The sequence below is a fragment of the Macrotis lagotis genome, chromosome 3, assembly GCF_037893015.1.
Source record: "Macrotis lagotis isolate mMagLag1 chromosome 3, bilby.v1.9.chrom.fasta, whole genome shotgun sequence".
Classification (NCBI taxonomy): Eukaryota; Metazoa; Chordata; class Mammalia; order Peramelemorphia; family Peramelidae; genus Macrotis; species Macrotis lagotis.
Window position 1 is genome coordinate 271,993,737 of NC_133660.1, and position 140,256 is coordinate 272,133,992.

General features: G+C 48.8%; 4 protein-coding genes across 29 annotated transcripts; 2 read left to right on the forward strand and 2 right to left on the reverse strand.

Annotated features, from left to right (window-relative positions):
• The first annotated feature begins 2,978 nt into the window (after positions 1-2,978).
• On the forward strand, positions 2,979-14,582 carry NR1H3 (nuclear receptor subfamily 1 group H member 3). Of its 5 annotated transcripts, none has more exons than XM_074230594.1 (10): positions 2,979-3,067; positions 3,861-3,941; positions 4,934-5,125; positions 7,538-7,804; positions 8,138-8,349; positions 8,455-8,634; positions 9,080-9,179; positions 12,499-12,612; positions 12,713-12,807; positions 13,453-14,582. In XM_074230594.1, exons 2-10 carry the CDS (start codon positions 3,899-3,901, stop codon positions 13,597-13,599), a joined length of 1,350 nt encoding a protein of 449 aa, XP_074086695.1. In that variant the 5' UTR covers positions 2,979-3,067; positions 3,861-3,898; the 3' UTR covers positions 13,600-14,582. The 5 variants fall into 5 exon arrangements, with proteins under 5 accessions (XP_074086695.1, XP_074086698.1, XP_074086696.1 ...); XM_074230595.1 differs by lacking the exon at positions 2,979-3,067 and adding an exon at positions 3,280-3,530; XM_074230596.1 differs by lacking the exon at positions 2,979-3,067 and adding an exon at positions 3,280-3,530 and having other exon boundaries at positions 3,806-3,941; positions 12,717-12,807; positions 13,453-13,544.
• Positions 14,583-15,373: 791 nt separating this feature from the next.
• MADD (MAP kinase activating death domain) lies at positions 15,374-60,403 on the forward strand. 21 transcript variants are annotated; one of them, XM_074230598.1, is made up of 37 exons: positions 15,374-15,449; positions 18,087-18,237; positions 19,490-20,086; positions 20,611-20,914; positions 21,300-21,431; positions 21,626-21,739; positions 23,015-23,095; positions 24,249-24,427; positions 30,207-30,442; positions 30,611-30,767; positions 31,015-31,118; positions 31,212-31,405; positions 31,596-31,616; positions 31,830-32,098; positions 32,324-32,463; positions 34,688-34,789; positions 36,097-36,156; positions 36,524-36,626; positions 36,930-37,116; positions 37,220-37,370; positions 37,895-38,101; positions 39,594-39,647; positions 40,603-40,703; positions 40,844-40,927; positions 41,241-41,399; positions 44,335-44,443; positions 44,776-44,838; positions 45,022-45,142; positions 45,236-45,341; positions 45,792-45,902; positions 46,446-46,553; positions 48,151-48,315; positions 48,419-48,491; positions 48,593-48,699; positions 50,353-50,422; positions 52,054-52,100; positions 52,349-60,403. In XM_074230598.1, the coding sequence occupies exons 2-37, from the start codon at positions 18,176-18,178 to the stop codon at positions 52,454-52,456; spliced, it is 4,986 nt and encodes a 1,661-aa protein (XP_074086699.1). In that variant the 5' UTR covers positions 15,374-15,449; positions 18,087-18,175; the 3' UTR covers positions 52,457-60,403. The 21 variants fall into 21 exon arrangements, with proteins under 21 accessions (XP_074086699.1, XP_074086702.1, XP_074086703.1 ...); XM_074230601.1 differs by lacking the exons at positions 15,374-15,449; positions 39,594-39,647 and having other exon boundaries at positions 15,953-18,237; XM_074230602.1 differs by lacking the exons at positions 15,374-15,449; positions 39,594-39,647 and having other exon boundaries at positions 15,953-18,237; positions 40,844-40,915.
• On the reverse strand, positions 54,989-81,599 carry MYBPC3 (myosin binding protein C3). Its single transcript, XM_074230621.1, has 34 exons — positions 81,450-81,599; positions 79,302-79,568; positions 76,572-76,700; positions 76,422-76,496; positions 73,927-74,075; positions 72,805-72,922; positions 71,721-71,769; positions 71,385-71,414; positions 71,033-71,089; positions 70,405-70,407; positions 69,954-69,974; positions 69,345-69,508; positions 68,228-68,360; positions 68,021-68,023; positions 67,577-67,701; positions 66,716-66,821; positions 66,266-66,432; positions 65,143-65,308; positions 64,866-64,972; positions 64,640-64,669; positions 64,018-64,154; positions 63,370-63,447; positions 61,899-62,058; positions 61,528-61,632; positions 60,485-60,673; positions 59,609-59,743; positions 59,206-59,373; positions 57,998-58,086; positions 57,489-57,684; positions 57,057-57,196; positions 56,245-56,404; positions 56,007-56,143; positions 55,462-55,648; positions 54,989-55,229 (listed from the first exon to the last, which is right to left on the reverse strand). The coding sequence occupies exons 1-34, from the start codon at positions 81,472-81,474 to the stop codon at positions 55,198-55,200; spliced, it is 3,837 nt and encodes a 1,278-aa protein (XP_074086722.1). The 5' UTR covers positions 81,475-81,599; the 3' UTR covers positions 54,989-55,197.
• A 1,213-nt stretch (positions 81,600-82,812) lies between these two features.
• SPI1 (Spi-1 proto-oncogene) lies at positions 82,813-102,198 on the reverse strand. 2 transcript variants are annotated; one of them, XM_074230620.1, is made up of 5 exons: positions 101,953-102,198; positions 98,949-99,042; positions 86,323-86,510; positions 85,148-85,304; positions 82,813-84,594 (listed from the first exon to the last, which is right to left on the reverse strand). In XM_074230620.1, exons 1-5 carry the CDS (start codon positions 102,061-102,063, stop codon positions 84,275-84,277), a joined length of 870 nt encoding a protein of 289 aa, XP_074086721.1. In that variant the 5' UTR covers positions 102,064-102,198; the 3' UTR covers positions 82,813-84,274. The 2 variants fall into 2 exon arrangements, with proteins under 2 accessions (XP_074086721.1, XP_074086720.1); XM_074230619.1 differs by having other exon boundaries at positions 85,148-85,337.
• Between the last annotated feature and the right edge of the window lie 38,058 nt (positions 102,199-140,256).

Here is a 140,256-nt window from a genome sequence, read left to right on the forward strand (position 1 = left end):
TGGGTATGTTCATAATCAGAGGTGCATATCACCAAACAAACACATCGAGTGTATAAACACATGTCTACATGCATGCGTGCACCTATGCTTGTGTGTATACATACCAACTACACAGCACACACGTGTACATGTACACACATCTGACTGTGTTCTGACCTTTGACTCTGCCATGTATTATCAATGAGTCACCAAGCCTTCATTTCATATGTAAAAGAGCTCGATGTGACTTAATACCTTGTGATCATTATCTATACACACAGATACACACACACACACACACACACACACACACACACACACACATATATATATATAGGTCCATGTACACATTGTAAGTGTGGGGTGTGTATATTTACAAACCCCGCCCAAGATGGGAGATAGCAGGCTGAGTTAAAAGAACGGCAAATAAATCATTTGGTTTATATTTATACTTGTCTCTCTTATAGAATGTATTCTCTTTGAGGACAGGCACTGTTTGACTTTATCTTTGCATTTCCAGTGTTGAGCACGATGCTTGGGGAATAGTAGGCCCTCAATAAATGTGTTTTGATTGGGTTGTGAAGGTGGGAAGCCCTGATGTGTGTAACTTTCAGAGAGTTAAAGGGAAAAAATCATTTTCATGTGGTGGGAAGAACTGAGTTTGGTCTACCCTCTCTTCTCCATGGCCTGGGGTAAACCTGAAACTCTTCAGTGGGACTCCAGGAGGAAGGAGGCAGTCGAAGCAGTGCCCCCAAAACAATGAAATCCTAAAATCTGGAGCAAAACCAAATTTAAAGCCATTGTCACTATTCCTCATTCTATCTGGAGCTCCAGAGTGACTCCAGCCCAGGGAGGCTTGAATGGAGCCTTACAGAGCTGCCTAGCTGGGGGCCAAACCTTTGGCCTTGAAGGAGTTGAGAATTTTAAGAAGAAGGGCGTGGAGAAAACTGAGACTCAAATATTGGGTGATTATCACCTACTCTTGCCAGACTCTGGACTAAGTCCTGGGGAATCCAAAGACAACAGAGAAACATGCCTGTCCTCAAGGAGATTACATTCTATCATAAAGATGACAGGATGAAACCCTCTTATTTTACGAATGAGGAAACCAAGGCCAAAGGAGGGGAAGTGGCTTGTTCAGCTCCTTGGTAGAGCCAGAATTTTTAATTTTTGATCCAATGCTGGCTTAATCCATATTCATTCATTCATTCATTCATTCGTTCCATAAATATTTCATTTATACAAACCCTCTGCCTTAGGTGTATCTCCATGTACCGTTTAAAACTACATGTTTGCTCTCCAGTGGCAGAGGGTCTTTATCTAGGAGTCCCATAAGTAGAAGTGCTTTTAGGTTGGCCACCTTTTGGTCCAAATCCATGGGCAGCTGGAGAGCAAACAGTCCTTTCATTCTCATACTGCCCAAATAGACAATTCAATTCAATAAAGTTGTGGGAACTTCTGAGCATGAGCGATTCCTTCCACCAGGCAGATCCATCAAGTAGGGCATTTCCAAAGAGACGGAAAAGTTAGGTGGCTTGTCCAGGGCCACGCTAGTGGTGTCTGAGTTGACATGGATGTGTATCCATAACCCTTAGACCACCCTACAGGCTTTGGAGATCTAACCCTTAGAATGTAAGCAACAGAATTTGCTTACTTTCTAATATGGGCAGGAGAAACCAAGCCAGTAAGTAAATACGCATAACAATTAGGGGAACTGGGAAAGGCTTCGTAGGGGAAGTATCCCTTGAGTCTTGGAGGAAGCTAAGGATTCCGGGAGGGGGAAGTGAGAGGGGCCTTTCGGGTTAGGAGGCCTCTGGGCAAAGACCAGGAGGTGGGAAATGGGAGGTCAATTTAGGAGAATAGTTCATTTTAGCTGTAAGCTAGAGGGCGTAAAGGGGAGGAATGGTAAATGCTTGAAAAGGTAGATGGGAGAGAAGCATCATGGGATAGATGGAGAGATGGCTAGAGAGCTGGTGTTGGGGGCTCTGCCCTCTGGGCTATGTGGCCCTGGACAGATCACTAATGTTTCCGTGCAATATGACTTCCCTGCTAGACCGTCAGCTCCTGGAGGGCAGGATTCCCTTCTTTCTTTGGTATCCACAACCCTTAGCCCCGGGAGAGGTTGCTTCAAGACTTGTAAATCGAAAATCACCCCCCTCCCCAGGGGTATTATCCCATTTTACGCAGGAGGAAGTTGGAGTGTGGGGAGGATGCAGGGAGCTGTCATTTGTAAGCTTCTTGGCCTGGGGCTAGGGAGGCGGCGATCACCACTGCCGCTGCTCCCCAGGCGAATTCGAACTCGCATCTCCAGGACTCCGCTCTGCCCTTGCACAGCCTGCCCTGCAGGAGCCACGATTAGCCCCGAGGGTGCCCTTCCCTCTAGGCCCGAGGCTCACTGCCAGCCTCCGAGGTAGCTGCCCTCCTGGATGGGGCACTGAGGCTGGGCGCCCGCGGGCTCGGGCCGGGCGGCTCTGGTCTAGAACCCGGGGCCTCCAGGCTCCACTCCTGCACAGCAGTTCTAGGCAGGACGGCCCCCTTCACCGCTGCCCCCCGGGGGTCCCTGCCTTGGCGGCGTGTGACCTGGGGCCAGCGGCGCCCCCGGCCCCCGTGGCCCCTCGGACCGGGGCGCGGGGGCCCGGGGCTCCCCACCTGCGCGCGGGCCGGCCCGGCCCGGGGCGGCGGCGCGTGTGGGCGCTCGCCAGCCGGGGTGTCGCAATCGCGGGCAGCCCGGGGACCTTTGCTCGGCCGGCTGGGTCCGGAGCGCGGTCTCGGGGGCGGGGGGCGCCGGGCTAGGGGGTGAGGACGGGGGGCAGGGGAGGAGCCGGGGGGGCTGCCCCCGGGAGGCCGGAGCCCGGCCGGCGGGCAGAGCCCGAGCCTGGCAGCGGCCGCGGGCGCCCCTCCCCGCCCGCAGCCTTTCCCCCACATTCACTCCCCGGGGGGCGCCGGCTCCCTTCCCACTGCCCAGCTCCAGCTCCGGCCGCCGGGCTACCTCGCCGCCTCTCTGCTCCGGGGGACTGCACCGACCTGCCTTCCCTGCAAGGGGGCTCCAGGGACATTGTGCTGCCAGGGCCCCGGGCCTGAGGATCTGGTGGGTCACAGGGCCGGGGGGCTGGGGAGGCTTCCCCTTACAAGTGGACTGGGACCCGAGCCGGGGAATGGGAGCCCCGGGAGAGCCCGGTGCCAGGAGGTATCTGAGTTGTGTGGGGGGGGGGTGGGGGCTGTGCTGCTGGGCACTCGGCGAAGAGGGGGCTCTCCTTGAGGGGGGGAGCCCTGTCCTGGCCCGCTCTGATGAGATCCCGGGAAGATTCCTCCTAACAGAGAAAACAGTAAACTGGGGCAGAAATGAGTGGGGGGGGGCGAATTCTCCTAAAAAAAGAAGTCCGGGGTTCTATTGTGCATGCCAGGAGGTGGCAGCAACAGGCATGCTCATTGGAAGTTGAATCCGGAGGGGTTAAGAGAGTGACCTGCCCCCTTGGCAGCACGTGGCATCCCCTGTCCTAATTCAGCTGGGGCAGCTCACAGAGCTCAGGGCTCCACTACCTGGACCCCAGGTGGGACGCTGGAGAAGAGACTAGCCAGGAGGATGTGGGGAGGGGGTGGGGGGATGGGATGGTGTCCTGCCTGGAAATCCCCAAGTGACCCTGAAGCTCAGTGGCAGCTCTCAGAGCTCCCAGCTCCATTCCCTGGACTTAAGGTTCAACCCTCGCCTCCAGGTGGAACACTGGAGAAAAGACTAGCTTAGGTGGTTGTATGGGGGGGTGCCTCAATCTCAGAGTTCCCGAGCTGGATGGACCATTCCTCCAGGTCTGATCTCTTTCACTTTCAGCAAAGGAACTGGGGTTGAGCTTCCAGGGCACCCTAATCCTGGGTCCCTCCCACAGGACAGCTCTTTGGGGGATGTCCAGGACCTCAAGAGGAGATGTCCTCATGGCTGGGGCCCCCTGTGCCTAATATCACCCCAGGTAAGTTCGGTTCATTTCCCTATAGAGGATTCCTGCCTAGACCTATGCCCTTTCTCAGAAATAAGTTTCATTTTCCTCCTGACCCTGCCTTCTCTCAGAAAATCGGTCAACAAAGACTTATTAAGCAGCTGTTCAATGAAAGGTACTGTGCTAAGGGCTAGGGCTACAAAGAAAGACAAAAAACCCCTTTGCTCTCAAGGACTTTCACAGGCTGGGAAAGAGAAGCATTCCTCCTTGGATTTCTAATCCCTGGATGCCTAGACCAGCCCTATCCTGGTCAATGGTGTTTCTTGTCACTGTTTCTCATCTCTTGATAACAAAGTTCATTGGAGCCAAAGTGCAGAGCAGAAGGCACCCTGGAGGTTACCTCGTCTAACTCCCTCATTTGAAAAATTTAAACAATATAGCTTGCATTGGACCATCCCATTGAACAAAGAATAAAGAAGGATGTGGGGCGGGGAGATGGGGAAAAGCAGCTCAGCAAAACTAGCCAACACTTTGATTGAATCTGTACATGTGATGATCCACACCCATGGTCCCCCACCTCTGCTGGTGCATTTTCTCATCTCTTCCCCAGACCTTTAACCTTCCTTCTCATTTCACTACTGGATATTAGGAGACTCGGGAAAGTGAGGTGATTGGACAAGAGTCCTAGGGAGGGGATCCTTTCTCTGGCACTCTAAAACCAACTGGAGTCTATTTCCAACAGATTGTGCTGCCGCTTCTAGAAAGAACTGGCAAGCTCTTCATGCTTATCCAGTTTCTGGCTAAATTAGTGCCAAGTTCTTCTAGGGCAAAGGGAAATGGGCCCATTTAACAGATTAGGAAATCGAGGTACCTGAACCAGAAGGGAGGGACTTGTCTCAGGTCATACATAAACCCTGTTGACCTTACTCTCAAATGGAGTATCTACTGCTCTCTAAGGGTGGAAACAAGATGCCCATGTCCCAGGGCATCAGGGTTGAGCTGGGGCTGGCTCTTTATATCTTCAGATTCGGTTGTGGAACTGTGGAAGACTGAGACTGAAGATGTGGTGGACAGCCTGGGAAAGGTTGGCAGCAACTTCATCCTTGGGGAGGAAGTCAGTACTTCTCTTCCCAGTGGGGAAGACTCAGAGATGGGGCAGAATGCAGGACCCACATCCGTCTTGTTCCCCTGCTCAGAGGTTCATCCAGAGTCCACAGGTGAGGGGTCTTTGGATTGGGGGGGCGCATGGCAGAAGATCTTAACCAAGCCCCCTTATTGGTGCCTACCAAAGAGCACCAGGGGCAGATATATAGATCAGTACAGATATCTAGGAGGGCAGGACTGATGAGGGGATCATTAGCACTGAAGAACTGTGAGCCTCATTTAGAGTCAGATCTTAGACCTGCTTGCTAAGTGACCTTGGATTCATCACTTCCTCTCTGGTAAAATAAGGGTATCCTCCAGCTTTAAATTCTGTGCTCAGATGCTTTATATCAAAATGTATCATTTGTTTATATTAATAATTTTATTATTTATAAGGATAGCGATAATGTTTTAAACCAATGTCATTCACCTCCTTTGTGTCTGGTCATTTGCCAAGAACACAAAATGAAATGAACTCTGCCCTCAAAGTCTGCTCTACAGCAGATTCACAGATAAACACATCCAGGATATGTGTGAAACATGGACCCAGTGATGGTGGGGGGAAGAACTCACACCCAAATTACTCAAGATGTCTTTAGAAGGAGGTAGCTTGGAACCCACCCTTGAAAAGAGCCACAAGTCGATTGGCAAGCATCGGTGAGGTGTCTGCCACCTGTCCATCGGGAGGCAGAAATGAGCAGAGTGTATTCTAGGCTGGGGAGCTGTCTGTTCAAAGGCACAGGGTGTGAGTGAGAGTTGGGAGAGGGAATGTTGATTTGGGGGCAGGCCAAGGAGGCCCATTTGGCTAGAAGGGAGAGCGAGTGGGTGAAGTAGCTGCAGCTGTAAAGGTTTTCAAAGTCACACTGAGGCATTTGTGTTTCATCTCCCCCACTATTAAATGAGCATTTATTAAAATTGTGGCAGTCACTTTATTTTTCTCCGGGAATGTGAAGATAAAACCAAAAACTGTTTCTGTCCTCAAAGTACATGTGTTCTATTAGATGATCTTTCAGTTTTATTCCAGAAGCATTTTTCTTGAGTAGGAGAGGGACTTGGGTAAGGCCTGCAAATGAGGAATGTCACTTGGCTAGCTGGGTGCTGAATAGATCGAAGAGAGGAAAGATGAGGGGTCCAGAGATCAATCAGGCCACTCCAGTAGTCCAGCTAGAGGAGATTGAGAGTCTGACCTTGCATAGTCATGGTAGGAGTAAAGAAGAGATGGATATGAGAAGATGCCGAGGAGACAGAGAGGCAAGACTTGGCAATGGGCAAGGGGGAGTGAAGGAAAAGCTGGAGAATGACTCAAATAGAAGAGGACAGTAAGGAGAGAACTGGGTTGGAGGGAAAAATATGAGTTGTAATTTTGAACATGTTGAATTTGAGGTCTTTCATTAGTTAGGAAGGTGATCATGACCAGGATCACATAAACCCAGGGAGAAGAGAGTGCTCAGAAGGTGGGGGTAGTCACCGGTGTTGAATGCTGCAGAAAGGTCAAGGAGGATGAGGACTGAGAAAAGGTCGTTGGACTCAGCAACTGAGAGATTACTTGTGCCTTGGAGAGGGCAGTTTCAGTTCAGTGGTGACAACAGAAGCCAGAATGGAAGCTGGAGAGACTCATATACTTTCTTCAGGTGGGAGGCTATGGGTGCGGAACCTGAGGCTGCGGGTGCGGAACGTTGCATACATTCTCCAATTAGGATACTTTCTTGATTGGTTTTTCCTCAACTTTTTCTTTATCCATTTTTAGATCTTAGGAAACAAATGACATTAAGAAAAGAGGGAGAGATAGTTTGGCCTGGGAGTCAGGAAGTCCTGGGTTTCAGTCCCGGATAGATGCATGATCATGGACAAACCTTCCCAGCTAGAACGGAGGCTCTGTGAGTGCAGGGACTTTCCTTTTTGTCTTCATACCCTCAGTGAGCCGAGGCAGTACATCTACAGCTGATGTGATGCTGAGGGAGTCCTTAAGTCTTGGTGCCCCTAGGAAACTTTCTTTTTTTAGGTTTTTTTTTTCCTTAGGTTTTTGCAAGGCAAATGGGGTTAAGTGGCTTGCCCAAGGCCACACGGCTAGGTAATTATTAAGTGTCTGAGGTCACATTTGAACTCAGGTACTCCTGACTCCAGGGCCAGTACTCTATCCACTGCTGCCCCCCAGGAAACTTTCTAAAACTATTGAATTACAGAAAATGGGCCCATTACCCATTTATGGAGAAAATGTCTCTGGTCAGCTCTCAGTGAGATCACAGGCCTGGTCCTAGCCTTTTCCCCCAGCCCATGCCAGCACTCAGTAGGCATCTAATAATTGCCAATAATTGATTCAGCCTCTTTGTGCCCAGGTTTCATTCTAAGACTATCTTCCATCTAATAAGCTATTCTGGGTTGGAGTGATAACACCTGAGAGGTCCCTACAAAGAGGAAATCCCAGCTCTGCCCCCCCCCCCCAACAAAGTGCATCCAAATTGTAACCGACCTCTTGGTTCCTACAGAGCGGCGGCCCCTGAAGAGGAAAAAGGGACCAGCCCCCAAGATGCTGGGGAACGAGGTCTGCAGTGTTTGTGGGGACAAGGCCTCTGGCTTCCACTACAACGTCTTGAGCTGTGAGGGGTGCAAGGGCTTCTTCCGCCGCAGTGTGATCAAGGGTGCCCGCTACACCTGCCACAGTGGCGGACACTGCCCCATGGACACCTACATGCGCAGGAAGTGCCAGGAATGCCGCCTGCGGAAGTGTCGCCAGGCGGGCATGCGGGAGCAGTGTAAGGGCTCCCTGGCAGGGTCAGGGCTGGTGGGTCTGGGCCTTGTGGGATCCATCTAAGAGCAGCCTTTCCTGACCCCCCAGTTATCCATCTTTTCTCCTCCTGGAAACTTCTTTGGAGACTTTTGCATTTTTCTCCCCCTCTAGTGGCAAATTCCTGGAGGCAGGAAGCGGTTTTCATTTTCACTGTTTTATCCTCCGGGCTTCCCAAACGCCCTGTTTCTCTTGACCACATGGCCTGTTCCCTTCCCCATCCTCACTCAGCACCTGCCTCCAGGGCCTTGCCTTCCTCTCCACCACCAGCATCAGCCTCACCCGTCACCCGTGCTCATAGGTGTCCTCTCGGAGGAGCAGATCCGCCTGAAGAAACTAAAGCGTCAGGAGGAAGAGCAAGGCCAGGCCTCACAGGCCCTGACCCCGCAGGCCCCCTCCCCACCTCTGGCCCTGCCCCAGCTCAGCCCCGAGCAGCGGGGCATGATCGAGAAGCTGGTGGCCGCCCAGCAGCAGTGTAACCAACGGTCCTTCTCTGACCGCCTCCGGGTCACGGTACTTTTGGGATAAGGTGGGGAGGGGCATTCTGGTGGGGAATGGATGACCACTGGGCCCCAGTCTCAAAGCGCCTTCCACTTTTCCCTGGCCGTCTCTCCACAGCCCTGGCCTCTGGCGCCAGACCCACAGAGCCGTGAGGCTCGGCAACAGCGTTTTGCCCACTTCACGGAGCTGGCCATCGTCTCAGTACAGGAGATTGTGGACTTTGCCAAACAGCTGCCCGGCTTCCTGCAGCTTAGCAGGGAAGACCAGATTGCCCTGCTCAAGACATCTACCATTGAGGTAGCTCCAGTTGTCTGGGAATGGGGCGGGGGGCGGTCTGTGGAGAGGCTGGTTCACTGAGGGCGGAGATGGTCAGCAAGCACCTCCTGAGCCCTCTGCTTTGTGCTAAGGATTTGGAGAAAGGCCAAAATACTCTCGCTGCCCTCCCAAAGCTCACGGGAACTTCTAATGGGGGAGATGATATAAATAGGATGAATACTGGGAAAGGAGGAAGTCATCTCAGAGCGAGGGCATTAGTGGATAGGGAGAGGAAGGCGACTTGTACCAGGTGGGATTGTTGTTGAGTCTGGAAGGTGGCTGGCAGGCAGAGGTGGGCAGGGAGGGCAATCTAAGAATGGGGGATCCACGGGGAATGGTGGGAGATGGAAGTTACAGCAAGGAGGCCAGGAATCAGGTGCCCTGGCAGGGTTTCCCAGAGCAGGAATGACCTGTCTGAGCTCCTCAGGTGATGCTTCTGGAGACATCCCGGAGATACAACCCTGGCAGTGAGAGCATCACCTTCCTCAAGGATTTCAGCTATAACCGAGATGATTTTGCCAAGGCAGGTGAGGATCACTGGCCTAGGGCAGGTTGTGTTTGGGCGAAGCCAAGAGACCTGGAGGGGTTCAGAATGATGGCGGAGCCAGAGGGATGAGGGAGGCCTTGAAGGACAATGGAAAGAGCGTTAAGCAGAGTCTTGGACTGGAGTTCAAATTCTGGGCTCTGCTTCCTCTTCTGCAAAATGATCTCCTAAGGTCACCCCCAGGATCACTGATCCTGTAATGGGTGGGACAGAGAAGGGAAAGCTGAGGAGGCGAGAGCATTCTCCCTGCCAGAAGATAGCGAGGCTGATCTGGAGCTGGTTCAGGCCTTTGAGGTCTCTTTCCAGCTCCAAGCAAATTCTTCTCCTTCATCTCTACTAGGCCCTTCATACTCTCCAACCCAATGCAGCTTAACAAATGTTATGAACAATCAACGGGCAGCTAAGTGGTGCTTAGATAGAGCCACCGACTCTGGAGTCAGGAGGACCTGAGTTCACATCCAGCCTCGGACACTTATTAGCTGTGTGACCCTGGGCAAGTCACTTCACCCCCCGTTAAGTCTCTACTAGGGGAAAGAAGAGAGACCTAGTGACTAAGGGGTCAGCATTGTCATCAGGAAGACATGAGTTCATCCCATTATAATGTCTTAGCAACCTTGGCCAAGTCACTTAGACGTGATAAGACTGAAAGTTGTAGAAAAGGTCCTAATCCTTACTGAAAGTTTTCCTTTGCCCAAGAAATCTCAGATCTATTTTCTATCCTTCTGTACCAAGTAATATAGAATAATTACTGTGAATGGGAATCCCATCTTCCAGAGTTGCTTCCTACATCCCAACCTCTTCTCCCAATTTTTCCCTAGATATTTTTAAATTGTATTGATGTCAGGGTAGCTAGGTGGCATAATGAATAGAGCAATTGATCCTGGAGTCAGGAGGACCTGAATTCAAATCCATCCTCAGACACGTATTAGCTGTGTGAGCCTAGGTGAGTCATTGAACTACTCTTTATCTGCTAGCCCCCAAATTGTATTGATATTTTTGGTTTTATATCATTATTTCCCAGTGTAGCTTTTCCTTCTGCTCTACCCTTCTAGCCATCCCTCATAACAAAGGGTTACAAAACAATGTGCAAAACAAAAAAACTCAGCAAAATCTACCAACATAGCAACCATTTCTGACAATGTACGCAAGGCTCCACACCCCATGGCCCCTGCCTCTGTGAAGGGGGAGGGAGTCTACCCTGACCTTTAAAAACATTTTTTTTTAAATTTTCTAATTGTTTTTTGAATTTTACTATTTCCCCCCAATCTCGCTTTCCTCCTCCCACCCCCCACAGAAGGCAGTCTGATAGTCTTTACATTAAAAACAATTTTTTTAAAGTCTCCTTCTCTGACTGATTTTTCTCATATTATTTTCAATAACTCCCCAACTCAGGGTCAGACAACTAACTAGCTTAGACAATAAAGGCTATTTTAGGGTGGGGGAGTAAGAAAATTTTTTTCCAAGAATTAAGGATAAAACAGATGTGACCCAGAGCTCTGTGGGAAAGACATTCTTCTAATATTCCATTATTACCTTCATCTTCATAATTATTGTATTTTGTTTTTTGGCGATTTCACCAGCATTGTCTTTAATCTGTAGCTTTGAGAGTTTTTCAGAGCCCTGAGAAGTTCAGTGACTTGTCCAGGGTCACACAGCTCAAATGTAATGCCAAAGCGAAGCACACTTTCCATTACATTAGATAACATTATTATGAAACACATAATACCTGACACATTCAATGTTTACAAATTGTTTTTCTTACAACCCTAGGAGGCAGGGAGAATAGGTATTATTACCCCCATTTTTCTAGGTGAATAAAACGAGATTCAATGCATCGAAATGATTTGCCCAGAATAACCCAGCCAGTGAGTGGCAAAATTTGAATTCAGGTCTTTCAGGACTTGGGCCCAACCTGCTCTCCACCTAGATGGTGAGTGAAAGAAGTGGGATTTGAACCCACTTCCCTCCAGAAGCCAGATCCAGTGCTCAGGGGGCTTCACTCTTCTGAGACCGTAGCCCAAGGAGGTCATAATGTTGTAGATCCTAGAGGGACATCTCATCTGACTTTCATCTGCCTCAGTTTCTTTGTCTGGAAAATGGGCTGGAGGCTTTTATCCTCTTCCCAGGGCTAGTGCCATTAGACAGCAGTTGGAGGCTTCCCCTAGAGGTAAAGGCAATTCTGCCTTTGGTCCCTTGGCCATGCCTGTTACTTAATGGATTTCTCCAGAGCCTCATAGATGCTTGATAAAAATCAGGGTGAAAGTACAGGAAATGACTAATCCGCAAGCCTGGAATGGCAAAAAGAAAAGCAAATGGTTTCTAAAACAAGTCTGGTCAAGTGGGGCCGACTAGCAGAACAGAAGCAGGGAAATTCTGAGGTTTCGACAAGGATTGGCTCTCCTAGACGTCTCTCCTAGAGGTGGCAGGGAAGCTCAAAGCCGGGCAGGCCCCCCTGCAATCTGCAATAAATGCCAACCTCCCTGAGGGCGCTGGCTCTGGAGTCGGACCACCTGGGTTTGGGTCCTTCCTTTGGCAATTACCACCTGTGTGGCTTTGGGCAAACTGCTCGACCCCCTGCCTCTGTTTCCTCATCTGTAAAATGGAAGCGTCTCCGAGTCGACCTCTGAGGTCCTTGCCGATTCTAGCCACGTGTTGCTGTGACCCTGGGGGTCCGCTTAGAGTCAGTCCGCACCGTTTGTCTCAGTCCCTCATTTTCAGACACGTCTTACTCTTCCTGACCCCATTTGAGGTTTTCTTGGCAGACACTGGAATGAGTGGTTTGTCATCTCCTTCACCAGCTCATTTTACAGGCTAACAGGGTAAAGTGACTTGCCTAGGGTCACACAGTCAGTATCTGAGGTAGGATTGGAACTCAGGAAGATGGGCCTTCCTGACTGCAGGCCCCGTGGTTTTATCCATGGCAGTGCCACCTAGCTGCCCCGACCTGTACACTTAGTTGGACTGGATGGCTTGGTAGAGTCCTTTGCCTCCTTGGGCCTCAGCTTTCTGATCTGTAGATTAGACAGGATGATCTGGAATCCAGGTCTTGATCCAGCACCCCAGCCCAGGAGTCCTGGGACGTCTGCAGTGTCTGCTTTTTCTTCCTTTCTCTCTAGTTATTGTTTTTTTGCTAGGCATGGGGTTAAGTGACTTGTCCAAGGCCACACAGCTAGGCAATGAGGTGTCTGAGGCCGGATTTGAACTCGGGTCCTCCTGACTCCAGGGCTGGTGCTCCATCCGCTGTGCCACCTAGCTGGCCTGCAGTGTCCGCTCTTCACCCTGTCCTGTGCTCCCATCCCCAGGGCTGCAGGTGGAGTTCATCAACCCCATCTTTGAGTTCTCCCGAGCCATGAACGAGCTTCAGCTGAACGATGCCGAGTTTGCCCTGCTCATCGCCATCAGCATCTTCTCTGCAGGTGGGTGCCAAGGGCAGGAGGTGGGTCTGGGGAGGAGGACGGTCCGGGCCCGAGTCTGTCATCAGCCCCCCTCCTCCTCGTCTCTGCGGCTGCCCCACAGACAGGCCCAACGTCCAGGACCAGATTCAGGTGGAGAGGCTGCAGCACACCTACGTGGAGGCCCTGCACGCCTACGTCTCCATCCACCACCCGAACGTGAGTGTTTCTCCTGGAAAACCACCTCCCTCCTGTCCACCCCCGAGGTCGTGGGGTAGAAACGTGTAATGGAAAGAGTTGGGTTCAAGTCTCGCCTCTGGTATACAGCAGCTGTTTGACTGCCGGCAAGTCCGTATCCCTCTAAGACTGAGTAAAATGCAGATACTAATAGCAAATCCCTCACGAGGCTGGTATGGGATTCAAATGAAATGATGAAGCATTTGCCATAGGAGGACCAAGTGCCAGGAGGCCCAACAGTCCCTGCTCTCAAGTAGCTTACAGTCTCTTGGGGGTAGAAAATGCAGAGAGAGAGCTGGAAACAGGGGCGAGGAGGAGGAGGTGGGGTTGCCGGGCAGCAATGAGGCCTCTGCTGAGAGAGAGCTGGGGTCCCCGGAGGGCATCGCCAGTGGTTCGGGAGAAGGGCCTGGAGGAGAGGTTGCTCCAGGGTGAGAAGGGAGGGATGTCTGCAAACACGGCAACCCCAACCAAGGCCTCGGGAGATCCTAAGTTATCATTGATGAGGATGGCCGGGCACCTCTGCCCTTCCCGGCCTCCTGCAGGGCCGCTCTCCCTGGTCACCCCGGCTTCCCCTGGCTGACAGTTTTGTCGGCATGGGGAACTGAGGCCCGGGCTCTCCCCCACCAGGACCCCTTGATGTTCCCCCGGATGCTCATGAAGCTGGTGAGCCTCCGCACGCTGAGCAGCGTCCACTCGGAGCAGGTGTTCGCCCTGCGCTTGCAGGACAAAAAGCTGCCACCTCTGCTCTCCGAGATCTGGGATGTGCAGGAGTGACCGCCCCTCGCTGGCTGGAGTGACTGCCGCCGGCTGGACCCTGTCCCGGGCCGGGGGCTGCGGGTGGTGGCGGGGCCGGGGCTGGAGACGGGCATTAAAAGAGCCTTGAAGGGTTGGGAGTTCTCTGGCTGTTAGGGGACCCGGGGCACTGCCTCCCTCACATCCACCGGTCCCAAAAGGCCGTCGGTATCATCCTCTGAGCCGGGCGCAGTGGGCACCATCTCACAGCGTGGGCTCCCCCTGACTGGCAGCTAGCGTCCCAGCATCCAAAGAGGGGAGGGGGCACTTGGACAAAACCTTTGTTGCCTGCGCCCCCTGGTTTGTCATCGGAGCCCCCCCATCCTCTCACTGTCTGGATCTTGTGCAGGATCCCAGGCCTGGCTATCTGGGCCTTGGGAGGATCCAGGGTCCTGCCTCGATGAGGGGGCTGGGGGGGGCCGTGCCCTCCCCATGAGGGCCTGCCTCAGTGGGGGGTCTGCACCCCATCAGGATCTGCCTCAGTGGGGGGTCTGCACCCATCAGGATCTGCCTCGGTGGGGGGTCTGCACCCCATCAGGATCTGCCTCGGTGGGGGGTCTGCACCCCATCAGGATCTGCCTCGGTGGGGGGTCTGCGCCCCATCAGGATCTGCCTCAGTGGGGGGGTCTGCGCCCCATCAGGATCTGCCTCGGTGGGGGGTCTGCGCCCCATCAGGATCTGCCTCGGTGGGGGGTCTGCACCCCCATCAGGATCTGCCTCAGTGGGGGGGTCTGCACCCCCATCAGGATCTGCCTCAGTGGGGGGATTTGCACCCATCAGGATCTGCCTCGGTGGGGGGTCTGAACCCCATCAGGATCTGCCTCAGTGGGGGGATTTGCACCCCATCAGGATCTGCCTCGGTGGGGGGTCTGCACCCCAATCAGGATCTGCCTCAGTGGGGGGGTCTGCGCCCCCCCCATCAGGCCGCCGTCCCAAGAAGCCTCAGGATAGACTCCGGGGGCTAAGCTGGGAGCCAGGGGAGGCTTTTGGGGGCCATGCAGGCCGGCGTCCCCGGACCCTCGGGGAAGCCGAGGCTGGGGGTGGGGGGCTCGAGGTCCCAAGTCAGCGGCGCTGGGATTCGAACCCGTGACCGCGCGGCCCCGCCACGCCCACTCCGCGGGGGTCCCCCCGCGGCTCAGCCGGGACTCCACGTCCCGTCATGCCTCGGGGCGCTCCCCGCCCCTCCCACCGAGGCCTGCGCCCCGGGAGGGGCCCCGCCTCCCTCTGCTGCCTCCCGAGTAGTACGGCCCGCCCCGCCCCCACCGTCCGCAGCACCTGGGCCGGTCCCACACCGTGACGGGCGCGGGGGGAGGCGGACCAGGCCGCGCGGGGCCCCGGCCGGCGCAGCGCCCGTGTGCGCTCGGGAGCGGCTCCCAGGGCTCCCCGCGCCTCGTTCCTGAGGCCGCGCCGGCCTCGAGAATTAACAGCGCCCGGCCCGGGAAAGCGGCACGCCGACCGGTCCCCCCTCCCCGCCGGCGCCGGTGGCGCGTGCCGCGCGGAGGCGAGCCAATAGGCGCTCCCCACCTTCGCCTCGGTGTGGTACGGCCCGGCCCGCCCGGCCCCTCCCGCCCTCCCTCAATGGTACGGCCCCCCCCCCTCCCCGGCCCAGATGCGGAACTGGCGCCAGGGGCCGAGCGCGGCGAGTCTGCGCCTCGCCCCCGCCGCGCCCCCGGCCCCGCGCGCCCCCGGCCCGGCCTCGCCCCCGCGCGCCCCCGGCCCCGCGCGCCCCCGGCCCCGCCTCGCCCCCGCGCGCCCCCGGCCCCGCCCCGCGGCCCCGCCCCCGCCCCAGGTGAGCAGCAGCGCGGCGGCGGCGCGGCCCCGGCCCGGAGGAGGTGCGGGGGGCTGCGGGGGGCTGCGGGGGGCCGGGGGGGCGGGGGGCTCTGAGGCTGCGAGGTCTGAGGCGGGGGGCAGGGGCGCCCGGGGAGGCGGGGGGAGGGGCTCTCGGGGGCGCAGCGCTCTGGGGGGCCCCGGAGGGCGGGGGCAGGCGGCATTAGAGGAGGGGTTCGGGGGTCGCGGGGCAGGATCTGAAGGGGAGGGGGAGGGGCGGGAAGGGGGGCTGTCAGGATGGGGGTTGGGGGCCCCCAGGGCGCAGAGGCCCAGACGGGGGGCGCTGATGGAGGATCTCTGGGTGGCGGGCAGCTCGGGGTGGCAGGAGCCGGACTTGGGGCGCCGTCTGGCCCTCCCCTTGCCCCCGCATGCCCACCAGGCCCATCTGGGCAGATGCCATGGCAAGGTCACCGGGGCGGGGAGCCTCCCCTCGCCCACGTCAGCGGAGATGCCACATCGCCCCGCTGCCCCCGCGGGTAGCCGGGCACAAGCGGCGGCGTGTCCCCGAGGCCGAGGCCCCCAGACCCATTCAGAGGCTTCTTGACCCCCAGTGGGCCTCCGGGTGCCCGGCTTGCCCATGATTCAGGACTTCTGGTGCCACCCACCCTTCTGAAGGGGCCGGAGTGGATGGGGTGGAGCAGGGGAAGACTCAGGGCGAAGCGTGTAACCCAGAAGCTGTGGGTTCGGGCATCACTCACGGGTGGGCCTCTGGCAGACCTGACTCCCCCCTTTGAGGTGGAGCCGGTGAGTGCTGGTGGGCTTGGCACGGTGAGGCTGGCAACGGCCCGGGCTCCCATCCTGCTTGGCTCTCGGTGCAGGCCCACCAGCCCCTTCCAGAGTGCTTGTTGCCGCTCTCCCTGACCACCCCAGAGATGAAGGGGGGCCGTGATGAAGCTCTGACTAGCGTGAAGGACTCCCCACGAGAAAGGGGTGGATTGGGAGAAGGAGCTACGCCCCATCACTGAGATCTCCCCAAGGGGCGCCTTGGGGAGCGAGACTCCCCATAAACACTTTGTGGCTCAGCTTTGAGCTCCGGTCCTGCAGATTCTCTTGTGCTCCGCACCGATCCTTTCATCCTTCTCTTTCTCCCAAGACATTTTTCAGCTTTTATAATTTTTTCAAAGAAAAGATTTTTTTTTAAACCACCTCTCCCAGCCTCCCCTTTCCTTCCTCCTCAGGTGGGTTTGCTGATCTGAGTTCAGTTCTGTAATAGGACCGGCCCCTGCAGTGTAGGGTGCCTGTGTGGAGGAGGGACAAAGGGGCCGGCTGATGGCCCCAGGAGGCCGCCCAGCAGTCAGGCCCGGAGAGGCACCGATGACAAGATCAGCCCGGGGGGATGGGGTGCTGCTGCTGCAGGCGGGCCTGAGGACCATGAGAAGAGAGTGCCCGGACCACTCCGCTGGGTGACCAAGGAGGGAGGGGCTTTGACCGCACTATAAATAGTCTCGGGAGCTAGAGTTGCTATGGAGACAGAACTGAATCCTCTTACCTGGAGGTCCTGCTATCCTGTCTGGGGTTAGAGGGATACCAAAGACGGCCAAGTCACCTCTGTAATTTTGTACCCATAAGACCCTAAGCATATTGTGTAAGCGCTTGCAGTGGTCAGGTGCATATGTGTGTGTGTCTGCGTGTGTCCGTGTGTATGTGTGTGCATGTAAAATAAATGGGGCTCTCACCCATGTGTGTAGTAAATAGGATCCTGTGTATTTAGTGCAGGCCGTAGCAGAACTCTGACACGGTTTCAACCAGCTCTGGGAGAGATAAAGGAGTAGGTTGGCATTACTCTCACTTAAGACTTCTTAAGCCTTTCCTAACTTTGAACACATAGCTTAGTCATTCTCCCTTCCCCTCCCTGCTCCCCACTTCCAGAGGCTAGCTCTTAAGTGTTCTTTTTTTTTTAAACAATTTTTACAACACCCAGTAGTGGGGAAAGATCCCATGATCTCCTTTACTCTTTGCTGTTCTTGACTTCAGTACTGGGTTTGCAGGAGAAAATTCAGCACCAAGGGCAGAACTCTTGGCTGTGACTCTTTGGCCCTGGCAGGCTTTCTTCCTTGGGGTGAGGGAGGCAAAGCGAGGATAGGGATTTTGATTTTTAAGTTTTTATGTTGTAACAGCTACTGCTGCTAGGGCACCTAAATTAGTCGTACAGTTTTTTAAAATAATAGTCTGAATCAAGATGAATTCAAAATAGCAGTTTGGTTTTGATCTGATCCAAGGTGGGAGTCAGAGATTATTCAGGCTTAAAGGTCTAGTTGGATTTGGAACCCCATTGAAATGGACCTAAAATCCCAGGACTGCCCTGAAAATGACCTGATTTCTCTTAACCAGGAAGACAGTATCAGACTGGACCTGCTGTGAAACATCACTCCTCCCCCAGGTGGTGCCAAAAATAAGCTACGTTGTGGGGGGTGGGGGGGTAATTTGTCCTTCTGCTTTATATTTGACTCATTCGCAGCTCCTAAGTCAAAATAAAGTCCCAGGCTGATAGAGTGTTCTTGTCTTCATCCCTGATTCTGCTGAGTTAGAGGACACGCTGATTTATTCTCTCATGTCCCTATCTAAGGATGATAGAGTCATTGGAAGGATAATCGCCTAAATACAACAGTAGAGCTTTTCAGTATCTTTCTTCCTTCCTTTAGATTACCACCATCTGCTATTTCTGGCATTCTCTTTGATGCCCAGTCAGATGTCCTGAAGTTGCCCTGAGATGAGCAGTTGATTTGGAACCATGGTACAGAAGAAGAAGGTTTGCCCTCGGTTGCTCGACTACCTAGTGATCATCGGGGCCAGGTAATGCAGAAGTTGGTTTTCTAGTGGGACTCTGACCTGCCTCTCCCTCCTTAAAAACAGTCTACTGAAGTGTTGTGGTTTTACTTTGTTGTCCCTTCCCCACAGCTCTCCCCCCAGTCTTCCTTCACATCCCCACCCAGACAAGAAAGCTTCCTTAGAACAAAGAAGGACAATTAAAGCCAATGCCATCAATACCATACCTATGCCCATTCTCTCTGGGCTAGCTTGAAGGTCTACTTTTTTTTTTCCTATTCCCTACTCACATTAAGTTACAACTCAGTTTTACTGTTATTTTTCGTCCTATTGGGGAAACCGAGGCTAATAAAGTACTAATAGAGGCTAGGAATAAGGGTATTGGTAGATAGAAACAGAGGGATTTTTCACCTGAGGTTAAAAACTTGTAAACTTGTTTTTATAATAATTTTTGATAATTATGTTTCAATGTAATTGGTTTCCTTTGTAATCCTACATATTTCATTAAATGCATTTAAGCATATTATTCAAAGAAGTGATCATTAGGCTTCACCAGATTTTCAGAGAGCTCATGGCACAAAAATGTTGAAGCCCTGTGCTAGTAGCTTTGTAGTTTAGAACAAGTCACTTGATTCTTTTCAAATTTCTGTTTTATATTGCAAGAGGAAAATGATCATTTGTGTGCCATTTGTATCTCTGAATGATCTTTTTGTTATTTACTAACAAGCAAGGCGATCTTGCCTTATGAACTTCTCAAGCACCACTGTGTTCTGTTCCTATCTTTCCTGTTGACTTCAGCATCTCAAGTAGGGGTAGGGTCTGAAAACTATGGATTCCCTAACTCTAGGGACTTCATTTAGCCAAGCCATTCTCTGGGGCCACATAGTACTCAATTTTTTCTAGATCTGTGGATCTAAAATAGAAGCATGGGTTTAATTTCCTGATGAATAAGACAAGTAGCTGGCATTTGTACAGCTCTTTAAGGCTTGCAGAATGCTTTACCAGTGGGACTTCATTTGATCCTTATAACAAACCTGTGTGATAGTTGCCCCAAGTATTATGATCTCCATTTTATAGATGAGAAAGCTGAGAGAAGGTCAGTCATGGGCCCACCTAGGAAGCATCAGAGGTGGTATTTAAACCCACATCTTCATGATTCTAAGCCTGACAGCAGACCCCTAGGTCACACTGCCTCTGCTGCTGTGGGTGACTGAAAGTGGGCAGGTCCTTTGGTCTCTGGGTGTCTCAAGGGTGATTGGGCTGGTTTTATGTTCTTCAGGCAACCAAGCAGTGACAGTGTGGCCCAGACTCCAGAGCTACTCCGGCGCTACCCCTTGGAGGATTACCCCGAATTCCCCCTCCCTCCAGATGTGGTGTTCTTCTGCCAGCCAGAGGGATGTCTAAGTGTGCGGCAGCGACGGATGAGCCTGAGGGATGACACTTCCTTTGTCTTCACCCTCACTGACAAGGACACTGGGGTTACTCGCTATGGCATCTGTGTCAACTTCTACCGCTCCTTCCAGAAGCGAATGCCCAAAGAAAAGGTGGATGGTGGTGCAGGGCATCGTGCAAAGGAAGCTGCCAAAGCTACCCCTGCCTCAGAGGAGGCAAGCACAGAGAAGTCAGAGGGTGGCCCTTCCCTGCAGCCCCCCAGTGCTGACTCGACCCCTGATGGAAACCAGTCTCCCCGGGGCAAGCGCCGGGCTAAGGGGGGCAGCCGATCCCGAAACAGCACGCTGACATCCCTCTGCGTGCTCAGCCACTATCCTTTTTTCACAACCTTCCGGGAGTGTCTCTATACCCTCAAACGTCTGGTGGACTGCTGCAGTGAGCGACTGCTTAGCAAGAAGCTGGCCATCCCCCGGGGAGTTCAGAGGTACAGGGGTGCCATTGACCCAACCCTCTATTTCTCAGAGGTGCAGAGAGGGTGTGGCTGGGGCTCTGTCAGAGCTGAGGACCCAAGGGTGTGAGGGACTGGCACTCTGCCTTTTGGAAAGACCCTAAATCCCCCTTGATCTGGTAGAGTCTGGGGTTAGAGGCAAACCTAGTCAAATCAAGCCTTGTGTGTGGGGCTCCTTGTGAAGCACAAGGTTTTGGAGAGTTGGGTTCTTTACAGCAATCTCATTTGGAAAAAAGACAAGTTTTATGTTCATGGTGGGCAGGAGAGCAGGCTCTACCCACCATACCTGGCCTTTCTTAACCTGCTTCTTCTTGGTCAGGCTGTTCTTACCATTTCTAACCTTTCAGTTGCAGAACTTCTCCTCTGGAGGAGTCAGTCAGTCAGTCACCATTTAGTAGGTGCCAGACTAAGCATGGGGATACAAAGGAAGACCAAAGACAATCCCTGCTCTCCAGAAGCCCCCATGGTTAGGTGTTTTTTTTCTGCTGGTTCTGTCTCAGGGACACTATGTGGCGCATTTTCACGGGTTCACTCCTGGTAGAAGAGAAATCCAGTGCCCTTCTGCATGACCTTCGTGAGATTGAAGCCTGGATCTATCGATTGTTACGCTCTCCAGTGCCCATTTCTGGTCAGAAGAGAGTAGACATTGAAGTCCTACCCCAGGAGCTACAGCCTGCTCTGACCTTTGCCCTTCCTGACCCATCTCGATTCTCTCTAGTAGATTTTCCATTGCATCTGCCCTTGGAACTTCTGGGTGTAGATGCTTGTTTGCAGGTGTTGTCTTGCATCTTGCTGGAGCACAAGGTAAGAGGGCCATTCTCATGGGGAGAGAGGGGCTGTGAGAGAGAGAGAGAGAGACAGACAGACAGACAGACAAGCAAAGGACTTTGACATGCGCAAGGATAACTCTCAAAACGTTTTTCTCAGGTGATTTGCCAGAGACTATATTGACCTAATCCTAGTCTAGACTTAAGAGAGAAATAATTAAACCTCTTTTTAAGGATCTAGAATTGGAGAAATAGGAATGAGGTTATTGAGGCAAAGAATGTGCTGGAAAAGAATTACTGAAGTCACAGGGAAAGAATCAAGAAAATTTTGGGGGAGTTGGGACATGGTGAAAATGAAATACAATTTGGGGGTTGATGGCAAGATTTTCCTCGAATTTATGCTGAGATATGATTTTTATCAGGTGGTGTTACAGTCTCGAGACTACAATGCACTGTCCATGTCAGTCATGGCATTTGTGGCAATGATCTACCCCCTAGAGTACATGTTTCCTGTTATACCATTGCTTCCTACTTGCATGGCATCTGCAGAACAGGTGAGTATCATTGCAGCTTGTGACTCTTTTCATCTCTATTGTCCCATGCTTACACCTGACTCATAAGGGAGAAAGAAAGGACTCCAAGGACAATGGAGTCAGTGTTACCTTCCCTGATAAAATTTTGCATTGGTGTTTGGGATCAACTGGTTTGGAATATGCTGTCTATGCCTCACTCTCTGTTCCACCTACAGCTGCTTTTGGCCCCTACCCCTTACATCATTGGGGTTCCTGCCAGCTTCTTCCTCTACAAACTGGACTTCAAGATGCCAGATGATGTGTGGTTGGTGGATCTGGACTGCAATCGGGTGAGACACCTGACTGGGAATGGTGGTATTGTTCAGCATGGAGCTATACTTTTTCTCATTAGCCTGTTCCTGAGCTAGTCTTTAGGCTCGCTGCTATAGTTGAACAAGGAAAGCTGTACTGCTTCTACTTTATTAACTAGCAAGAGGGTAGTACAAAGGGCAGACCCTTAGCCTTGTGCTAAGGGGTGCAATCAACTGATTTCCCCCCCCAGAATTAGGTGCTTTTTCCACTTCCTCTGAGAGCTGCCTATTGGGAGTCCAACTATAGTTCTAGAAAGAAAGTCTGATCTCCTAATTATATAGGTGCGGAAATGGGTCTAGAAAAGTGAAGAGGCTTTTCTAACATCACACAGGTAGGTAGAGGCAGTTGTCTCATGGCTTACCTTGGAGACTCTAACAGTAGACATCTATGTTGCTTTTTTGTATAGACTGGGAAGAAACTTCAGCATCAATTTTCCAGAGCCTCAGTGGATTCTCATCGTAGCAGGGCCTTTGTTTAGTCATCCAGACTAGTATACTGTTTGATTCAACAAACATTTATTCAGGATCTTTTTTGGGTAGAGCAAGGTTTTTAATAGTGTATATAATGAATTTCCCAAAATGACTGCATATATTTGAATTCTCACTCCCCAAAGTGACAATTATGTGAAATAAGATAACTGGTTTCTGCTCAGTAGAAATAGGTATTAGGAAATACCAGTTTTAAAAATGCACATATTTTTGGGGAATTGATTATTTATATTAATCAAGACTTAACTATATAGATATTGTGCTCAGCATTACAAAACAGTCTACCCCCATGGATCTCATAGTCTAGTCGCCTATACAGGTAACTATGATACATTGAAATATAAAAGCATAATATAGAGGTGAAAAAGCAGGCAATGGTCATTATTGGCTGTGGGCATCAAGAAGAGGTAGGTTTTAAAGAATGGGCAGGAAGAATCCAACAGATGAAGAGAAGTGATACCAGCCAACATTTATATCAAGGGTTTACAAAATATCTTGGTTTACATCTATTACCTCATTTGAACTTTAAGTCAACCTGGTAAAATGGGCATTATTCTCCCCATTTTCCAGATGAGGAAACTAAGCCTCAGAGATGAAGTGATCTGTTCATGTCACATACCTAGCCAGTGTCAATGTAAGGATGTGAAACCAAGTGTTTTGGCCCCAGGCGTTGGACTCTTTCTACTAGTTGATCTTTTGGTGAGGGGCTTCGAAAAGAAGTTTCTGACACACCCTTAAACAGTCACTGTCTTCTGCCTGCTCTAGGTGATTGCACCAACCAATGCGGAAGTTTTACCCATCCTGCCAGAACCTGAATCCTTAGAACTTAAAAAGCACTTGAAGCAGGTAAGTGGAAGAAGGGAAGGGAGCAGCTCAGGGTGCTCCAGCAAGGGGCTGCTGGAGGGAGTCAGATCTCCAGGAAACAGCCTCACATGTTATGTCAGGAAGTCCTTATCATCTCAAACACAGCTTCTCTTAGTGTTCTTCTAGTCCTGTGCATCTCTGACTCCTTACATCTTACAGTCTGTCTGTTCTTGTTTCTCTGCTGTTTGCATGGCATCAGAGCTAGTATCGACTCAAGTGATGTGTAGGTCTGGATTTTGACTCAGTAAAGTGCCTTCCTTCATAGCTCGAAACTCTTCATGGGGGTCTTTTTTTATATTTTCCTCTTCAGCCCCAGGTCTCTGTAGTATCTTTCCTTCAGAAAGTCCTTTCCTGGTTTGGTCCATTCCATCCATTTTTCATTGGTTTCTGTTCTTCCTCCTTCCACACGCTGCATGCAGTACTTGAAGGTAACAAGTGTGAACTTCCCATCTCGGGCTTTGTTGGGCTTATTCTCGGGCCATCCTCGGGAGGTTGTGCTTCTCCCTCAGCACTTCATAACTCCCTCCCCTTCCTTGTGTTATCTGAGGCATTCCTATAGCTCTCTGTGATAGCAGTGTCGTTTTAAATGGGTCACCCTGTGTCCTCTGTTGCTTTCCCCTATTTCCCTGCTGATGACGTTTATATATATATATATGCCCTTGGCTGTGGGGCGAGTGAGGGTGAGGGCAAGTCGTTTTCTGGTAGTTTTCTCCTGATATTTCTTCACCACTGGTGACTTGTTAGCAGGCATCATGAGTGAGAAATAAAGAGGACTAGGAAACTAAATATGTTCAAGTGTTGACAGAAGCCAGGACTGGACTTCTCCCTCTGGGACTCATTGGTCTTGAGTCTGTGAGATTTGGTGATTAAAGGTGGCTTGATTAAGAACCAAGAGGTGTCGGTATGACTGTCTTAGGCATTTTGACTCATCTTTCAGACAAAGATCTTTGGGACAGTGGAGTCACAAATGTATAGTCTCTCATTTGGGAGGACAGTTCCTCTCCACACAGCTGTCACTAGGCCAGCCCAGAGTAAAAGGCTTCTAGAGACCAGACCCGAGAAGGCTCTTTCCCAGGGATAGCTGCTTCTTTCCCAGGATTCTGTATGATTTGATAAAAGACCTCTTATTCTGTAGGCGCTGGCCAGCATGAGTCTGAACACCCAGCCTATCCTCAACCTGGAGAAATTCCATGAGGGCCAGGAGATTCCGCTGCTCTTGGGAAGGCCATCCAGTGATCTGCAGTCCACACCTTCCACTGAATTCAATCCCCTTATCTATGGCAATGATGTGGATTCAGTGGATGTGGCTACCAGGTGAGATTGAGCCTGCCTACATAGTGAGGAGTTCTCAAACCTGTCTCCTTTATGCCCTGGACAGCCTTGTAGTCTGGACTTTCTCTGTTGTTCAGTTTCAATATGTAAAATTGCAAAAATTATCTGCCTACTTTAAGGTTTCTCATTGCTAAGATAAGAGGAAATAGTAAAAAAAAAAGAAAGAAAGAAATGGTGTGGAGTAGCAGAAGACTTATCACACGTAGAGTCCTTTTAGGAGCATTCAAGCACTTATTAAAGATTATTAATATGTTAGACATTGATCTGGGTGCTGAGGGAACCATCCCTACTGCCAAGAAGATATTCTCCTGAGGGAGACCTAGTCTAGCCTCAGATAAGCATGATGCCAGGAAGGGAGCAAGGGCACAAATGGGAGATTCAGATTAGACCCAGGATGGTCTGAGGAGGGAATTAGTAGAAGGAGGCTATGGAGGAGGGAATACCTGTACTGAGTCTTGAATGATGGTGATGAGGATTCATTCCAGGCAAGTAGAGAGATGCATAGTCTGTATGTTAGGCTGGGGCCGGAGCTGGTGTATTCCAGTTTGGGTGAAAGGGAGTAAAAGATTGGGAAGTTAGCTGCGGGGCCAGAATAGGAAGGCCCTTGTAGGTCAAGTTGAAGGATTTTACCCTGAATATACTAGGGAGCCTCTGAAGGTTTTGATCAGGAGAGTGACCGGGTTAAACCTGGGTCTTACGATAATTTTGGCAGCATAGTGAAGTTGTTTTCATTTATAAGGAGAATGCCCACATTGGTACAATTTTCTTCTCATCGAATATCTACTCATTGGGCATTGGACAGGACTCTCACCTGTACAGTACCAATAGCTGAATTAATGATCATAGTATCACCTGTGATCTTTTCTTCTACTCTGTGACCTCTCCTGAAACAGAGGAAAGGGATCACTTAGGTCTGAGGGATAGTCTTATTATCAAGGAAATTAAAGGGAATTGCAACTAAATGGAAAATGGACTCATAGGCTCTTCTTGGAGAGACCAGGAAAAGAAGTGGCCACGGTGATTTGTCATGTGTTCAGAAGCACTGAGAGCTATATTTTGGGGCTATTTGGTTACTGAGTGCTCATGTTAAGTCACTGCATTTATAGGGAAGGACAGTATATGTATGTGTATGTGTATATGTAAGCATAATACAGGCTCACCTGCACACGTGTGCCTGTGTGTAAATGTGCATGCAGATGAGAGTACACTGTGCATCATATTGCACATTCATGTACATGAATGTATGACCATAATGTAGGCACAGGAGCGCTGTGCCCAAGTCTATGTGTGTATATGTGTGGAAATTACTCAGAAGCCTCACACATGAGTACTTTTTTCAAGAAACTAATTGGGAGTGGTGTGCAACTTGGTGGCACAGTGAATACCAGTTCTAGAGTTAGGAGGACCTGAGTTCAAATTCATATTCAGACAGTTATTAGTTATGTGACCCTGGGCAAGTCACTTAACTCCTATTGCCTCCACAAAAAAAGTAAATTAAACATTTTAAAATCCAACAAAGGAATGTCCCTATATATTTGAATATACAAAGAAGATTCTATGTGAGACTGAATTTGAGGATTTATTCTCAAACTATCTGGAGGGAAAGCTGCCAAATTCTCAAAATTCTTCTCAAAGAATGGTAAGGATAACTAAGTTCAGAGCCTTCTGGAGTCAGGAAGTTCTTGAGTTCAAATTTGACATCAGACCTGAGCAAATCGCATCACTTATTTACCTTGGTTTCCTTATCTGTAAAAAGAGCTGGAAAAGGAAATGGCTAATCATTCCAGTATCCTTGCCAAGAAAAATCCCCAAAATGGAGTCATGAAAAGTCGGACAAAATAAGAAAATAATTAAAACAGCACAAAAAGCATCTCTCAAAAGAAAAATGAATGAACATAGTAATTATTGTCCTATGTACCTGCTTTTCCCATCTAAAACATTTTTTATAAGAGTAGTATGTATGCATATTGAAGGCATCTTTGATGAGGTTACCAGAAATAAATAGGTAGGCTTTCATCATGATTTTCTATGATAAACTAAGATAAATCTTTACCTCTCCAACAAACTATTTTCCATATGTATGTCAGCATTCTAGATTCCTTGAAAGATATAATGGTGAACCTGGCTTGATTTCCCTTCAGTTATTAAGATCAGATACATGTAGGGCAGCAAGGTGGTGCAGTAGATAGGTGCTGGCCTTGAATTTAGGAGGTTGGCAGTTCAACTCTGACCTCAGACACTTGCCATTTACTAGCTATGTGACCTTAGGCATGTCACTTAACCCTGATTGTCTTGCATCCAGAGTTATCTCCAGTCATCTTGATTCTGATCTGGTCTCTGGACCCAGGTGACTCTGGAGAAGAAAGTGAGGCTGGTGATAGCACACACCCCCCCCCAAATCTAATTCACTTTACAAAGTGTAAAAGAGAGTAGAGGATGGAGGATGGTATCACCTCTTTGATGTCATGGTCTTCTTCAAAAGTGAAGGACAAATGTTATTATCAGACACATGGTCACTAGAGATGAATTTCAAGTTAAAAAGGACTTCCTGGTGGACAGTGAAGTATTCTAGGTGCATCTGTTTGGGGGCAACATTATGCTGATTGTTTCACATGCTGGAAGCTACTCAAGAGCATTAAGAATGGCTTTTATTCAGACTATGATAGATACAAATGATGGTCAACTTATTAAATATTTCAATTGGTATGTCTATCTTGAATAGACTTTTCAAATGGATATTATCAAAATATTATCCTGAAGGGGCAGCTAAGTGGCACAGTGGATAGAGCACTGGCCCTGGAGTTAGGATTACCTGAGTTCAGATTTGGTTTCAGAATTTAATAATTCCCTAACTGTGTGACTTTGGACAAGTCACTTAATCTCACTGCCTTGCAAAAACAAAAAAAACCAAACCCTTAAATAAATATTAACCTGAGGGACACACATTGGACTCAGGATTGAGCTGAAACAAAGACCAGTCTCATAAATACCAATATTTTTCTAGACCCTGATGTTGGGAAAGCCTGAAGGCAAAGGAAAAGGAGATGACAGAGAATGAGATGGATGCATAGTTTCATGGAAACAACAACCATGAAGTTGGATGGACTTCAAAAATAGTAGAGGATAGAAAGGCCTGGACCACAAAGAGTTAGAGACAACTATATAGCTCAGAAACTAATTTTTTTTAAATGTATGGCCAATGAGTCATGAAATGCTGTAGTCTTTAAAGAATGAAAAATATTACCTGGAGGACAATAGAGAGGAACATGATAGGTAAGAGAAGACTATAAAACATTGCAAACAAGTAATTACAAAGGTTAAAGAGAGTAGAGGATGTATTCAAAGAAATATATGAACCTAAAAGATGATGAGTTGGTTACCTAGTGAGTGCAGGAGATAACAGAAAGGTTTTGTGTTTCATGGGCTCCTTGGAATAGTAAGAGAAACTGAAGAAGGCCTCAAAACATTGAGTACACTCTCTATAACACAAAGTGACCCAGGATGGACATATCTGGATGGGCTTTCATATGAACCAGTGGAAGGAATGCCCATGTCAGGGACATTATAAATTTATTTGAATATCTTACTGAGAAGTCAATTAAAGATAATATTAAGGGGGCAGCTAGGTGGCACAGTAGATAGAGCACTGGCCTTGGAGTCAGGAGTACCTGGGTTCAAATCCCACCTCAGACACTTAATAGTTACCTAGCTATGTGGACTTGGGCAAGCCACTTAACCCCATTACCTTGAAAAATCTAAAAAAAAATAATATCATTATTCATCAACAAAAATAGGGATTTTTGGAGAATAGATTTAGGAAGAAAGAAAAATTCCATTTTTTAACATATTAAATCGAGTTCAATTTAAGGTGTTAGTACAAGTATCTCAGCAAGGTGCAACAAATGGGTGAGGATGTTGGATTGGAGTTAAGGGGGGAAATTAGTTCTCTATGTGTGTATGAATATGTGTGCATACAAATCCATATATACTTGAGAGTCATCTGAATTAGTACATTGAGTCCATGAATATAGATATGGAACCCAAGGTAGAGAGTTTCCTTGGGAAACATTGGGGTTTTTTTAAAGAAACATTTTATTTATTTTGAGTTTTACAATTTTCCCCCCATTCTTGCTTCCCTCCCCCCACAGAAGGCATTCTGTTAGTGTTTACATTGGTTCCATGTTATATATTGATCTCAGTTGAATGCAATGAGAGAGAAATCATATCCTTAAGGAAGAAAAATAAAGTATGAGATAGTAAAATTACATAATAATAATAATAATAATATAATGGGTTTTCTTTCCTAATGGCAAAAGTCTTTGGTCTTTGTTCAAAGTCCATAATTCTTTCCCTAGATACAGATGGTATTCTCCATTGCAGATAGCTCAAAATTGTCCCTGGTTGAAGAGATGAGCAAGTCCATCAGGGTTGATCATCATCCCCATGTTGTTGTTATGGTGTACAGCATTCTTCTGGTTCTGCTTATCTTGCTTAGCATCAGTTCATGCAAATCTTTCCAGGCTTCCCTTAATTCCCATCCCTCCTGGTTTCTAATAGAACAATAGTGTTCCATGACATACATATACCACAGCTTGTTAAGCCATACCCCAATTGAAGGATATTCATTAAATTTCCAATTTTTTGCCATCACAAACAGGGCTGCTATAAATATTTTTGTACAAGTGATGTTTTTACCCTTTTTTTTTTATCATCTCTTCAGGGTATAGACCCAGTAGTGGTATTGCTGGGTCAAAGAGTATGCACATTTTTGTTGCCCTTTGGGCATAATCCCAATTTGCTCTCCAGAAAGGCTGGATGAGTTCACAGCTCTACCAACAATGTATTAATGTCCCAGATTTCCCGCATCCCTTCCAGCATTGATCATTGTCCTTTCTGGCCAGTCTTATTGTCCTTATTGGCCAGTCTGAGAGGTGTGAGGTGGTATCTCGGAGATGCCTTAATTTGCATTTCTCTAATAAGTAATGATTTGGAGCAATTTTTCATATAGCTATGGATTGCTTTGATTTCCTCAGCTGTAAAATGCCTTTGCATATCCTTTGACCATTTGTCAGTTGGGGAAATGGCTTGTTTTTTTTGAAAATTTGACTCAGTTCTCTGTATATTTAGGAAATGAGTCCTTTGTCAGAATCATTAGTTGCAAAAAATTGTTTCCCAATTTACTACATTTCTTTTGATCTTGGTTACAGTGGTTTTGTCTGTGCAAAAGCTTTTTAATTTCTATATCTCAGAAACATCATTGTTTAAGGATTAGGGGAGAGATGATTAACCAGCAAAGGCAACTGAGAAGACAGACAGGTGGGAGGAAGATGAGAGGACATTGTCATTGGAGCCATGGGAGGAGAGAGTATCTGAAAAAAGGGCGTTGCACTGAAATGCAAGGAGAATAAAGAGTAAGAAAAGACCCCTTGAGCTGGCAATGATTGGAAACCTTCAAGAGAGCAGTGCCTGTAGGATGGTGATGGTGGAAGTGCAATTTGAAGGGACTGAAGAGTGAATGGATAGTGAGGAGGTACAGGTAGTGAGAGTAGCTTGAGAGGATTATGGGGTCAAAAGGTGATTTTTTAAAAAATCTGAACCAATTTTGGGGTTGTATTAAAGTGATGGTCATGGCTTATCCCCCTTTCCCCTGGTTGCAGCTAAATGATATCCTTTGGGAATTGTCTACAGCCTTGGAGTCTGAGGGACACCTCTGTAGGGCATCTGATGAATCAGATAACTTTACCACTGTCTTTCTCTTCAGGGTGGCCATGGTGAGATTCTTCAACTCCCCCAATGTGCTTCAGGGTTTCCAGATGCACACACGCACTTTGCGTCTCTTCCCCCGACCTGTGGTTGCTTTCCAAGCTGGCTCTTTTCTAGCCTCACGTCCCCGACAGACCCCCTTTGCTGAGAAATTGTCCAGGACCCAAGCTGTGGAGTACTTTGGTGAATGGATCCTCAACCCCACCAACTATGCTTTCCAGCGAATCCACAACAGTGAGTCCAGCTGCCTTTTCATCCCTGTGCCCTTCCCCATTTCTCTTTCTCCTCCTCTTCCTTTCTTTCCCCTCTCCTTGTATTCTGCCTCATTCTTTATGGTAGCCCCTTTCTTTTCTGGTCCTGCCTGTCGATGACTCTTACTAATCATAGCTCCTTGTTGGGCAGACATGTTTGATCCAGCCTCGATTGGCGACAAGCCAAAGTGGTATGCGCACCAGCTGCAGCCAATCTATTACCGCGTCTATGACAGCAACTCCCAGCTGGCCGAGGCACTGAGTGTGCCGCCTGAGCATGACTCTGACTCTGACCCAACTGATGACAGGTGAGCAGTGCCTGATGAGAAGTGAAGGTCTGTAACCTCCATCCAGGGTTCTGTGAGGGTCCTTGGGACCCTGAGCTGAATTTTGTGTCTTTTTCCCCTCTTCCTCCTTGTGTCAGTGTCCTGGTCCTGGGCCAGGAGGTCACCCTTCTTTCTGGCCTCCATCCTGAACTTTTAGGGTGTCTTTTCTCTTCCTCCCTACCTCCCCCATTAACGATTTTTCTTGAGCTTATCACTTTTAATTTGACAGTGGCAGTGACAGTGTGGATTATGATGACTCAAGCTCTTCCTATTCATCTCTTGGTGACTTTGTGAGTGAAATGATGAAATGTGATATCAACGGGGATACGCCCAGTAAGTGTCTTTCGGGAAAGTGGGCCAGCCCTGGGCAGAGTGTGGGGCATGAGATGGGAGGATCCCTGTCTTCTCACCCTGGAATCTTTGTAGATGTGGATCCACTCACTCACGCTGCCCTGGGTGATGCCAGTGAGGTGGCATTTGATGAGATGCAGGGAAACCAGGGAGATTTGGATGAGCCTGGTCCAGACAGTGAGAATTCTCAGGACAATCCCCAACCTCGATCCAGCTCCAGTACCACAGCCAGCAGCAGTCCCAGTACCATCATCCATGGAGCCAACCCTGTGCGTAGGGCTTTGGAATTCTTATCTAGGATTTGGGCCCCTTCTTGTGGAAAAATGACATTCCCTACTTCCTTCCTTAGCGCTAGATTGGACTGGGTGGGGGGAGAGATATTACTCATCCCTCTTTTCCCCATCTAAGTGTTGACTACAGCTTAAAGCTAGTTCCTACCAGAAGCGTTTTTTCTTCCAGGTAGATGTCAGCAGGCTGCTTGTAAGTCTGTGTCTGAAGCCCCATTTCCATAGATCTTTGGGGAAGAAATGTAGGTAGAATGAGAATGTCATAGAGCCTTTTCCCCCCAATAAATATTTCCTATCAAATCCCTGATATTAGGACTCTGGATGGGCCTGGTTTGATCTCTGGTGAGGTGGGAATGTAAGAAGACTTAGTCAGACTCTACTGACCAGAGCTTGTCATGGCCTGCAGGAGTCTGCTGATTTTACAGAGGCAGATGACAAGACAACCACAGGTTTCTCCAACCCCCTCCGCACTTTGCCCCCGACTTTTGGCAAATTAAGCCTGGATAAGCGTGAAGCAGAGAGTGGAGGCCCACCAGAGGGATTGGGGCGCCGGCGTGACTATGACAATCCATACTTTGAACCTCAGTATGGATTTCCCACTGAGGAAGATGAAGATGAAGATGAACAGGAGGAGAGTTATACCCCACGATTTAACCAAAACCTCAATGGCAGCAGGTAACAGTTTGGGTTGTTCTTTTGGGTATGCCCAAAGAGCTTACCAGAGGGACTTCTTATCAGAGTCAGCCAGGGAGGGAGGATAACCAGAAAAGCTGATCAGTCAGACAGGGTCGGGGGTCTGTGGGAGGGGGCCTGGTGGTAGCAACGTAGCTGGGGTCTATACTTCTCCAAAGGTGAGGCACCTTGGTCTGGAGCTGACAAGTTCTACTATGCATTTCCAAGGGCTCAAAAGCTGCTACGGCCCAATAGCCTGAAGCTGGCAAGTGATTCAGATGCAGAGTCAGACTCTCGGGCAAGTTCTCCCAACTCCACCATCTCTAATAACAGCAACGAGGGCTTTGGGGGCATCATGTCTTTTGCCAGTAAGTGCCATGATCTCCATGCATACATGTTCATGTCTTAATGAATGTTGACTGAACTCAATTGAATTCCCCCTCTGTCCTATTCCCTGCATCCATGGTTAGGCCATAATTGAGGCAAAAGTCATGAGAATCTTTTCTGTGGAGTTTGGGGGACAGTCTTGGGCTACATGGAGATTTTTGTCATAGATCATTACCAGACTCACACTGTTCTAGGAGTTGAGGGAGGTATGTGGAGCCAATAGAAGGTGAGAAGACTGTGCTTGTTGTGTTTGCCATACAGGCAACTTATTTGTTCATTCCTACCTTTGGAGTTCACTGGAAACAAGAGAGCTGTGTGTTTACCCAAGATAGCTCCTTAAAGGAGACATCTCCAGAGCCATATTCATCAGGGACTTTTGCTAGGTTATGGTGCCTCAGCCAAGTTGGATGAAGATTTAAACCCAGGTGTTTTTGTTTTGAAAATTTCATCTTATGTCTTATTTTTTCATCCTCCATTTCCAAATAGATTCCTCTTCCCTCTCCCTCCTCATTCTTTCCCCAGCAAGTTAGTCCTTTATAACAAAGGTTTAAAAAGAACAGGATTAAAGCAGTTCAGCAGAACTAAAGAAGCCATCTACCTTGTGTGATGGGATATGCAATATTCTGTGTGCTTAGTCCCCACTTCTGTAGTGAAGGGAAAGAGGGGCATCTTCTCAGCTCTTCTCTGAATCAAGCTGGTTATTAGAATTACACTATGCTCAGTTCTTTGTGTATATCGCTTTTCTGGTTCTGTGTAATTTTCCCTGTGACATTCTTCATCACTGTCATTGAAGGTTAGGTTTAGGGTGCATTAAAATTCTGCCTAGTTGATGGCATTTACTTTGTTTCTAGTCCTTCATAGTTACAAAAAGTGCATAGGAGCTTTATTTCTGTTTATGACCTTCTTGGGATAGATTCCTAGCAGCAGGATCTCTGAATCAAGGTTGAAGATATTTTAGTTACTTTAGAAGCATAATTCCAAATTACTTTCCAGAATGATTGGAGTCATTCACAGCTTCACCACCAGTGTCTTAGTGTGCCTCCTTTCTTGCAGTCTCTCCGACATTGACTCTTTCCACTCATTATCATTTTTACCAATTTTCTGGATGTAAAATGAAAACTTAGAGTTATTTTGATCTTCATTTCTCTTATTAGTGATATGGAGCAGGTGCAATAGAAATGGGCAGTTTTTATTTGGATAATTGTTTGTTCATATTCTTTGGCCACTTATCAAACATTCAACCCTGTCTTTGCCTAGTGAAGAAGTCTTTAATGGCTTAAGAAGCTGTATGAGTCTGTGCTTGGTATATGAAGAAGACATAGTTCTACATATGGGAAGTGGTGTAGCTTGATGGATGACAGTAGATCTAGAAGGAAACAGAAGCAACGAGTGGTACTGTGAGGTCCATCAAACACTAGGACAGCCCTTCATCTAGAACCATAGCTGTCCCAGTTGCCTTCCTTCTATCCCAGTGATGGGAGATTTCACTGCTATGTGTAGGGAAAGCTGAAGACAACATCTGTTTGTTTTTGTAAATAGCAGTAGAAAAGTGTGGCCCAAATTCCATTTTGCCTACCTCTAGGCTTGACCACGTTTAGGATAGTTTAACAAACACTGGGACAGACAAGAGGTGATATAGTGGAGAGAACTGGAGTCAGGAAGATTCATCTGGCCTTACGGTGTGACCTTGGGCAAGTCACTTCACCCTGTTTTTGCCTCAGTTTCCTCATCTGTAAAATGAACTAGAGAAGGAAATGGCAAACCACTCCAATGTTTCTGCCAAGAAAATCCCAAATGGAGAGTTTGCTATGAAATGAAATAATAGACAGTAATGAGTAAGACTAACTGGACTTTGAAGGCTGGTGTTTGTTTGAAAAAGGAAAGAAGTGGGAGTGATTCAAAAGATGGCAATCCTGGGGTGGGGAAGAGAGTAGTTTAATACATGATGAACTTTAAAAATGTAATGTTGGGGCGGCTAGGTGGCGTAGTAGGGGCAGCTAGGTGGCGTAGTGGATAAAGCACCGGCCTTGGAATCAGGAGTACCTAGGTTCAAATCCAGCCTCAGACACTTAATAATTACCTAGCTGTGTGGCCTTGGGCAAGCCACTTAACCCCATTTGCCTTGCAAAAACCTCAAACAAACAAACAAACAAACAAACAAACAAATAAATAAAATGTAATGCCATGATCTCTGGTTCATTGTAGGTAGCTTGTACCGGAACCACAGTACCAGCTTCAGCCTCTCAAACCTTGCCCTACCCACCAAAGGGGCCAGAGAGAAGACAACCCCTTTTCCTAGTCTTAAAGGTAATTGTAATTCATGTGTCTTATGAATTAAGGATGATGCTAAGGGGGTCTAAGTGCTGGATAGAATCCTTTGTCTCCCGGGCCTTTTGGTCTGCCATTGTCCTTACATGCAAATTCTTTATCTTTCTCTGCTCACCATGGGCCAAAGCATGTTGTGGTTGTTAGGTGGATGTTGCATTGTGGGAATATAAGACTTCTTTTCTTTATAGCCTCGTGTCCTCAGCATAGGGCCCATTACATTGTAAGCACCACTGGTGAGGTAGAGCAGGGTGTTGGAAGACCAGAATGTAATCCTGCCTCAAACACTTACTAATGGTATGACCATTACTCTCTCTCAGCCTCAGTTTACTTATCTGTCAAATGATGATAATAATAATAATAATAATAATAATGATAGCATTTTCCTCAAGGAGGATCAAATGAGATAGCCTGCCTGGTAAAGTGCTTTGCAAATCTCATAGTACCCATGTAAATGCTATTATTATTATCTGATTGAGAGATTGGCCAGCTGTTTGCCACGCCTCACTTTCAGAGTTTCAGGAGCCTGCTTGGCAGGGTGGTTGAAGACAGCCCAGAGCTGCTACTAAGGTCCAGAAACCTCTTGGTTGGACTTCTTGCGATCTCAGGGCTTGTACGAAGTTTTTGCTTGAAATTCAGATGTTTAGTAAATAGTATTGGTGGCTAACGAAGCCCAAGTAGGTCTATGGAGGCAATATGGTCAGTGTTTTGACTGAGAAGAGATTTCACATGTCCCTGAACTGAACTTTTATCACCAAAAGGCCTACCATATTTCATTTCAGGGGAGAAAATAAAGGGGAAATGGGTTTGTCCGTGGCTGGGCATAGCTGGGGAGGAGAAGTTATTCATGTTCCTGGCCTGCCATTTCACACATTTGAAGGAAACAGCGATTAATGATTCTTTGGCTGCATGACCATGCTCCACCTCTCATCCGCTTTGCTTCTTCCCCACCCCTCCTGTCCTGCTAGGGGATCTGTTCAGAATGAGGAGCATTTGGGAGGGGGCGGGCAGGGTATTTCAGGCCGGTTGGCAATCTCTCTTCTCTCCAGCATGTGGCTCTAGGATGTCCGGAGCTGCCAGGCTCCCTGTGCTGTTCTCCCTTTCAGTGCTGGCTTTGAGCCTGGGTCCCTGCAGGGGGGGCTGCCCAATGTGACAGCTCCAGGCAGCAGGGCTCGAGAGCCCAGCCCCGGGGGGCTCGATGCTTGGCAAATCTATGGCTATGGCTCCATTGAGGGGTTTAGGGGTTGGAGTATTGTGGTGCACCTACTAATTGTGTTTTTATGTCCCAGTATTTGGGCTAAATACTCTAATGGAGATTGTTACTGAAGCCGGCCCCGGGAGCGGTGAAGGTGGGTTTTGCCTGCAAGCTGTGCATGACCTTCTTTTCCTAGCATCTTCTGTGCCTGCCTAGAGACCCCCTACTCGTGGGGCAAGCTGCATCAAATGAGCCATCTGCCTCACCCTCTTCCCCATGACGCCACCTGCTTGCCCACAGCGTGCTGCTGGTGCTGGGGACATGCATGTGGAGTGGCCTTGTCTCCATTCCCACCTCCTCCGAGTTCCCTTGGCTGGTTTCTGCCTATGTGTGATGCCTTGGGGCCACTGCCACCCAGCCCTTGTTAGGAATGGGTGTGGAGTGTGGCTGCTCAGGGCTGTGTGGCAACAATGTCTGATCTGGGAGAGTGACCTGCCTTGCTTCTGCCTTCTTGACTGTAGGAAGCCGGCGAGCCTTGGTGGATCAGAAGTCATCGGTCATCAAACATAGCCCCACAGTGAAAAGAGAGTCTCCATCACCTCAGGGAAGAGCCAGCAATTCCAGGTGATGAATGGCCAGGCAGACAAGTTAGGAGAGCAGAGTTTGGAAGGTATCCCCCGAGAGAGGGAGGGGAAAGGGGAAAGAAAAGGAAGGAAGATGAATGAGGGGGAAAGAGGAGACTCAGAATTCTTGGTCCCCCTGATAGGGGTGGGTCCAGCTTTTTGCTCAGACTCCTCACTTCTGTTCGATTGGTGAATTATGTTGATGGTTGAGTAGACCACAGGGCTGACTCAGGCTGTGGCCACAGGGCAGACTTGGGGCTGGGAACCAGAGACTGCACCTCTCAAATAACTTATGGTCCCACAGTGAGAACCAGCAGTTCCTGAAAGAAGTTGTACACAGTGTGTTGGATGGCCAAGGAGTGGGCTGGCTCAGCGTGAAGAAGGTGAGGCGGCTGCTGGAGAGCGAGCAACTCCGAGGCTTTGTGTTGAGCAAGCTGAACCGCCTGGCACCTCCTGAGGATGGCGCTCCCCAGGAGACCATCCCCGATGTGGTCAGTGAACTGTCTGGGGCAGCCATGGTGGTGGGGTGGAGCTGGTGGGAACTAAAGCCCAAGGGGGCTTGGTGGGTTCTAGCCCCTGGCCTTGTTGTCTCAGGAGATAAGCCGCAAGGTCTACAAGGGGATGCTTGACCTTCTCAAGTGCATGGTGCTGAGCCTGGAGCAGTCCTATGCCAATGCTGGCCTGGGTGGCATGGCCAGTACCTTTGGTCTTCTGGAGATTGCTCAGACCCACTACTACAGCAAGGGTAAGGCCTATGGCTCTTGTACTGTTTGCCATCCCTGACTCATCTCCTCTTCGAGCAGATTTACCCTTGGTCCCTTGTCAATTCATAGTCCTGAGGGACCATTTGGCCCATCTGCAACTTGTTTGTACCATGTTATCTCCACATGCTCTCTTTCTTGGATTGTGGGCTCCTCCAGCATAGGGGCTGAGAGAACCCTTGAATGTGCCAGAGCACTGTAGGTTGGCATCTTCTCTGCACCTGAAAGTCTTACAATCTCAGTTGCCTAGGGCACTTGGGAAGTTGAATGACTTGAGGAAGGCCACTCAGCCAGGGTGATTGGAAGCAGGAATTGACCCCAGGTCTTCCTGACTGAAGGCCACTCCCTAGCCACTCTAGCATGTTGCCTCTGTGGCTTTCACAGTTGTGAGAAGCTGTTTGACCCTGTTTCCTGTGCTCATGAGTCTGCCTCCTCCTGGTGGCCTCTAGTCTTCCCAGTCTCCAGATCTTGATTCATTCTCTGACTGCTTCCTTGCTCTTTTTCTCAGAGCCAGATAAACGGAAGAGAAGTCCCACTGATAGTGTGAACACACCGGTTGGCAAGGATCAGGGCCTGACTGGGCGGGGAGACCCAAAGGCCATGGCACAGCTGAGGGTTCCCCAGTTGGGACCACGGGCACCCAGTGCTACAGGAAAGGGCCCCAAGGAGCTGGACACTAGAAGCCTAAAGGAAGAGAATTTTGTCGCTTCTATTGGTGGGTATTGCCGTGCTCACTGCAATGGACAGGCACAAGTTTGCCAGTCGTCCTCTGTGCCCACACTCCATTCAGAATCCTGTCCTTGTCTTTCCCATACATTGCTTCTCAGAAGGATGGCTCACCTAGTGATGGCTCCTTTTCCCTTCCTAACACACCCTCCTACTACCTTCTGTCCCTTACTGCACCTTGACTCTATCTAAACATGGGCAGAGTCCTTCTTGGGGCATGAGGAGGGGTGGCTAAAGAAGCTCCAGATTGGATTCTTCACTCTACTTCTGACTTCCTTGAGCCACTGGCATTGGAAGTTTCTTTTCTGTACAGTAAAGAGGCCACATGGGTCCTAGAAAACGATGAAGGAATTAGTAGATGAGTCCAAAGCCAAAAGGTTTGTCTGGGCCTCAGTAGCCTGTTTTGTTCCCCATCCTACTTATCCCCTTCTAGCTGACTCCCACAGGGTTTGTCCAGCGCCCTCCTCTTCCTCTTCCTCTTTGGGATCTCTATCCCAGAAGTGGAGCTGTCTGAGCCAGTTCTTCCATAAATATTTCTGCTATTTCTCCAGTCTCCGTGAAAACCATTAGCAATTAGAGTGGAGAGCTCTTTGTTTCCTCCCCACAAACACCTGACCTTGAGCCACTTAGGCCTTCGATCCCTGAACAAAACACTTCATGCTGTCAACTCTGTCCTAACCCTTAGTGCTATTTTTATCACTAGAAAGTGGTTGTGGTTAAAATTCAGGCGCAACCAATGCATGGCCCTGCCCAGTGGGAGCTAAGCCCTGCCAGCTCAGTGCGAGGCCCTTCTCAGCTGATGTTTCCAGAGGGGAGGACCTCCTGAATCGTGAGATGAAAACCTCCTTCTCCAGCTCTACAAAGCTGCCATTCTGTAATTCTCTTAGGTTCTTTCTGGCATTTGCCTGAAGGGAGGGGGAAGCTAATTTCTCTCAGACTTCCACACCATCTGGAAGGTTCAGCATGTGGCTAAGACTAAGCTGTTAGTCCAACTGGCTAGGGAAGAGTGAGGACTAGCTCTGGTAGGGAGAGTGCAGACTTTGAGTGGGCAGCACTCTTGTGCTGGCAGTGGGGGGGGCAGGGGGAATTGGTCACCAGCTAAATAAACAGGTCTCCATCCATCCCTAAGCCATCAGTGAGTTAACCATGCCTGTATTCAAGCTCTCGAAATCCTTTCATTGCCTGTTTGTTGCCTAAAGTGGCAGTTTCCTTCAGCGGAGTCTTCAAAAATTGCCTTGCCCTATAAAGGCAATTTCATGTCCTTTCTAGCCAAGACAAGGACCTGACTACCCTGAGGGGCTGAACCAGGAATCTGGTGCTCTCTGTTCATCTTTAGTGTGTGGAGAGGTGTTGGGCCTCTTGATTGGATTGTTCTACCCTGGCCTGGCTCTCCTGGGGTGGGGTGGGTTTCCATTTCGCCTGTCTGATCAGCCTCTGACTCTCTCTGTCTTTCTCTCCTGCTTGCATTGCATCTGGGGTAGAGTTGTGGAACAAGCACCAGGAAGTGAAAAAACAAAAAGCTTTGGACAAACAGAGTAAGGAACAAACGCCCCCTCCTTGCCCCAAAGTCCCCCATACCTGCCAACTTCCCAGGCCCAGCTGGAGCAGTCTTTACTGTGTCAACCCTATCCAAATTGGCTATAGGGGATATTTGGAATAAGTGTGAACAGGTAGGTGGTATGTGGATTACAGGTATGAGGCCTGGAGACCTCTTCTTCCCCCCCCATAGCTAGAGTTCCTATTGAGTAACCTGGGAACCTGGTTCTCTGTGCCATCAGAGAGGGAGGGGAGAATGCTTGCTTGTCTCAGAGTCCCTTGTTGGTCACCATCTCCCTCACCTACAAGAAGGCCTCTGGGCACAGTTGGCAGAGATGGGTGCTGCCCCTCCTGTGTTGAGTCTGTAGCTGCACCTCCCTCCCTGGTGCCTTGCCTAGGGGTGCTTTCTTGCTTTCTGTCATTCTGTCCTTCTGCCATCCCATTGTTGGGAGAGGGAGGGAAGAGGAAGTATGGGAGGCCTTTGTCTTAGATCTGGAGACTTGGAGAAGGCTGATCAATGCCCAGTGAAACAGCTGTTATTTTTTTTCTCATTGGGCATTACCTTCTCAAGCCCCTTCAGACATTCCTTTGGGAGCCACTGTGTGACCTCTCGGTTTGCCTCTGGCACCAGTGGAGTTGAAGCTGTGAGTGTGGTGGTGTGCGGTGGGTCTGTTTGTGTGTGGGGCTGGGTATACTGAGGGTTGACCTAGGGCCAGAAGAGGGTCGTAGAACCCTTTGGAGCCAGGTTGAATGCTTCTCAGTTGATTTTTAAGGAATCCGGGGAGCCTGTAAATCTAGTGGCACGCTGAGGAAAGTAGTCCATGGAAAGGTGATGGGGACTTGCTGAACAGTTTGGAAACCAATCTGTTCTGTTATCTCAGTCCCTTCACCATCCTGTCCCTGTTTCTGTGGTTCATTCGTCCTGGGTAACCAAATATCCTCCCCTTTCCCCAGGGCCTGAAGGGATTAAACCTGTCTTTGACCTTGGGGAGACAGATGAGAAAAAGTCCCAGATGAGTGCAGACAGTGGTGTGAGCCTGATGTCCGGTTCTCAGGTTTGTGATGATCTTGTTAGGGCTGCATCCAGGTTGCTATCTCAGCCCTTTTCTGTGATTTGTCTTGGGAGGGAGGGCATGGGAGACTGCAGGTAGAACAAGTAACTTGCTGAGCCTTGTCTTTCACTCTCTAATTTCAGAGAAGTGACCTGGAATCTACCATCACTGTAGGCCCAGCAGTTATGATCCGAAGCACAAGCCAGGATTCTGAAGTTAGCACTGTGGTAGGGGAACACCGCGCTGGCGTCTTGGGCGTAGGGAATGGAGGAAGGCTGCTTTCCATTAGACTCATCCTAGTTTCAGTTCAACAGGATTCCTACTCTGGTCCTACCTGTGCTTGGAAAGGTCTGTCTGTTTTGAGACCAGACCTTGAGATGCCTACATTCACAATTTGATAAATCACAGAATACTCCTTGGGATCCCTTGACACCACTGGGTGACTACCTAGAATTCCAGCGACTTAGAAATTCTTAGTTCTTTGTTAGAGGATTTCTTAGCTTGGGCAGCATCCCTTACTACTTGTTTCCCCCCCACCAGGTGAGTAACAGTTCTGGAGAGACACTGGGAGCAGACAGTGACCTAAGCAGCAATGCAGGTGATGGACCAGGTGGTGATGGCAGTGTCCACTTGGCAGGACTTCGTGGCACTGTGTCTGACAGCGAAATAGAGACTAATTCTGCCTCAGGTGCCATCTTTGTAAGTTTTATTTTCTGCCTGGGAAAAGTCATTTCTCTTGTTCAGAAGGGAAAAGAATCATAACAAAGAAGGAGGCAGAGCCAGGGCTTTAGATGTCCTTGATATAATTAAGAGTTGATTTTAATGAGATTTTCCTGCAGGCTTTTTTTCTGCCTCATAGAACCATCTGAATCTATTATCTGGACTCTAAAAAAAAAACCCAGTAGTTTCAAACATGTGGTCAACAACACTACCAAGTAAGGGCCAAACCAGATTAAAATATTAATTGGAAAATATTTATCAAAATATATAAAATCAATTAAATATAGCTAATGCCATATTTTAAAACTAACTTACTAGGTGGATCTTTATGTGAAGATTAATGGTCCCTATTTCTAGTTGAGTTGGTCACTACTGTTTTGGGTAATATTCTCTTCCATCAGTAATCATTTGGTCAGCTGGCCCAATTTGATAAAGGCTTTTCAACTCAAGGTCAGTGTGTGAAACACTCAAAGCAGTTCCCCTAATATCAGGGCAGGGACAGAAAATCATTTAGGAATAGCCAGCAATAACAAGGTCAGAACTGAATTGCTCTACACTATAGAACATCTCTCCATTGGAGAACATCTCCAATGTCCAAAGACAATCAGCAAGCATTAATTAACTTATCATGTTCCACATCCTGTGCTATATTCTGGAAATAGAAAGAAAAAGCCCAAAAGAGTTTCTGCCCTCAAGAGTTTACAGTTTTCTGAGGGAAACTATAGAGAAACCAGAATCTACAAGATACATTAAGAGTTGGATGAAAAAGGAGATGGAACTAATGACTCAGGGAACAAAAAAACCACCTGGAGGAGGATGCTTGAGCTGGGGCTTATAGGAAGCCAGAGTTAAGAATTGGGCTCATGAAGGAAAGCTAGTTAAGTGTTAGGAGCCAGCCACACAGAGGTCTGGAGGTGTGGGATAGAGAGTTGTGTGTGAGGAACAGCCAGAAGGCCAGTCTGGTTGCCTCATCCACCACACAGAGGGGAGTAGAACATCAAAAGAATGGAAAGCTAGTAAGGATTTTAAATTTCACATGAGATTTTTTATCTGATCCAAGAGGGATTGGGAATCATTGGAGTTTACTTCCCAGAGGGTGACATGGTCAGACCTCTGCTCTAAGGTAGGTATTTCTGGCAGATAGATGGAGGCTAGGCTCGAGTGGGGAGATGCCTGTTGAAGAAGTCTAGTAGTTTTATGTGTGTGAGAGAGAGATGTTCACTTATTGAAATGGAAGGATCTGGAAACTGATTGATCTGTGGGGTGAGCAAGAATGAGGTCATGACAACACCAGTTGAGAGCCTGGATGCCTGGAAGAATGGTGTAATAGGGAAGTTGGGATGAGGGGGACAAGATAATGAGTTCTGTTATGGAGATGTTGGATGTGAAATGCTCACAGGACATTTCGTGTGAAATGTCCAACAACTACATTGGTACTGCAGGACTGGGACTAAGAAGGGAGACGAGCCCTGGATAACTAGATCTGGAACTCATCTGCAGAGAAGTGATCATTGAACCCATGGGAGCAGAAAAGATCACCAAGTGAGAAAGAATAGAGAGAAGCCTAGGACAGGCCTTGGGGGGCACCCACCGTTAGTGTTCATAACAAGAAGAAAATCCAGCAAAAGAGACTGAAAAGGATTGGTCAGAACCATGAGAGAGCAGGGTGAGAGAACCCAGGAAAAAGCAGGTGGTTCATGAGTCTGCCACTGCTGGAGAGAGGTCAGGAAGCCTGAGGATCAAGTGGATCAACTTTGGATAGAACAGTTTGAATTACATGATGTTGAAACCAGAATGCAAAAGGTTTAGAGAGGAAGAGGACAGGAAGAGGTGACGCTGTCTGCCAGGCACTTTGCTAAACTCCAGGGAGAGAGAAAAAGGCAAAAATATGATCCCTGCTCTTAAAGAGCATGCATTCCAAAGAGGAACACTTACAGGCAACTCTGCGTACAAGATGAGGGAAGATTCTAGCAGAGTGAGTGCCTGGGAAAGAACTGGGTCGGAAAGAGCTCCATCTGGATCCCCAGAAGAGCCTCAGGCTTGGGTGACATTTAAATGGAATCAATTATTAATCCTGGTGATCATTCCCACCTGCAGGGCCTTCTGCATGTGTTCAGTTAGTAAGTCCAGGTGCCTTTATCCTGTAGTTTAGGCTAGAGAATAAACCTGAAAACCTACAGGATTATGCAAATGGATGGAGCCTGCCCTTCCCTGAAACTAATCCAACTGGTTTGAATGAGCATTTCCTGTCCTCCTATACCTTCCATGTGAAGAGTTCAGCTAGGATGGTATACCCTAGCATTCTCAGGGTGCTAGATTCTAGCAAGAACCCACTGAGCTGCATGCCCATCTTTCCTCTCATTGTACTGGTGTGAAATTCATCCTTGCTGAGGGCCTTAGAGACCACCAGTTCCTTGTGTGGTTGGCTTGCTGAGAGCAGTTACCTAGTCCTTTTGACTCTGAATAGTTGGTTTCAACTCTAAGAAACAGAGCACAAGGCTGTCAACCAAGAGAGGGTTTTGAGGAGTCTTTTTGTCATCAGTTTGCAAAATTTCCTTAGGCAAATTGATTTTGCCCCCCCCTTCAGTTTCATTCCCTACCCTTTAACTAATTGATAAAGAATACTGGGAGAATGTATGACAATGTTCTTGTTAATGTTCTAGAAAACCCAGCTGACTTTTCTTTGAGTCAGGTAGGTACTTGTATAATGAGTGACAAGAAGGAAAAGATAGATTGAAACTTTAAAACTAACAATAACCTAAATGGCAGTAATGGAAACTAGCACTTCAGACTGGTTTGGTGAGACTCAAGAAAGAAGCAGTTATTGGGTTTAGAGTAATAGACCCACTGGCGGTATGACTGCTCTGTGAGTACCCACACCTGTGGCAGCTGGTCTCCCATCTCCTCCTTGCAGGGCAAAACCCACAGTCTGAAGCCAGGTACAAAGGAGAAAGCAATGGGCAGCCCCATTCGTCCTCTTGAAGATGTGAGCCAGCGTGTCTACCTCTATGAGGGACTCCTAGGTGAGTGGGGCTAGAGCCTCCCTGGGAAGGCTGTGCTCAGATAGGATAATTAAGGCCAAGGGTGGGGGGCATCTGTTTTCTTGGCATTGAACCCTTCCAAACCGATCAGTTCTTTGGATGCTGGTACAGTGGCCCAGGTCTCTGCTGATCTATGGTGACACTCAGTGATTGTATATTTGAAGGCAGGCAGCTTGTAGGGGCAGGAAGGAATAAGCCATGAGTGATCCTGGATGAATGTGCTAGACTTTGATGTTCATCAACATCCTGTTTCTCTTTCTTTTCCTGTATTCCCTCCTTTGCTGCCATGATTCTTCCTGCTACTAACTTGGTAGGAAGGGACAAAGGATCCATGTGGGACCAGTTAGAGGATGCAGCTATGGAGACCTTCTCTATGAGTAACCACCTTTTCTTGTGTACCATGTCTTTTCCACCTCCCTGGGAGGGGCTGGCCTCAGGGAGAGGCAGCTGGGGCAGTGACAGCCAGGCCAGAGTGGGGGCAGAGGTCTATGCCCCTTTCTTCCCTGGGGTTCCTTAGAGAACTCTTCTTCCTGTAGCTGAGGAAACTCTCTGGTATTCAGGTAAAGAACGGTCTACCCTGTGGGACCAAATGCAGTTCTGGGAAGATGCCTTCCTTGATGCCGTGATGTTGGAGAGAGAAGGAATGGGCATGGATCAGGGACCCCAGGAAATGATTGACAGGTACAGAACCATGGTTTGGACCACATGAACTCAGAGTCTCCTGCTTCCTACCTTAGTACTCCCAGGCTGACTTGTCTCTTCTTTTTTGGGCAGGTACCTGTCTCTGGGAGAACATGACCGGAAGCGCCTGGAGGATGATGAAGATCGATTGCTGGCCACACTCTTGAACAACCTCATCTCCTATATGCTTCTGATGAAGGTAAAGAAAACCTGGGAACCTGACCCACTTAGCATTGTTACTCCTGCTACTGGAAGAGCCAGGCCTGCTCTGGGCCCCTGGAGACTGTGACCACTGAGTCAGACCCTCTAACTGCAGCCCTCCTTAAGGCTATGAAAGTCTGGCACCAAGTATGAAGGCTTGCCAGTGAGACCCTGAGTCCTGGAGCAGATGAAAGTCTTGAGTTTCTCAGCCAGCTGTGACTAAGTCCAGAAAATGCCAGGACACAAAGGAACATTCACTTTGTGGAAGTATTGTGACTCAGTGCCATGGCCTTCCCAGGCTTCCTTCCTGTTCCTTAAGGCCATCTTTGCTGCTGCCCCTTTCTTGATCACAGGGACATCCTCTTTCCACAGTCCTCTTTTCCCTCCAAAGAACTGAACCTTGGTTGGAGACTTCCCTCTCCCCACAAGGTCTTACTTTGCTTTCTAGGTAAACAAGAATGATATCCGAAAGAAGGTGAGGCGTCTGATGGGGAAGTCTCATATCGGGCTTGTGTACGGCCAGCAGATCAATGAAGTGTTAGACCAGTTGGCCAACCTGGTGAGTCCATGCTTAGTTACCCCTCAGACTCTGCCATCCTTATCCGCCCTGTGTTTAAGAAGGTGGATAGTCCTGGGCCCCTGGAGCAGACTGCTGCAGCCTAGGGCCCTCTTCTTGGAAAAAGGTTTTTATATATGTAAACAGCTAGGACTACAACAGAAATCAGCTACAATGCAATTCAGGTATCAGAATATTAAAAAACCAAGTTCATGGACTCCAGGTTAAAATTGCCTGCTCCTGATACTGTCTCTTGGTTTGTTCCACCATGGAGATCCAGGCAACCCTGTTGGGCTCCAGAGGTATTGGGTTATTCTGATTTGGAGCACTGGCTAGAAGGCCTTAGCCCAGGAGCATAGGACTTCAAAAACAAGTACTCTCTGATGGTACAGACTTATCTTTGAGATGTCCCTATAGGGAATCCTGTTAGGGAAGACAGGAGCTAGCAGTGAGACCATGCTGAAGAGGGGCCTACTCTAAGCTCTAGTACTGACCATCCGAGTCCTCTTTGACTGGGATGGTCCCTAAAAGTGTCTCCTCCACTAGAATGGACGGGACGTGTCTCTCCAGCCGAGCGGCAGCCGTCACATCAAGAAACAGACATTCGTGGTGCATGCAGGGACAGACACCAGTGGGGATATCTTCTTCATGGAGGTGGGTGTCAGCAGGAAACATGGAGAATAAGTAGAAACTTCCTAGCCAAGAAGTCAGGGGACATTTGTGCATGCTGTTATAGGATTATGGGAGACTAAATCCAGAGTGAGACCTTCCAAAGTCACTTGGTTGTTGGACTAAGTAACGGTGTAAATAAGTTGTTTCTTTGGAATTTTAAAACCTATTCTTTGCTTGGTTATTTCAGGAACCTGTTATAGCCCCCCACAAATTGTATTGGTTAAAATTAACAAGAAGAGCATTCCAGTTTGGCTCATTTTCATGACTGTCAGAAGAAGCCAAATAGAGAAGGTCTGCCCTAAAAAAGAAGTGCAAACCATGGACTGATAGGTTTCAAGGAGGGGTTGGCAGTCTTGTGGATGGCCTCCAGCTGCTGCATCAGCCCTTAGCTGCATGGCCCAAGGGGGCTGAGCCTAGCTCAGTGTGGGCTTGGAGGCGCTTCCCTGTGACATGGTTGCTAGGAACCCCATTTCCCTCAGCTTCTAAGGCAGTGTGTCTAGGCACTCAGAGCATCCTCTAGAGACAGGGCAATCCCAGCCCTGCAGGAGCAGGCCCTCTCAAGACAGGTCTCCATATACAGCTGTGCCCTTTGCCTGTTCAATGCTGACCGCACTGAGGCAACAGGCTCTCAAGGCATCTAAGTGTATTGCCCAGACACCATTGGACTAGCATCTTTTAAACATCTGATCCATGCCCTGGTCTCCTGAGCCTCTCTCTGTCTTCTCTCTGACCCTTTAGATGTTTGCTCTCTGAGTGATCATGGAGTGGGGGACAGAGTGGTTCTTTCCTTTTTCCAGGCTGCGAAATGGAAACATCATCGCAGCCAAGCTAGGCTAGAATTTAGGAACTTCCGGTTTCCATTGAGCTCCTCTGGCCTTCTTTTATGATCCTGACTCTCCATAAGGTTCTTAAAATCTACAACAAACTCTCTTAATATTAAAATTCTTTTAGACAGGCCTTGGTTTAGACCAGTTGGTATTTCTACTGCCCTTCATTTCATGGACAGAATGCTTAGAAATCACTCACAGAAATGAGATATTATCTCTAAAATACATTCAAATTTTCAAAAAGATAAATGCAGTAGTCAGAGGAATGAAGTATTTATGAAATGAATAGATACCAGGGAAGGTTCCCTTGGGAGGGAAGGAGATTTATTCTGAAGTGACCATAATATAAAAACAAAAGATTCCCATCAATAATTTTTAAAAAGAAAGACAGGGAAAAGCTGGTAGGGGAGCCTAGGTTAGATCTGAGATTAGCCAGCTCACCGGTCAGCCTTCAACTTTGGTACCTGCCTCTCTGGGGAGATTATCTGATCTCTGAGGACAGAAGCTTAGAGATGGAAGATGAGGCATCTCTTCTCTCTCACAGCCTTCCTCGAATGGGGGACTGTGGGCTTTGGATGAAGGCTCATTTGTTCTGGAGCTCTTGAAGGGATTCTCTCCTTGACTCCCTTTCTTCAGGAAGATGCGTGAGCTGTGGGATGGGCCAGGGGCTGCTAGGACCTTGCAGTGTCACTTATGAGCAGGTGAGGTCTCCAGGGTGGGAGCTGCTGAGCCCACCGTGTTCTCCCCCGCAGGTGTGTGACGACTGTGTCGTCTTGCGCAGCAGCATTGGGACGGTGTCTGAGCGCTGGTGGTATGAGAAGCTCATCAACATGACCTACTGCCCCAAGACCAAGGTGTTGTGTCTCTGGAGAAGGAATGGGCCCGAGACACAGCTCAACAAGTTCTACACCAAGAAGGTGCCAGCCAGGGCCCTCAGCCATGGTGGGAAGCCCCTTCCTGGGATGCCTGGGGGTGGGCCAGAGGCCAGCCTAACTGTCCCCCTTGTATGCCCCCCTCCAGTGTCGGGAGCTGTACTACTGTGTGAAGGACAGCATGGAGCGTGCCGCGGCTCGCCAGCACAGCGCCAAGCCAGGTGAGCGCCCAGGCAGCTTCTCTGGTAGGCAGGGTCTTTTTGGGGTGTCAGAATTGCAAAGGAAGCTTGCTGTGGCCTGACAGCTTCCTTCCTCAATACAGGTCCAGAGCTGGGCGGTGAGTTCCCAGTGCAGGACATGAGGACGGGCGAGGGTGGCTTGCTTCAGGTTACGCTGGAGGGGATCAACCTTAAGTTCATGCATAGCCAGGTAGGTTGGCAGAAGCAGCAGGAGGCCCTGCAGCCCACTACTTGTGTGCAGGGGCAGGGGCAAGGCCCCCAGGGCCACATCAGGGAAGAGAGAGAGAGAGAGAGAGAGAGATAGCCAGCCAGCGCCGGTGTTGGAGCTGGGAGTGGGCAAGGTGGGCAGCCAGAGGGAGCAGGGGAGCAGGCCGGGCAAGCTGAGTGAGATGCAGGCCGGGCTCCCGAGGGCAGTGTGAGGGGGAGCGTCTCCCTCGACCCCTCTTCGCCCACTTCCTCTCGCTCTTGGCTCCCAGGCTTTTCTTTTGCTTGGTGTTGATTTGTTCTGTGAGTGTGGCCCCGGCACTTTTCTCCGTGTGTGAAGCTCATGTCTGTCCTCTCTGCAGTGGGTGGGTTCTCGCCTGTTCCTCTCCTGCAGATTCCTCCCCTCCCTGGCTCCTGTCCCCTTAACCCTCCCTGACTCCACAGGCCCTCCGGAGCCCGCGGCCCTCCTTCCGCCTCTCCCTGTGTGCTTCCATTGTAGGACCCACGACTTCTTCCTCTCGGCCTTTTTTAACACAGTGTTCCTTTTCCTCCGAGTGACATTTCCTTAAGCTCATTCCATTCTGCAGCCAGCGCCTCTCCGGGGCCCCTTTTCAGCTCTCTTCAGCCAGGTGTCTGCCCGCCCTTTCCTTGCTGTGCTCACGCCTTTCCCTGGGGTTCTGAGCCAGGGCTGGGCATGCACCCCCACTGCCAACCTGAGCAGGCAGGGGATACCCAGGGAAGGTGAACCTGTCCTAGGATGGGGGTCTTCTCTGCTCCTGGCCTGTCACCGTTCCTGATTTCAGGGACACCCTTGAGGCAGTGTGGAAGTCACTAGAAATAGGCATCCACCCAGCCTGGCAGACCCCGACGGGGAGGCTTTCATTGTGAGATTCTGGGGGATCTGTTTAAGGACCTTCTGGGAGAAGGGCACCTGTGCCCTTTGCAGGCCTCTGCCAGCCTATGAGACTTAGCCGGCCTCGCCAGCTGCCTGGTCCTGTTTGTTGTCTCCCACTGGCCCTCTTAGGCCCTGGCTGGATGTCTGTGTAGGCTCTTCCTAAGGCTTGGATCCACCACAACTTGTTCCAGAGAGAAGGGGGGCAAGCCCTGACCCCTCTCATTTGCTCTTCTGCCGTGTGACCTGGAGGCAGTGCGGCCCTCAGAAAGCTCTGCCCTAACTTCTTGCTCCAAGTTATTAGCCCCATTCCAAAGGGGCATCTTCTCCCCCTCCCTGCCAGGCCCTTTCCAACTTCAGTCTGAGGGGAGTCTCCCAGCCCTCTGCGCCGGAGGAGGATGCATGGTGGGCCAAGTGGGAGGTCCTTGGGGGCAGAGGCCTGCCCGGGGCAGGGGCCCGGGTGGAATAGCCCAGGCCAAGAGAGGGGCCGCAGGGTTGGGGGTGACCACTCAAACTAACGACTTCATTTCTCTCCCATGCTTTCTCCTCCGGCCAGGAGCGGAAGGTATACGCCCTTTCTGCTGTCTTCGCTTCTTAGCCTTTTGAGTTGTGTGTGTGGACTGTCCTCTCCTCCTCTGGGGACACGTCTTCCCTCTGTGTGGGTGGGGCTGCCGCTGGGGGGCCGGGCTCTCGGGCTGCTGTGGAGCCCAGAGCCTGACGCCAGCCTTCCTCCTCCCTCTTTTGCAGGTTTTCATAGAGCTGAATCACATTAAAAAGTGCAATACAGTTCGAGGCGTCTTTGTCCTGGAGGAATTTGGTAATTACCCTCTTTTGCTCTTAGGTCTGGACTCACATGGCAGTAACTCAAACCTCTGAGCGCTGGAGGAGGGGCTGGCGGGGCAGGTGGCAGGGTGCAGCCCTCAGGGACAGAGAAGCGAGGGACGAGTTGTAGGAGAGAAGGAGCGGGCCTGGGGAGCGTCTCCCCTCCTCAGCCCGGCCTAGGCGCAGCCAGATACTCTGCCTGTAAAGGTGCTGCCCAGCCCCTCCCATAGCGCCCCTCCTGGAGCCCTCCCAGCCTGCGCCTCTGCCCCCCCCCCATTCTCAGTCTGCAGGCCCTGAAATCTCTAAACTCTAGAGATTCCCTCAGAGGGTCCCGAGGAGGCGGCCTCGGCTGAGGCCATAAGGAAAGCAGGGGGAGACCATCAGGGAGCCAGGGGCAGGGCGAGGGGCAGGGCTTCTCCGGACAGGGATCCGAGGCAGGAGTAGGGAGCAGGGGGCTGTCCCCCGGGGCTTTGAGTTCCTGCTGTGTTTGTGCTTCACTCTCTTGTGCCCCTTCATCGCTGCTATGAAAACCTTCGTCCTCCAGCAGGTAAAGTGATCTCGGCTCGTGCTGGCCCCTGGCCCCCTGCCTCAGCCCCTGCCAAGGGCAGGGGGCTCCCTGCAGGCACATTGCTGACTCTTTCTTCTCTCCCTTTTTCTTCTCACCCTCTATCTCCCCAAACCTCACTCCACCCCTGTGCTGGCTCCTTGGTTCTGTGAGTTTTCTCCCCCTCTCTTCCTGCCAGACTCCCCACTGGGGAGCCTTCCTACTAGGGAGAAGGACTCGGGGTGGCTTCTGCTCCCCCGGGGTCAGGATTAGGTGTGGTCAGCCGTTACTGCTCCTCTCCCTCTCTCTGGCGCCGGGGGGGATGCTCCTCCGCTCCTGGGCCCATGTGGCCACGGTCGTGGCTGGCCCCGGCAGCCCGGCTCCCTGTGGCCCCTGCATGGCGGGAGCAGGGACCCTCCTCGGCCTTGCGTTCTGGGCTGCGGTCATGTGTGTATTTTGCCTGTCGCTCCCCTTCCTCCCCACCACCTGGGTGCTGTGCTCGCCTCTACCTTCCGCTCGGTGTGTCTGCTCCAGAGCCCTCTGACGCTCTCCCTCACACGGGCAGGCCTGGCTCACTCCCACCGCTCAGGGAGGAAACCATTACAAGCCTGGTGGGTTTAGCATCGCCTCTGTTCTTCCTCTTCTTCTAGCCCTGGGGGGCTCTTGTGCAGGGATCTGGGGGACCTGGGGAAGGAGGGATCGTGGGGGTCACCTCCGGGGCCTCCGGCTCAGATGGGGGAGATGCAGCAGCAGCTCCCCCACTAGGAGTTCTCCCGGCTAAGCACCGGGCACGCTAAGGGAGCTGACGGCCAAACCCCGCTCAGACGGGAGGGCCGGTCACCCCCCCACCAGACCTTGGCTCCATGGCTGCCCCCCAAACCCCCCAGCAGCTGCAGAGCCCCGAGAACTGGGCAGGAGCCCCTGGCTGCCCCTCTCCCGGCCTTGGCTGGCGCAGTCACCGTGAGGGGCCCGAGGGGAGGGAACGCCGGCCCCCAGCACTGCTGCCTGGGGGGCCCGCTGCCCCTGAACTGGGGCTCTCCGTTTTGAACTCTCTGTTTTGTCTCTTGCCCGCCCGATTTTAGTTCCTGAAACTAAAGAAGTGGTGAGCCACAAGTACAAGACGCCGATGGTGAGTGTCCGGCCTCTCTGCCAGGCCGCTGGCCGCTGGGGGAATCCTTGGGGTGGGGGGCTGGAAGCATGACCAAGCCGCAAGGAGAATTCACTTGTGGTGCCAGGGACTGAGAGGGCTGAGTGAGCCCTCAGCCTGGGGGCTGCGCAGCCCACCCCCTCGAGTCCCCGCTGGCCTGCAGGTCTGCACGCGTGTGGCTCGTGGGCCCTTCTGGGCTGCTGATGCGTCTGCCTCTCTCCTCCCCCCAGGCCCACGAGATCTGCTACTCCGTGTTGTGTCTCTTCTCCTATGTGGCTGCTGCTCGGAGCAAGGAGGCCGAGAACAGAAGCAAACCCCCCCGGCCGGTCTCCAGCTGATGCCCCTGCCCGGGGCCGGCTCCCTCTTGTCTCTGAGACTGGATCTTGGGGTGTTCTCTGCAAGCTCCGCCCCTCGCTCAGCACGGGCTCCCGCCTGTGCGTGTGTGTGTGTGTGTGTGTGTGTGTGTGTGTGTGTGTGTGTGCGTGTGCATGTCTGTCTCTGAGCTGGCCACCTCCTTCCCTCTCCCTAGGGCTGCCGTCTGTAGGTTGGCTTCCACAAACTGGGGAGGGGCCACATGTGTGTACTGCTCTTGTGTCCTTGTGACTTGCGTGTTGTGTCCCCTTTCTGTGTCCTTGGCACTTTAACCTTCCAGGAAAGATTCCTGCCCCTGGCCCACAGGGCACTGCCCCCACTCCCCTGAGTGTCATCCTGGTCTTCTGGAATAGGAGAATGAGGACCCCCTGAAGCCCTCCCCTAGCTGGTAGGGGGCCAGTGAAGGTGGGGACCTAGAAGCCAGCTGGGGGCCAGAGGGGGTCACCAATTGCACACCCTCCCCCCATTTTTCTCAAGCAGGCGGCCCCACCCCATGGCCTGCTGCCCCCACCTCTATTAACCTCCTGGAGCGCTCACTGGCATGAAGGTCCTGGAGAGAGTGGTGGGCCCCCTTGGACCCAGGGAGGGGCAGAGGAGGCCGAGTTCAGTGTAAATATGTGTCTGCGGATGCTGCCCACCTGGGCCGCCAGGGGCCAGGGTGGACGAGGGCCGGGTGTAAATAGTTCTGCTTCACAGTATTTATAGACGATGTACAGCCACGTATGTGAATGTGAAATAAACCTCCTCCTCTCCCCTGACTTCCCAGGGCTAGAGTCGACCCCCTTCCTTTCCAGCAGACCCCTCCCAGCCCATCTCTGGGTCCTGGGCCCCAGGAGGAGCCTGGGGGAAGCTGGGAGCCCCTTGTTGGGGTCTTCCTGCCCCTGGGTTTTGGGGCCTGCACTCCCTGGCCTTAGACCAGCTACGGGATGGGGTTGGAGGGGGCAGCCCAAGACCATACTTCCCTCCCTGTGCACCAAGGGTGTCCTTGTGTGCCACTCATCTGTGGGATGAGCCGTGTCGTGTTGCGTTGGCCACCAGAGGGACCTCGTGGTCCATCTGGCTCATGATGGAACTCTGGGCTCCATCCCTGGACAGTCTTGGGCAGGAAAGAGACGTGGCTTCAGTCGCCCCTTCTCTCCCACCCTGGGGACTGGGACTCGTGTTTGGTCAGACCGGCCATCTCCATCGCTGTCACTTGTTTGGCGGGGGCAGGGTCTTGGGCCTGGTCTTCAGACTCTCAGGTTTTATTTCCAGATATGTTTCCTCCTTCCTATTAAGCAACCTCCAGGTCTTGGGGGGACATCCAGTTGTCAGAGTTCTGCTGGGGGGTGGTAAAGAAAGTGATGCCCCCACCCCTCAGGTCTCTGCATGGTCCTCTTCCCGTCTCACCTGGGAGGTAGTTGTGATGAGTGACAGGACAGTAGAGACAATAGTTGTGGGGACTTTGGGGTCTCCAAGTTGGAGGGAAAGGGGAACTCCTCTTGGCCAACCAAATTATCCCTGGGTGGGAGCAGCAGTGAGATGCAGCTCCCAAGCTGGCCCCCACCCTGCTGGCCCATTAGGCCACTGCCCAGCCTAGGCCTTGGGCCTGCACCCAGGGAGGAACTTCCGGGGGTCGTCACATCAATCTAGCAGGCCGACTGGGTGGAAATGAAAGCCAGGAGAATGAGCTCACACACCATTTATTAGTCTGGTGGGCTAGGGTGAAGTTGCTAACAGTCCTGCGGTCTTACCGCACCCTCTTTTAAACCCTGCCCAGGGCTTCATGGTATGAGCAGAGAACCTCCCTGCTCCACCCACCCCCCACAGATACCTACGTTTCTTAAGGTTCTCTGTTGTCCCCCCCCCCAAACACCATGACAGAAAGGCTGGTTTCCTCCAAGGTCAGGGTTGGGGTCCCAAGAGCACCAGGTGTGAGCAACTCAAAGCTCCCTGAGGAGCCTGGTTCAGGCGGTGTTTGGTGTTGGCCACAGTCCTCCCCTGGCCTTCCTGGGCTCCAGCCTGGTTACTGGGGCACTGGGGGAGACAGAGAGATGGAGAGCCCCACGATTCACTCCATTCACCAAACGTTCTCTCCAGATTCCCTTCCACTCGACTGGAGACTTCCTAGAAAAGTCCCCGGGCACCTTTCTCTGCCATGCTGACCTCACCTCCCCTAGGCTAAGACGGAGGCCCACAGCGAATCTGGGGCACGCTTCCTTGGTGCTGGCCCCTCTGATGTGGGTTAATTTTTCCAGGCAACACTTTGCAGATAGGGAAACTGAGGCCCTGGGGGTGTGACTTAACCAGGGACCCGAAGCTGGGCCTCAGGACTCCAAAGCATTGCTTTTCCTGCAATGTCTTGGGCATGGATGGAGCTAGATGATGAGCTCATTGAACCAGAGTGTTCTCCAGAAGGGGAGACAGGGAGCCAAGGAGAGGCTTCGAGGAGGACAAAGCCCACCTGGGGGAGGAGGAGAGCCCTGGATGGGGTTCACCAGCAGATGGGCCGCAGCGACAGCGATGAGCAATAATCGCTAATAATCAAGTATCTTGTTGAGTGCCAGGCTTGTGTTAGCTCATTGGATCCCCCCAACAGTGCTCTGAAAGTTGTGCTATTTATGCCATTTTTCAGATGGGGAAACTAAGGCCCTGCTGGAGTGGCTTGGCCAGGGCCACAAGGTGACCAAGTGTCTGAGGCAGGATTCTTCCTCAGGTCCTCTAACCACTACGCTCTCAGCTGTCTTGACTGTATTAAATCTGCAGAAATTGCAACTTCTCTGAGCCACAATTTCCTCATCTATAAAATTTAAACTAATAGTATTTAAGGTCCTGTGAGGCCATGGGATCCAGTAAAATGCCCTTTTAGTTCCTCGCTAAGAGCAGCTCCTTGGTCTAGGAGGAGGAGCAGGGCATCCTTCCCTCATGCCTGCCTCCCAGCCCACGTCTTCCATTACGTCCCTGACCCCCACTGCCCAGGCCTCATCCTCACCTCGCACCTCCAGACGACACTCGCACTGGGCTTCCCCTTGGGCATTGACGGCACGACATACGTAGGCACCCCCATCAAAGGGGCAGGGCTTTCGGATTTCCAGAGTCAGCACCCCCTGCTTACTGAACATTCGAAAACGGGCATCCTCACCCAGGTTCAACCCATTCTTGAACCAGGAGATCTTGGGCTGTGGACCGAGACAAGATGGGGGGCAATGAGGTGACCAAGTCTGCCAGAAACTGGGGAGATCCCTACATTCTCCACCTAGGAGGCTCCCTGAAGGACACAGGTCAGCGGATGGGCCCCAAGGACTTGTGCCAAGCCTTGCTGGGTCTAATTCTTGCAGGTGATACCTAGGAGCACAACCTTGTCTAATGTGATACATGTCGTATTGGGTCAAACTGACAACTTATTCTAATATTTGGAAGGCAGGGGCGTTCCTGTGGCCTCCACTTGTTCCTCAAGACCGGTGATGGATTCAGCCACCTGGCCTACCTCTTGTGCCAATGGCTTTTGCTCTCTGGGCAGGAGGTGTAACCACGTACCTTAGGGCTTCCTCGGACTGCGCAACAGAGGACGGCGTTGTAGCCTGCGATGACTGAACGGTTCACCAGGGGCTGGGTGAAGCTTGGAGCCTCAGAGAAGTCGAGGTCTTTATACATGGGGGGCTGGTAGGTGAGACCTGCCGGTAGCAAAGGGACCCATGACAAAGACCTCTCCAAGTCAGGCCCCTTCGTGACCCATGGTCTTCTCCCCTTGGTGAGACACGGCTCCTGCCCCTACCTATCTTGGGGATGAAGACTGGTTCCTTTGTGGTGGCCGCTTTCTCACTGGCGCCCACCATGTTGTAGCTGAAGACCCTGAAGTAGTAGTGATTGCCCATGATGAGCTCAGAGACCACACAGTGAGTACGCCGGTAATGCTCCAGGACGGTGAACCATTCCTGGGCGGCGGAGACAGATTTGGCTCAGTACGTGTTAAGAACCTACTGCAGACACACGTGATAGTCCCTGACCTCGAGGACTTCCATTTTACTGAATGGACGAGAGAGCCTGGAAGCAGCGCTGAGCCCACCCCAGCTCACCCTAGCCGCCGGCCCCAGGCCGCTGGAGTAGCAGGAAGAGGAACTGGAATTATCCGAGGGCTCCCCCGGGCCGGGCCCGGGCCAGGCTCTGGAGAATCAGTGGGTTAGGAGGAAGCTACCCCTGCCGTCCAGGAGCCCCCGCTCTACTGGGGAGAACAGCTGAGAGGTAAATGGAGGTAGTTCAGGAGAGGCCCCCTGGAGAAGGCTCAGCAGCAGAGGGGAAGAGGCAGACCTTTCTGGGTGGGGGTGGTCTAGGGAGGGCATGGCAGGATCCAACTAGGCAAAGGCACAGGCAGAGCTGGGAGATGGGCTATTTCAAGTAGACCAGCAAGAGGAGAGTTGGCCGAGGGGGACCTCGTCCTTGTCTTGTCAGAGTAAGGGGGGCAGCCGTGGCCTGGCAGCAGGAGAGGAGCTTGTGCCACCCGATGGATGGTGTCATCCCCAGCTCCTTCCTCCTTTATAGCACCCCCAGGCTCATGGGAGAAGGAGGTAGCCAGGCCCCCTGCCTTACCATGGTCTTCTTGTCAGCCTTCTGCACTGTATAGCCCCACAGTTCCGTGTTGCCATCATCCTGGGGGGGCTTCCACTCGAGGGCTACATTGAAGCCCCAGGTCTCGGTGATGCGCACCTCCTGCGGGGGGCTTGGTTTGTCTAGGGAGAGTAGGGTTGGGGTCAACCTAGGGCCTGGCTGTCTAACTTTCCCTCTGTTTGCATATTTACTGATGACATGGAGGAAAGTGGTCTCTTTGCTGGTCCTCCAGGGACCCTCTTGACTCCTGTTGACGGGAGTGTGTCCTAATTTTTCCTGGGACAACTCCATGGAGTCTTGGGCAGGAGGGCTGGGATGGAGTGAGGGCTGGGAACTACCGAGGCATGGGCCACATGGCCCCTGAATTCCCCAAGAAAGTCATCCCTGGGGCTGAGCGCCCCCAAACCCACACACCGACAATCTGCAGGACCAGAATGGCTTTGTCCTCCATGTTCTCGATCTGCACGGCCACTTGGTAGGTGCCTGAGTGATCCCGGCGGGCCGCTCGGATGAACAGGATGGTGTCGGTTGAGCTGTTGCGAATACTTATGTCGCTTCCAACCAGCGGCTGCCCCTCCTTGTTCCAAGCCACCTGGGGCCGAGGCTTCCCCTGTGGGGCGGTGGGTGGCCAAGTGCTCAGCCCATCCCTCTAGGCCATCAGCCGTCCCAACCCAAGAGTGAGGGGCTAGGGTGCATTCTTTAATCCTCTTGAGGAATGGAGGGCAGTACAGGAAAGGATAGGGGGCTTCCCAACAACCCTCCCACCCAAAAAAAACCCATTAGCTGGAGTTCTTGGCCCAGCCCACAAGGCCACTTGGCCAACTTCTGCCCAAGCTCTGGGTGAGATGATAGACACAGTGCACCGGACCCTCAGCTTCTGGGGCTGGAGGGGGGAATGTGATGGGCAGAGGTGGGGCACAGACCTGGAAAGGAATGAGAATGTTCACAGCTTCGCCCACTTTTCTCTGCACTGTCTGACGGAGGTGCCGGGGTAGCCGGAGCCTAGGACGCTCTGTGGACAGAGATGGAGAGATAGAGAGGAGAGGAGACAGAGAGAGCAAAAGAGAGAGACAGAGAGAGGAGAGAGAAATGGAAAGAGACGAGATAGGAGAGGAGACAGAGGAGAGGAGACAGAGGAGAGGAGACAGGCCATTTGTCAGAGAGTCTGACCTTAGCGAGGCCCTCAGGAAGGAGGAGGTGGCCCAGGCCTCGAGCTCCTAGTCCTTTGTACCCAAAGAAGCCAATGCTTTGTGGGGAAGGGTGGCAAGGACCTAGGTTAGCTGTCTTCCAGGGCCTGAAGGGCAGTTGCTTGGGAGAGGGGTCAGACATCCCTTGGCCTCAGAGGGCAAAACAAGGAAGGGCAGTGGGTGAAAGTGGTGGGTTTGGGTCTAATGTGAGCAGGTGCGTTACAAAGTGGAACAGGCCATGTGGAGACGTCTGTGTCCTGCTGTGCCCCCCTCTCCCCACCTCAGTCCCCCATCCAGGGGTTTCATGTAAAGACTGTTTTCTGTGGGGTTTTTGTTTAGTTTTGGGTAGGTCCACAAAGATCCTGGGAGAATCTGTGTTCAGAATCCCCGTCCCACAAACAAGAGCAGAACATCCCCAGCCCCCTTCTGGATGGGACAAAGGTCCCATGAATCCATAGCCTTTTCAGTGGTTCTCCAGTCTACCACCAGCCCAAGGCAGTCCAGGGACCTAGAAACAGCTCAAGCTCGATCCTCCCTCTGACCGTCAGACCCTATGATCACAGCTTCAGAATCAGGAGGGAATGACCCTCTCATTTTATCCTTGAAGAAGTGGAAGGACCTGCCAAGTTCATTGAGCAGCCCGTAGAAGGACCTTGGGGCTCTATCTACAAAAATTAGGACACGCTCCAGCCAAGAGGAGTCAGGAGGGTCCCTTGCCCCCTGGAGGACCAACAAATATGTGCTGTCTCCCCAGGAAGTTTTTTTTGGGCTCAGTCTCTCCAAGCCCAGGCTGTCTCATCCATCTGGTAGGGATCTGAGGGTAACCACGTGCTCACCTAGGCCTCTTGATATTCGTTTAGTAATTGGAGTTTCAGGTGGGTTTGAGCTAAAACCTCAGCTGCTCCAGGAAAGGAGTCACCACAGAATTATCCCTTGGCACTCACCCAAGATCTCCTGCACAGTGACGGGCTCCTTGGTGGTAGTGGGAGCACCAGGCCCAGCTAGATTGTGTGCCCGTACTCGGAAGAACAGCCTTGCTCCCGTAGGAAGATCCTTCACCAGGAGTGATGTGCGCTCTGTCAGACTCTGAGAGGTGGATACCCACTCCGAGGCTACCAGGAAGGAGTGCATCATCATCATCATCATCATCATCATCATCATCATCATCAATCAGCTGCTGCTGCTGTAGACCTCTCCTCCAAGGGACCAGGGGAGAGCATGAGGCTGAGCTGGTCTATCAGCACCATGCTGCCTACTGGAATGGGACTCTCCTAGCCTGGTGCCACAAGGGACAGTGCTCTCTACCTGGGGCAGTAGGCCCTGGAGGGCGCGGGGAAGCTGACTTACATCCTTCTCTGCAGTATTCCACGCTGTAGCCATCCAGCCCCCCAGCCCCAATGCGTTCCGGGGGGCGCCATTTGAGGGAGACAGTACTGTCAGAAACATCCTCCACACCTAGATGAGTGGGCTCACTGGGAGGGCCTGGAGAGGTGAGGAACCAGAGGTCAGAGGGTGCACTTACCTATAACACATACTCAGAATGAAAGAGTCGGAAGGGGCCTGCAATTCCAGATCCTGGAACGGGGGATGAAGGTGAACATTCTCATCCCTTTCCAGCTGGGACCTGGCTGTCTAACCTTCTGTCTGTCTGTCCCTAGCTGAGCAGAAATCCTCTCAGAACATCCCCACAAGTGGAGTTCACTAACTGTCCTCCTAAGGCATCCCATCCTCTTCTGGGCTTCCCAATGGTCAGGTATGAAATCTGGGCCCAGCAGTCACTTGTACACGTGCTCCTATCTTGAGTCCAATCAAATTTCCTGCAAAGGCTCCACGTCAGTGTTAGGCAGATGAGTGGTGCCCACCTTGCCCTCCATGATCCAGCTGAGGACAGTGACCTGGGGTCCAGGTGGCATCTACCAGTGAGAGCCCTAGTTCTGATGAGGAGTTGGCACATTGGATGTTCCCAAGTCATCAATTAGATTCTCATAACAAATACTCCTTTGTCTATCGGGCTTTATAAAACACTCTTTAAACTTGGTTGTGTCCATTGTATACCATAACCCAATGATAACATGTTCCCCTCTCACAGATGAATGAATCAGAACTCAGAGACTTAGAGTGACTTTCCCACTGTTGGGATTGCCCAGAGTGGCATGGGGGGGTGGGTTGTGGGAAGATCCTGGAGGACTCTGACCCCCTTATTCTAGGCAGCACCAAGCTCACCTATGGGCATGAAGGGCTGGGAGGCGGGGCTGGGCCGAGACATGCCAATGGCATTGACTGCATAAACACGCATCTCATACACCACCCCCTCGATCATGCGCTTGGCCTCATGGCTCAACTCCTGGAGGAGGTCAAAATTCAGTCGCATCCATCGGTAACTCTTCTTTTTCTTCCGCTCCAAGATGTAACCTGGGGGAGGAAGGAAAGAAGGAGGAGGAAATGTGAGCCATAATGGGAGAGTTGAAGTGCTCCTCTATGCCTACCTGGGATATGTCAGTATTCCTCTAACTGCTGGTGCTCCCCATTTCCAAAATGTCTCTATTTTAACTTGCCTATGTATAGCTTGTTTCTGCCCAATAGAATGTAAGCTTCTCATGGGCAGAAATGGTTTCATTTTTATCTTTCTTTTGCCGACACTGAACCTGGCACATGGTAGGTGCTTAATATTTGTCGAATGAATGGAGAAGTGTGAGAGTCACATGGGGGCTTAATATTTGTTGAATGAATGAATAAATGGTGAAATGTGAGGCATATGGGTGCTTAATAATTGATGGATGAATGAATGAGGGGAGAAGTGTGAGACACATAGTGGGTGCTTAATATTTGAGGAATGAATGAATGGGGAAGTATAAGAGGCATTTAATATTTATTGAATGGATAATGAAGAAGTATGAGCGATAATAGATGATGGGACTTGATGGAGAGAGCTCAAGACACCCCTTTCCTTCCATCTGAAGTTATCCATTCCTGCTCTCAGGACCCCTAGGCCAGAATGATCTGGGACTATCAATAGGCTGGGGTCATGGAGGTCATCTTAGTCCAAACTTTATAAGCCAAGAAAGGGAAGAGATTTGCCTAAGGCTCTACAAATAATAAGTCGCTGAGCTGGGATTTGCACCCAAATCCTCTGACCTCTCAACCTGGGAGTCTTTCCAAGACTTCAAAGTAATGTTGGGAGAACAGCCTAATCCTCTAATGAATCCCAGGTCAGCCTGAGGCCCGCAGCTGATAAATCAGTCACTCAGTCAGTATTGCTGCCTTACCTAGGACAGGCTGTCCTCCATCATAGGCTGGGGGCTGCCAGTGCACGGTGCATGAGTCTTCCCCCACATTGCTAATTTTGGGGGCTGCAGGTGGGTCAGGGACATCTGAGATGGAAAAACAGATGTTTAATTACTTTTTTTTAGGTTTTTTGCAAGGCAAATAGGGTTAAGTGGCTTGCCCAAGGCCACACAGCTAGGTCATTATTAAGTGTCTGAGACGGGATTTGAACCCAGGTACTCCTGACTCCAGGGCCGGTGCTTTATCCACTGCGCCACCTAGCCGCCCTTTTAGTTACCTTTTCATTTCAGGGTCCCCCACCCTGAATCCCAGAGGGGAGTCCTGCCCCCTTGACCGATGGTGCTCGCCTCACCTATGACCTTGACAGTGATGTTGACCTGGTCTTCACCCACAGGATTCTTCACTGTCACAGTGTAGACACCCTCATCCTCCTTCTCAGCCCCCTCCACTGTGAAGATGCTCCGGTCCTTGTGGGTCTCCACATGCACCCGACCCTCGGTCTCACACAGCAGCTGGGAAGAGGAGTGGGTACCAAACAGAGGAAGGTCATAGCTAGGGGGACCCTAGATCTGGGCATTGAGTCTCCCCAGCAACGTCAAGGTCAAAAGTGGCCACTGATTTTCCTGATTCTCTCCTTGAACTCTATATTCCAGGGCTGAGTCAGGAACCTCCCAGAACCCTGGCACAGTCCAGGCTTGAGTTTCAATTAGCACCACCAAGAGGGCACCTATTATTTCCAGGCCACCCTAAGTACCATGAGGGGAGAGGGAAAGAACATTGGAGATGCACAGTGGTGTGGTAGAGACCAATGGACTTGAAACCAGAAGACCTGAAACTTGCTAACTCTGTGGACTTGTACAGGCTGCTCCCCCTTTTCTGGCCTCAGTTTCTTCATCTGTAAGATAGCCATGATAATACTTGATCTAGAGAGGGAGAAAACTATAAACTTAGCTTCACAGAACTGCTATTAAAAATGGTAAATCAAAGATCTCGGGGTGCTTGGCAACGCCTAAATCCACCGGATCCTGAGATCAGGTTCTAGGCCGAAGCTAGGTTACCGAAGCAGAGTCAAACAATCTTGGGGAGGGCCTTGACCTTCAGGCTTCCCTGACTGGGGGGAAGATTCTGGGGTTCAGCATAATACATAGTAAGCATGGAAATGATTTTTCATCCATCCATCCATCCATTCATTCATTCATTCATTTGCTCCCTTGCTTATTCGTCCACTCATTCCTTCATTCATTTGCTCATACTCACTCATTCACTTGCCCACTCACTCATTCATTCATTCACTCACTCATTCATTCACTTATTCATTCATTTATTTACTCATGCATTCACTCATTTACTCACACTCACTCATTCACTTATTCATCTATTCACTTATTTTCTCATTCATTCACTCATTAACTCATTCATTCATTATTCATTCATCTTCATTCATTCCATCACACTCATTCACTCAGTCATTTGTTCCAATAGATGAGAAAGGGCTGGGCAGTAGGACTCAACATAGATCATTGTTTCAGAGCTAAAGAAACAGAACGGTTCTCTCCACACCTGCCTCGCAGCTCCCTGGAATTGAGAGCAGACACGGCTGAACACATGAGAATCCATGGAAGCTGTCAGCCAGCCACATGGGCAAGAGAATCGCACCCTGAGCAAGCCCCCAGGGCCGGGGGGATGCCCAGGACAGGAGTGGTAGGGGTGTGATTCATCTGGCAGAGCTTCCTGGCAGTGACTGGTGTTGGACTACCCCAAGCTGGATGGAGAAAAGGAGAAAGGAGAGCCCAGGGCCAGCTGGGGAGTTGGGTCTGTCTCACCTTCTTCTCAAAAATCCAGTCCTCGCTGGCACTGGCATCCCCGGAAGCCTCCAGGGTCTCAGCCGAGCCTTTACTTCCCTGAAAGAAAGCGCCTCAGAATGAAAGGGAGGAGAAGGGGAACTGAGCTCAGCCCTTGTTCCACAGAACCCCACACTGTACCTCCATATACACCTCCCCACACACTCACGCAGACACCCCCAACAGCTGTGTCCCAAAGGCGGCCCCTCCTGAGATCTTTCCACTGTCCTTCCTTCCCCACCAGTTTCCTTCCCTTTGCCAAGAAGTACCCAGTGTCTGTGTGTGTGGTATGTGTGGTGTGTGTGAGTGTGTGTATGCAGTTTCTATATGTGTGTGGGTATATAGGATGTGTGTGTGGTATGTGTGATGTCTGTGTATGACTGGGTGTGTGTGTGTATGAGTGTGTGTATGCAGTGTATATGTGTGTGTGGGTATATAGGATGTGTGGTGTCTGTGTATGACTGGGTGTGTGCATGTGGGGGGTGTATGTGTGTATAAGTGTGTGTAGTGTGTGTGAATGTGTGCATGTGGTGTGTGTCTAGGAGCATGTGTGGTGTCTGTGTGTGTGGGGTGAATGGGTGTGTGTATAGTATGTATGTATGGGGGGATGGTTGAGGGTGGGGGAGGCACCTGTGTGGCCTTCTGCCAGATGACGGTGGGAGCTGGGTCCCCAGAGATGGGCACATCCAGTCTCAGCTTGTTCCCCGCCACGACCACGATTGTATCAGGCGTGCGTCCAGGGCAGTCCAGGTGGATCTTGGGAGGTTCTGAGGGGCGATACAGAACCAGGCCACAGACAGGTATGGTTGGGAGCCTCAGAAAGAATGACAAGCCATTGGCACGGAAAGCTGGGACCATCTTGTTCAAGCTGGAGAACCTGAGAAACCTCGTGTGACTTTTTTAGCCCAGAACCTGTGAGTTGTCCTTCCCTCCTGAGATCTGACTCGCCTTCCTGGAGCGGCCATGCAGAAGGTGGCCGGCTGACACCTGGCTCTGGCAGATCTAATGTAGAGCTCCCCGTGGACCTGAGCTCTGAGTGGCTTGGACGGGGTCTGGCTGCCCCTGGCTATTCTAGGAGCTCGCCACTCCTAGGGAAGACCCTGCTTATTTCCCCTCTAATTCCCTTCCTGCCAAACACAAGGAAGGAGCACGAAGAGGACTGGCACAGGACGTACCTCGATGGCCCACCTGGGCGGGGGGGGGCAGGTTTAGGGTTGAAGGGGACCTGGGCAGGAGGGGGTCGGACTCTTACCTTGCCGGGGAACAAAGTCGATTTTGACCTCTGAAAGGGAAAAAAGGAGGAAGGAGAACTGAGAGAGGAAGGAAGGTTTCCAGGAAGGAGCCCAGAGGTTCCCCCCACCCAAGCCTCAGGCAGCACTGGCTCTGCCATTCCAGATAGGGTTGCCCCCTGCACCACCCCAAAAGGGTCACAAGTTCTGCCAGGTGGATGCCCCTCATCCTGGAAGAGCCAGGCTCACCCATGAAGTGGAGCTTGGCGGAGAGGTTACAGGCAAAGCCTTCAGGCACAAAACTGTAGTCAGCTTCATCGGCAGGTGTGACATCATCGATGGTCAGCTTGTGGACCCTGCAGGTGAGGGCTCAGCTCAGGGAGGGCCCAGGGAGCCAGGAGGTAGAGATGAAAACCTCTCACCACATCTCCCTCTAAACAGTAGACCTCCCTGACACTCTACTCCCCATAGACCCAAGAGCAGGGGAAAGGGGGAGAGGTCTGCAGGCCCTTCCCCAGTCTCTCACCGGCCAATGTGGGACACCTTGATGCGGTTATCAGGCACCAGCTCCCGCCCATTCTTTAGCCAGATTCCCTTCACGTTCTCGTCTGACACCTCACACTTGAACACGGCCTGGTCCCGAGCCCCCACTGTCAGATCTGCGATATCCTGATACACCTCCAGTGTCTTCTCTGGGGAGTGGACAGGATGGCTAAAGTGAATGCAGGTGGGAACAGGTGTGTGTGTGTGTGCATGTGTCTGTGTGTCTGTGTGAGTGTCTGAGTGTGAGGAAATGGCCCTCTGAAGGGACTCAGGGCCATAAGTATGGTTGGATGGACACATATGGGAGAAAGAATGGCGCAAACCCCGCCTCAAACATTTCAGAGCTGTGTGACCTTGGTCAAGTCACTTAATCTCTTCCTAACTTGGTTTCCTCCTCTATTAAGTGGGTAAATTTATGAAGTCCAGAACACAGAGAAGTTAAAAAAACCTTCTGCAAACATTAAGGTGCTATGTGACAGCCATCTACTGTAGAGGACAAATTCCTATCCCCAGGTCTGTTTCCTTCTTTGTAAAATTAGGGGATTGAATTAGGCACTCTTCCAATTCACCCTGATTTGATTCCACAAATACAGAGGCTCCTGCTCTGTGTAAGACTTTGTGGCAGCCTCTAAGGATGAAAAGAAGAAAATCTAACCCAGTCTTGTCTCCCCAGGGCTTGATGTCATCCAGGGGAAAGGTATAAGGTGGGAAAGCTAGAGACCTGGGCCCGAATGATGCTCTAGACCTCAGGGCGGGTTTCCTGAGTCAAAATTCCAGGATCCTATTATATGTGGTGCTGTGGGTGGGGACTGATGAGGGCAGAGTGGCAGGGATGTAGGGATTTGGATGGGAGGCTGGAATCCTGCACAAGTAGGTCCCTTCATTTCTCTGGGACTCAGTTTCCTTGTCTGTCAAATGAGGGACTGGACCCAATGGCCTCAGAGGAACTGGACCCAATGGCCTCAGAGGGTCCTCCCAGCACTCCATCTCTGGTCTCATGAATTCATGGCTTAGTCCTGTCCTAAGGCTACATTTGGATGGTGGGGAGAAAGCAGACCTTCTCCCCCACAGCTCTCATATACTCCCCACCCCTATCCCAGCCTCACCCTGCACGATGAGCTCCGCCAAGGCCTGGCCACCACTGGTACGGATGGCATAGTGGCCACTGTCCTCCAGGGTGGCCTCATTGATGATCAGGTGGTGCTTCCGTCCATCCTTCTTAAAGCGATATTTAAAGGTCTCCTCTCGGGTCAGTTCTACTCCATCTTTCAGCCTGGCCCAGGTGAACCAAGTCATTATTAGGATGGGTGGTAGGCACCCAGAGGGATTGAACGGACTGGGGTGACCATGGTCCAGGTGTTGATGCTATTGAACTCGGGGAGCCTCCCACCCAGAAGAGAAACTCTAGGATTGGCTAACTTTGGTCCATAGTCTGGACACATTCATGCTACCAACCCCACCCTCCGAGGCTTTCAGGACACTACTGCTGTCTCCCATCCTCCCCACTTCCATCTTTTTCCTCCTTCCCCCAATAATTGACCCAGGGCTGTGCTTACCATTTAACAGGGGCTCCCTCCTCGGACACTTCACACTCAAACTCTACCCTCTGTCCAACCGTCACCATCTGGTCCTCCAGGGCCTTTGTGATCAGCACCGGAGGCTCTGCCAAAATACAGCTATTCTTTACCTAGGCTTGCTCAGACTCAATGCCTTCCAGCTCCCGAGACCCAATCACCACCTGATTTGGCACCAGCCCCTCCCATGGAATGGACGGGCACTGCCTATATTGACACATTTCGGGAAGGTCATTTAATTACTGAGTCTTCAGTGGAGGGTGACCAGGATGGACCTTAGAGATCATCTGGTCCAGCCTCTTTATTTTACACATGAAGGGAGAGGAAGAGAGGGCGGGCCAACGATCAGGTCTTGTGAAGTTCAGCTGCGGGAGCTGAGGATGGTCCACTCGGGGAAGAGAAGGATGGGGGAAAGAGGGCAGCTAGCTGCTGCAGAGAATAGAGCACTGACCATGGAATCAGGAGGACCCGAGTTCAAATCGAGCCTCGGACACTTCATAATTGTGGCCTTGGGCAAGTCGGTTAACCCCATTGCCATAAATAAATATTTTTTTTTTAAAAAAAGAAAAGGTTGGGGCGGGGTGGAAGGATGTAAAGTGGCTACCTCCAAGATGGACTAGAATTGTCCGCTTGGCCCCAGAATTAGTATTTAAGAGAGATTTCCTAATCCTTGGAATCATCCTGAGGTGGGGATGGGCCATCGGCTGAGACGACGGTCAAGGAATGGATGAGTGACCATTGATAATGTGGATGAGTGACCGATGGATGAGGGAGCAGCTTTTCAGGTGGGGATTGGACCAGATGGCCTCGGAGGTCAGAGAAGGCCTCTCCCACTCCGCTCACCTTTCACAAAGAGCTCGGTGCTGCATTTGTCCCCATTCACCACGCACTGGTAGGCGGCATCATCAGCCAGGGAACACTGGCTGATAGTCAGCATGCGTTTGTTGCCTGAAGACTCAAAGATATACCTGATGGGAGGGGACAGACAAAACTTGGCTAGTTGGGATCCCAGGATCTGGAGCAGCCCAAGCCACAGGTGAAGGAGGAGCAAGAACAAGGAATGGCAATAGATATGAGGAAGTACTCATCATCTGCTGCCATAGTTCTAGGGCCAGAGGGACCTTAGAGGCCATGTAGTCTCACACCTCATTTTTCAGACGGGGTTCGCTAGCTTGTCCACTGTTCCACACCACTTGTTCAGTCAGGCTATACCCATCCTCATTATAGCCCAGGGAAGTCCAACTCCTCCTTGGCCCTCTCTTCAGCCAACCCAACCCAAGAACTTACTTGCTAAAGGCCAGAGGGAGATGACCAGTTTCAGAGAGGAGGAGAAGAGACAGAGATGGACAGAGAAAGAGAGACAGAGTCAAGAGACATCCTCACTCTCAGTTCAGACAGCCCTCTGTGTCACCCCAGCTCAGTGCCCCTGGACATCCCATCCTCAAATTTTCCCCCAGGATGCCCCAACAGAGCCCCTCCCCACTGCACACAAACCTGCCACTCATCTGAATTTCTTGCCCATTCTTCATCCATTTGACCTCAGCATCAGGATTGGCCAATTCAACCATCAGTCGGATCTTCTGCCCTTTGTTAACCTGGTAGGCAGGGTCTAGCTTCTTCAGAAATGCTTTGGGGGGGACACAGAGATAGCTTAGCTTCTCTTGGAGAACTTGCCCCCCTATCCTGAATCAGTGTGTTTCTAGTGGGTGGGAAATGAGACAAGTGCCACCACCTCCTACCTAGAAAGGTAGAGGAACGAGGACACTGACTCCAATACTGTTTTGTCTGTTTTCTGTGTGAAAACAGTTTCCCCATCTGTAAAATGGAGAGAATGAGACCTGAACACACAAGGGTTTTGAAAACCTTAAAGTGCTATAAAAACATGAGCTTTAAACTTTCCAGGACTCAGTTTCTTCATGTGGAAAATGAGGAATTTGGAATAGATGATGTCAGAGGTCTAGCCAACTCTCACAATTCTGTATTTCATGTCCTGCACCCTGGGGACCTCTTGGAATGCTCAGCCCAGGTGCCCCTCCCCCCATCTGGGTGCTGCACCCTCTCCTTTCTCAATCTAGGTGACATTTTCTTTTTCTCTGGATCCACCTCCTATGTCCCAGTAGAGTGTAAGTTCCTCAAGGTGAAGGGCTGTTTTGACAATCCCAGGGTCCTTGAACCTCGAAAATGCTTATTGGAATGAATTGAATTGAGGTCATAGGAAAGAGTTGGAAGTGAAGGGGACCTGAAGGAACGAACTCCTCAAAGTAGAGGAAACTGAGGCCCCCACAGAGAAGTGACTTGCCCAGACAGTAGGTGGCAAAAGCAGCTCTCAATCCTATGAGTCTGGCATGGGCCAACGGGGCCTTGAATGGTACAGACTAAGGGCTTTTGGGCTCCCTGTGCCAGGGCCCTGTGGACAGTGTGTCAGTCTGCCTGAAGAGCCATTGGTCTGCAATGGGCACACTGGCCTGCATGGCCATGCAGAGCAGGTGAGCATCGAGAATGAAGACTTAGAACCTTTCCCTGTTAGGAAAGCTGAGCTCGGCAGAAGATGAGCACTTTGGGGAGCTCAGACAGGAAAGCTGGGGCAGAGCAGGGAGTGAGGAGGACTCACCCACACTCTTCTTCTCCTCCTTTTTCATGCCCTTGAGGCGTTTTAGCATGCCCCGGAGGTCCGTGATGCCATGCTGGAAGGCAATTCGCTCATACTCCGAGGGAGGGGCTGTCCTGAGAATCTCCCACACATCTTCCTCTGCCGGAGCCTCCAGCTTTGGGTCCCTGGTGCCAACCAGACAAGGCCCATGGAGGAGCACCTCCCTCTCCTCCCAGTGGTCCCAGTATGCAAGAAGTCACCCAGAACTTAGGAGATTAAGTAACCCCTCCCCTTCTCCTAGGGGCCCCCAAACTCTCTATCCGATCTCCACCATGTAGGGAGTGGTAAAAGACAGCCTCCTTTGAAGTCAGAGATTGGGAGGGCCTCTGTGAATTCAGGGAAGTAGGCCTGGGATTTGGGGGCATCTTCCCCAGTTGGGATTGCAACAGAGAGAAGAAGCTCCAGCTTGGGGAAGGTGAAGTTATTTCTAAAGTTTTGTTAAAGTCATTGTGCTTGCATCTTCAGCCGAGAAGCAGGGAGAGAGGTTTGGTCCGTGGTGGGGGGAAGCTCTCGTGTTGGACTTGGGTTGGGGTGTGACTCACCAGTAGACCGAAGGCATGCATCACTCACCTGGATGTCCGGAGGAAGCTACTGCACTCCAAGCATGGGGTGTGGAAGGTAGGAGGGGGGGAGAGAAGTGCGATGTGTAAAATCTATGTCCTCTGCATCCCGACTGGCCTCCTTACCTCCTTAACACCCCCACCCCAAGTGAAAGGGGAGTCATTTCGTGGTGGCTTTTTTTAAGGGACCAAGGCGAGCTGGACCTGTGATTTCATCGGCATAGGACATTCCCATTGCCCATACAGATCCACCACTTTGCCTAGGGTCTAAAGGTTCAAGGGGGCATTTGCTCAGGACCATAGCCAACGTGTGTGTGTTGTCCTCACCTGATGACCCCTAGGACCAGGGGACAGGGCGGTTGCAAGGAATAAACCAAGCCCCCGGTGAGATTCACCCTCAAGGACACCCTTTCCCCTCCTCTTCACCCAAGTCTCCCCCTCCCCCCATGTTATTTCCTCACTCTCTGGATGGCAGAGAAGACAGCAACAGCAGCAGCCCAGGAGAGGGTGGAGAGAAGAGATGGGGGGAAAAAGAAAATTGTAGCAGGTCCTTTAGCCCAGAGACCCCTCCTCCTGAAGCCCTATGCCCTCAACAGGCCCCCAGTTCTATCCCAGGAAGACTGAGAAGCAGGTGAGGGAAAGAAGGTTGGGATGGAAAATTAGGGGCCCGATGGTCAAAGCCTTAACTCTAGGGTGTGGAGCTGTCCCCCAGCGCTGGTGCTGAGCCCGGGGAGCCCCTCCACACACGCACACACGCACACACACATGCACACACAGACACACACACACACGCACACACACACACACACACACAGACACCCCTCCATTTTAAGCATGACTACTCCGGTTATTTCAGGGTGATATGGGGGGACTTGGGTTACTTTAGCTTTTTACGGCCGTGAGATCCCTGCCGCCCCTCCCAGCCGCACACCTGGCCCGAGGGGCGGGTGGCGCGAGTTTGCTGACCTAGTGGGGGAAGACAGGGAGGCTTCTGCTGGCTTCCCGAAGCTGGGGTGTGCGTGGGGGGACCTGAACCCTGCTCCTCTGCCATGAGGCCAACTCTCCACTGTCCTATGGACACTCACTCACCTCTTTTTCAGCAAGGAGGAGAAATCCAGGCTCCCAGCGTGGTCGTGACTGTCTCCGCTGCAGAGAGAAGCCCCCCCAGACCCCAGGCACGAGTGACGCTAGGAAGCCGGTGAGGAGGGGGGATGCGGTTGGGGCTAGGGCTGGAAAGCTGCAGGAATGGAATGAGGGCGCGAAGCTCCCTGGTGGAGTCCTTGGGGGTCCCAGGCGGAGGCCTCCCTCCCCTTGTGGGGCTTGGGGGAGGCGGCCTGGGGCGCGCTTGCCCGGGGTCACCCCCAGCGCGTTACCCTCACTCGTCCTGGCTGGGGCTCCGTCACCTCCCCCTCTCCCTAAGCTCCTGCCTGAGTCGGGGTACCTGGTCCGACGGGCGCCTCCGGGCAGGCTCCTGCAAGGAGCAACCCAGGTGTGAGTAAGAGGGGCCGCAGGGAGCATGTGCTGCCGCCCCTCATTTCCAAGGCAGGACACTGGAGTAAAGGGGCCCGGCTTTTCCCACCGCCTGTCCGACGCGGGGCCATCCCGTCGCCCTGCCCCGGTCCTTGGGGGGCCCCCTCCCCACCCCGTTCCCCGGGACCCCTTGATGACGGGACTGTCAGTTTCATTCCTGCCCCAGCCTCAGCCTGGCCGGCAGGGTCCCAAGGGGCAGGAGCTAGGCTCGGCTGGGGACCCCGGGGAGACGGCAGCGGCCACTCACGGGCGACGGAAGGCGGAGCGAAGGTCAAGGTCGGCTGGACCGATGGCCTCTGTGAGGGGAGAGGGAGGGAAGCCGGGAGGCAGGCGACCGAGGCATTACCGAGAGAGGCGGAGGAAGGGGTGCTGCGGGTCAGAATCCTCCCCCTCCCTTGTCCTGGCAAGTCCCCTGAGCCTCTGAAGGCCCCTCTTCTCCCCCTCCTTCCCCTCTGCTCGCCCCCCAGGAAATCACACAGAGCTCAGAACCGAAGGGGGCTTCAGGGGCTGGTGAACTTCCTCAGCAGCCGCCCATCGGCTCTCCCACTTCGCAAATGAGCAAGCCGAGGGGCTGCGGGACTCGGCCAGGGACGTGGCTGGTCCTCACTGTCCCTCCAGCTGCCAACTGAGAGCTTGGAGCCGCATCCCTGAGGGTCCTTCGGGCTCAGTTCGATGCTGCTAGGACTTGGGAGAATTCATTGTGGCGGCCGCTAACAAAGGCAGGATTGGAACCCAGGTCTCCTGACTCGGGCCCGGGGCTCCCACCGGCGCTTCCCAGGGCAGGGACAGCGTAGGTCACGCCTGGCAGGGGCTCGGGTGGTTTCGGAGGAGATGGCACCTGACTGAGCCTCTGCCGTGATGCGCATGGGAACGGGGGCTAGGTCAGTGTGTCTGACCGGGCCGAGGCCGGGACAAAGCGGAACACGTCCCAGGTCCGTTCTGGGGACACGAGGAAGGGAAGGCTCCCAGCCCTGCCGCATGGCCCGGACGCTTGGGGTGGGGAGGGCGTAGCTCTAGTCAGGAAGCATGTTTTTAAGCTCCCACTATGGTATTCTTGAGCAATGAACAATAAACGACATAGATAATAATAATATAAAGAATATGTTATATAATAATAGCAATGAACAAATAACAAACAAATAAGTAAGTAACCAGTTCACGTCTACGTAGTCCTGAACACACTTGTCCCACCCGATCGTCACCCGATGAGCTTCCCCTCTTTTACAGATAGAAGGATTCTCCTGACTTGGTGAGGGTCACACAGCAGATAGGTGTTAGAGGAAAGACTTGAACTCGGATCTTTCTGACCCCGTCACTCCCTGTGTACTCACCATGGACTGTGAGGTTAAAGTTGCAGCTGTCAAATTTGTCCTTAGTAGAAACTTCACACCGGTATCCCCCAGCGTAGGCTACCTGGACCTCTGAGATGTGCAGCTCGAAGAGGTAGACCTTTAGGGTGAGCAGGGGTAGGGGGGAGTCGGGGGTTGGGACCAGGGGGTCGGTTCCCAGGATGCTCCCTGCTGCTTCCTCTCAAAGGAGACTCAGGGTTAGAAAAAAGAGGCTCCAAGCCCACCTTCCCTCCGCCTCCACCAGGTCCCCCATCCTCAGCTCAGTTTCTCCCTCAGCCACTCCACCTGCCAATGGCAGGATGCATCCCCCATCCTGCCTCCAACTTCCACTTCTCAAGGCTTTCTGGAGTCATAAGGCATGGGGGATCTGGGTTATAATCCCACTCTGCCACTACCTACCTGGGAAAACCCTGGACAAGTCTTTTCCCTTCACTGGATCTCAACTTCCTCATCAGTCAATGGGGAGGAAGGGGAGGCCCCACAGGCTCGTGGATCAGAGCACAATCCACTCAGAGCTACCTGGGAACCTTAGAGGCCACCTTGTCCTGCCTCACTTTACATCCAAGACGATCGAGGACCCAGAAAGTTTTAGTAATGTGTGCACGATTGAACAAGGAATAGCAGATGCAGAATTTGGACTCAGGTCTTCAAGGGCTCAAAATGCACATCTCCTTCCATTAGCTCATTAGTGTGGGGGGAGGGGTACACTGGAGTCAAGAGAACCTGAGTTCAAATTTGACCTCAGACTTACTGTGTGACCCTGGGCAAGTCACTTAATCCTGGTTACCTCAAAAAAAAAAAGAAAGAAAAGAAAAAGAACTAAAGCTAGGGCTCGGATCTGTTGCTTCATTGGTCAGGATGAAGAAGCTCCTCTACCAATGAAGGTTGGCATCTTCTCAATGAGCGCCTAGAGGTTACATGGCCAGGATGTGTCAGACACAAGATCGTAACCCAGATTTTCTTAGCTCCAAGGATGGTTCTATATCTACTCTACAATCTCCAAAAGTCTCTGTTGGTTCCAGGGTGCTTGTGGCCTGCAGCCAGCCTCCCGACCACTTGACACCCCTCCTTCCCTATTGACACGGAGACCCCGCCAGTTCCAACCTTGCTGGCCCGGTCATAGCTGTCGTGTAGCTGCAGGTTCTTCCCCACTTTGCCGCTCAGATCCATCCACTTCCCCTTGAACCACTTGACCACAGGTGGCTTCAGCAGGCTGGCCCCGGCCACCTGGGCTGAGAAGGTGATGCTTTCCCCTGGCAAAAAAAGGAAAGTGGGGGGTGAGCGATGACCCCAGCTGCTCTCATTCCCTGGATGTTCCTCGTGGAGGAATGGAGAGGACAGTGAGCTATGAGCCAGGAGACTTGGGTTTGAATCCCCATCCTGATCCTTCGTATCTTCGTGGCTACAGACAAGTCACTGCTTTGTGCCTCGGATTCCCCATCTTTAAATAAGGGCAATGATGCTTGAAGTGCTCTCCTCAGGGATTGTTTTCAGGAAGGTGCTTTGCAAACTCTAAAGCATTATAAGAAGCTACTGCTGGGGGCAGCTGGGTGGCACAGTCGATAGAGCACTGACTCTGGACTCGGGAAGGGCCTGAGTTCAAATCCAAACAGGCACTTAATAATTATCTAGCTGTGTGACCTTGGTTAAGTCACCCAACCCCATTGCCTTAAATAAATAAAATTTTTAAAGACTTAAAAAACATAAAATCAGATTCCAACTCAAAAAAAAAGAAGGTACTGATGGTAATATGGGTGGTTCTCTGGGTCAGTCCTGGATGAGCAGCCAATCTGGCCAATCTGGAGGGTCTGAGACCCTCCAACAACAGAAACGTTCTTCACCAGGACCCAAAGTTTTCTAATTCCCTGGAGCCTGCCAGGAGTTGAACTACACTGACATTCCCTTCAGGAATTCAGGATCAAGAATTGATGCCAAGGTCTGAACCCCCAGTGTCCTCATGGTAAAACGATTATGGGCAAAATCATGGCTTTCTGCCCCTGTCTTCTCCAGCCCATCCAGGGGCCTGGAGCTATTTCTGTCACCTTTTTGCTGGAACAAAATCTCCTACCTCCTGCCCCCCATAGTAATCAGTCTACTGTCCTCTCTTCTCCCTGGGCCCTTTAAAACTTTCATTTATTCTCATCACATCCAATTTGGATCAATGAATACCATGGAAACAATGTAAAGACTGGCAAATTGCCTTCTGTGGGGGGTGGGGGGAGGGAAGCAAGACTGGGGGAAAATTGTAAAATTCAAAATAAATAAAAATCTTAAAAAGGAAAAAAAATTTAAAACCTTCATTTATTATTAATATATAATAATAATTACAGTAATAATAATAAAGAACTAGCCTTTATTTATCCTTCCCTTCCTTTAAGTTGAAGCTTGGCCACCATCTTCTTTTTTTTCCTTTTGGTGATGCAATCAGGGTTCAGTGACTTGCCCAGGATCATACAACTAGTAAGTGGCAAGTGTCTGAAGTTGGATTTGAACTCAGGTCCTCTTGACTCTACTGTGCCACCAGCTGCCCCCGGGCACCATCTTCTATATGATCTCTTTTCTGGTTCCCCCCAATCAATAGTGCTCTCTCTTCCAAACTACCTTGTATCTAACTCTGTTGTATAAATATTTCTGTATTTATTAGCCTCACTATTCATATATGTTCTTGTCCACCCCCCGCCACTTTAGGGTGAAAATTTGTCACCGGGAAGGATTTTTCATTTTTTAGCCTTCATGTCCCCAGTGCCTAATACAGTTCATGGAACAACATATACATTTAATAGATACTCGGTGATTGATTGATTGATTACAAGGCTATTTTTACTTCCCTTCTCTGACACTTCCTGGCTGTATGATTCTTAACTTCCCATCTGTTCCTCACAACATCCCTGGGAGGTAGAGGCAATTATTATGTTCATTTTACAGATGGGGAAACTGAGACTTAGAGAGGTTAAGACTGACTTGGGTTTGCACAACTATTAAGAATTTGAGGCTTTGAATGTGGGTCAAATCTGAGGATTTGAACTCAGATCTTCCACTCTCCAATCCTAGCTAGCATTATTTACAGTATCATACTATCGTCTGATTGGCAATCCTGTCCTCTCCATGACTCCCATCTTTTGGCCCTCATTGAAAGCCAGCCTTCTCCTCTTGACCCCACCCCATGGCCAGTTACTCTAACTGAAGCCCCTGACATGCAGGACCGGGAGGAGAGGGGTCTCACTCCTTGCTCCCTTCTGCCGCCGTCACTCCGCAGTCCCTTCTCCATCGAAGGTCACGGCATCTGCCCAGATCCTTGTGGCTTTCATTTATTAAGAGCTCTCTCCCTCTTTTCCGATAAGCTCAATCGTCCACTCTAGCCTCTGCCTCCCAGTTCCTCCGCTCCCCAACTCTCATGACTTCTGTCTCCCTCCCCAAGAGTGGTCATCTCAGAGGCAGCCCACCTTTCCCTCCCTTCCCCTGCCCTCTCAGCTCCATTTCAGTCAAACCTGCCTCAGATGCTCTGACCATGATGTGTTATGAAAATAAGAAGTTAGTGGAGGTAAATGAGTCGAGGTTGTTCTTTTTATTATTCAGCCCCCGACCCCACAAGTACTCACCCACAGTCACCTCGCCATCCTGGGGATGGCTCACAAAAAGACCAATGGGGTCTCCAGACACAGCTTCAGAGGGATCTGGAAGAGACCCCAGCAAGTTGAACTCTTTGCTTCAAAAGCCTCTTCCCATTCCAGCCCCAGGTCCTCTCTCACCTTCACGGTTTGGAGGGCATCCTTCAGATCCTGTGGTGGGGGCATCATCTGGGACAGGAGGCTCAGGGGGCAAAGGTCCTTCATGGGGCGCAGGGGCCTCATTGGAGGCTGGAACCACATCAGGCTTTTCTGGGTATACCACAATAAAGAGATATTTAACTAGGAGGTGCCTCATTTTAACACTGCTACACCAATATGCCCATCACATCTTCTAGAAGTCATGGACCGCATCTACTTGGATATTTCTTTCTTTTTTTAGGTTTTTGCAAGGCACTGGGGTTAAGTGGCTTGCCCAAGACCACACAGCTAGGTAATTATCAAGTGTCTGAGGCCGGATTTAAACTCAGGTCCTCCTGACTCCAGGGCCGGTGCTCTATCCACTGCACCACCTAGCCGCCCCCTACTTGGACATTTCATGAACCCATCAGACTCACTTAAGCCCTCCTGGCTCCCCTGCTTGACACCCCTATTTCAATTAAAGCCATGTCTCCTCCCAGTCAGCTTTGAATCGTCTTCACCCTGCTAACCAAAGCCCGTCAACTCATCCTTTGAAATAGCTCCCTTCCATTTCCATGGCCAGCACCCTAGCGTTTAAACTATTGCCCTGGTCTAACTGGTCTCCCTGGTCATTCCTCCCTCTAAGCATACACTCACCTCCAGGACACAGAGGATAAAAATAATATTTATATAACACTGCAAGGTTTGTAAACTGTTTTACAGGTGTTATCTGATCTTCACCAGAGCCTTAAGAGAGAAGGGCCCACTGTACAGATAAAGAGACTGAGGCAGAGAGAAATCGCATGACTTGCCCATTGTCACTCAGTTAGTAAAGTAACTCAGAAGGGATTCAAACCCATAGTCCAAGTCTGGTCCTATAGCCGTCTCAACCTAGATCTGAGAAGGACTGGGCTATAGCAGGAAAGAGGGTTCCGGGGGGTTTCCCTACCTCTGAAACAACTAAGTGTGCAATCTTTTCTCTGAGATTTAATTCTCCAACTGTCAAATGGAGGATGGATAGCTGATCCCCTAGACAGTTTCCAGTTCTAAATCTATAAATCTATCCTGTGCCCAAAGTGATCTTTAGTTTTAGGGGGTGCAGTGAAGAGCACAGGCCTGGAGACAAGAAGCCCCGAGTTCAAGTCTGGCCTCAGACACTTACCAGCTGTGTGACTCTGGGCAGGCTGGTTTACCTCAGTTTCCTGCTCTATTAAATGAGCTGGAGATGGAAATAGTAAAGCATTCTAGTGTCTTTGCCAGGAAAATCCCAAATGGGGTCACAGAGAGTCGGGCAGGACGGAAAAATGACTCAACGATTACAAATAGAGGTATGACCATATTTTCCCCCTGCTCTTTCCATCTCCTCCCTGCTGGTTTTCCTTAGTCTTTATAGAAAAGCTGATGCTTTTGCAGGAATGTTAATAACCCACTACTTACTAAAGTTACCAATGCTGCCAATCAGTTTTTTTTTTTTACTGAATCTTTGGTGTTCTCTAAGCAATTCATTGTCTCCCCTGCAGACAGAGAATTTTACCTCCTTTTCACCTTTGTAATTTCTTGATCCTGTAATTTTTTTTGTCTTCTTACTATAGTTAGCATTTCTGAACTAGATTAAGTAATTAGGAATGACAAGAGGCAGCCTTCCTTAAGCCTTATCTCAGTGCTGAAGCATCTAGTATTTTTCTATTACTATAATACTGCCATTGATTTTAGGTACATAGCACTTAGCGGAAAATGGACTTGCTTTCCCTGTGCTTAAAAAAAATAAATCAGTGCTCTATTTTGTCAAAGTCATTTATTAATGCAATCGTGTTATTTTTATCATTTGCATTATTATGCATTTTGTTCTCCTGATCAATAACCTTCAGCAGCTCCCTATTGTCTCTAGGATAAAATACAAACTCTTCAGGCTTTAAATCCCCATCATACAGCGTCCACCCTTTTGAGCTTTATTCTACATTACTCCCTATGATCACACCTGCTCTATGCTCCTTTCTTCATAAATGTCCACATCTTCTTCTCTAGCTAGAACTTTCCGCAGAGGCTCATGGGAGGTGTCTTTTCCTCCATGAAGTCTTTCCTGATTGCTCCACGTTTTAGTTGTCCTCAACCATTGCTCAAATTATCTTATAGTTCTTTATTGTTTACATTATAATCCTTCTTCTTCCCCAGTGGAATGGCATCTCTGTGAGGGCCGAGGTGCTTTTCCTTATTTCCTAGCAATAGGGGCGGCTGGGTGGAGTAGTGGATAAAGCACCGGCCTGGAGTCAGGAGGACCTGGGTTCAAATCCGGTCTCAGACACTTAATAATGACCTAGCTGTGTGGCCTTGGGCAAGCCACTTAACCCCATTTGACTTGCAAAAACCTAAAAAAAAAACCAAAAACTTATTTCCTAGCAGTGCCTTATACATAGTAGGAACAGGGATAGTGTATGAATCTGTAACTTCACTGGTCTAGGATATTTCAGTATTTCATTGGTGCAGGACATTGAAGGATCTACCAATAGTAGTTGGCATTTTCTCTGTAATTTATGATCTTAGAGACGCCTAATCCCTGAGGGTAAAATGTCTCTCCCGCGGGCAAGTTTCTAGGGACTGCCCCAGGTTGGGCATCAGGAAGCCCCTGCATTCACCTTGTCCTCTTGGCCTAGGCCACGGGACTTAGGAGGGGCAGGAGACCCTCCCTTCCCCTTAGAGTACAGACACCCTGATGAGGGAATGAGGGCCACAGACCTGCTTCTTTGACCTTCAGCTCAAACTTGACCTTGGAAGTACCAGCAATGACAGCATACAGTCCTTGGTCGTCAGGCCCCACTTCCCGCACGGTCAGAGTGTGCTTGGTACCTTCAGAGGTCAGCACATACTTGTCACTGGCCGCTATGTCGCTGCCCGCCTTCTGCCAGCGCAGCTTGAAGCCCGCCCGCTCGGTCTCAGCTTCAAATAGCGCAGAGCTGCCCACCGTTGCCTCGGTTGTTTTGGGCTTCTTGCTAAATGCTGAAACTGAGGAGTGGTGGAGATTCCCCTTTCAGCTTCAGAAAGCCTCCCCTTTTGCCTCCACCACTAGAGGGGTCCCCTAATCCCCACAACCTCCAGGTCCCAGGGCATTTCCAACCTTGTCTACCCTCCCATAAGAGGCTCAATATCAGTCTGAGGCCCAGAGAGGGGTCAGTTTAGCCAGATATAAAATTTTTCCCATTTTCTGGCTCTTTCCTCTTTGCTCAGAGCCCAGGAGTTTCAGAAAGGGTGAGATTCTGATGGGAGGGGGAGGTTGACTGGTGGCTGTAGGAGGGGACAGGGGCCTTTCTGATCTTTTCCAGATCTAGGATCCCATGATTTCCCCCACCCCAACCCTTGAACCCCACCTGGGGGGGATTCGTGCCCTGGCTCATGTGCCCCAAGTATCTCCTTCCTCCACAGCCCAGAAGCCTTCGGACGCCTCCCCTCAGGCACCCTGGTCAACATCTCCCTCCCCCACAGGAATCCCATGGTAGACACCCCTTGTATCAAGGCCATAGCACCTTCCCCAAGATAACTGGAGCCAGAAGTGTTGGGTTCACTCCTGTCACTTCCCATTTATATTGCTCCATAGTGAAACGAGGGTCATCTTATTAACCTAATTTGTTGTTCAGCTATTTAGTTGTCTGACTCCTTGTGACCTTATTTGGGGACAAAGATGTTGGAGTGGTTTGCCATTTCCTTCTCCAGGTCATTTTACAGTTGAGGAAACTGAGGCAAACAGGGCTAAGCGGTTTACTTAGGGTCACACAGATGTAAATGTCGGAGGCCAGATCTGAACTAAAAAGTCTTCCTGACTCCAGGCCCATGGCTTTATTCGCTGGGCCACCTGACGCCCATTATTCTGATACCATCCTATTGTTCTTTATGCCAGTGTTGGTCTCTTGTGTCTTGGGCTCTGGGCTGGGGAAGGGGGAAAGGAAAAGGGGGAGGAGGAAATGAGAATTCTGACTGTCAGGAATTTGGCCACATTTACCTCTCTGGGCCTCAGACTGATAATGAGCAGCTGTGATAAGGCTTTGGGGCTGGGGAGGAGAAGGTGCCAGGATGCAGATAACTGGGTTTCATCACCCTATGGCTGGGTGACCTTGGAAGGGAGAGGATTTGAGGGGTGGGGAAAGAGGAAACTGGCTGGAAAATGAGCCTGAGATTTGGAACAGAATCCAATGACCCTTCTTCCCCCACTGTGGAGGTAGGAGATTAGGGACCTGGGGAAACCCCAAGTTTGGGGTCTTTGGTTGAGCCCTATACTGCCCCCAACAGATGTCTACAGACCCCATCCCTATTTCAAGAACCACCTATGGTGTTGGGAAGGTTTATTATGGAGGGAAAGAGACCAGAATAGGCAGAAAAAAGCCCCTCTCCTCTCCTGCAAGGTCGGTCATATACAATTATTAGAAATGGAAAGGACAAAGGAGGCCTTCAAGTTCAATTTCTGAGTACACAGATGAGAAACCTGAAGTCCACAGAGATTAAGTGATTTCCCCAAGGTCATACAGACAATAAAGGTCAGAACCTAGATTCTTAGGATCCTGGGATGATGGTTTTGAGACTGGCTAACTCAAATCCCTCTTCTTAAGCTTAGAAAAAGATGTTGACTTGCCCAAGGTCACCCGGGTCCTAAGGTTCAGAGCCATTTCACACTGGATGGCATCCACCACCCTACATTCTGGGAGTGGAGGCAATCTGGCCTACTCAAACCCTCTCAGTTTACTCCTCATTCTCCCAGTCAGGAGGGAAGAAGAGGGACCCACATCTCCTCTCAGATTCCAACATTGCTCTCTAAACCCTCCCCCTTGACCCCATCCCTTCGTCTGCCGCTCCTTCTTACCCATCCCCTTTCAGCCCCCCATCCCCAGGCTCTACCTGTTTTCTTCCCCAGCTCTGGCATCCTGAGAAGGTCTGGTGGGTTTGCCCCGACGACACTGACCAAAGGAGCAGTGAGCCGACAGAGGAGTGAGCTCGCCAGTGTCTCTGGCCCGACTTCCCCAGCCTTATCTCCAGGGGCTCCTTATCAGCTGTGGGCTATGGGAAGGACTAAATATAGACAAATTCCAGAGCAGAGAGGGGCCCTCCCTAAAGTGGGGAGATAGAGACAGGGGCAGGGCCCAGCTCAAGACCAAGTGACCTGTCTCTCCCATCTCCCCGTTGGTCCGGGGAGAGCCTCCTATCTGAGGTCAGTGGCTTGGACCACCCCCCCTTCAGGTCAGAGCTTCTCCCTCTTCCTTTCTGCCTTCCTTCTTGCTCCATAGTCTACAAACCAGTAACAACGACCCCTTTGGCATTCCTTTCACTCCTCCATCTCCTGCCGCCATGTTTCCGTACCATCTGAACCCTATGCCTACAATTCCCTGCCTTGTTACCCATGCCTCCTGGCTTCTTTAAAGACTCAGCTTCAATCCTGCCTTCTGCAAGAGGGCTTTCCCAGGATCCCCCCCGAGATTACCTTCATCGACTCTGTGTCTGCCTTGGACAATCAGAGCTGTTTCCATGTTGTCGAATGTGAGTTTCTAGAAGATTTGGCCTTTCTTTGTTTTTCCAGTTCTAATCTCAGAGTCTGACACATAGTAAACTGAGATAATTAGGAAATCTAATATTTATATATAGAATTTTAAGATTAGCTAAGCATTTCATAAATATTTGTTCATGGACTGAATTGATTCATTATCATTGACGAGTTTCCTTTGGCAAAATTGAGGAAGGGGCAACGCTGGATTTTGGCAGTTATTTTTAGGGTTCCCTCCTCATCTTCCCACCACTTCCCATCTTCATGCTGCCTCCCATATCCCTGTCTTCACCCCTATTCCTTCTGGGGTTGCCACCCCCAGCACTACCAAAGCCTTTGACCCTATCTGCTCTCAACGTCTCCAGTGTATCCATTCTATAGCTTGTTTTCTTTCTCCACTTTCCAAATAGATGAGCCACTCATCTGCTAATAGCTCATCAATACTGTTGAGTTAAGGCTCTTTCCCTAACTATCCTCCCAGCACAATCTGGGGCATTTACAACCTTGACCCAAAGGGAGGTGACCCTTTCACATCATAAACAACCGGTCACTCCTGCAGACCTTTGGACCCAGGACAGGGAAGAAAGGAGAGATTGGACAAATTCGACCATCATTTGGACACTGTGTTGATGTAGGTGAATGATGGAATTTCAGGTGGACCCCACTTAACATAAACAATGCCTCATTTATCCACTATTGACAAAGAATCATTTCAGTGGAACAAAATGCTTTGAGGGCAGGGACTATTTGGGGTGGAGTTTTGTAGGGAGTTTTTTGGTCTTATTTGGTTTATTTTTTCCTTTGTCTTTTTATTCTCAATGGCTTATGAAGAGACTGGAAATGGATTAATCAGCTAGGATTTATTAAGCCCCTACTATGTATTTGGGATAGGAAGACAAAAATGAAATCATCCTTGCCCTTAAGGAGCTTCCCTTATGACTAGCTCACAGTAGGCAAAGAAAATGTTGGAATGAGGTGAATGTGAGATTAGCTGAGTAAAGCTATTCTGCAGTGTGAATGGGTTTCATAGAACCAATTCTGACTCATTGAAGCGCCAAAAATCCTTTTATTTCAACCATTTCCATTGGCAATATTTCTGAAATGTCTTTCCTATGCTTGTCCCTGTTTTTCTTAATCCAAGGAGGAGACATGTTGATGGCTCACAGTTATCTTGGGAAAGAAAACCTTGGGTTATAATACATTGAACCTATAAAAGTAAGAAGAGTTGGCTTTCCCTGCACTAAGTGGCCCCAGACCACTGAGTATTTTGAATCCTCATAGATTGTTTCCTCCCATTCCTTTATTCTTCTGTCAATGTACCTGCCCGTAATGGGCTGTTCCACTTAAAATTCTCTGCTGTGTGTTGGGATTGAAGCAGGATCACCAAGCACGTTAGGATTGTGCCTAAATTAAGAGTCAATTGGCTCTGAATGAGGGTCAGAGAGGCTCTTCATTAAAGTGCAAGAGCTTTAGTGCACCTGTTTGGCTTGCTCCAAGACTGTTATCACCGATTTCCTTGTCTTTAGCGATCTTCCAGAATGAGCTTGATGAAGACGCCACTTCCATATAAATTAGCTGGTATTGGAAATCCAGAGTCACCTCAGAATGATGTTACAATGCGCTATCTCATTTCACAAAATGATTTTCTGCTTTACAAGAAAGGATTCATTGGAGGAGCCCTTTAATTCGTGAGCTCCTCAAGGGACATTTAACAGAGGATTCAATTTACAAAAATTTGATTTACAGGCAAGTCCCGAGAAACAGTTCTGATTACATGAAGCGAGGAAGACTTGCTGAACAGTCCGAGGTTGACTCAAGTGGGGAACCCTGAGTGTGAGGCAAGGCTAAAGTCCTGGGGAGCCAGGGAGGAAGACAAGCTAGGAGATGGCTGGAGTGGGGTGGGGTTTAGAATGAAGGGGAAAGTCAAGGAAACAGATGTCTCCAAGGTCTGTCACCCACTGAAGCCTTTATATTGTCTTTGTCCATGAGGCCCATGGGGGGTTAATGCTATGGGCAGCGAGAAAACAATGCAGCAGGTAGGTGTGGGGCTGGGCACCCTGGCAAGGGCCCCTCCCTTGGGGTGGCACCATGACAACTGGCTAGCCTACCCCTCAGGCTGGGCCTCCCCTTCCTGTCCCATAGAGGCAGGGGCCCAGCATGGGGTTATGGGCAGACCAGCAGGCCCTCAGTGGGGCGGGTGCCTCCGGTCGACCAGGCTCACGCGCCCCAGCACCTCTCCACTGAACTGGTAGGTCAGCTTCTTCTTCACCTTCTTGACCTCGCCTGTCTTGCCGTAGTTCCGAAGAGCTCGGGCCATCTTCTGGTAGGTCATCTTTTTACGGTTACCCTTCTGGATGCCCCAGCGATGGGCCAGGGCCTCCTTGTGCTTAGAGGAGAACTGGAAAGTGCCTTTGTCCTTGTCTACCCACCAGATGCTGTCCTTCATGTCCCCGTTGCGGAGAAGGTCCAGAAGAAACTGGTAGAGACGGATCTTCTTTTTGCTGCCTGGAAACAAGAGATGGAGTTGAGCTTTGGCCCCCTTCTAGCCCCCATCGTGGCAAAACCTAGGGATCTAGAGAAGTCTCCCCTCATGTCAGGAATCCATAATAGCCCCAAATCCTCGAATTTAGAGCTACACGGGCTCTATGGGGAGTTGATGGGGAAACTGAGGCTCAGGAACAGGAATTGTCTCCTCTGAGACCCCACAACCATTGAATGGCAAAGCCACAGGAGGGATGGCTCACACACTCAGTGACGGCATCCCACACATCCCACATGCTCCTGAGAGGCTGAATTCAATAAGATGAAATTTGATATGGTGCTCATTCAGGGCCGCAAGTCAGAGAGAGAGAGAGAGAGACAGAGACAGAGACAGAGACAGAGGAGAGACACAGAGAGAGACAGACAGACAGAGGAGAGAGAGAGAGAGAGAGAGAGAGAGAGAGAGAGAGAGAGAGAGAGAAGAGACAGAGATAGAGAAAAGGAGGGAAAATGGGTAGGATGAGGCAGAAGTTGTCAAAGAAAAAATTCTGTGGGATTTGAGGGGTCAACCACTGACCTGTCTCTCCATGAAGAATCCCTGGCCCAGGCTCCAGGACCTCAGTCTCCCCATCAGACACTTCCAGTGGGGGGCTCTGCCGCTCACCTTCTTCCTCGTCAGAGCTGGGCTGGGCAGGAGATGTGTACTGAAGGCACATGCAGGGCAGGTACGAGACCTGGGAGGAATGCAGAGGGGCCAGTGAGGAGACCTGGGGACACAGGGACCAGTGAGGAGGAGATCAGTGATCTGAGACAAGGGAGGCAGAAGCATAGCAGCATGGGTCGGGGAGGGGAGCAGCATGGGGGTTGGAGCCAACAAATTGGGGGTGAGTGGAGGTTGGCGGGCCCCCATGCTTGATAGGAGTCATGAGGGGATCTGTTCACCAATTGTGAAGCGAACTGTGGAATTCAATTACGGGGGCTAAAGCCACTTTGGTCTGGAGAGAATACTGAGAGGTATTTACCCTGGGAGAATGCTGTGGGGTTTGGGTGATCAGAAAGAAGAGGGGTGTCTGTTGAATAAACTGAGGGTCAATGGGGAAAGAGTGATGGATTAAGGGCTAGTCGAGACTGGGGATTTCTTGGAGGGTATGGGGGGGGGGTCATAGGATAATAGGATTAGAGATAGAAAGGCTCTTAGAGGCCATAAAATCCATTCTCCTCATTCTCCAGATAAAGAAATTGAGGTGTAGAGGGTTTAAATGACTTATCCTGGGTCAGTCGGGTATTAAATATCATCAGATTAGAAATGTGTGCTTAAAGGTAAATCAAGGCTGTTGAGAATCATTCATTGCTACTGAGGTCAAGAGGGAGAACCAGCGGGTCAGATGGAGAGAAGGAAATTTCTGGGAAGGTCCCTGGTGTTGGGGTGTTGGGAGGTAATTAAGGAGTGGCCCTGTGAGAAGATAGCAAAGGGCAGAGGTGGGCTTTGAACTGAGGACCCCTGCCTCCAAATCCATCACACCAGGCTAAGATGTGGGAGGTCAGTCGGGGGGTCAGCAGGGGTGGCAGTTGGCGCTCTGGCCGTTGGCAGGAAGCTATGTTGGGTAAGAGCTCACGTCAGCTTCCTGTGACAGCCTCACCACAGGCCGCCTGCGAGGGCTCTCCTGGGACAGACGGTGCTGGGGATGGGGGACACGGCAGAGGACAGATGACACCAGGGCGGGCCCGAGGAGCCAGGCTTGGGACTCCTACCTGGTGGCTGAGGCTGCCGTGGGCAGTGGCCACGGGGGTGTCCAAGACATGCATTTGCTCCAGTTCCATGTGACGGTAAAGCTGCTGCAGCTGGGGAGGCTGGACGCTCTGGAGCTCCGTGAAGTGGTTCTCAGCAAAGGTTTCAAACTCATTGTGCATGTGGTGGGGGTGAAAGTCCCAGTAATGGTCTATGGGGAGCAGAGAGGCTGTCAGAGGGGGCCCAACCCTCAATGGGGGAGTCACAGGGGTCCCCGGGGAAATCAAGGCACCCATGGGGTCCAAGGGCCGCGGGACCCACAAACCAGAGCAAGAAGGAGCCTCAGGGGCCAACCCCCTTGGGTTATAGAAACTGAGGCACAGATTGTGATGGTGACTTGTCCAAGGTCACATAAGCAGCAAAGTCGTCATTCTTGAGCCCATGCCTTTTAGCTCCACACCTAGTGTTCTTTCTACCCCAGCCCATCTGTATTTTTCCTCTTCCTTCTCCAGCTATACCCAACACCCCTGTCTATGGACATACCTGCCTGACAAAAACAAAACACAAACCATCATGACAGCTGATGTTTATCTAGTGCTCTGAGGTTTACGAAAGGCTTTGCTCCTTTCAGGTCACACAATTCTTCCAACAACTCTGGGAGGCAGCTGCCACAGTTGTCATTCTACCCTCGAGGAAACCAGACTCCTGGGGTGAAGGATGCACCCAAGGTCCCCCAGCCTCTCCATGGCAGAGGGGGCCCTTCCTCTCATCCAAAAAGAGGACCGTCCTTTCCAAGACCTGCCTGTCCCGATGTCTGAGCAGAGTGTTGGGCCAGGGGTATGTTCTTGGGAATAAATTAAATGGAGGCAAATGTGGACAAGGGTTTCAAAAAGAGTCAAAGGTCATTTTGTGTGTGGGCCTGGGAATATGCATGAGTCCATGTATAGAAACACATTTCTATGTGTGGATACATATTTTGTGTGAACATATTCATGTATGAACACACGTGCCATCTGTGAACACTTGTGTATGTGAATGTTCTTGTTGGTGTGTGTGAACACACTTGTGTATGAACACACTTGTGTATGAACGCATTTGTAATGTATGTGAACATACTTGCAGGTGAATATATCTGTGTGTATAAATAAATACACACTAGTGGACTGTGTGAACACACTCATGCGCATGTGAACACACTTGTAGGTGAATATATCTGTATGTATGAATACACACTAGTGGACTGTGTGAACACACTCGTGCGCATGTGAATGCACTTGTAGGTGAGTATATCTGTATGTATAAATAAATACACACTAGTGGACTGTGAACACACTCATGCGCATTTGAACATGCTTATAAGTGAATATATCTGTGTGTACAAATAAATACACACTAGTGGACTGTGTGAACACACTCGTGTGCATGTGAACACGCTTGTAGGTGAATATATCTGTATGTATAAATAAATACACACTAGTGGACTGTGTGAACACACTCGTGCACATGTGAATGCACTTGTAGGTGAGTATATCTGTATGTATAAATAAATACACACTAGTGGACTGTGTGAACACACTCGTGCACGTGTGAACGTGCTTGTAGGTGAATATATCTGTGTGTAGAAATAAATACACACTAGTAGACTGTGTGAACACACTCATGCGCATGTGAACGTGCTTATAGGTGAATATATCTGTGTGTATAAATAAATACACACTAGTGGACTGTGTGAACACACTCGTGCACATGTGAATGTGCTTGTAGGTGAATATATCTGTGTGTATAAATAAATACACACTAGTGGACTGTGTGAACACGCTCGTGCACATGTGAACACGCTTATAGGTGAATATATCTGTGTGTATAAATAAATACACACTAGTGGACTGTGTGAACACACTCATGTGCATGTGAACGTGCTTGTAGGTGAATATATCTGTATGTATAAATAAATACACATTAGTGGACTGTGTGAACACACTCGTGTGCATGTGAACGTGCTTGTAGGTGAATATACCTGTGTGTACAAATAAATACACACTAGTGGATTGTGTGAACACACTTGTGTGCATGTGTGAGAATGCACTTGTGTATGTGCATGAACACACTTGTTTTTGTGTGTTGAGGTGATGTCCAGATGAAGAATTCAACAGCTCTTGACTGACAGCTCCTCACACTTACTGGGATCTTCCAGTTAGACCAGCCAATGGCATCAGAGGAAATCTCTACTTTCTAGCTGGGTGGCCTTTGGCAAGCCCCTTCCTGTTCCGGAGTTTTACTCACATTTATTCATAGTAACAAATTTATTCATTGGTAAATTAAGACATGGGACCCCTGTGTGAGGGTGTGTTTTGAGTGCTCTTGGAAAGGGAGCCATTTTTGTGCTTCCTCTACCAATGGTCTTGTCTGGTGTGATCTGGAGGGTTCTAGAAGACGATGGCAGAGAAATGTGAGCTTTGGAGGGTCCTTCCAAGCTGGAAAGAGCACGAGCCTGGGGATGGGCTGGGTGTCTGTCATTAGGGAGGCCCAGACCCAGCTGGCTCCAAGAGATGCAGTTTGGCCGACGTCTGATGGAGGACACCAAGTCAGCAGAACTTCCCCCACAATCACAGATCCTGGAGCCATTCTCCAATCCTCCGTTCCTTCCTGCCGATCCGCATCCCACTTCCCATCTCCATGCCTTTGCAATCTCTCTTCCCGTCAGATTCTTGGAAACCCCAGGTTTCTTCAAAGCTCAGCTCAAGCCCATCTCTCCTCCATGATGCCTTTCCTGATGCCTCTGGTTTTCTGATCCTCCTCTCAAAATTCCCTTGCATTTGTTTTATTTGATCAAAAGATATAATATTTGTGAAATGCTCAGGATAGTTTGGTACACACAGTAGGTGCTTAAGCAATGTTTGTTCCCTTCCTCACTCCCTTTAGTATATGCTTATCTCTCTCAGTCCATGATGCTGCCCCCATTGAAGCATGAGCTCCAGAAGAGGAGGCATTATTTCATCTTTGTCTCTGTATCCCCAGAACCCGGGCACATTAACTCCCCCTGCCAAAAAAAAAAGACTTGGAGCAGACTCATGATTTCCTTGAAAGAGGGATGTCCCAGAAGAGTAAACTGCCTCACCAGTGTAGATTAGCCCCTGCTCTGTGGTGAACAATTCTAAAACAACTACCTGGGGATGCAGAGAGGCTAAGTTACTCATCCCAAAGCATACAGCCTACCTTCATCCAAGGTGAGATTTGAACCAGGTCTTCCTGACCCCATCCCCTATCTACTTTGCCAGTTGCCTCTTGTGATGCACCACCTACCTGGTACTACTCAACACATAGTTGACTGCTTAATTTATTTCAACCCAACCAACATTTATTACGTGCCTACTGTATGCAAGGCAGCTGAGGACACAAAGACAAAATAGGAGATGAGAACTTAGAACTTAGAACTGGGAGACCATATGGTCTAACCTTTTCATCTTAGAGATGAAGAAACAATTGGAATCCAGGAAGGCCAAGGAATTTGCCTAAGATCATTCAGGCAGAAAATAAGCAGCAGAGCCTGGAAACAATCCCTGCTCTCAGGAAGTTTCCATTCTACTGGGGGGATTCACAGAGGAAAACATGAGTAGATTCCAGGAAAGCTAGAACTCTAACAACTGGAAACATCAGGAAGGACTTCCTGGAGGAGACAGTCTGGCACAAGACTCTCCCCTGTCCCCCCCCCAAAGTCTTCAGAGGCCCCCCTCTTCTGGACAGCTTGTGAATAAATTTATTAAATAAATGAATAAATTAAACCCAATGTGATTGAATGCTGTCTTTCTCCTGCTAATTGCCTTAAATACAGACAAAAGATAGTTATATTGCTTTTTTGGTGGAGGCAAAGAATTGGACACTTAAGAGGTGCCCGCAAGTTGGGAAATGGCTGAACATCTAACAGCATAGGAATGTTGTTAGAATGTTTTGGGAACTGATTCAGAGAAACCCAGAAAGACTTTCATGGACTGATGAAGAGTGAAAGGAGCAGAACCAGGAGAAGAATTTCTACGATAACAACAACCTTGTAAAGCTAACTGTGAAAGATTTAGCAACTCTGATCAACACAATGACCAATCAAACATACTACCCAGCTCTACACAGACAAGTGAAGGACTAATGGTGAAGAATGACATATATTTTTGGACATGACTGATGTAGGAATTTGGTTTTGCTTGCCTGTGCTATGTTATAATGCCCTTTAAAAATTGTAGTATTTGTGGTCATTTCTACAAAAAGTTAGGTCTGAGACACTGACTTCCCCCACTTTACTAGATGTCTTTACAGAGCACTTTCCTAAGGTTCCTTCCACTCTGTCTCATTGTCCCCATTGCTTATATAGCTCACATAGGCTTCTTATCTAAATTCTCATTGATATCAATGAGGTCAGTTATCCAGAAGACAATTACATCTCTGCAGGGGTCTCTTGTGCCATCAGCCTGAGCCCACACCAATATGCTCTGCCCCCCGTAGTATCAGTCATGGCAGAAAGATATCAAGTGAGTCTTTTTTTTTTTTTAGTTTTCACAAGGCAGTGGGGTTAAGTGACTTGCCCAAGGTCACACAGCTAGGAATTATGTGTCTGAGACTGCATTTGAACTCAGGTCCTCCTGACTCCAGAGCCGGTGCTCTATCCACTGTACCACCTAGCCGCCCCACCAAGTGAGTCTTTCATGACTATAAAGCTAATGAGTTTCAGAGCCAATGTTTGGATGTAGGAGTATTGATTCCAAGTGCTTTTCTTCTCCCAAAGTCTTCCTCTGTGTAGTTCAGTTAAAGAACACTAGACAGAGACAAAAGACTTGGGTTCAAAGTCCTCTGTCCCTTAGAATGTGTGTGACCTTAGGTAAGTCACTTAGCTTCTCTCTGGGTAAGGCGAGAAGATCACTAGATGGCCTCTGTGGTCCCCTCTAGTGCTAGCTCTGGATCCCAGGACTGTGACATGGAGGTGACCCTGGGGCCCCCAAGGCTGTGGACTCTGGCAGGTTTTGCCAAGGAATAGAGCCCTGAGGATGGGCCTGGTCACTGAAAGTGTCAGTCCCTTGAAGACCAGCCTAGCTAAATACTGAGTCTCTCACCTCCGCTTTCCTCAAAGAGTGATGAATTTTTTGACCCTAGTGACCCAAAACAGGACCTTCTAGTAATATCTTGTTTCGATGGAAAAATTCAATTTGACTTATAGCATTTTGACTTAAAACAGCTTCTCTAGGAACCTAGTTTGCCCTAAATTGGGAAACATAATTTTTGCTCGATAACAACGTTCAGTGACAAAGTGGGGAGTCTGATTTTTTTTATGTATCTCATAAACTATATCCAAAGGTAATTGCAATAGAGTATATTCTGAAAGGTTCTGAGCCATGGCAAGATTGACGGAACAAGTGAACCCACCCCCAAGGTCTCCTTTGGATAATCTCACATCTGACAGTAAAATTGTCTCCTATAAGTGATATCTGAGAGAAATTAGAGGAAGACTGCTCCTTAATCTTGAATGTCAACCTCTAAGATTAGGCTTCAGCATCTCCAATGATCCAGCTCCCCCCCCCCCCATATGGCATTATCATTCCAAAATCTATTTCTGTTTCAACCTTCATTTCCTGACTCTCTGCCCTGTCTTCATTGAGCTCCATGGACCTTCTCATGATGAAAGATCCCTTCACTCTGTGGCCCTTTCCTCCCAGAGCCTCCATCTTCAGGAAGCTATTTCCATTCCTCTTGGGGCTTTTTCTTCTATTTAGAACTCCCCCCCTCCCCACTGATAGCTCAGTGACCGGTATCCAGTAAACTCTTTTTTTCCCCCCAAGGCAATGGAGTTAAGTGGCTTGCCCAGGGCCACACAGCTAGGTAATTATCATTATTTTATTTTATTATTTTTTAGGTTTTTGCAAGGCAAACAGGGTTGAGTGGCTTGCCCAAGGCCACACGGCTAGGTAATTATTAAGTGTCTGAGACCAGATTTGAACCCAAGGTACTCCTGACTCCAAGTCTGGTGCTTTATGCACTATGCCACCTAGCCACCCTAGGTAATTATTAAGTGTCTGAAGCAGGATTTGAACTCAAGTCCTCCTGACTCCAGGGCCAGTGCTCTATCCACTGCAGCACCTAGCAGCCCCTCCAGGAAACCCTTAATAAATACTTCTTAATATTGTTGACAACCATTTATACCAAAGCCTAAGCAGCAAAACAGTCCCTGTCCTCAAGGTGCCTCATTGTGCCTCTAGCCTACCATGTTGTAACAAGTCCCAGTCATTTTCCTTTTATGTGTCCTGAACTTTGCTCTTTCTGGCATTTGGGGGGAACCCCTGAATTTGGTGATTAGATAGATTTGGGTCATTTTCAGACCGATCGTTTTAGTTTGTTTTTATATCTTAGGGTCATAGATTTGGGAAGCGACCTCAGATTATTTATTTCAGCCTTCTCGTTTTGGGGGAAGGGGTCACAGAATGAAAAGCAGCCCGTCCTTAAGCCTATGCTCAGGGCACTCCCCCACTCTAGAAGCTCCAGTGGCTCCCTCCTGGCCCTGGGATGAAGTTCAAATGCTTCTGTTTGAAATTCTTCCACCAAATCAGTCTCCGGCCTGCCTTCCCCAGTGTATGGGGGATTGCTTCCCTGCATTCTGCAGTGGGTCCAGATGGGCCTTCCTGCTATTCCTGGTCTGTGATGTGCGGGTCCCTCTCCAGACCCCCTGCCTCCATCTTAAAGAATCCCGAGTTTCCCGGCAAGCTGATTGCAAGGCCACCTCCTCCAGGAAGCCCACCCTGCTTGCTCGAGTCCTCTCCCCCAAATTACTTTGCGTCCATTTTGTGTCTGAGCATCTCGGTACAAGTTGCTTAAAGCAGAAACTTCCTTCTTTTGCCTCTGTATCTTCAGTTAAGGGTCTGGCTTTACAAATGCTCACTGAATGAATGGAGCCCAGGGCTCTGATGCAGCCAGCAGCCCTTCCCCGGGGATCACAGGCCTCTCCAGGGCTTCCCAGCTCCAACACTCCATGGTCCCAGACCCTTTTCGGAGGGGAAGCAGAGGTGAAGGGGGTCTCACAAGACTTGACTTTCCTTCTGGTTCCTCTACCTGGGAACTCTGGGAGCTGTGTGTGGTGGTGGGGGGGGAAGCTGGGGTCCCTTTACCTTTTTAGACCTTAATTTCTCATCTTTACAATGAGGACTATTTTTGAGATTCTAAGACCCTTGTCAGATCTGACCTTCTGTTCTCAGGTACCTCCCAGTTCGGATCTTCTGGGTTCTTTTTTTTTTTTTTTTGCAAGGCAATGGGGTTAAGTGGCTTGCCCAAGGCCACACAGCTAGGTAATCATTAAGTGTCTGAGGTCGGATTTGAACCCAGGTCCTCCTGACTCCAGGGCTGCCCCTGATCTTCTGTGTTCTAAGATCTCTTCCAGCTCTAACATTCTCTTCTACATGTTTTTTCTCTCAACACATTCAATTTTGATACATGCATATCATGGAAACAAATGCAAAGACTATCAGACTGCCTTCTGTTGGGGTGAAGGGGGAAAATTATAAAATTCAAAATCTTGCAAAAAATGATTAGTAGAAACTACTACTGTACATAAATGGAAAACAAGTAAAATATTTATATTAAAAAACAAACAAAAAAATTCTCTCCTAAAATTTTTTTCCAGCTCTGCCATTTGATGTTTTAAGGTTTCCCTGTGCTAATGCCCCTCCTTCCCTTTTCCCAAGCTCCTTGATCAAAGGTCCTTCCTCTGGAGCTGCTCTACCCCCACATCTGCACCCTCTCTGTGCCCTCAGTCTCCCAGGAGCATGTGCTACCCGTGGCTTCGTCCAGCCAGATGCCCTTGGGACAATCTTCAGGAGCTCATCATTGGCACCTAATGTGGGTTCTTTTCCTCCAACTGGCACTGTCTCCTCACCCACATTGAATCTTCTGCTGTTTTTCTCCCCATTCTCCCCATTCCCCCAGTGGCTTCCTGCCACTTTTCCCCATGGTGGGGGTGGGGGGAGCTTTCTGAGGCCCTGAAGAGCTCAGAGACATCTGTGGTCTAAGAAAAGCTTCTCTGCACTTGCTCCTGTCTCACTGGATTATCAGAGAAATGCTCAGAATACTACGAACTTAATATGCCCAAGAAAGAGTCACTGAATGATTTTATAAAAAATATTCAGTGAGTCCCATTCTAACATCAGGGAAGCAGATGTGTTTATTCTTCTGTACTCTGTAGAAGAAAGAGGACTGGGCTCGAAATGAGGAGACCTTGGACTTGAAATGCAGCTCCTCTATTCACTAGCTCTGTGAGTAGTCGCAAGGCAGCCAGCCCCTCCTAGTCTCAGTTTCCCTCAGTTGTGAAATGGGAATAATCTACCTCTAGTGTCTGTCTGCCTCAGGGGGAGTCAAGTGAGATACTGGAAATGAGGCGCTTTACAAAATCTTAAAAATCATACATGTCACCTGTGCCCATCCCTACCCATGGCAGGAGTCTCCAGATAAAGGTGATGCCATCTTTTCAGTAGACAAAGTAGACAAATGCCTATTCCAAATATAGAACCATATGTTCAATCACACATATTTTCAATCACACCCATGAAACAAAACCTCCAAAACCAATCAAACCAACTCTCAAAACCAGCCCCACCCCTGAAGCTCCCAAACACCCATCAATTAGCCTTATCTCTTGCCGGCAGAGAGCTTTGGATGGTCACAGATGGGGGGAAGCCGGAGAGGGGCAGGGGAGATGGCCTGGGCAGATGGCTCCCTCCAGCTTGTGGGGAGGAGAAAACGAAGGGGAGAAAGGAAGTGAGGAGGAAGGGGAAAGGATCACTTCTCTCCTGATCTGGGCAGATGAAGGAATCAGTCTGGATGCAGTTAAAGACCAGGGGTTGATGGTAGGAGGAAGAGCTAGGGGCCTCTGCTCCCAAGAAGGGAAATTCCCTCTTCCTGGGGCCTCCGAAGGAGGGGGGATTGGGAAAGTCCCTGTGGCTTTTCTGGTCATGTTTGGGAGCCAGTGGGAGAGGGGGCATCAGAGAAAGGACCCCAAGGTGGGCCGGGGTGCTGATAGGAATGTCTGCAGGGTGAGTGGGGGAGACCCCTTTTCTCCCTTTCAGTGTACAAAACTAGTAGAGGTAGACAGCTATTCCTAAAACTCTTCTCTCCCCTCCTCTGATTCTTCTCCTCTCTCACGTCCAGGATCCAACACCCAAAGTGAGTCTTGAATCCCCATCCTAACACTAATCACTTTTGGAGGGGGGCAGGATGGGGTTTGTTAGTAGAAAAATCTATTTAGATCTAGTTTCTGGACCTAGAACCTCAGCTAATCAAGGCGAGACAGGACTTGTTCTCAAGATCCCAGCTCACCAGGCCAGGGGGCTTGGGGTCAGGAGACAAGAGTTTTTGCCTCAGCCTCCCCCATTCCACCTGGTTACATCTTTATGCCATCTCCCATCTTGTTTGGTGCACAGAACAGCTGGGACCATTTCCAGTTTACGGATCGGGAAACTGAGTCCTCAGATAGCGATGGAGGAAGTCAGCCCCAAAGTTCTGGGTCATTCCCCAGCCCCGGAAATCTTCACTTAGGTGATTGACGTTGCTTTGTACTTCTCCCTGTGGCCACCAGGGGTTGCCAGACCCTGTGTTCCCTTGAAGTAGATCTTAGCATTGGAAAATGTTTGAATCTAGAGTCCCTCTGCCTCCCCTCCTTTGTGAGGGGAAGGGGAAGAAGGGGTCGGCCTAGGCCAGCCTGCTGCTTGTCTAAGGACCCCAGGAGACTTGAGCAGCTCCAAGGCCATGAGATGTTTGAGTGGGCTAAGGAGAACTTCAGGCCAGGGGAACCCATCCTCTTCTTATGTCCCCTGGGGTAGCTCCATGATTTTAGCCCTGGCTCTGGAGTTGTCCTGGGTCCTACAGTGGACCAGATGTTCTAGGGCACCTTGGTTCCTTTACTCCCTCTCCCAGGCTCTCCAGTCCCATTGGGTCAGAACAGTTGGTTCCAGGATCACGATTCTCCATCATTTTTGTGATCCCTGGATTTCATGAGGGTCTTACCACCTCCCCACTAAGTGCCCCCCACCCCATTTCCTTGACCCTGTGTGGAGTTGTAGACACTACCAGAGTAAAGTCTGGGGAGCACGATGCTTATGAAGCAAAGCTAACGATAGACCCCGAGCCTCCAATCCACCAAACCCTCCCTTGAACTCCTCCAAGGAAATGCACAGTCAGAGGTGGGGTGGGGGGGTGAGTCAGTGATGGTTTCTCAGAATTCTTAAAACAACCTCTTCCATAAAGGCAACAGCACTCTCATTTTATGGAAGTTCATCAGAGGGAGTCAGATCACGTAGATTTAAAAAAAAGCCTTTCTGACACAAGGGCACAGAGATCCCTAGGAATCTGAAGAACCCCAGTTGGGGCTCCGAGAAGTGACGCCAGATAGGTCTGACTCAGGTGCTGAATGACTCCCTGTGTCCCCCATCCTCCACCCTGGTCGCCAACCCAGTTGTTGCTTAATAAAAATGGAATCAAATTAACTAGGGTCTGAAGATGTGGCTTCCAGATAAGGCTCTAGAGAATGCCAGCCTTGGATCTGGCATCCTGCCCGCTGCCCACCTTATCACACCTCTGGCTATATTTGAAAGTAAAACTGTTGTTCCTGATTCTGAATCTGGTTTCCTGGGGAATTGGGAGTCTGCACAACTCAGCCTAGAGAAACTTCTTTCCTGCCCCCATGGAGTTCTTTGAGACCTAATGGGGAGGGACCATTTGCTAGCCCCTTTTGCCCATTGGATAGAAAAGCTGGCTCCAAGACAGTGATTCTCCATCACTTTTAGGATTCCTAGTCTTCATCAGACTGATTCATTGGGCCAGCTGACCCATTGGGGCCCTTGTTCTGGGTTCATGGGCATTCCAGGGATTCTATCTCTGCACCCCAAACCCTGAATCCAGGATCCTGATAGATTCCAGATCTTGGTGGAACAGTGGGCAGTGGGTCTCTATCTTCTTCTCAAGTGACTCTTGGAGTTAGCATCTTGGATGCTTCAATAGCCCCTGGGATCTTGGGACTTTCCTGGCCTTTTGTGACTGGCAGCTGTCTTTCTCCACTTGTCAAGAGATTCAGCTGTGTTATACCCCCAACTCCTACTGCCTTTGACCATTAACCCCAACCTCAGCTAGGAGCTGACCCTGTCAGACTGTTGGCCAAGGCCACAGAGACCACCCACTGACACAGGGGGACCTCAATGGGGGACCCTAACTCTATTAGAAGCTTGAACCCCTTCCTGTTTCTTTTTACTTTATTGGGGGAAGTATCTTTCAAACTCTCCCTTCAAACGTTTCCTCAGGTGTCACTTCCTCCGTGAAACCTTTCCTGATGCCACTCTTCTCATCCCCAACCAAGAGTGATCCCTCCAACTTAAGTCGTCATGGCTCTCTCCTTCACCCCATAATACCCTACCTTATGTTATCCCTGTCTGCTTACCTGTCCCAACCTTAGCTAAGAGATGACACTGCCCCATGGTGGACCAAGACTCTCAGGGACCACTCCTCAGCCCAAGGGAAGGGGCAACCCTAGCTTCATCTGCTTCTCCCCAGGTAGGACCTGACCCCTTTCTGAGTCCCACTATCCTCATTAGGAATGGGCCAGATAATTTCCAAAGTTCCTTCCAGCTCTGACATTCTGTCTTCTAAGGTTCTTCTCAGTTCTGATAATCTTTGTCCAAGGGTACTCCCTGCTTTTCTCAGCCCTAAAAATCTATATTCTAAGGGTTTTGGCAGTTCTGACCTTCTGGGTTCTAAGGTCCCTCCCTACGCTGACAGTCATTGTTCTAAACTTCCCTCTAGTTCTGACAGCCTGAATTCAATATTCCCTCCCTGCTTTAATAATTATACAGTTCTACACAGTTCAGACAGTTGGTGTTCAAAGTTCTCTGACATTTTGAGTCCTAAGGACTCTCCTAGGTCTGACTCTGTGGGTTCTAAGGTCCCTTCTATTCCAACATTTTAGATTCTAAGGTTCCTTCTGACTCTGACATTCCTGGGATTCAATAAAGGTACAGTTAACAAGATTTGCTATTTTTTAAGTAACTGTAGCTGAATTTGAATCCCCCTCTGCCATTTACTAACTGTGTTAATGCAGGTAATTGGGATTAAAAGAGATGCCTCTTAGGTCCTCCCAATTCTAGATCTGGGATTTGATGCTGCTTCTGACCATGATCCAGGTAACCAGGAAGACAGTGACAATGATAATTATAATAATATCTCAGAGAGAGAGAGAGAGAGAGAGAGAGATTCAGTTCTTCCAAATCATAGACGTTCTAAGGAAACTTTCCAAGCCACCTGCAGATGACTTAGGAAGGAGCATAGGGAAGATGGAATATTTAGACACCACCTGTCTACTTACATGAGGAGTATAACACCCCTCCTCCCCCCCCCCCACAAGAGGAGGGATTGCTTCTTTGTCTTTCCATCCCCAGTACCTAGTATATAACCACTGCTTTAAAAATGCTATTTGGTTGATTGATTGACTCAAGAGGTACATGGCTCCCTGGGGCATGCCCACCCTTTGGCATTGCGCATTGGAAGTCAAAGAGGTCAACACCTACTAGTCCCCTTCTACCCCACCCCACCCTAGCCATAGGGTCTTTGAGAGAAAGGAGAGCTGGGAACTACTTACCACTGTGGCTCTCTCCATCACTGCTGATATATGGGTAATATTCGTGAGTTTGCCGGTACAGATCTGCTTCATAGGGCACCATGTCTTCTGATGGCTGTAGAGAAGGGAAGGGTTGAGGTCCTGCCCAAAGATCTGGGGTCTTCATTTGGACCTACACATGCCCCAATCCCCAACACCCAACCCAAGCCCTCTTCCTAGCCTTTGTTCTTTCTCCCTATCCATCATAGGGTGGAACTATAACATGAGGGTCCTTCCCAAGGCCGAGTTAAAGTGTGTGTGGGTGCGGAACTGGGAGTGGAGTGGAGCAGAGTCAGAGATCCAAAGACCTTCATACAGATCGGGGCATAGGATGAGGACAACAGTTATCATGGCCTTAGGGATGTCCTGAAGGAGCCTAGAGAGGCCAGAATTGAATTTCAGAGTTAAGAAGTATCTGCCCGCAGCCAAGAGCAACCGTTGTATCTCCTCCTTGGGTTCAATCCCCGCTCAGACACTTACTAGCTATGCGACTCTGGGAAAAATCATTAAACCTTTCTGTGCTTTAGTTTCCTCCTCTGTACATTGAAGGTCAAATGTATCCCTCCAAGGTCCCTTCCAGTCTGTGAGACTTCCTTCTCACCCCATTGGAACTTGTTCCCTGAATTTTGGCTCCCCTTTATTTGCTGTTTTCCTCCCATTAGAAAGGAAGTTGCTGGAGGAAAGGGATAATCTTGTTTTTATATTTCTAGCACTTAAAAATGCTTTAACATATAATAAATGATTATTTAATATTCTACCTACCTACATATCTATCCATCCATCTATCTATCTATCATCTATCTATCTATCTATCTATCTATCTATCTATCTATCTATCTATCTATCATCTATATCTGCCTATCTCCCTACCTACCTACCTATCTAGCTATCTCTGTCTATCTACCTTTCTATGTTTGCATGTCCTCTCTTCCCCTCTGCCCAGTTTTCCCCTCCCCCCACCAGCCCTCACTCCTTCCTCCATTCCCACTGGTTCTCATGAGTTCTCACGGTCACTCACCTGTCCTCCCCCTTCACACACAGTTAAGTTCTCTCTGCCTTCAGGTACCCCCTTGTTTTCAGTCCCCACCTACTTCCAAAAAAAGCAGTTGAGGGAGAACGTCCAGCCTCTCTCACTCCCCACCCTCCCGCACAGCCACCCATGTTGCCACAGGCCTTGACCACTCTCAACGTCACCCCCATCCACACCTCATTTTCACATGCACAGGCCCCCTGAGTCCATTCCTCACCAACAGACACCCACAAATTCTCTCACTCAGAACTTATCTTAGGGGTTAGTTCACAAGGCCAGGCTTTGGCTAAATTGTGCGCTGCAGCCCCTTTCCTTCTCTGGGCCTCAGTTTACTCATCTGTATAATAAGGGAGTTGAACTTTTTGAACTCTAAGGTTGTTTCCAACTCCAAGACGATGCTCCCTAAAATGAGTTAGATGTGGCTTGGGGCTGGCTAGGCCGGACAGACCCCCCTTCCTGTGGCTCTCCCTCTCCTGCTCCCATGTAGCTAGATCTACCCCAAGAACAGCCAAAGTCTCCCCTTTCCTTCCCAGAGGCGCGTAACGGCAAGAAGCACACGTAACCCAGACTTGGGAACTGGAGCTGACTTGGGGGGGCATAGAAAAAAGAGGCATCCCAAATGCCCAGTATCCTCCCAAGCCTGGAAGAAGTTCCCTCCCTTGCTGAGAACTCAAATTCTAGATTGTGGAGAAAGGCGAAGGGTCCCAAGAGGCAGGAGGGGGAGAATTGAGGGCTGAGGTCATATGGGAGTCATTGGGGAATGGGGGAGGCTTCAGTGTTTAGAGCCCTTGAAATCAACAGTTTGGAGAAACAGAGTCTCTTTGAGGATTGCTACTGAGACAGAACTTGAATCCCTAAGCCTGGAGGTACTGTTAGAAGTGGGGTGTGGTCCTGTTTTCCCCTGCTGTCACATCTCAGATCAAGGAGATCCCAGACCCCAGATCTCAGAAGGAGAAGGGGAGGGGGTTCAATAGATCCAAGGTACCAGAAGGTTTAGGCTGGCTGAGAAGGCTGGGGGCTGGCCCTGACTTGGCCTTAGCTCTGGGGGAGCTCAGACTCCCTCAGTCTGGCATTGGGGGCCACCCTGATTGGAAAAAACCTGAGTCAAGAGAAGATTGGCTGGGCTGAGCCCAGCAAAATGCCCTTTCTCAGCCCCTGCTACCTCTCTTGTTCTCCTAGCGGTTGGAAGATGGAACCCCATTTAGAGGGTTCCCCTGTTTGACAATCTGTCCCAATGGAAGGGCGGAGGACCATTGTGAGGGTCCGGGCTCCTACTGCTTCCTCCCCCCTCCCATCCCGTCCTTGGTCCCTACCCTGGGTTTCTCTGGGAGTCCATACCCACGTCAATTCCCTGTCTTGGGGACCTGTCAGTCTGCCAGCCCTTTTCCCCCTGATCACCGACTTCCCTGACCTGGTCTCCCCAAATGATAGAGCCTCACAGGAGGGCCAACTAACCCATCCCCTGCCCCAAGGCTCTGGGGATTTGCCACCTGCTTTTTCTTCTTCTACCCCCAACCGGACCTGTGCCCCTTTCGCCCTTCTCCCTGCCTTTAGTCTCAGTCTCTCCCTCATTCCCTTCTTTCATTCCGCTCATCCGCATGCATCCCCCTACCCAGGACCTGGATGCCCCACCCTCTGTTGTCTCTACCCCTCCATTCTGGCTCCCTCTACTCTGGTGCCAAGCTCACACAACTCTAGGCTAGAAATAACCAGGCATGGGCCCTTAGCTCATAGATCCTCTACCACCCAGTCTTCATCACCCATCGCCCTCTAGGGCTCCAACCCTCGGCCCCTAACTAAGCTTTCCGCCAGTCCTTAGCCCTCCAAGACCCAACCAGGGGAAAAAGTCCGTCCCAATCTTCTCATCCAGGGCCCCCAGGGAGGAAACACCAGCTTCCCACTGATTAGAAACCAGAGGGGGCTGGAAGTAGAGGGGGAGGAAACCCCCATACTCACAGGGGAGACGAGGGGGAACCCTTCCATCTTGCACGCCTGTAACATCCAACCGATCTCAGGGCCCGTCAGCTCCCCTGCCTCGGCAGGGCCCACTCCGGAGCCCCTGGGCATTGGGAGCCACAGGGTCTGGTCTGGAGGGGCTGGGCACCCAGTGGGGGCGGGCAGGGTGGCTTTCGAAGGAGCCTCAGTCCTGCCCCTTGGCCTGGCTGATCCCGAGGTGAGCCCCCTCCCTTGACATTGCAAAGCAGCCCAAGTTCCTGATTTTATCGAAGGGCCTGTAGCTGGGAGATAGTCCCCCCCAGGGTGACATCACCACCCCAGCCCGTTTGCATAAATCTCTTGCTTTACAGGAAGTCTCTGGCTGGCCCCTGAGGCAGGTGGCAGCAGGAGACCAGCCTGGGAAGGCCACCAGGCCAGAGCCCCCAGCTCAGAGGAAGCAGGCAGCCCTCGGGGAGGTAGAGGGGGGATGCCTGAAAGGGGGCAGTGGGTTCAGAGCGGGGAGGACAGGGCTGAGACCAAGGCCTGGGGAGACCTGGCCCTTTCCCCAGAAGGCCTGGTGGGGCCTAGTGGTCTCCCAGGCAGTGGCAACGGCTGATAGCAGCATAACTCTTTGTGGCTAAATGACCCCCAGGCCCCTTGAGATCTCTGGGGGGTGACCCCAACCCGATTCCCATGTGACCAGCCCTGTTTTCGTTTGGTTTCGTATTCTAAAGTTCCTCCCGCTTTTGGTACTCCATGTTCTATGTTCTAAAAACCAACCCTGGCCTTGACAGTCTATGTTCTAAAGTCCACCTCTGATGTTCTATGTTCTTAGCTTCCCTCCTAAACTCGGCTAGTCTATGTTCTAAGCCCTGACATCCTATGTGCTCAGCTCTGAGGTTCTGGGTTCTAAAGCCCTCTCTAGCTCTGACATTCTATGCTCAAAGGCCCCTTCCAACTCTACTGTCCTGTGTTCCACGAGCTCAGGCTCCTTCCAGTCCTCATATTCTGTATTCTAAGTGACCTTCCAGCTTTGCTGCTCTTTATCCTGAGGAGACAGAAAGGTCATCTGAAAGAGGAAGATGTTAGTCCTGAGGCAACATGGGAAAGGTCTCCTGTGCAAGGTCTCCTGATGTGAGTTTTGAAGGAAATTCAAAAGCTGTGGTGAGAAGACAGAATGTTCCAGACTTGGGGGTGGGGGAGCCAGCCAATACAAAGGAACAGAGATGGGAGAGCAAGCTGGCCGGTGGCTTAGGCCGAGAGGGGAACAGGGCATGAGAAGGCACTATGTATCAAAAGAGAGGAGTTTATTTCTGCTTAATCCTGAAGGTCATTGAGCAGGGTGGGTAATGGGGCCAAGCCAATCCTTCAGAAAAGTCCCCTTGGCCCCAGAGTGGAGGGTGACTAGGCAGGGAGAAGACTTGGAATAGGAACATCAGTGGTTCTAAGGCCCCTAACACTCTGAGTTCTTAGGTTCCAGGACACAGGACCATCTTAGGAAGTTCAAAGAATGCTGAGGAAGTAGGAATTTCACCTTGATGAGGGCTCCAGGGAAAACTGCCCTTGGTCCCCAGGCCTTCCTCAGGGAAGCGGTAGCAGCTTCTCTGTAGAACTGGGGCCCCAGACTAGGTCCCAGGTACGTGGTGAATCACAGGCATCCGTGCCAACTTCCTCCCTTCACCCTGATCACACCAACTTCCTTTCCTTCAGCCTGGAGAACCTGAGCATCACCTACCATCCTTTCCATCAAAATCCCTGGGGGGTCTTGATGCAGACCAATCCTATGAAGCATCCCTCTCCCCCCAACTCTATTCCATGACAATCTTTAAACCAGGTCAGGGGGAACCTTCCCTGTGGCCCATTTTATTGACTTAAAAACTATTCTAAACTGGAACTCAAGTAACTGTTTTCCTCTCTAGGCCTAAGTGTCTTCATCCACAAGATAAGGACCTTGGATTAGAATTCTTCTAAGGTCCCTCCCAACTCTGACATTCTATGTTCTAAGCTCTCTCTTGCTCTGGTACTCTGTGCTCTCAGGTTCCTCCCAGTTCTGATATCCTCTGTCCTAAGGTCCTTCCCAGCTCTGACATTCTGCGTTATAAGGTTCTTCTTAGGTCTGACATTTTATGTTCCTTGGGTCCTCCCAGTTTGACATTCTCTGTTCTAAGGTCCTGCCTGACCCTGCCATTCTCCATTCTGGGTTCCGAGATCTTTTCAATGTCCAAATTCTCTGATCTGCAATTCTCCAGACCACTTGGTGCTGGTTCATCTAAACTCCCCTTCTCCTTTAGCCTTTGAACAGAAGGACTGTGTCTCCCTCCTGGCTCCCTTGGTAAGGCCCTCCTGAGTCAGGTTCACACTTAGGATCATAGATCAAAGGAAGACATTTAGGACAACTTCCCCATTTTATGGATGAGTAAAATGAGGCTCAGGTAATGTGATCTGTGTAATGACACAAGTAGTGTCAGGTAGGATTTGATCCTAGATCTTTTGCCTTCAAAGTAGGAGATTGTTAGGGGCTGGGAGGGGGAGGTAGAGGGGGAGATTTCATTCACCATAGAAGAGCTCAGGAGATACGAACTCTAGTCTTGGTTTTGTCTCCACCCATCTGGATGATCTTAGACTAATCGCTACCCCTCGGTAGTCTCAGATTCCTCGCCTGTACAGGGTAGTGGTCTTTATGACCTCTAAGGTCCCTTCTAGATTTAAAAATTTCTACTTAGCCTTGCATCTGGATCTGCTCTCTACTGTTCATCTCTGTCATGGAAGTGGGGCCCCCCAGAGTAAGAGCTGTGTAGGAATGGGAGGGACCAATTTGTAGGTGTGTGCGCATTTGTGCGCATGTGCACTCCGTGGGTAGTGTGAACCTGTCTGAATTAGCAGGTTTTTTCCCTATGGACCATACAGGCAAACAAGGGGAAAGAAAAAAAAAAACACACTCCGCATCAGAAAGTTTTTATTTAACACCTACAGTTTAGAACTCATAAAGGAGGTCCCAACCCTCCCATCTCAGAGACGACACCCAATCTGGAGTGAATTGAGCACAGGATTTGGAGACTACAAACCTGGGTTCATATCTTCTCTTAGAAGCTTGTTAGTTGTGTGATAGATAGTTCTGTAGAAAACTTCCCAACATCTGAGCAGATCCAAAGTGAGATGGGTTGGGATATGAGGGATTCCCCTTCTCGAGGGATCTTTGAGCAGAGGCAGGTATACGTTAATGTTTATTTCTTGTATGGATCAAGCTAGATTGCTATTCAGGCCCTTCCAACTCCCAAATTCTGTGATCTTTGATCATGGACAGTCATTTATTCTCTTAATCTGGCCTCCATTTCTTAATCTGCAAAATGGACACAAATGGGCACAAACAAAATGGACACTTGCCGAGCCCACTTCCTTGGATTGTCCTAGGTAAAGCATCTTATAAGCCTTAATGTACAAAAGAAATATGTCGTCGTCATTGTTTATTCGGCACCTACCAGGTTAAGACTTTCTGTTTGCTGTGGAATCTTCAGAGGTAAAGGACAACACGGCCCCTGGCTTCCAAGAGCCTGAGGTCTAGTTGGGGTGGGCTGGAAGTGTACACAGACTGGAGATCCAGAGAGGTCTCATTGACTTAGAACTTGGTCATTTAGACCAAGTGATCAGTTTAGGCTCGGAGAAGAGATTTGCTCATAGCTACCTAGTTAGTAATTGTTGAGGCAGACCCCCAAGTCTAGCTTTCTTAGCCGCCCCCACCCCCCGCCCCGGCCAGGCTGCCTATCCAAAATGTTAGAACGGATGCTCAGAACTCCTCTTCATAGTTAACTCTCCCAGGGTTGGTTTGACCCTGTTACCCTCCCTGCTCAATGAGCTTCAGGATTAAACAGAAATGAACTCCTCTCTTTTGATACATAGTGCCTTCTCATGCTCTGTTCCCCTCTCGGCCTAACTTCATAGTTAACTCTCATAGTTAAATGAGCTTACCCCAGAAGTCTCTCTTCCTTCTCTTACCCTTAGAGTTCTTCTGGAAGATTGCTTCTAGAAACCAGATCCCCAGGTTAGGGACTTCCCAAAATCCAGAGAGGAGTCGGCACAGGAGTCAGGGCTACTGAGGAGGTGCATCTTGGGCACTGCCGAATAATTCAATTTGTCAGATCTCCAGTCGGAGAAATAATGGGAATGGGGGATATGGGTCTTCCCCCCAACAAATGAAAGATACTAGCAGGGTCTCTCGCCAGCCCAAGGCATAATATGGAGTAATTGCTACTCCCAGGGATCTGTCACTGTGTTAGCATTACCCAGATCAACTTTCACTGTGCACACTCTTGGGGTCAAGAACTGTTGTGGCTTGCTTCCTTGGGGCCCACAGCGGCGACCGCCCTCCGGGAGGGGAGCTGAGAATAAGGAGTCAAGCCGCTACTGCCTTACGCCTCCAGCTCAATTTTATTACTGCTTAGCTATTACATATATACTGTTAGGTCTTCCGGGGTAGAACAAAGAATAATGAAGGAATGGGGGTGCAAGCATTGTGTACGTGCAGCATCTTGCATCACAGGATGGGGGGTACATTAGGGAGGAGATGATAAGGCACAGCTGTGTCTAGTGCCCTTGGTCAGTAGGGCAGAATGTCCAGCTCCCAAGGACTCCGGCTCCCAAGGACTCCGGCTCACCTTATCTCTCAGGGCGGCTTGCCAGCTCCTGAGACTGTCCAGGTGGCGGTTTACTTGGGAATGATTTGTGTCATGGCAGTTAGAATACCCTGTGTACCCACAAAGAACCAGACCCTAACCCTCTGGTCTAGCTGTACCTAAAGACTACCCCACTTCTGAGCTGGAACCAACATGCACCCCAACTGCTTCTGACCCAAGTGGAAGTATTTTTAAGCCATTGTGCTGGGCTAGAGGAGAAGACAGGGTAAGACATGGTGCCTTCTCTCTTAGAGCTTCCAGTCAAATACATAGAATGACAAATGCCCAAATAACCATTATGAGTCATATTGTATGTAAGTCCACAAGAAAACATAAAACCTTTCTTGGGTCTTTATGGTCAGAGAATTCATCTTATTCCCACAGGAAGTATTTGATGAAGAGATGACCAAGATCTTCTCCTAGTTCCCCCTCCAATAGCATTCAGTGTAACCTTGGGTAGGCCACTTTATCTATTGGCACATGTTTCCTTAGCTGGCAATTAAGAGGGTTAGATTAAATGACTGCTAAGGTTCCCAGGATGATGGGGAAAGTTCCTTGGCTCCAGAGTCTGAGAATCAGGGTTCAAATCCCATTTCTGATGCTTTCAGTCTGTAGGACCTTCCTGGGCCTCATTTTCTTTATCTGTAAAATGAGGGAGAGTTGGAGGCTTTTGGGACTCCTTTAGCTTTGAGTCTATATGATCCCAGGATCTTATGAGAGATGCAAGTGTTATGTGAGTCCTAAATGGAGAAAGATCATGGAGGTGTAGAAGGAAGATCCAGGAAAACTTCACAAAGAAACTTGCTTCCAAACTGTGTTCTAAGGGATAGGCAGTAATTTAGTAGGCAGGGAGAGGGCGTTCCCGAGAACATCACTGGCAAAAATATGGTGGTGGGAAAGCATGAGACATGAACTGGGCTAGGCAAATAACCTAGTTTGGCTAGACTGAGAATCAGTGGGATCTAGTGTAATTAAATTAAAGCAAGGATGGATAAACAAGGTCCATTTTATGAAGAGCATGAGTTTGAACTTTATTTGGTAGGCAATAGGGAGCTACTGAAGGTTTCTGAGTAGAGGAGTCCCAAGGCTAGCTTTCTATATAAGAAAAATTAGGGAAAGAAGGTAAGATAAAATTTTAAAATTATTTTAAAAGAATACTTGATTGGCCTTTCTGCAATTTAAAGGATCACTAGAAGGGGGAGAGAGTAAAGGGAAACTAGAAGCGTATTTCACCAGCTCAGGTGGATGATGATAAAAATCTGATGTGTAGTGAACAAGGAAAATGGAGGCGAGGAAAGATGGGAGAAAACTTACAGAGGTAGAATGGGCAGAACTGGGCGAAGAGATGGGACAACAGAGAAAGATGAGCAAAGAAAGAAGGATGTGGAGAGAAGAAAACAGGGAAGTTGTGAGAGAGAAATAATGGAGGAGGAGAGAAGAAGAGAAAAGAGGGCTGGAAAGAAGAGAAAGGAAAAGAGAACAGAGGAGAGAAAAGGAGGGAAGGGGAGGGGAGGGGAAGGCAGGAGAGGAAAAGAGAATGGAAGAGAAGAAAAGAAGGAAGGGAAAGGAGAAGAAACAAAAAAAGAAGAAAGAGGAAGGAGAAGACTGAGAGACTGAGAAGACTGAGGAGAAGAGGAGAAAGAAGAAAAACAGAAAAAGTTAGAGTAAGAAGAACCTAGATAGGAAAGAGAAGGAGAAAAGTGAAAGAGACAAAAAGAGATGGGAGATGTGGCAGAGTAGCCGATAATGGATGGAAAGGATGGGCCTAGTGCAAGGCCGGGACACAATCGGTACTTAAAATAGATTCGAGTTGACTGACCGGCAGATTCAGGCATGGTCTACTCCTTGGCAGCATTTTAGAGTCAGTTGATTAGGGAAACTCCATTTAGGTCTAACTGGAGGCCTATTCCTTGGGATGGACACCAAAAGCTCTACATTCAGATCTGAGCTCTGACAACTACTACCTGTGTGGCTTCGGGAAAGAAAACACTTCCTGATCCTTAGGCCCTAAGATGGGGCATAATAGAATTAAACCACTTAATCCATTTGGTAAAATGGAACAGTGGAGTCAGAGGACCTAGGTTTCAGTTCTCCCTCTGCTAATCTGCATGTCAACAACAAATCACTTTATCACCCTGGGCTTCATCTATAAGATGAGGGGGTTGGTCCAGATGACCCTGAAAGTCCAACCCAACTCTAACTGCTATGATCCTATGGACCATCTAGAGAGAAGGAACGGCATCAAAAGAAGATACTCAGTAAAGGAGCATTTGAAAAGTCTGGGTCAATGGTCACTGGGGATAGAAATAAAAACAAAAACATAATCCTGGCCCTCAAGGAGGTCACAGTGCAACCACATGCCAATAACTATAAATTAGAAATAATGTCAGGGGGCAGGCACTGGGGGCAGGGGTGGGGACGTGAACCTTTCCTGGGATCTGAGGAGGAGAAGGGTCAGACTTCAAGAGAGCAAATGTTCTCTCCTCCCGGGGATCAAAGCCAGCAGGGGCAGAGGTTCCCCAAGGAAGTGGCCCTCCACTGCCCGAGCCTAGGATAGAGCAGAATCTCACCATCTACCCAGAGGCAATGGACAGAACCCATACTGAACACATCCGAGGGACACAGAGAAGCTTCGTGTTGAAAAAGGACCTTTCTGAGCACACAGATCAGGAATCTTAACCTGGTTTGTGGGCAAGCTTTTTAAACATAAATTCTAATCACCTAAAATGGCACTAAGATTTGGTTTTCTTCATATTTCAGTTTTTGCCTTTCAAAAACATTATCCTGAGATGGGGTCACCAAACTGCCAAAGGGATGCAAGGTAAGAACGCCAGCATCCAGTCTAACCCTCTCATTTTGATAGGTGACGATCCTGAGGGCCAGAGGACAGTGATTTTGTCTGGGTCACCCTGCTAGTTGGTGGCAATTCTTCATTGCCTTCGTCGTCTGAGGCTCTGGGGACACAAGGACAAGATGAAACCAAACAGTTCCTGCCTTCAGGGAGTTTATATTCTACTGAGGCAAAGCAACATGTCCACAGGTGGCAAGGAAAGTGGAAAAAGTAACAGACACTAAGGAATCGGGATAATCAGGAAAGGCTTCTTGTAGGTGGTAGCCCTTGAGCTGGGCCTTGAAGGGAGCTGGAGCTGCCCAACTCTGGGCCTGTCCAGAGGCCGGGGAGGGCCGGACATCATGGGACAGATGTGGCCTTGGGTCTGGAGGCTGGGCCTGAGGCCTCCGCTTTTCTTCGCCCCCTCATCAGCCCTGTGGGTCCTTCTGAGCTATCTGTCTGGAGGAGGGTGGTGGCAAAGCCTCTAATGCAATCCTGGGTCTGGCAACAGGAAGCGTGGGGTGGGTGCTCTTGCAGCCGGGCCTAGTCCAGCCCAAGCTGGTGGGCAGGAGGGTGGCTCTCGTTGCTTGCATCTCCTGGCCCACCCCATCCTCCTCCATGAGCAGACCCACCTGGGGCCTGGGGAAAGAAGGTGAGGCAAGGCTGGAGCTCCCTTCCCGCAGGACTTGTACCAAGAGGAGGGGACGGTGGGGGCAACTCGTGCTTTAGACTAGAAAAGTTTACCAGAGGCTTCTTCAAAGCTGTCCTCTTGCAACTTCCTCTAGCTGTTGAGACATTGTGAGAGGCTCCCCGAGCCCTGGTCTGGGACTGAGCCTTCCATCCTCAAGGCCCTGGGACACGTCATCTCTCCCCACTTTGGTCGTCCCCCTCACCTAGATCACTTGAAAGTGGGAGCCCCTGAACATTCCTGACTTCTCTCCCCGTTCCAAGCCTTTCTTCCATCCTCCCTCCCTCCACACTCAGCTTTCCTTCCTCTTGACCACAGTCTCTCCAGCCAGGGAGCTCACCTCCTGGCCACATCACTCAGCCTCTTGTACCTCAAACCCACCCTAGGCCTGTGGTGACTTCCTCCGGCACACCGCGGCTGGGCCAGCTTCACCTTGGAGAGGGGAAGGGGGCAAAGCCAGGCTTGCCAAGAAGTGCTCCCCATCTTTCACCTGTTCTGAGACTGTTCCCTAACCCTCACCCTGAATTCCTCCCTCTCAGTCCTCTTCAGCCCTCCAATATCTCATCCTTTTCTTGTTTAGAGTAAACTTTTATTGACATGCTTTGTTTCTACATCATCTACATTTCTGCCTTTATTTTTCCTCCTTCCTCTTCCAAGAAACCATCCCATATAACAGAATTTTCAAGCCCCCCTTCACTCCCATTTCCTCCTCCCTATTGTCCCTTCAATCATAATCACCATCATCAACACCATCATAAGTCATGGTTAACTACCCAGCAGGTACAGCTAGGAGCTACATAGGCCCGACACTGGGCAAGATGCTGGAAGGAGACCAAAACAAAAAACACAAAGCAAGAAGCAACTTGGTCCTTCCTCTCAAGAAGCTTAAAGTCTGTCAGTCCTGTGCCAGGGGCTCCTGCCTGCTGGAGACTTGAGCCAGGGGAAAGAATGATTGATTTGGAATCAGAAAACCTGAGTTTGAAATCTGGTTCTTGCTACTTTGGTCAAGTCTCATCTCTGGACTTAATTTTCTTTGTCTCTAAAAGGAGGGGGATGGACTCAATGACTTCTAAGGTCCCTTCCAGCTGGAAATCTTGGGTTGGTCCTCTGGCCTATGATCCTACAACTTGAAGCTCCAATCCCCTCACTGACATTAAGTGCCCCCCCACCTTCCGTCCCATTGCTCGGCTTTCTTTGTCCTTCTGCCTTTCTGATTCCAAACTGCGGCCACTTTCCACCATATCAAGTTGTCATGCGTCCGAGGGACCCAGAGTGGACAATGGGCTCAATTCCCCTCTGGAGAGTAGCGAGACACCCTCTGTAGGACAAAGGAAAATGGAGAATAGAGAAACAATTTTTTTTCCCTTATAATGTGATCTAGGCCTTTCTCCACCCTGCATTTCTCCACTTCCCTCTGGTTTTCTTCTCCCTTCCACCCTCTCCCCACATAACTCCCCCACCTCCCAGTGTGGAGTTGTAGTAGATTGAAAAAAGGGGTGGAAATTAAGAGGAATGTGTGTGTGTGTGTGTGTGTGTGTGTGTGTGTGTGTGTGTGTGTGTGTGCGTGTGTGTGTGTATGTGCGTGAACGTGTGTGTGTATTTGTGTATTTGTGGCAGCCCATATAAGAGGAAGCCCGGGAAGGGGGGGAGGTATGTGTGGGGTCTTGTAAAGGACTCAGGTTAGTTCTGAGAGATAGTTCCTGGTGCTACTTGGGGAGAAGACGAGGAGCGGGCTCCACGGGGGTCCTTAATGCTCGAGGGATTTGGGGGGTGAAGATGGGGAGGGAATGGAGGTGGACACAAGGGGTGACCTGTGGTAAATGTGAGCCTCACCCGGCCTGGTTCCCAGAAGGAGTTAACAGTCTTTGGGGCCAGAGTGAATCAGAGGCTCCACTCTGTACTGGAAATTCCCTAGGCATGGCATGTGGTCACCCAGAAAAGGGAAACGGTGCTTTTCGGAGTGGGGGACAGTGGGGGCCGGAGCCAGCAGACGCCTGCTTGGGCCTCGCAGGAGCTTATTTATAAGCTTCTGGCTCCATCCCAAGGAGGCCGGCCAGCACCCAAGGGCCTGATGGTCAGGCCACAGCCTGAGGAGGGGGGCAGGGGAGAGTGGAGGGAGAGGGAAAAACCTCAAGGGGGAACAGGGGGAGTGGGGAACAGTTTCCAAAGGCCTATTGGCCAGACAGAGGCTGGGGGGGGACAGAACAGTCCCCCGCGACCTTGATCTGTCCCCTCCAAATGATTCTGCAAAGGTCTCGCCACCACTAAGACCTTCCCTCTTGGGAGACCTCCATTTTTCCTGCACCGCTCCCTTCCTTCTACTCCCGATCAGAAAGATTAAGGGCTTCAGCTGTGCTGAGGTCTTTTCCCCTCTCCGTCTTACGTCCCAGATTCTGTGATTAGGGTTTTATTCCTTTAGGATGAGGCTGAATCATAGACTGGTGGGATATGGAGCTGGAACCTTAGAGCCTCAGTCTAAGCTTTTTATTTTATGGGGGGGGTGGATGATTCAATCAAGGCCATGTGGGCAATAGGGAGCAGAACTGGGATTTTCAAATCCAGGTCCTTGAAGCTCCCTCCTTCCTACTACAGTGAGCTGTGTCCCTGTCAAAATGCAATCCTTTCCCTGTAAGGAAGCTCAGGATATGGTGGAAAGAGGCCACAGTTTGGATTTGGAAATCTGGACCTTGGATGGGCAGAAAGGACAATGGGAAGGCATGGAAGAAAAACTCCCTTACAGGGTAGAGCTTTGGGAGAACACAGGGACTCTTTGGAGCTCCTACTCCACTTACAGGAGGTCTCAGATCAGAAAGACCCATCTCCCCCTTTAACAGATAGAGGAAACTGAGGCACAAAGACATATCTTAATGTTTGGTTATGGTGGCTACAGGACACAAGTCCAGAAAAAAATGGGCAGAAGAGAGGCAGTGAAATATAGCAGAAAAACCCAGGATTTGGGTTCCAGTTTGGGTGCTTCCTGTGTGATCTCATGCAAATCACTCCCTTTTCTCTGGGCCCAGTTTCCTTTCTTTAAGATGAATCAGGTTAAGTTCCCTGCCAGAAGACTGGGCTGGAGACGGACAAAGGGAAGGATTCTGGAAGCACCCCAGCATCAGGTCCCAGCCACCCCCATCCCTCTCCCCTCCACACTCCATCCTCCACGTAGCTGCCAAAGCGGCATTCTTAAACAGCCTATACCAAGAAGTCTAAGAAGCCCCAGAAGCCTTCAGGACTCCCTTCTGTGTCTGCAGTACAACACAATGTCCTCTGTAGGTCATTTAAACCCTCCCTAACCTGGCTCCAGCTTCTCTTTCCAAACTCCGCATCTGCTCCACGTGGCAGTCAACTTGCCCTCTGCTCTTCTGAGGTCTCATCTCCTGCCAGTGCCTTCGCACAAGCTGGCTGCGCCCCTCCCCACCAAGCTCTCCTTCTTCACCGGTAGCTCTTGGGACCCTGCCTCCCTTCAAGGCTCAGGTCCTAATCCCCTCTACTTTGTAGAGCTGACATTGATGTTGGGGTTTAAGGTTTGCAAAAGGCTTTACAGAAGTTTGTGACTATTATCCCCATTTTGCAGATGAAGAAACTCGGGCTAAGAAGTTAAAAGGTTTGTTCAAGGTCATACAACTAGTTGTTGTCTGAGGTAGGATTTGAACTCAGGCCTTAAGGACTCCAAATCCAGTGCCCTAACCATTATACCAAACTACCTCAGGAGCTTTAAAATAACAGCTAGCCCAAAGCACTATCATCTTAGGTGATGATTTGGTTCATCATCTTATGTGCTTTGTTTCTTCCAAGGAGGCTTTGAAGCCAGGGTAAAAGAGTGAGTGTGTTAGTCTGGAGAAGAGAAGGGGTATGTGGGGGGGGGGGCACCTGAGAGCCAGGTTCAGACCCTTGTCCTGTGGACAGTTTAGAGGGTGGGCTTCCAAGGCAGGAAGGTCAGAACCATTAGCACCTCAGAAGTGGGATGGTCTGACTCCCGGCCGAGGCTAGATGTCTACAGGTCAGACAAACTCTGGCAGGGATTCCTTTGTGTTCTGGCCTCAGTGGCCCTGAAGAGCCCTAACCCTCAACTCCCGAGATTCCCTATCTGGGGAAGCATTTCAGAAGTGCCTCTTGGTCAAAGTGGATTCCCCAACACAGCAACTCTGAAGTGAGGGGGGCCAGTATTTTATCTCTTTTTTACAAAAGAGCCAACCGAGGCTGAGAGAGGGAACCCCAACATCTCCCAGCTGCCTTTAGGTGTTGCTTCAGGAAATCTCAGCTAGATGACAGGGGAGTGAGGAGCATTGGCCTCAGAAAGGAGGGGGATAGATGGACTCTGGGGGTACCAGACCCTTCCTTAGCTCAGGTTAGATGAGGCTGCTCAGGGTGACTCCTAAGGGCTCAGCAGGGATATGACTAGGCCTAGAGATTCCCTGAGGCCCTTGCTCTGGCAATGGGAGTGGGGGTCCAGGAAAGAAGGTTCCCCTGGGCCCCAGCCCTGGGCCAGCTCCTCTTGGCTCTGGAGCTGCAAAGCACAGAGGACTTGTTCCCAAAGACCTGATGGGGGGAGACCACACTGCAGAAGAAGGGGGCAGGGACGGGGTGTGCTGGAGAAGGAAAGAGGAAGCCGTGGGAAGAGGCTTTGGGGGATGGGGGGACCAGGGTGGGGGTGGGGGATGGACAAAGGGGCTGGGCAAGCCACCAGCCACAGTCACTTCACTCCTCCTGGTTTCAGTTTTTAAATAGCTGCTCGGTTTGGAGCAGAGTGGGATGGCTGCACCCCACCTCCACCCCAAGGTACCTCTTCTGCTTAGTTGGGCCTTGAGAGCCCACTCAGGGAGGCTAAGGAGCATTTCAAACTCAAACCTAAGAATCCTGACCACTCTACAAGCCCTAGGCCCAATGATCCCAGAGGAACCATGTCAAATGGCTCCAGATTGGCCCCCCTTGGCCTGGTCATCTTTAAATTCTGGCCAGGGTGTGAGGGGCTGGGGGGGAGGGTTGTGTCTCTAGACCAAATTGGTCCTAAGGATTGGACTGGTGGATCCCAGTGTATCTTGACTCGAGTTCCAGATGGCGTATGTATTCACCTGGTGGATGCCAGTAGGGCCCGGCTCTGGGCCCAACTGGTCCTGTTACCCACATAGTAGATCCTAATAAATACCAGCTGTGGGCCTGGCCAGTCCCATGGACCCAGTGGATCCTAGTAGGTCCCCAATCTGGGTCTGGCCAGTCCTGTTGTTGCCCAGTAGATTCTGGGAGGTCCCAGATCTGGGTCTGGCCAGTCCTGCTGCTGGCTAGTGGATCCCAGTAGATCCCAGCTCTGGGCCCAGTCAGTCCTGCTGCTGGCTAGTGGATCCCAGTAGATCCCAGCTCTGGGCCCAGTCAGTCCTGCTGCTGGCTAGTGGATCCCAGTAGATCCCAGCTCTGGGCCCAGTCAGTCCTGCTGCTGGCTAGTGGATCCCAGTAGATCCAAGCTCTGGGCCCTGTCAGTCCTGCTGCTGGCTAGTGGATCCCAGTAGATCCAAGCTCTGGGCCCTGTCAGTCCTGCTGCTGGCTAGTGGATCCCAGTAGATCCCAGCTCTGGGCCCAGTCAGTCCTGCTGCTGGCTAGTGGATCCCAGTAGATCCCAGCTCTGGGCCCAGTCAGTCCTGCTGCTGGCTAGTGGATCCCAGTAGATCCCAGCTCTGGGCCCAGTCAGTCCTGCTGCTGGCTAGTGGATCCCAGTAGATCCCAGCTCTGGGCCCAGTCAGTCCTGCTGCTGGCTAGTGGATCCCAGTAGATCCAAGCTCTGGGCCCTGTCAGTCCTGCTGCTGGCTAGTGGATCCCAGTAGATCCAAGCTCTGGGCCCTGTCAGTCCTGCTGCTGGCTAGTGGATCCCAGTAGATCCCAGCTCTGGGCCCAGTCAGTCCTGCTGCTGGCTAGTGGATCCCAGTAGATCCCAGCTCTGGGCCCAGACCATCCTGCTGCTGGCTAGTAGATCCCAGTAGATCCAAGCTCTGGGCCCAGCCAGTCCTGCTGCTGGCTAGTGGATCCCAGTAGATCCCAGCTCTGGGCCCAGCCAGTCCCGTTGCTGGCTAGTAAATCCCAGTAGATCCCAGCTCTGGGCCCGGCCCATCCTATCCATTGACCTGGGAGGCCCCAGCAGGTCTCAAATTGGACCTGGTCAGTTCTAGCTCCTGGCCAGGCAGGCCCCAACAGGTCATGGCTCTAGTCCTGTCAGTCCAAGTTCTAGATTCTAGGAGAGCCTGGTTCTGGGTCTGGTGAAGCTGGTGGTCACTCTGTGGTCACTGCTATAACTGCAGCTGGGCCCAGAGCAGATGAAAAACTTGATGACTCTCCACATTGGAAGCTTATTTATAAACCAGGCTCTCTCCACTGGCAAGGCAGCTGCACAGCCGCCAAGTCAGCAGGTTGGAGCTGGGCCCGCCATCCAGACTAGTTGGGGCCCCATGGCCTCTCCAACTTGCAGGGGCCACAGACACGGCCTACCCAGCTACAAACAATATGAGGGAAACCTCCAGGTCCCTGCAGCAGAGTCCTGGCTTTGTTGGGATCCCTAGGATTGGATGTCTGACTTCCTGGGGGCCACCTGGCTCAGTGACTAGTTGGCCTTCCTTCTGTCCTGGCTGCCCCCAAATGAGGGATCTGTCAGCCCTAGAGCCTTTGGACTGATCTCCTGCTTCCCCCTCCCTCTGGCTCCCTGGGAAAGCTCCTATGACATTTCAACCAGTGAATCTTGTCAGTCTGGGTCTGGAATGACCCCAAACATGAAGCTAGGCCCATTTTTAGGCTATGCTCAGGAACTTAGGGGTTCCCTACTCCATCATAGAACAGGTCTTCAGAGTGAGGTGGGGCTTCTCAACAAATTGGTAGAAGAAACAAAGGGTCATGAGACCCCACCTCCCTTCTAAGTCCCTTTCTCCATCATGGACCCTCAGGGCTCCCACCTGCTTAAGCCCCAGCCCAAAATGCACCATTACGTTCCTTCACCCATGTTTTAAGGTTTTCATTCCTTCCAGGATGACTGACATTTTAAAAGCATGTAAAGCAATATGTAGACCTCGGAGAGCAAAATTTCACCAACCATTTTGGACCCCTTAAGTCACACCATCAAAGGGAGTCACAGAAGGAATCACGTTGGATCATAGTCTCTGGGTTTGAATTCTGGTTCTGCCAATTTACTAGCTGTCTGACCTAGGACAAGTCACTTAACATCTTTGGCCTCAGTTTCCTCATCTATACAATGAGATTCAGGTACTAGAAGATCCTTCCAATTCTAGTTCTCAGCCCTGAGTTTCGCTGCTCTGTCTATGGTCTTATTTCCAGTCCAGAAGCAGGGGAAGAAGGGTTATGGGGGAAAAACACCATATTTGGAGTCAGAAGACTCGAGTTCAAATCCCATCCCACCCCTTCCCTCATTTCCTAGACAAGTCCTTGTCCTAGTGTGGTCCTACACAAGTCACTTGCCCTTTGAGGGTCTTGGGTTCCTCACTGATAAAACAAGGGGGCTGGATTATATGATCTCAAAGATTCCTTTGGACTCTAAAAGTCTTATGACCCAGAAGGAGATAAATGAGTCACCCACTGCCTTCACTCAAGTCTTTCCCAAGATTTCTGGGACCGTTGAGGTTGGTAAAATTCTCAGACTGAGAGTACTGGCATGCCAACGTTCTCCTCTGCTCCAGCCAGTTCTACCTCCCATGCCCACAGCACGCCCCGTGGTCCTTGGCCTGCAGGAAGCAGCAGGCCATCCCACCACAGGGGTGGCAGCTGGCTCCAACCAGAGCATCAGTGTTGGGAGAATCAACACTGAAGGGTCAGAAGCCCAGAGTTCCGGCCCCCAGGAAGCCAGTTCTTAGGGGAGTCATTGAACCTTAGCAGTAGGGTTTGAAAAGGAGGGCTCCAACTCCTGTGCCTTTGTTCCCCTCATGCCTCGAGACCTTGTCTTTTGGCTCTTAACTTGTGAGTCAGATGAGGAGGCTTGGTTGAGGCCCAGAGAAGGTAGCAGGACAGGATGTGACTCCAAGTTCTCCCCATCCTTTAGGACCCAACCCAGGTCATCGAGCTGAGAGCTAGGAGGAGGTTGTCCTCTCCCACCCTCATTTTACACATGAGGAAACGGAGGGCCGTTGAAGTAAGATATTTGCCCAAGGTCACACAGAGCCAGGAAGTGGCAGAACTATTGCCCCTACCTCTTCTATCTCCCCTCTGTGGAATCCCCCAGTCCACCCCGCTCTCCCTAGAGTCTGATAGTCACACACTCCCCCCCCGCCCAGGAGATGCCTGTTGGCAGGACAACTGCTAGTGTCCCCCTCTGGGCTGGGAGACCTGGGGCGTATTTGTGGGTCCATGAATATGGAATCAGGAGACCCAGATCTCAGTTTCTCTTGGGTGTAAAATGAAGGAGGCTGGCCTCAAGGACTCGGGAAGCCCCCTCCAGCTGGGTGCGGGAGGATGAGGGAGGGCCTGCCCCTGGCCCCCAGAAGACCCCTCCAAGGTGGGCCAGAGGCTCCGGCTTCAGTCCGGCTCCCAGGAGACACGCTGCCCCCCACCCCCCAGCCCCAGCAGCTGTCCCTGTTTCCAAATCGGCCGGGTGGCCTCCTGAGAAAACAGGAAGCACGCAGTTACCACAGGAAGTGTGTTCTCCCTCCTCCCCCACCCAGCCCGGCCCGGCCCATTGCAAAACGCCAACAGAACAATTGCTCCAGGAGGCTGCGGCCTCTGGGAAATGCTGGCCGGAGACCCCGCTGGCCCCGAACCCAGGCCCGGCCGGGCCCCTGCTCCCACAGCCCCACCGCCCTGCCCCCCGCCCCCACCCCCGGGCCTGGAGCAAGGGCCAGGCACCCAACGGGGAAGCGATTCTGCTCCTGGGCCCTGGCCGTGACCTCCCCCTTGACCTCCACACCAGGGCTCAGGGCCTCCCGAGAGGTGCGTTTCCCAGAAGAGGCGCAGCTTCTCTCCACCGCTGAGGGAGGTGGGATGGGGTGGCCCAGCTGGTCCAGGTCCTGCCCAAGTCGGGACCCAGCCCTCAGCTGGCCCTGGCCCTGGGTCACCTGCTGCCTCATCCCTGGAGGCCGCGGCCCATATGGCCTAGGAGGCACTCCGGCCCCACCCTCACACCCACCCCCCTCGGGTGGCCGAGGATCCAGGTCCCACTTGGGAAAGAATCTTCTCCCCTTCCCCACCTACTCCTCCCCCCACCCTCCCCCACACTCACCTCCCTGTTTCCTGCCACGGGAGGCCAGCATCCAAGGGCAAGGGGTGAGGGGGGACTAGCCCCCTGGAAGCTCTGGGACACAGGGCCATGGTCCCCCGTGCTCGCCGAGGGCCCTGAGGGACAGTGAGGAAAGAAGAAGAGGACAGAGCATTTCATGGTGTTATAAATCAAAGAGGGAAGTCAGGACAGGAGAAATAAGAAACTTCCCTCCTACCCCCCGGGCACTGGGACCTGCCAGTCGGCTGGGCCCAGTCAAGCTCCCCCCGAGGCCTCCCCAGCTTCCCCCCCAACAAAGGGCCCCCCAGGAGTCAGTGGAGCTGCCCCCCAGGAAAGCTCCCTGGTCTCCATTCCTCCTGTGTCTCCCCAGCTCCAGGATGGATGGGCTCCCCACCTGGCCAAGTCAGGCTAGGCCTCCCCCCCCCAATCCTGTACTGCCTAGGGGGTCACTGATACCTGGGGAGCTGATGGCTGTGGTGGAGATGAAAGAGTAAGAAAGCAAGAATTCCCAGGAAGAAAATCTGGGCCCGGGTGATGATGGGAAAATCTATGGTGAGAAGGGAGAACCATTCACTCATTTAGCAGACTTTCGTTAAAGCTTCCTCCCAGACCTTGCTGAGAGGAGCCACCAGTGGATGCACACTTATTAAACACCTCCTGTGTATCAAGCAACACATTCTCCCTTCCTCCTCCCCTCTTTCCCTCCTTCCCTTCCTCCTTTACCTCCTTCATTCTCTTCTTCTACCCTTCCCCCTCCCTTCTTCCCTCCCTCCTGCCCTCCTTTCCTTCCTTTTCTCTCCCACTCTCTGTTCCCTTCCTCTCTTTCTCCCTCCTTCCTTCTTTCCTTCCTCATTTCCTCTTTCTCCCTTCCTTCTTTCCTCTTTCCTCCCCTTTTCTCTTTCGCTCTGCCTTCCTGCTGCCTTTCCTTCCTTCTTTCCTCCTTCCCTTCTTTCTCCTTCTTTACTTTCTCCCTCCCTCTCTTCTTCTCTTTCTCCCTCCCTTCCTTCCTCCCTGTTTACCTCCCTCCTGCCTGCCTCTCCTTCCTCCTTTCCACCCTCCCTCCTTTCCTTCTTCTCTTCCTTCCTTTCATCTTTCCTTCTTTCTTCCCTGGCGCTCCCTTCCTCTCTTCCGCAATCCCTTCGTTCCCACAAAGAACATTCCACAAAGCAAATGTAAGTGGTAGTCAGGGAAAGGAACCAGTCACAGAGACCAGTATCCTCATTGTGCAGATGAAGCAACTAAGGCTCAGGGTTATTACAGCTAGGTGGCTCAGTAGATGGAGTCATAGTCCTGGAGTCAGGAAGACCCAGGTTCAAATCCAGTCCCAGTTACTTACTAGTTGTATGACCCTGAATAAGTCACTTAACCTGTTTGCCTCAATTTCCTCAATTATAAAATGAGTATTATAATAATAGTATCTAGGGGCGGCTAGGTGGCCCAGTGGATAAAACACCGGCCCTGGAGTCAGGAGTACCTGGGTTCAAATCCGGTCTCAGACACTTAATAATGACCTAGCTGTGTGGTCTTGGGCAAGCCACTTAATCCCATTTGCCTTGCAAAAAACCTAAAAAAAAAAATTTACATCACTGCCACAGAGTTCGGTTAACACAAATTTAACAAAGACTGACAAAGTTGTTGCTCACTCATGCCCAACTCTTCATGACCCTATTTGGATTTTCTTGGTAAAGATACTGCAGTAAAGGGGCAGCGAGGTGGGGCAGTGGATAGAGCACCGGCCCTGGAGTCAGGAGGACCTGGGTTCAAATCCGACCTCAGACACTTAATAATGACCTAGCTGTGTGGCCTTGGGCAAGCCACTTAACCCCATTTGCCTTGCAAAAACATAATAATAATAATAATAATAATAATAATAATAATAATAATAGTATCTACCTCTCAGGTCTGGTGAGGATCAAATGAGAGAACAAATGTAAAATGCCAAGCACAGTGCCTTAGTAGGTGCTATCTAAAGGTTAGCTTGTGTGTGGCTAAGGTAAGATTTGAACTCAGGTCTTCCTAACTCTAGTATCCTACCCAGTAGGCCACACCAGTTCTTCTGCCTTGGAGCCAGTGCTAATTGCTCTTATTCGATGTACTTACCTTTGTCTTTATCATTTTCCTTATTAGAACATAAACATGTCCTGGAAACGTCCTCCTCCAGGCAGCTGCAGAAACAAATCACAGCCGTCTCGTGTTTCAGACACTGAGATTTTCCAGCAACCTTGATTAGCCATGTTTTAGTGAGGAGGAAACTGAGGCAGGGGAAGGGCCTGCCCACCATCAACCAACAAACGTGCCTACTATGTGCTCATCACTATTCAACGCACCGGGGATCCAAAGTTAATGAATGAAATGGCCCCTCCTCACACCATAAAACAAAACCTACCTTTAAGGACTTTTCCAACTAGGACCACTGAGTCCTGTGCTTGTCCCTGCATTGGGGGAGGGCCCTGGCATGGATATCCGTCTAAAAAATATTGATTCTCTGGATGAGAGTCAAAGAGGATGCAAAGCTGTATAATAAAAGGAGCTCATTTTACACATTTTACATGGGGGGGGTTATACTATAATTGAGAAGATAAGGTCTAAATATATTTTAAAAGCCTCTCTCAGTCACTGCATAGTGATTGGCCCCTCTAAGATGGCTTGAATATTTAAAGGTTGCCATATAAAACTTATCACCTGATAGAATTTCTTTTTTTTAATCCATTAATTTTTATTAGTTTACTCGTGGTTCTTTCAGTTTTAATCAATAACTTCAGAATAAAAAATCCTAAAGTACGCATGCTATGACATAGTAAAGTGTAATGTTATTTACTGTTTAAAAGATATTGTTTCTTTGATTTCCAGCACCAAAGGCAGCTTCCTGGAACAAAGAGAAAGTGGGGTGGGAGGGCAGGGGGATGGATTTGGTATCAAAAGAATGGAGAATTCAGATCCTAGCTCTGCCCTTTAATAAGACTGGCTAGGGGCGGCTAGGTGGTGCAGTGGGCAGAGCACCAGACCTGGAGTCAGGAGGACCTGAGTTCAAATCAGGCTTCAGACACTTAATCATTCCCTAGCTGTGTGGCCATGGGCGAGCCACTTAACCCCGTTTGCCTTGCAAAAACCTAAAAGAAACCAAAACACAACAAACAACAAACAACAAAAAATGGCTTGAACTTAGGGTCGGTCTAGGGTCAGGTCCTCAGGCTCACAGGGACCCTTCCTTCTCCTTCCCAGGGTTCACCACTTCCTTCCTCTCACCTTCCTCACACCTCTAAATCAAGTCTGAGTGTGGGAGACTAGAGAACCTTAGCTGTATCCTTTCCTTCTCATATCATGGGGTTTCTCCCCCTACCAGGACCTGAGTCACCAACCCACAGACAATGACCTGATGCTAACCTGGAGGTGAGGAGAGGAAGGAGGTAACTTCTCACAAGCCTGTCCCATCCCAAGGATCTTCAGGAATCCCTGAACCACAATGTCCCAGGAGAAGAGGGCTTAGACCTTCTCCATCCCAACCAAGCAACAATCTGATTGGAGAATTCAGAGGTTAGGGCTGTAGGGACCATTCATCGGAGGGCATTCGGCCCAACCTAATTAAGAGGGAAACTAACCTTGGTCACACAGGTAGTAAAATGACAAAGCTAGGATTCTAAAACACTTCCCAATCTCCAGTTCCAAATCTAGGATTATTTCCTCCATGTCTTACCATCTCCCTTCTAAAGATGAGTGTTCTTCCTCCACTGGAACACTTCCAACGACGGGGCAGTCACGCCTCACAAGACACCAGCTGGTGCCATTTTTAGACACTGTTCATTTCTTGGAAATTTTTTCCTTAGAGATGGACCAGAAATGGGACTGCCTCCCCATTTCACTGGAATTATAGGGTTGGGTTTTTTTTGCAAGGCAAATGGAGTTAAGTGGCTTGCCCAAGGCCACACAGTTAGGTAATTATTAAGTGTCTGAGACCGGATTTGAACCCAGGTACTCCTGACTCCAAGGCCGGTGCTTTATCCACTATGTCACCGAGCCGCCTCTTCACTGGAATTATAGAGAATAAATCAGTTTACTTTTTGAAATGATCAATTAACAGTCATGTAATGAGTGGCAAAAAATTCTATTGTGCTGGGCTGGACATACAGCAACAATGCTGAAGCAGTCCCTGCCCTCAGGGAGTTCATATTCTAACGGCAAGGATGCTCAGAATAAAACCAATGTGTGTTGGGAGAGAGGGTACCAGAAGTTGAGTCCTAGAAAGATGGTCAACAAACACGTTTATCAAGTGTCTACTATGTGTTTGACTAAATGCAAGAGACACCAAAAAAAAAAAGCAAAAAAAAAGCCTCTGCCCTTAATCTAATGGGTGAGCCAACACTAGTCTAGCTACATGCCAACAATTATATACAGGAACAATTGGAGCTAATAGGAAAAAGAAGGCACCAGCCATAAAGGGGCCTTTTTTCAGACTGATATTTTATTTTTCCAATTACATATTATGAAAGTTTTTCAACGTTCATCCACTTGCATATTTATAAATTACCAATTTTTCTATCACCCTCCCTTCCCCCTCCCCTTAGCAGCGAACACTTTAGTGAATGTTGTGCATGTACATTTGTGTTTAATATGCCTACATATTAATCATTTTGTATATGAGGAATGAGGACTAAGGAAAGGAAAGAAAACCATGAAATAGGAAGGAAAAACATAGGGCAGCTAGGTGGTGCAGTGGATAGAGCATCAGTCCTGGTTTCAGGAGGATCTGAGTTCAAATCCAGACTCAGATACTTAACAATTGCCTAGCTGTGTGACCTTGAGCAAATCACTTAACTTCATTTCCATGCTAAAAAAAAACCCTAAAAAAAAAAGTGAACATAGCATTCAATAAGATTCTGTGGGTTGTTTTTCCCCCTCTGCATTGTCCTATATCTGTGAGGGGGTTTCTTGCAAAAAGAAGATGGTGATTGTCCCCTTGTGTCCCCCCTCTGCTCCCACCACTCACCTCCGAAACTCTTTTTTTTTCCAAGTTAAACATCCCCAGGTCCTGAATTATTTATAGTTATCTCTTCCACATTTAAACTTTCTCCATCACGATTTCCGTATATCGAAGGTAGGCAAAAGAAATGAAATGGGAATTTTGGGGGAGTTTTACAGAAGCTGCAGACAACAGGAAAAAAAGTTTAGAAACTCAAATGTAGGGTTGCTAATTTTTTTAAAAAAGCATTCAGGTAGACTCTGGCATCATATGAGTAAATAATAATCTCTTATACAATTTCCCAAAGGAAAATGAAAGTGAAGGGTCTGTCCTTATGGGGATTTTTCAGCTCATGGGAGCAGAGCACCCCCACCCCCAGGACGTGCAAGGCAGAACTGTGTTGAATAAAGAACTCTAACTTGGGCACAGCCGTGGTGAGAGGACATCTTCTCTCCATTATGATCTTCCAGAGGACAAAGGGTGGTCAGACATCATATGACTGTTATCTCTCCATTGTCTGATTGGAGCCAAAAACACCCCCCAGAGTCCTGTCATTGAGGTATCTTTCTTGTAGGGCCTGCTTTCCCTATCAGCATATTCTTTGCTTACAAGTCCCCTGGTTGTACCTCACCCCTATTTTTCCTGCTTCCTCCCTTGCTATTCCTTCCCTTCATCAAGTGTGTATGAGGGTCTTCACCCAGGGGAGCGTCCTGGCTCTGTCTCCCGCCTAAGGGCCGGGCCCGGATCTCTCTTTCTGTAGTCTTATATCCTACTTGGTTTTCCTGTAGCCCCTTTGCAGAACTGCCCCCTGCCCAAATTTGCACCAGGGCCCGAAGATTCCTAGTTACAGCTCTACCTATATCATAGCTTTGAGACACTTTGCCATTCTGGTTGACATCCTCTCCCCAGCTGGTAAACATCATTCCTTAATAAGTGACATTCAGAATAGACTATACTTCAGTGGTCTCCTGACCAGTGGGGCAGACACAAGCACCGTTTACTCTACCACATTTCTTCCCTGGCAGTCTAACATTACATGAAACTTTTTGGGCCACTGCCTTTTTTTTTGTTTTGCAAAGATCTATGACTTTTGTAGGGAATTCTCATTATGAAAAAGCAGCAATATAGAAAACAGGGAAGTTAGGTGGCATAGTGAATAGAGTGCCAAACCCAGATGCAGGAAGACCTGAGTTTAAATCTGGCCTCAGACACATACCAGTTGTGTGAACCTGGGAAAAATCACTTAATTAATCTTGCTTGCCTCAGTTTCCTTATCTGTAAAATGAACTGGAGAGAGAAATGGCAAACCACTCCAGTATCTTTGCTAAGAAAACCTCAAATGGGGTCAGGTAGATTTGAACAAACTGCACAACAGCAAACAGCAGATTGGGCATGGATTGGGAATCAGGAAGACTTAGATAATTAAAAGCTATGTGGCCTTGGGCAAGTCACTAATAACAGCAACAATAATGATCACTAAGACAATTATCTGCCATGTGCCTCAGTTTCCTCATCTGCCAAATGAAGGGGTTGCATTTGATGGTTTCTAAAGTCCCTTCTTGCTTCAAGTCTGTGATTCATGATTTTTTTTTATTAAAAACTTGTTCACAATATATAGTCTTTAAGGTGACTGTGACAGAGGTCATTGAGAATTAAGGGAGTTGCCCACAGGCACAATGGTCTCATTGGTGTCAGAGGCAGTACTTGGACCCAGGGCCAGCTCTCTCTACTATTTTATCAAGCTGATTTCTCCTCACAGCAGACAAATAAATGATTGTGGAAAGGATGATGGTCAGCCAGACTATAGCGATTCATTCTGAGAGTGACCACTGATACTTGGGCTGGTACCTACCTAGGTTTGAGAGTCCAGGGGGAGTCCCATTGGGAACCAGAAGACTTGAGTGCTTCTCCCAACTGTAACAGAAACTAGCTGGGCAACCCTGGGCAAGCTTTCTCTGGACCTTTCTTAGTGTCCCCATTTATCCTATGAAGAGCTAAGGTAGTGTTTCACATTGGTTTGGAATCCTGACTTCGCCTCTCAGTGTGTGATCTTGACATGTCATTTAATTTCCTTGGGTCTTGGTTTCCTCATCTGTAAAATGAGTTAGATTAGAAGTTAGCCTCTAAGGTCAACCTGTGAAGATTCTATGAACTAGGGAGATAAGAAAGACTGAAGCGATTGTAGTTCTGAGGGCTCTAACTTGTATTTCCTTCGGGGTACTCTCTGCCTTTGGCATTCTATATCTTAAGATCTCTTCTAATTCCACTATTTTGTTGTTATTTTTCAGTTTTGAAGAGGACCAGTGACATTATGGGATGATGTCTTGAGGCAGAGTTGCACAGTCATCAGCCTCACTCTTTCTTCCAAGGGTCATCAACGTCAGGACTACTGATGATGTTGGGATGCGGGGGGTGACCTTGGCATCTTCCAAGTCTAACCAAGTTCCAACTGCTCCATAGTGCCTGCTTCAGCTGCCTTCATGGCTTTTTTGGAACAAAAGGTTTCCATCTACCCCTTCACATACCTAGGTAGACATCCCCCAAGTCTGGGTTTGAGACCTGTCAGTTACCCTCAATCTGATTTAGCCTATCTGCTGAGATTTCCCTATCAAGACCTTCACTAATCATCGCTTTAATAAACTAGTAAAAATATAATTCCGAATACTGATGCAGCGATTTCCATGAAAACTTTAGCAAGAAACAATAGTTGTAAATCCCAATGATTATACACTACAACCAGGGCGGTTTCATACCAAGAATGCAGATTAGTTCAATATTAAGAAAAATATTATTTAAAAGGGGAAAAATTCACATATACAAAAATATTTATAGTAGCTCTTTTTGTAGTGGCAAGGAATCAGAAATTGAGGAGATGCCTATTAATTGGAGAATGACTGAACAATTTATGGTAAATGAATGTTATGGAGATCTATTGTAGTCTAAGAAATCATGAACATTCAGACTCTAGAAAAACCTGGAAAGACTTGTATGAACTGATGCTGAGTGAAATGAAAAGAACATTGTTCACATTAACAGCAACCTTGTGAGATGATTGACTATGATGGATGGAGCTCCTCTCAGCAGTTCAGTGATCAAGGACAATCCTTAGAGACTACTTGGCAAAAATGCCATCCACATTCAAAGAAAAACTTTGAGGGCAGCTAGGTGGCACAGGGCGGCTAGGTGGTGCAGTGGATAAAGCACCGGCCCTGGAGTCAGGAGAACCTGGGTTCAAATCCAACCTCATACAATTAATAATTACCTAGCTGTGTGGCCTTGGGCAAGCCACTTAACCCCATTTGCCTTGCAAAAGCCTACAAAAAACAAAACAACTTTGGAGTCTGTATGCAAAGCAAAGTATACTTTTTAAAATTTCTATTATGCTTTTTCTTTCTTTCTCATGGTTTTTCCCCCTCAGTTCTTATTCCTCTTTTACAACATGACTCATATGGAAATAAGTGAAACACGACTATACACGTGTAGCCTATAGCAGATTGTTCATTGTCATGGGGAGGAGGGAGGGAAGGAAGGATGATAGAAAAATGTGGATCTCAAAAGCTTGCAAAAGGATGAATGTTGAAAACTACCTTTGCAAGTAATGGGGGGGTCAAATTTTTAAAAATTTTAAAAAGAAAACTATGATTGTGATGGAATACTATTATGCTAAAAGAAATTAAAAGGGGGTAGTTTCAAAAAAGCCTAGGAAGACCTATATTAATTGATGCAAAGTGAAGTGAGCAGAACTAGAACATTGTACACAGTAACAGCAATTTTTGTAGTGATAATCAACTGAGAAAGGTTTAACTTCTCTGATCAGGACAATGATCCAAGGCAATTCCATGCCTAGGTAGGTCCCATGATGAAAAGGGCTATCTGCCTCCAGAGATAAAAGTCATGAACCCTGATTGTAAAAAGTCATGAACCCTGATTGTAAACTGAAGTATAATTTTTTCATTTGCTTTATTTTTCTTGTTGTTTTTTGCAGCATAGTTAATATGGAAAGACATTTTGCATGATTTCACACATGTGATTCATATCACATTGTATTTTCAAGTGGAGGAGGGACTAGATGGAGGGAGAAAATTTGGTAATAAAAATTTTAAATAAAGAACATCAAAATATATAATAATAATAATTTTTAGAAAATTACAAATATAACTGGACCACATTAATAATATGAGCAAAAAACAAATGTGTCAATAAATATAGAAAAAGCTTTTGACAAGATATAGCACTCAATGCTACTAAAATACTGGAAAGCATAAGAATAGATGAATCTTTCTTATTATGATAAGTAGATAAAATCTATCAAAAACCATGAGCCAACATTATCTATAATGTGAATAAACTAGAGGTTTTTCCAATAAGATAAAAGGTAAAACAAGGCTATCCACTATTACCATTATTATTCGATTTAGTCCTAGAAATGTTAACTATAATAAGAGAACATGACAAAGAAATTGAAGGGGGGGAAGAAAATGAGGCAATAGGGACAGGAAAAGATAGGGATAGGGATAAGCAAAGTTACTGCTTTTTGCTGATGATCTGATGGTATGCTAAGAGAAACCTGGACTTAGCTAAAAAAATTACTGAAACAACTTTAGCAAAGTTGCAGGATATAAAATAAATCTACATAAATCATCAGCATTTCTATATGTTACTAATAAAGTTAACAGGAAGAGACGAAAAGAGAAATTCCATGTAAAATGACTATAGAAAGCATAAAATATGTGCCAAGCAGTTTATACAAATAAAGACAAATCTCAAATCTTTCTGTGTGTGTGTGTGTGTGTGTGTGTGTGTGTGTGTGTGTGTGTGTGTTCCAACACCACCAGCTCTTTCACGGGTAGATCACATTCTTTATGGTAAGTCCATCACAGAAGCTACTTCCATAGACAAATCTTAATAATTGGAGAAATATTCATTGTTCATGGGTAAGCTAAGACAATACAATAAAAATATCAATACTGCTTATACTAATTTTCTTATTCCGTGACAAACTATTAAGCTAATAAAACAATTAGACTACTTACAATTAGACTACCAAATGATTATAGATCTAGGGAAAAAAACACAACAAAATTTATCTGAAAGAATAAATGGTCTAAAATTTCAAGAGAAATAATTTTTTAAAAAGTGGGAAAGGAGTTAGTTAAGTAATATCAGATCTCAAACTGCACTACAAAGCCATCAAAATGTCAAAACAGTTTGTTACTAGTATGGGTTAGTTAAGAAATAGAGAAGTTGATCAATGGAACAGATTGAGCATTATATGCAAAAGTAAAAGAGCATAGTACTACCCAAAGATCTCATTTATTCAAGTAAAAATTAACTATTTAATAAACACTGTTGATCTGGCAGAAACTAGATATGTTGATGTTTGTCCTTATTTCTTGAAAAAGACAATGACGTCAGAAAGGTGATGCATTGGCAAACACTTGAATTGGATTTGAGCAAGGGGAGTGCTGTGTTAAGTCACCAGGCTCACTTTCTCTTCCAGAATCACCTGGATACAGTTGTCAGATGTGAATCAGGACTGGATGTGACCCTGGATATGAAACAATCTGGGTTAAGTGACTTGCCCAAAATCACACAGCTAGTATAAGGTGTCTGAGGCTGGATTCGAACGCCTGTTTGCCTCCCTCCAGTGTCAGTGCTCTATCTACTGTGCCACCTAGCTGCCCTAGAAATTATATATATAAAATCAACATTTTATACCATGTATCAAGAGAGGCTCCAAATGGATGCATGACTTAAACTGTAGACATCTTAAACAAATTAGAGGAACATGGAAGAAATGACCTTTTAGATCTACGTATAAGAGAAGAATTCATGACAAAACAAGAGATAGAGAGGATCACAAAAAGATAAAATGGATGATTTTAATTATATTAAGGTTAAAATATTTTTCACAAACAAGTCAACATAATTAAAATTAGAGAAGAAAGCGGTAAATGGGAAAAATAACGTAATTAAAATTAGAGGAGGGGCGGCTAGGTGGCACAGTGGATAGAGCACCAACCCTGGACTCGGGCGTACCTGAGTTCAAATTCGGCCTCAGACACTTAATAATTACTTAGCCTTGGGCAAGCCACTTAACCCCATTGCCTAGAAAAAAACCTAAAAAAAAAATTAGAGGAGAAACAGGTAAATGGGGAAAATATTTGAAGTAAATTTATATGATAATAATCTCTCATTTCTATATAGGGAATCCATTCAAATTTATAACAGGGCATGTGGATAGAGCACCAGTCATGGAGTCAGGAGGATCTGAGTTCAAATGCGACCTCAGATACTTAATAATTACCTAGCTGTGTGACTTTAGGCAAGTCACTTAACCCCCATTACCTTAGAATAAAGAAAAGAAAAAACAAAACAAATAAATTCATATTAATAAAAGCCATTCTACAAATGATAAATTGTTAAATGTTATAAATAGGAAGTTATAAAATGAATAAATCCAAAATATTAATATGAAAAATGCTCTAAATCACTAATAATTATATCAATTATTATTAAAAAGTAATAATTATAACTCCGAGATTCTACCTCGAATCTATTGGACTAGTTGGCAAGCAAGGAAAAGGACAAATACCGAAGGGGCTCTGGGAAAACAGGCACATTAATTCACTCTTGGCTGAATTGTAGACTGTTCTAGTTTTTCTGGAAAGCAATTTTGAATTATGCCTCAAAAGTGATCATCTGTTCCTCTACTTCTGTCCAGCAATATCAATATTAGTTCTAGGTCCTAGAGAGATTAAAAAAAGAGGAAAAGGACCAATATGTACAAAAATAATTCAATCAATCCATCAACTAAAATAAACATTTATTTTAAGTGTTATATTTATAGCAGTTTTTTAGATAGTAGCAAATAATTGGAAACTGAGAGGGTGCAGATTGACCAGGAATGCTTAAACCAAATGAGTCCTTAGAAATAACAGAGACCATTTCAGAGACACCTCAAAAGACTTGTATGAACAGATACAGAGTGAAGTGTGCAGAACCAAAGTAATTTATACAATAATCACATTAATTCTGTTATTCAACATTGAAAAGACAAATAACTTTGAAAGAATTCTGAACTCTGATCAACACTATGATCAATAGCAATTCCAGAGAACTGATGACGAAGAGATGATGGACTTAGAGTACAGACTGAGACTATTTCTTTTGGACATGGCTAAAGGGGGAGTTTGTTTTGCTTGGCCATTCATATGTAATGGATTTTTTATTTTTCTTTCTTTTTCTTGGGCAGGGTGTAGAGGTGGGGAGAGGGAGGGAGGCTGGAAAGAAGGTAGATTTTCATTGATTAAAAAACTCCAAATAATTGAAAAAAAGAATAAAGAGAAGCATATAATTTCATCTGTTTCTATTTGTTTTGTTTATTTTAAAGTATCGAAACCATCCTGGAGATGTAATTGAGCCTGTGCTTAAACCATTGATGTGGCTTCTTGGTGGTCTAGGCACAAAAGCCAGAAGCTCAAACATCACAGAATTTCTGACTAGGTATTAACCTGTTCAAAAATGCAGAGGCAGAGAAACCACACTCAACCAAACCAAGGCTGGGTCCTTGCTGAGTATCCTTTCTATTGTTAACTGTTTAAAAACAAATAAACATGCTGAGTTGGGTTTGGTTTTGGGTTTGTTTTGTTTTGTTTTGTTTTTTTTTGTGGTAGGCACCAATTCAAGCTCATTGACCTAAAGTTTTGACTTTCAAGCTATGACATATAAAATAATGATGGTGAGTAACTTTTCTATTTCTCTACTTCCTATACATCATCTCCTTTATCCTTACAAAATAACTGTATAAGCAGTAAAGGGGGAAGCACAGGCATTATTCCCATTCTACAGATGAGAATACTGAGGCCCTGAGTAGGACCTTCCCCCCTTCAGGTCTGGCTCCCTGCTCAAAAGCATGGAACATTTCCACCTTTTTCTAGTTCCTCTCCCCTCATCCCTGACTCTTGGTCCCAACAAGTTAGGAAGATTTTGATTACAAGCCTGAAAATGGGCTCTGTCTGTAGTCTGCAGAACAGCTTCAATGAGCTCAGTGGTCCACATTGTCAGATAAGATCTTAATTCTCTCCCTCACCCTTCATCATCCAATTCATTCATTTATTCATCCATTTGTTTATTCATCCATCCATCCATCCTTCCACCCACTCATCCATCCACTCATCCACCCATCCATCTATCCATACATACATACATCCATAATACATACATATACAATACATATGTACACACATACATACATACATTCATATACATATGCATGTGAATGAATGCTGAAAAACTTTCATAACATGTACTTGGAAAAATAAAATAAAATATCAATGGTGGTGGGGAAACATGATCAGGGAGTTATGGGAAGAAGCACATAGAATCCCAGCACTGGACTTTGGAAGACCTGAGTTCAAATCCAGCCTCTGATACATACTACAGAATGACTTTGAGCAAATCATTTCACCTGTTTGACTTAGTTTTCTCATCTGTAAAATGAGAAAACTAGTACCTACCTCCCAGAATTGTTTCAGGGATCCAATGAGATAAAATTGCAAAGCATTTGGCATAGTTATAGAAATGTCAGCTATTATAATTATTCAGTGGTTATCAGCTATACCTTAAGGTCACCTCATCTCTGAGTGTGCCTCCAGACTGCATAAATTCCAAGGAAAGTCTAGTCTCCTGGGGGACCTTGGCCTCCTCTCCTTTCCATTTGCTGCTCCCTAAGAAAGTAAGTGTGCATAAAAACTGGGGTCCGGGAAGCATTTCTTGACCCTTATTCTGAATTCTGGATCACTCTTTGAGCACCATCATCTATTGCTATTGGATCTCTCTTGCACTGGAGGCTTTCCTGGAATTCTCATGGGTAGCTAACATGCAGTGGAAGGAGCACCAGAGGATTCCAGCTCAGCCCCACAGCTGGCTGATCTTGAGCCATGTGTCTTAGTTTCCTATAAAAAGGAAACTTCAGCTTTGGGTCAGCTAACCTTCTTGTTCAAAAGTCCTTTTTCTATTAGACTTGTTTCTTAGGATCCAATTGCAGTCTCCCCAACTAGACAATGGAGACTCAAAGTCATCTTTCTTTGCTCCCCCAGCCCCAGTCTAGCATGGGACTCAATTAATGCTGGTTGCTTGAAAGAATAGGGAGTTTTGTATGTTAGAAAAGAAACCGAACAAGTTGTCAGTAAATTCTGTAAGAAAAATCTCCATGGCCAGATGGATTTCCAAATGGATTCTACCAAAGATGTAAGGAAGAAAAGTAAACTATGTGGAAAAATAGGCAAAGAAGGAATCCTATCAAATTCCTTTTATGACACTAATATGGTGTTGATACCTAAACCAGGAAGAGTCAAGACGGAGAAAGAAAACTATAAAACAATTTCCCTATTGAATATTGATGCAAATTTTTAAATATTAGCAAAGAGATTACAGCAATTTATCACCAGGATAATATACAAATGCAAGTGGCATTTATACCAGAAATGCAGGGCTGATTCAATATTAGGAAAACTATTAGTATAATTAACCATATCAAATAACAAAACTAACAGAAATTCTATGATTATCTCAGTAGATGCAGAAAAGGCTTTTGACAAAATGCAGCACTCATTCCTATTAAAAGCTACTAGAGAGCCTAGGAATAAATGGAAATTTCTTTAAAATGATAAAAAAAATCTATCTAAAATCTATCTATCTAAAAATCATAGCAAGAATTATCTGTAATGGGTATAAGCTAAAAGCCTAAAAGCCCCTAAAAGGGGTAAAATAAGGATGTCCATTTTCACCACTATTATTCAGTATTGTACTAGAAATAAGAGAAAAAGGAATTAGAATAGGCAATGAGGAAACAAAACTCATTCTTTGCAGATGATATGATGATTTCCTTAGAAAATTCTAGAATATTGACTAAAAACACTACTTAAAATAATTACCAACTTTAGCAAAGCCAAAAGATATAAGATAAATACACATAAGGCATCAGCATTTCTATATATATTATCTAGAAAGAGAAATTTCATTTAAAATAACCAAAAGACAAGAAAATATTTGGGAGCCTACCAGTCAAGACAAACCTAGTAACTCTACAAATACAATTATAAAAAATTTTATACAAATAAAGTCAGATCTAAATAACTAGAAAATATAAGTTGTTAATAGACAGGCTGAATTAACATAATAAAAATTACAATTCTATGTAATTTAATTGACTTATTCAGTGCCATATCAAACTATCAAAAATTATTTTATAGAGCTAGAAAAAATTCATCTGGAAGATCGAAAGGTCAATAATATTAAGGAATTAATTTTAAAAATTCAAAAGGAGGTGGCCTAGTCATATCAGATCTAAAACTAGACTATAAAGCAATACTCATCAAAACTATTTGGCAATAATGGTAAGAAATAGAGCGGTGGATCAGTGGAATAGTATAGGTACACAAGGCACAGTTGTAAATGACTATAGTAACGGCCTGTTTAATAAACCCAGGGACTTTGGCTTCTGGGACTCACAATTTGACAAAAACCACTGGGAAAACTGGACAATAGCATGGGAGAAACTAAGCAATGGCTCACACAATCTACCAAGATACGGTCAAGATGCGTGCATGATTTAGACATAGATGGTCATACCAAAAGGCAATTAGGAGGACTAGGATTAGTTTATCTGTCAGAGCTATCGGGAGGGAAAGAAACCTCATGAAATGCAAAATGAATAATTTTGATTCCATTAAATTAAAAAAGTTTTGCACAAATAAAACCAATGCAACCATGATTAGAAGGAATGGGGAAAGCTGGGAAATAATTTTCCCAGCTAGTGTTTTTGATAAAAACCTCATTTCTAAAATATATAGAGAACTGAGTCAAATTTATAAGAATATAAGTCATTACCAGTTGATAAATGGTCAAAGAATATCAACAGGCAGTTTTCAGATGAAATTAAAGTCATACAAAAAAGTGCTCTAAATCATTATTGATTAGAGAAATGTAAATTAAAACAACTCTGAGGTATTACCTGGGCTCTATCAGATTGACCAACATGACAAAAAGGGAAAATGATCAATGATGTTGGAAGGGATGTGGGAAAATTGGCTCATTAATGCATTGTAGGTGGAGTTGTGAACTGATTCAACTTTTCTGGAGAGCAATTTGGAACCAGGCTCAAAGGACAATAAAACTGCGTACTCTTTGATCCAGAAATACCACTACTAGGTTTGTTATACAAAGAGACCACAAGAAAGGGGGGAAAAGTCCAGATATACAAAATTATTCATAAACAACTCTTTTTTGTGGCAGCAAAGAATTGGAAATTGAGGGGATGCCCATCCATTGGGGAATGACTGAACAAACTGTACTATATGAATGTGATGGAAAACTATTTTTCTGTGAGAAATCATCAGTGGTGGGACTTCAGGAAAGTCAGAAAAGACTTGTATAAACTGATGCTAAGGAAAGTGAGCAGAACCAGAAGAACATTGTACACATTAACAGCAACTTTCTGTGATGATCAACTATGATGGACTTGCTCTTCTAGAAGTACAATAATCAAAGATAATTCTGAAGGACTTGTGATGGAAAGTGCCATCCACATCCAGAGAAGGCACTATGAAATCTGAATACAGACCAAAGCAAGCTCTTTTTAATTTTTAAAATTTATGTATTGTGCTTTTTTCACTCTCTTGTTTTCCCCCTTTTGTTCTGATTCTTCTTTCACAACATGATTAATATGTAAATATGTTTAAGATAATTTCATACATGTATAGTTCACATTGGATTACTTGCTATCAAAAGGGAGAGAAGGGGAAAGGAAGAAAAATGAATGTTGAAAATACCTTTGCATGTAGTTAGAAAAATAAATTTATTTTTTAAAAAAACTATCAACTATATTTAAAAAAAAAACAAATAAAACCAGTGTAACCAAGAAGGAATACAGAAAGCTGCTAGTGTTTCTGATAAGAGACTCATTTCTAAATTATATAGAGAATCAGGTCAAATTTTTAAGAATACAAGTCTTTAATTTAGAAAAAAACTGATATTGTCTGATTTTGCTATCTCTTATACTTTATGTTTCTTCCTTAAGGATATGATTTCTCTCTCATCACATTCAATTTGGATCAATGTAAGCACGGAAACAATGTAAAGATGGGCAAATTGCCTTCTGTGTGGAGGGGAGTAAGATTAGAGGAAAAATTATAAAACTCAAAATACATAAAATCTTTAAGAAATCAAAAAAAGAATACAAGTCATTATACATAGATAGTCAAAAGTATATGAACAGGAAGTTTTCAGATGAAGAAATTAAAGTTATGTATAGTCATATTAAAAAATGTTCTTAATATTGATTACATAAATGACAATTAAAACAAACTTCTCACCTATTAGATTGGCAAATATGATAGAAAAGAAAAATGATAAATGTGGAGAGGATGTGGGAGAATTAGGACCCTAATGCATTGTCGGTGGAGTTGTGACCTGAACCAACTTTTCTGGAGATCAATTTGGAACTATGCTCAAAGGGCAATTAAACTGTGCATACCCTTTGACCCAGCAATACTGCGATTAGGTCTGCTTCCCAAAGAAATCACAAAAGGGGAGAAAACACACAAGTACAAGAAAATTCAGAGCAGCTCTTTTTGTGGTGACAAAGAACTAGAAATTCCATTGGGGGAATGGCTGAACATGTTCTCCATGAATGTAATAGGACACTATTGTTTTATAAGAAATGATGAGCAGGTGAATTGCAGTAAAAAACCTGAAAAACCTTAATTGAACTGATGCTGAGGGGAGTAAGCAGAACCAGGAGAACCTTATACACAGTAACAGCAACCTTGTATAATGATCAACTGATAGACTTAGCTCTTCCAAGCAATACCATATTCCAAGACACTTCTAAAAGGCTTGTGATGGGAAATGTCATCCACCCCCAGCGAGGGCTTTGGAGTTGGCAAACCCACGCTAATTATTTTCACTTTCTGTGTGTTTTTTGTTTCTTTTGTGGCTTTTTTCCCTTTTGTTCTGTTTCTTCTTTCACAATATGACTAACGTGGAAATATGTTTACATGATTGCACATATATAACCTATATCAGATTGTTTGCCACTGTGGGGAGGGGGAATAGGGGTGAGAGGGGGACAAACTTGGAGCTCAAAATCTTATTAAAAAACGAATGCTGGAAACTATCTTTACATTCAATTGGGAAAAAAATAAAATACCATTTCAAAAAAAAAAAAAAGAATAGGGGGCTATGTCTGGTTCCCAGGGGACTTGTATTGGTAGGAGGTGATATATGCAAAGGGGGGACTGAGAGGAGGGATGTAGTGGGGTGGGAGGGTGGACTTAACCCAGAGCCCATCTCCACACTGTCTCACCGCAGGGCAGACCGGGGTCCTTATCTCCAGTAGCAGCTTCCGTCCCCTACCACAGCCCTCATCTCTGCCTCCTGGCCCCCCGGGGTTGCAGGGGCACTGGGCTGGAGATACCCCTCCCCCCCCAGGCCCCGTCCTCCTCCTCCCCCAGGGGAGCTGGCCAGAGAGGCTGCTGCCCAGCAGAGCGAAGAGGGGGCCCAGCCCCCCAGGTGGAGGAGCCGGAAGTGATAAATAACTTCTCTCTGCCCGGCTGAATATGGCAGGCTTTGAGTTAGCTCCCAGTATAACTAATTAGCTGCTCCCCCTGCCACTGCAGCCCCAGCCAAAGCCCCCTACCTAAGCCCAACCATCTTCTCTAGAATCTTCTCGAAACCCAAGAGACATATTTTCTGTTAGAAATGGGAAGCAGGTTTTGGAATAAAGTGGTCTCAGGGTGAAGGGAGGATGGGACATTTCCTGCTTATGTGACCCTGTTTGCCTCAGTTTCCTCGTCTGTAAAATGAGCTGGAGAAGGAAATGGCAAACTGCTCCAGAGTCTTTGCCAAGAGACAAAAAAGAGGAAACCAAGAGTCAGACAGGAGTGAATAACATCACTGCTTGAGAGCAGGTGTGAACTAACAGTACATGGAGACCGGCGGGGAGCATCATGGGACAGTTAAAAGTGCATTGGTTGGTTTTTTCTTCCATCTGGATTTGATTCTTCTTTCACAATATGATTAATATGAATCTATGTTTATCATGACTATACACGTAGGCCTATATTAGATTGTTTTCTGTCAGGGAGGGAGAGGAGAGAGAGAGAGAGAGAGAGAGAGAGAGAGAGAGAGAAAATCTAACTCAAAACCTTGCCAAAAAAATCATTGAAAACTACCATTGCATATAGTTGGAAAAATAAAAAAAATTTTTTTAAAGTGCATGGGCTGGGATAAACTTTCTAGCTGCTTGCCCCTGGGTTCTAGCTCATCTTTCTGAGTTTCAGTTCCCATAATTATATAATGGGAATATTAGAACCAGATTTTGAACTGGAGGGAATGCTTAGAGGACCTCCAGTTTGATCCCTTCATTCTACAGATGAGAAACTTAAGCCCCAGTAAGTGAAAGGACCTAACCAAGGTATTTGAAGGATTTGAACCCAAGTCAACTGATTTCAAAGTCAGTGGTATTCATCTTCACAGTCTAGTAAGAGCAAAGGGTTTTGTAAATGGGAGTTCAGTGGAAATATGAGATATTGTGTAGGAAAGAAATAAAATAAAGAAAATGGGGAGGGGGGAGAGAAATATCTCCTCTAACCCCCCAGGTGACTTATTCATTCTTCTAACCTAGGTATCACACTGCAAAGAAGAGAGGAAAAGAAGTGTTGGCGAGTGTGCAATGAAATCCCCACCCATTACCACAGGGCCCCTTGGGCCCTGCCCACCCAGAGCTACCTCCTTTGACCTAGCCCACAGTGAAGGACCCAGGCGAGAGCGGCAGTAGCTAGTGAAGTGATGGGGAACCACAGGGCATGGACCAGGGCAGGGTAGGGAAGGAGCAGCATCCAGCCTCCAGGATCAGGTGGGGGGGGGGGGGAACTTCTGAAAATGAGACTCAACAAGAGGCTCTAGAAGACTCCTGGGGGTAGGGGGAGATTTTTAGAGCAGGCGAGATCACGATGACCCAAAGGTCCAGGATAAGACCTATCGCCAATGACTCCTTAGCAACCTGCAGAAGACAGCTGGGCTTTCCTTTGGGGTCCATACACTCTTCAGGGGAGCTTCAGGGAAATCCCCTCATTTTGTCATTGAGTAAACTGAGGTCCAGAGAAGGGAAGGGAGTTTCACAAGGTCACACAGAGGGATGGAGGGGATATGAACCTCAACCTTCCTTCAAAGTTTGATTAATTTTTAAAGTTTGAATAATGTTCTTTTTGAGTCTTTTACATCTCCCATTTGTCAAACTAGGTGGCTCAGTGGACTTACTCAGATACTGAGTGACTCTAGGTAAGTCACCTAACCCTCTCTCAAATTCTTCCTCTGAGTTTTAGACCAGATGACCCTTTCAGTTCTAAATATTTGAAACACAGATATGTTCCACTCCCTCCATTCAGGGCCTCCATTCAGTTTTTCTGTCTTTTCCATCTCTTTGACCTCCTAGGGGGTATATGTCTAAAGAGTAAAGGGGATATACAGATTAGTCACTTTGCTGACACCATTTCAAATTGCTTTTCAGAATGGTTAGACAATTCCAAGTGCTATAGGATGCTGGTGCCCACATCCTCTATGACATTTCCATTTTCCTCTTTTGTCATCTTTTGATGACAACCTGATGGGCACAAGGTGGAACCTCTTACATTCTCCTATCCTTGATTCCAGTTTTCTGTCCATTTCCAGGGAGCCTTCTCTCATAGAATGGAGAAATACAAAAACACAGCTTCCAGAATTCCCTTGCAGGTGAGGCTGCTGCTGCTTCCAGTAAGATTGTGTGGCAGCCTCCCACAAATGCCCAGTGGTTGAAGAGCAGGGATTCATGACTCAAAAAATGGACTAATTCTTGGATGAGACTTATAGGGATTTTGGGCCATGGAAGGAAAGCGGTCAAGGAAGGAAGAGGGTCATTTCCAAGTATGGCGGGGATAT

Bases quoted from the DNA above. Each gene is read 5' to 3' on its own strand.
- NR1H3 (XM_074230594.1), top strand. From the start codon at position 3,899: ATGTCCTCATGGCTGGGGCCCCCTGTGCCTAATATCACCCCAG. The intron at 8,350-8,454 runs GTACTTTTGGGA...GTCTCTCCACAG, and splicing joins CTGACCGCCTCCGGGTCACG to CCCTGGCCTCTGGCGCCAGA. The intron at 12,613-12,712 runs GTGGGTGCCAAG...GCTGCCCCACAG, and splicing joins CATCAGCATCTTCTCTGCAG to ACAGGCCCAACGTCCAGGAC.
- MADD (XM_074230598.1), top strand. From the start codon at position 18,176: ATGGTACAGAAGAAGAAGGTTTGCCCTCGGTTGCTCGACTACCTAGTG. The intron at 18,238-19,489 runs GTAATGCAGAAG...TATGTTCTTCAG, and splicing joins CTAGTGATCATCGGGGCCAG to GCAACCAAGCAGTGACAGTG. The intron at 31,617-31,829 runs GTAAGTCTGTGT...CATGGCCTGCAG, and splicing joins TAGATGTCAGCAGGCTGCTT to GAGTCTGCTGATTTTACAGA.
- MYBPC3 (XM_074230621.1), bottom strand. From the start codon at position 81,474: ATGCCAGAGCTGGGGAAGAAAACAG. The intron at 61,633-61,898 runs GTGAGGCGAGCA...TTTCCATCTCAG, and splicing joins CATCACTGTCAAGGTCATAG to ATGTCCCTGACCCACCTGCA. The intron at 57,685-57,997 runs GTCTGTGCCCCA...ACCGCCCCACAG, and splicing joins ACATTCTCATTCCTTTCCAG to GGGAAGCCTCGGCCCCAGGT.
- SPI1 (XM_074230619.1), bottom strand. From the start codon at position 102,063: ATGCCCAGGGGCTCCGGAGTGGGCCCTGCCGAGGCAGGGGAGCTGACG. The intron at 99,043-101,952 runs GTGAGTATGGGG...CCTTCTCTACAG, and splicing joins GGTTCCCCCTCGTCTCCCCT to CCATCAGAAGACATGGTGCC. The intron at 85,338-86,322 runs GTAGGAGTCCCA...CTGTGTCCCCAG, and splicing joins ACGGCAGCCTCAGCCACCAG to GTCTCCTCACTGGCCCCTCT.